Source organism: Leucopleurus acutus (genome assembly GCF_964270905.1).
Source record: "Leucopleurus acutus genome assembly, chromosome: 5".
Taxonomy (NCBI): domain Eukaryota; kingdom Metazoa; phylum Chordata; class Mammalia; order Artiodactyla; family Delphinidae; genus Leucopleurus; species Leucopleurus acutus.
The window spans coordinates 4,297,466-4,441,644 of record NC_139147.1 but is presented as its reverse complement, the minus strand read 5'-3'; the positions used below and the strand labels follow the sequence as shown (position 1 = coordinate 4,441,644).

General features: G+C 46.0%; 1 protein-coding gene across 2 annotated transcripts; it reads left to right on the top strand.

Moving 5' to 3' along the window:
• Window positions 1-33,978: 33,978 nt before the first annotated feature.
• Window positions 33,979-120,417, top strand: BACE2 (beta-secretase 2; the record flags this gene model as incomplete). Of its 2 annotated transcripts, XM_082839815.1 has the most annotated exons (9): window positions 33,979-34,278; window positions 67,790-67,878; window positions 84,680-84,896; window positions 88,136-88,264; window positions 89,632-89,766; window positions 91,710-91,811; window positions 96,708-96,857; window positions 100,797-100,965; window positions 119,719-120,417. In XM_082839815.1, 9 exons carry the CDS (start codon window positions 33,979-33,981, stop codon window positions 119,970-119,972), a joined length of 1,545 nt encoding a protein of 514 aa, XP_082695941.1. In that variant the 3' UTR covers window positions 119,973-120,417. The 2 variants fall into 2 exon arrangements, with proteins under 2 accessions (XP_082695941.1, XP_082695942.1); XM_082839816.1 differs by lacking the exon at window positions 96,708-96,857.
• Window positions 120,418-144,179: the final 23,762 nt, after the last annotated feature.

The following is a 144,179-nucleotide window of genomic DNA, read 5'->3' as shown; positions in this document are numbered from 1 at the left end:
TCCCTCCCACCCTCCCTATCCCACCCCTCCAGGTGGTCACAAAGCACCGAGCTGATCTCCCTGTGCTATGTGGCTGCTTCTCACTATCTACCTTACGTTTGGTAGTGTATATATGTCCATTTCTGCTGCTGTAAAGTTGAACATCTGTAGGAGCCCACTCACCTGGCCAAGTGGGGAAGCGAGGGAGTTGACACGCCCTGAGTATTTCTTTCAAAGTGTTGTGTTTTTTTCCCCCACACCAAAACAGTACTTTATTTTGTAAATTTTGACCCATTATTATTCCCGTGCTATGTTTTTTTCAGCTGTCAAATGTACAGGGTGAAGGAAAAATTTGGTTAGACGGGGGTTGCACCTAGAAAATAAATTTCTTAAACTCCATATACACGTTTCAAAACTGCTGGGTCCCAAGTCCACCTATGAACTCCCGGGCTGCCAGTATCTTGTGCAGCATACTAAAGCTACACTATCAGAATAATTAATTCTGCCTAAATCAGGTCAATCAATGTGTCAACCTGTAACAGACTGCACACTTTTAACTGAACATGGCAAACTATTCACTCTCCAGAAACTTACAGCATCATTTGATGTCAAACAATGAAGCAAATCCCAACAGTATATACAAAAAACAGCTTTGCATTTACAAAAGATTGTTTCCCATACTGATTAATCCAGGCAGCTAACTCATTGGGAGTCCGGGATGGGAGCCGGTGGGAGATCACACCCCTTTCAGTCCCCCAGCAGGACTGAGCCCAGAGGCCCACGGTGGGAGTGGCTTCCTTCTGCTGGGTTCCATGTCTTCCCAAGTCCCTGGGATCGCTTCGCCAAATAACTGACGTGCAGGCTCTGTGCTGGGAGAGAACCCAAGCTAAGCTGTGTGTGTCACAGGGCCCTCAAACACTGAGAACACGTCACTGCCTCAGCCCCACTTCTCCCTGCCGCCCCTCCCCACCATCTTCCCATCTCCGAGGTCAGGGCTGCGCATCCGAATTCCTCGCAGGCACCCTCGTTGATTCTTAAATACATTCAAAGGTGAAAACCACCTGTCCAGGGGCTCTCACGTAGGACCCTGGATGAAGCGTTTGGGGAACGCTTAGAGAGGGTGTCCGCAGAAACCCTTTCTCAGGCTGAGTGCCTGTTAGGCCACGGCCCGGGCTGCCCTTTTCGGCGTGCGTCTGTGCACCCCTCCCAAGTCACCTAGGACGCCCATCGCCCCTCTGAGGGCAGCATGACTGCGTCTGGCATCCGCACGGGGCCTCGACTGCCTGTGAAAACGCCCTGCCCCCGGTGTGATGTGACGTGAGCACCAGGTACGGGCCAGGCTGGCGCGCCCATCCCCTCCACCCCGAGCCTGACGACCCACCCCCCACGCTGCCTGCGGGCACAGCCTGCGTGAACGAGGCTGCCGGCTCTGTGGATCTCAGCACACCCGGGCTCCCCCAGCCTTTCTCCACTTCTCGTGGACGGACCCACGCAGTTCACAGGCCCCCACCGCCGGGCTCAGCAGGGCCCCCCTCGCACTTTTCCACCATGAACTGCGGGCCGCATCCCTCACCCCGTGGTACTGAGCTCCACGAGGGGGCGTGACCGCATGGCAGACACTGAGCTTCGAGAGACGTGCGCGCATGCTCGTACACGCGTGCGCAGCGCGTGCACACTCCCCCCCCCCCCCCCGCGCCACACACACACACAGGTTATCTGCTTATGCTCGTGACCCAGAGGCCACTCAGGGCAGTGAGGTCCAGGGCCTCCTCTCCCCCGTCCTCCCTCCTCTTCCTCCCTGGGAAGCAGCAGCCTTCAGTCCCCAGGCCCATTTGAAGCTCTGGGGACTTAGTCAAGTCCTTGAACTACTCTCTCCCTCAGTTTTCCCATCTCTAAATTGGGCAAAGTCCCACCCACTTCACGTGTTTGTAACGCAATTTAAATGAGTTGTTCGAGGGACTCCTGCAATGCAGAGGTCTTCCTCCCAGCTGCTGCAAGTTCTGGGATTCCGCCTCACGGGGCAGGACTCCATGGATGGGTCGGTGGGGCCCGTTAGCAGGAGCCGAGCTCCCTGGAAAGCGGAGCCAGAGACGGAGTGCTCGTGGCTAGTGCTTTAGTGGTGAGTCCAACCACTCAGTCAGGGGCAGACGGAGCAGGGCCGGGTTGGGGGTGGGGGACACAGAATCGATGCCAGGGATCTGGGAGGAGCCGTGAGCACCCGGTATCCAGCGGGCTCGGCAACACAGATGCCCCGAGAAGCCTGATACACCTCACTCAGGGGCACCCCTTGGAGGGGAGCCCCTGGCCCAGTCCTCTGAGCAGGTGAGGGCAGTGGGAGGGGGTCAGAGGGGGCACTGCAGGTGGTGAGGGAGGGAGCTGGGGGGGAGAGGAACAGGGGGTGCAGCAGCGGGTGCTGTCAGGGCGCACACCTGTGCAGCCGGCAACACCCACCCCGAAAAGAGCTCGGGGCACAGATGAGGTCTCCAGATCTGAATTGGAGCACGGGTGGTTCCTGACACACCTTGTTTCCAAATGGAATCATCCCTCTGGTTTTCTGTTTTCTTTCTAATCTTGACTCTTGTCACCTCGCACCTCTCAGCAATTCTGGGGAAAGCTTGGGCTTGTGAAGATATCATCGTCCTAAGAAGCATCCTTTCATCCGACCAGGGGGCGGGGCCGCTCAGCGTGTGGGATTCTCTTCCAGGGCCACTCACCTCCTTTGCCGGGTCCTTGGGGAGCGCTGATGCCGTTGTGTTGCTGTGTATGTTTGCTGTTCTCTGTTGTCGCTGTTTAAGTCCTGGGATCGTTGAAAACCCAGAACTCTTCAGGTCTGGAGCCTTCCAGAACTCTGAGAACCAAGTTTCCTGCCCACCCCCCATCTCCCACAGGCCCTGGCACGTGCCCGGCACACTGTAAACTAGGATTGATGGAAGATATTCCCGGAGCATAAATATTATTAAATTTAAAACAAATGAATGGCACTAGCAGGTACACGAAAGCCTATAGCTTGTGCCTGGGGCCAGAGGCAAATAGAGAGCAGCAGACGCAGGTGACAGGCATGGCTCCTGGAGGACTGCTGGGCCAAGGGGGTGTCCCTCCTCCACCAAGCATGTTCCAGCCTCCTGCCCTGCCCCACCCCACATGGCAAGGACTCTTCGTGTCATGGAAATTTGGGGCTGCCCAGTGCCAAGGCGGGGAGCTCTGCTGCCGGGGGCTGCAGGATCGGGTCCGCTGGCCCCTCCGTTTATGGCCCAGCTGGGTGGCTTCTGCAGGAGGCAATGGGCTGACTCACTGGGCACCTGAGCTGGGAACTATCTGCTAGAGTGTTCCTTGCACCCCCTTTTCAGGAGAGAAGCAACAAGAAGGGGGAGCCCAGCTCTAACCCACTCCCCCAGTACGTCAGTCAGTTCAGGACATCGGGACAGCGTCTTCCATGTCTGCTGGCTTTTCCTGCGGTGCCCCCAGAGGCCTGCCGTGAACCACACCTGAGAGCTGGCCGGGGGACATCTGGGCCCTCCACCACTTCCCTGGGCGGAGATGGTGAATCTCGGTGTCCCTGGCAGCCCAGGACCCCCAGGTCCTCCCCTCTAAGGTAAGGGCCGCTGGACCATGGTGCTGCCCCTGGTGGAGACCCTGGATATGTGAACACTGATACCAGGACATGAGAGCCAAGCATCCTGCAAAAGAAGGGTGTTGTGGTCCGGCTCACTAAGAAAGCCGTGGAGTCTCCTTCTCCCGCCCACGCCCCGCCTCTCCAGGCCTGGCAGGAGTGTGGGGAGCCTGTGGGACGTGGGTGCATCCTCTCACCACTGTTCTGGTGCACTTCCCAGAGGGTGGGCAGCGGCCACGGCTCCATCCATCTGTTCCTGGGTTCTGGGCAAGTGACAGTCCCTGTGCTGCAAAGGCCTCACCCAGCATCCGAGGAGATGGAAAGAGGGAGGGTCTTGCTCCCCCCCGGGTCCCTCCGGCCTGAAATGCCAGAGAGAATAGGAAGCCCGGTGGGCTCTCACCGCACGTGAACTGTGCACCAGCCCTGGGGGGGGCCCTTCGTGTCCCTTCTCAGACGTGCCTGCCAGCTGTGCGGCAGGCTCTCAGCCTCGTCTTGCATATGCAGAAGCTGAGTCTCAGAGATGGGGCTGACGGTGCCCCACTGGCGCCACTGCTGGTAAGTGGCAGAGCCTGGATTTGAGCCCAGGTGTGTCTGATTTCCAAAAGAAGGAGGCAGTGGAGGTTTTCACCTGCACAGGGAGCCAGGAGTATGGGGCCTGAAACAGAGACATGGCCAGGAAACGGGCAGCACGTGGGGAGGGGGATGGAGAGTCCCAGGCGAGTCCCTCAGCCTCTGCTGAGGGCTGTGGCTCGTGTCCACGGCTGCAACGTGGCCTCTCCGGTGCCACTACGCCCCACCCCGACCCAAGAAGGTCAGGTCCACAAGCGTACGAGTTTTTCCTGCCTTGTTTTTTGCTGGATTCCCAGTGCCTACACCTGTTGTCTGGCTATACTGGGTGCTCAGTACATATTTGAATAAGTCAATGAATCAGCTAGTCAATCAATTAATGGGATGGCTGACCACATGGGCTAAGAATTGAGCGACCAAAACTCCCGACTCTGCGCGTTTACTCTCATGGAATGCATCCAGACCTATTTTCACTGTAGTCACTTTGAACATCCTTACATAATACGCCTCTCTCTCTCTCTCTCTTCCTCTCTCTCTCTCTCTCTCTCTCTGTCTCTTTAGCAAAAACACTACCCATCTGCCCCATGAATTATGGTCAGTGAAAAGTATAGGAAAGGGCAGGGGCGCTGGGGTGAGAATTCCGCGATAAATACAAATTCCTCCCCGTTCCTGTACAGCCATCTCCAAACATCTCATTGGGGAAAAAGAGAAATTTAAAATTGTCTGCGTGTGAAACCTTTCAAAACTAAAAAGAGAAAACAGGGTTTTTTTCCCCCCTCTCTATATCTTGAAATTGGCTCACAAAGAAGTTTGGGAAAAATCTCTGTCCGTCTGCTGCCTGGTCTTCCCTCAGCTGAATGTTGCTGTCAGGGTACGCGAAGCTGAAGAAATCATGAAAATGTGCAGAACATCTCGTCCCGGCCCACGCGGCTGATCATTTTCCAAAGCAGCGCTCTTGCCAAATGGGCTCCTGGCTTCATCCACTCCGCCTTGCTTGCTAGCTGTTCGGAAGAGGCGTTTTAGCAGGAAAAGGGGTCCACGGCGTGAGCTTGACGCGACACGCCCGTCCTGATCGAAAGAACTGGGGTAGGAAACAAACACGGACACTCAGGTGAAGTTTACCTAGCGTTCTCCTTCTCCCCCAGGGCGTCCCAGGCATCCTGGCAGCTACCTCTCTGCACACAGCTGGCTGCTCGCGTTACACACTCATTTCACAGACGTATGTTTAGGGCTGCGGACGGCCTGGCACTGTGTAAAGTGCCTCGTGGGCACGAACCGTACCCAATCTGTAAGGCTGATATGACATCCATGTTATAGATGAGGGGGCAGAGGGTCAAGTTCAGGAACTTGTGTGAGGCCACACAGCTGGCAGACAGCAGGGCCAGGATATCCCTACGGAGGCCTCTGCTCCAGGGCCATCCACGTGCCCCACCAACACAGGGAGCCTTGAGGTGGACCAGCCTGGATCTCACCCTCAGAACCCCCGGGGAGCAAGGAGCTGGTCTGCTCATCCTCCTGTTGCTGATGGGAGGGAGTTAAACTGTCTCCAGAAGCTTCTGTGCCCAGGCCCTTTCAGAAGCCACTCTGTTCCATTTAACTTTAAACTGGGGATGGGGCTCCCAGAGGGAGATGTTTCTGGCAACTTTACACCAATACACACGTATCAAGTGGCCACTGTGTGTAAGCTTCTCTCACACCAGTCATTCTAGAGAATCCAAGACACTAGTCATTCTAAAAACTCTGAGACGACTCTCTTCTCCTTGCTTTGTTCTGAAGACCGTTTGACAGGCTGCAGAGGTGAGGGGGGGGACTAATGTTTGGGAACAAGAAGGGTTTTCCCAGCACCCTTTAAAGCCTCAAGGTTGGCAGTGGGTCTTGTAAGAAGCATCGGGAAGGCACAGTCGCTGACGGCCTTGCTTCTACTGCTCACTACTAACATCTGCTTTGCGGAACTTTATATCTATTTGGTTATAAATGCCCACCTGTTTCCTTAGGGCACCGTGACCTTAGAAACACTTGGTCCTTGATGTGGAAGAACCAACCAGGGAAGGTGGTTGGCTGTGTCCTCATTTGGAGAAACGAGAAGAGGAATCAGTGGTACAGATGTGTCCAGGGCACTTCTGGAAAGAAAGTGGGATCGGAAAGAGAGCACTGTGCGTCAGGAAAATCAGTGTGGCCTCACGCCTGAAAGGGCCTGGGGTGTCCAGGAGAACCTCTGCCCGTGGAGCAGACCTCTGCAACGTCACAGGTGGGAAAGAGAGAGCCCTGGACCACCAGCCGAGAGGCAGGTGGCAGCACGACCCTGGGAAGTCGCATCACCCAGGAGAGAAGGGCTTTGGCTTGGATCAATCGCATGCAAATTTCTTCCCCACAGAACTTGTTCTTCCCAAGAAATTTTACTCAGAAACCTATCTTGGACCTGCCAGAGTGAGGAGAGATTTCCCTTGACGATCCTCTGCCCTGTGGGGTCCTTTTCTGTCCGAGCAGCCCAGGAACCCCTGCCCTACCCGCATGCTGGGATCCGTTGAGCAAAGGGGCGGGAGTGTGTCACATCAGCCAGGCTTCCCCTGCTTCAAGGCTTCAAGTACAGCTTCTCAGGCCGTTATGCTTCTCCAAGACAGAAATGAGGGCCCAGAACTGGCTCCCGGTCACCATTCTCTTAAGAATGTCCGAGCGCCACCATGACAAAGCACCACACGTCGAGTGGCTTAAACAACAGAAAATTACCATCTCCTGGCTCTGAGGCTGGAAGTCCACGATCAAGATGTCTGCAGAGTTGGTTCCTTCTGAGGCTGTGAGAGAGAATCTGTCCCAGGCTCTCCCCCGCTTCCGGGGCTTTGTTAACAATCTGTGTCACTCCTCGGCTTATAAACGCACTGCTGCCATCTCTGCCCTGCATCTTCACGTGGCCTTTCCCTGTGTGAATGTCTCTGTCCAAATTTCCCCTTTTTATAAGGACACCAGTCCTATCGGGTTGGGGTCCTGCCCCCTCCGGTACAACTTCTTTATAACGGAATACGTCTGCGATGACCCTATTTCCAAATAAGGCCACATTCACAGGTGCTGCGGGTGAGGACTGCAACCTAGGGATTCGACGGGAACACAGCCCAGCTCACACCCATTCTTACTCAACAATTAGGGCAGGTGGAGCCGTGCCATTCGATCCCAACTTTCCTGCCTCATTTCCGGAGTGAAGACGCTTCTTTTCCTCTTCGTCAAGACATTTGTTGAAAAGCAAGAAACTTCATTTCTGGATAAAGAAGGACCCCCACTGTGGCTCCTTGCTGGGCCAAGAGGATGCAGACTTTCACGGTAGCTTCACGCAGAGCAGTAACTGTCACAGCCTGCGAGCTCCGCCACCTTCCTCAGAGAAAGAGATCATGCGTGTGCGTATAGGGGGCTCTTCTAGCCCTCCAGCGGACTTTGGCCGGGGGTCTTTCTTTAAAAGCCCAGTGCGGGAAACTGATGAAGAGAGAAGCTCCCTGGTGGGAAGAGGGAGCGGGCGGCTGAAGCATCTCACTGTGGGATACTCCCAGATCTCTCACCTCAGTGCCTTGTAAGCTTCTCCCGCCCTCCTGGAAGCAAACGTGTATTTCATTTGTCTGTCAGGCCGCTCTCCGAGGCGCATCAGTGTCAGGCCGCCTGCGGCCAAAGCGTGCGGGGCATCCCTGGGCTCCTGCGGCGGGGGGGGGGGGGGGGGGGGGGGGGCGTTGCTTCCATGAGCACAGGGCTTGCCTCCCTTGGGGTGCCCCCCACATCCCGGCGCTGCACCTAGGGCTGCAACACAGCCTCCCCCATCCTTACCTTCACCCCAAGCCCCAGCTGCAAATGCCGGCAGTGCCCTCCGGGGACAGCCAGGGCTGCAAGGCCCCGGCCACAAATGCCGCCACGGGGCCCAGGCTCACATGAGCGAGTCCGTCCAGTGATCTCTCCCATGTCATTGGCAGAAGGGCTCTGCCTCGTTTTTGACGCATCAGCCCCAAATTGCATGACGGAGAAGTAAGTAATGGCTTCTACAAATAGCATATCTGCCAGGTTATAAAAGCACTTACAGGTGATGAGAAAGTGCTCTGTGTTTATAAATTAGGAAGCTCAGATGCGCCCAGACCACGAGGGGCCCATCGTGTGCCCTAAAATTGCTTATCACATCACAGCCCTGGGAATGACATGCCGCCGTCCCCTGACAAACCAGACTTCAGAACAGAGGGCCGAGGGCTTTCCTGCATCAGCAGAACCAGGCAGAAGTAAGGCAGGTGTAGGAGAGCTTCTGTCTGGCGGCGCTGGAATCAGCTCTAGAGCCTCCCAGGCCTCTGGGCTCCCGTCACCCCCGCCTCTCAGCATGAAGGCCAGACACATGAGCGTCTCCAAGCCTGGAGAGCTTGGCATCTTGCAGAAGAGCCCCATCAGATGTTGTATTAACCTCCAGATTTCTCTCCTTCCATTTAACCGCAGTGAGACTATGCCATCGGGTCCGCCTGGACTTTTGTTCTAAAACCAAAGGTTTTCTGAATTGTCCCTTTTGTACACAATGAAGCAGAGTGGACTTGTGTTCTAACTTTAGTCACGTTGGTATTGACAACTTTAAAATGATTCACTGAACAAATCTGGGGTTTTTCGGTGTCCTTAGTCTTTGGCCTAATGTGGTGGGAAGAGGGGGCCCAGAACCCTGTGCGCCAGGCTTATGACAGCACATGGAGTCTTCCTGTCCCACGAGGGGAGAACGATTGCCCCACTTCACAGAGGTGGAAACTGAGGTCAAGAGAGGGTGAGACGCTTTACCCAAAGTCCCATAGCTGGGAAGTGGTGGCACCAGGGTGGCTGCAAAGCTGGTTTACTTTCCAAGTCTGTGCCCCTTTTTATGGCACCAGACTGCCCTTTTTTTTTTTTTTTTTTTTGCGGTACGCGGGCCTCTCACCGTTGTGGCCTCCCCTGCTGCGGAGCACAGGCTCCGGACGCGCAGGCTCAGCGGCCATGGCTCACGGGCCCAGCCGCTCCGTATCATGTGGGATCCTCCCGGACCGGGGCACGAACCCGTGTCCCCTGCATCGGCAGGCGGACTCTCAACCACTGCGCCACCAGGGAAGCCCCCAGACTGCCCTTTATAACTGGATGCTGAAAGCATTTGCTCCTCAAGACCTTTATAAAAACTAAAATCAGCACATCAGGGAGCCTCCAGAAACCAGTGTTCATTATTGACATCTAGTGAGGCAGCCACAGGAACAAACCCATGTAGGGAATCATGATGAAATGGGGATGAATTTTTCCTGTATAAATGTGATTTTGGGGTCGTTATGTGGAAAAATAAAGGGAGGACATTTGAACTTCTTTTTTTTTTTTTAATCCTAGTGAATGCAGTTTGCAGATTGAAGGCATAAAGAACGCCGGGGTAATGAGCAAGACCCAGTTTTGGTTTTCTTTGATAGATTTAATTTAATTAATTTATTTATTTTTGGCTGCGCTGGGTCTTCATTGCCGCGTGCGGGCTTTCTCTAGTTGCAGCGAGGGGGGGCTACTCTTCATTGCGGTGCGCGGGCTTCTCACTGCGGTGGCTTCTCTCGTTGCAGAGCTCGGGCTCTAGAGCGCAGGCTCAGTAGTTGTGGCGCATGGGCTTAGCTGCTCCGCTGCGTGTGGGATATTCCCAGACAAGGGCTCGAACCCGTGTCCCCTGCATTGGCAGGCGGATTCTTAACCACTGCACCACCAGGGAAGTCCCTATCAATACCCAGTTGACAGGGTATTACAGAAAGAACACTGAGGGGCAAGCCTGCTGCTTGTGTCCAGGGAGGGGCCAGCTCAGACAGGGTGGAGGTGACGTAAATGTTTCCTGTGGCAAAGTATTCGGAGCTCAGTTAGAAAACTACAGACAAGAAGAAAGTATATTCAGTTACAAGACAGGTTTTTCTAGTTTTACCTAAAATTTCCAAGTGAGCTTAGTAGCCCTGGGGATAAGTCAGGGCAGCCCTCCTAAATCAGCAAGGACCAGGTTAAAATGTGTTAAACTATACCAATAAAACAACCAGTTATTTTACCAGCCATGCAGGTTTCTTTGGGGGCAGCAAGGAACGGTAACTCAGGACAGGCAGCTCTGGGGACCCACCTACTAGCCCAGTAAAGTAAAGGAGAGGAAACACCGAGAGGAGAAGGGGAGGTGGGAGAGGCTCTCACGAACAAAAGGTCCATTGGAGGAAACTGGGCATATGAAGGATACTGGCTTGTCATTGGCTGAGCTGTTGCCAGGCAAAGAGAAAGTCTCCCTTCCTCCTGCTGGGGTTAGTAAAGCCGGGTCCCTTCCTGCCTGAGATACCAGGTACTTCTCTTTTCTGGGGATCTGTGTTGATGTCCAGTGGTAGGTGCAATCAGAGCGCCCCCTTCTGGCCTCCCAACTCCATCTTGTGAGGTTTCTGTTTATTAATTCTCCCCCGAGATGACCCCACCCGTCACTAGCTGGTTCCCACCTTCCCCCTCACTCCTTACTTTCCACCTTTTTCCCTCTCTCCTTCCCCCACCCCAGGTGTGTCTCTGATCCAACAGCCACGGTTACTGAACTCTGTGTGTCCATCACTTGGGTACATACCTAATGAACACACCGAGTACCTTCCATCAAAGCAGAAGCTTTATTATCTGTGACAAATAAGGAGTCAGGCAGAGAGCTCTCAAAGCACTTTCCCCCCCGGAGAGCAAAATCAGGGACGTTTTAAGCCCAGGGTGCAGGCACATTCATAAAAGGGCAAGTGTGACCTTCCATGTAGAGGTGGAGTCCTAGATGCCCTTGCCCAGTGTGACAACAGCTCAAACTTAAGTTTCATGTCCAAATATGGCAGCAACCCATGCCCTTGGGGCAGAGACATTAGCATTAAAACGAGGCAACGCTTACTCCAGGTTGGTGTCATGCAGGTACCCAGTTGAGTGACATCATAAGGGTCAGCAAAGGTCAGCGTCATCAATCCTTAGGCTCCAGTTAGCCTGGTGGTTGAGCACTCAAAGGGGGTTGGATCCTGCAAAACAGCTCAAGAACATACATCAGGCTGATCTTCACCTTTGGAACAGAACTGGGAGTCTTCGAGGCTGATTCACTGTATCTGCTATAGTGACTTCTCTTGCCTGATAATAGTCATTTCTCTCCACCTTCATTGTTCCTTTAAAATCATCAATGACTGAGATCTACCCTTTGTTCCACATGAAGACCTAGGAGGTCATAGTTTGTCTTTCTCCCAGTCATCAGTAAAAAGAACTCAAAAGGCTTCTGAAATACACTCTCTGGTTCTTAACTTCAGCTTGTCCAGCACAATGTTATTTAATTTCTCTTATCACCCGGTATTCACACACCCTGGTTTAACCCAGCCCTCCCTTAATACTGTCCCACGAACACCAGCACTCCTGTTTTCACCTGCAGTTCCTACCTGAGCTAACCCTGGGGCTCCGGAGCACAGGTGCCCCGACATGGGTTCCTGTGCTCGCTGGGGCTCCCCATCTGCTGAACCTACGGCAGGGCAAGCCCCCCACCCCAGGGCCCCATCCCTCCTCCAGGAACTCACAGTACACGGGCTCTGTGACGCTCTGAGTGGGTAAGACACGATCGGTGGCCACTGTTCAGTAAAAGGGCTGTATTGTTGAGACGATCCACCCCCAGTCTTCAGGTAGGAAAAGCTGTGGTGAGGATTTGCTTCAATCGCAGAATTACGTAGTTGCTCGCTTTTATTCATCAGGAAAATTGTCCAGAAACTCTCCTTCTCCAGGTCATGAGGCGAGTCTAGCCAGGCCACATTCTGCAAACTTTGGGCAGCAGGTGTGTCCCCAGCACGATGCCAGGGATAGTGGGGCCATCCAAGACTGTGTTGATATATCAGCTTCCATGGAGAAACTGGAGGAAAAAAAAAGCGTGAAAAACGAGTGAAAGGTGTGTGTGGAGGGTCGGCGAGGGGCCTGTGTTCTGTAGGTCATCGGAAAAACAGAGAAGGTGCATCTCTGAATGGCTGCGTCTGGTGTTGGGAGAATATGCACACGTGCACCCACACTTGTTTTTGGTGTCTATACCCAGAAGCCATAATTCTAGGAAGGAATTTGAGGTCTACAGTAGAAAAAAGTCAGAAAATCTAAAATCAAATCAAAACCTACTAGTTATTGGTGACGCCTAACAGTTCATCAAGTATATAAGCCTCGGTTTCCTCAAAATGTAAACTAGAAATAATCTTTCTTGCCCCCGACCCCTGGAAAGATTGCTGAGACAATCCAATTGAATGAGTGAATTGAATGTGGATTTTCTTAAACATAAATCACTGTAAAAATGCAAGGTACTTATTCGTCCCCTGAAATAAGGAGAACATTAGCATACTTGGTGTCGTTATATTCACTTTCTACTCCTAGGTTTTGTGATGGTGACGATGTGCTATAGATTGTATAGCCCCCTGAAAAGCTTTATTAGACACTGATCAACGACCAAGAAACCTTTTTTCAAATATGTGATGTCTGAAAATGGCAAAATGTTTATTATAAAACCTAATAAATGCCTCTTTAGAAAGATAATCTAGAGTCTACCCATTTTCCCGTGGCCGTCGTGAGGCGCGGAGGACATAGTGAAGCTGAGACCTTCTTTGAACTCTGGAAAGTTGCTGCTGGTGTCACTGGCCGTGTCAACTGGGGAGTAGCACGTGGCCAGTTCTGAGTGCCACTGAAGGGAGGTTCCAACACCGCTGGAGGCTAAGGAATGACGAGGTGCGTGGGGACGGGATGATAGCCATGAGAGGGAGGAAGGTGGAAAGGAACGACAGGGGCAGAGAGCACAGAGGTTCCCTGGGCAGGAGAGGGCCTCTCCCCAGCCCCTGATGGCTACCATTACCCTCATCCCAAAGACTGCACTCCAGCTGCCCCTGAGCAGGGCACCCCTGGGCATCGGGCAGGAGCATCTGGCCCCCCCTGGCCCAGTGAAGGTCATGAAACATAGCATGTTCTGAGACACATGGCCACCCTCAGCGGACACTGTGCAGCCATTAGGTCAAGGTCCTGAGACTAGGCACTTGCCTGACTTTCTTCCTGGTCTTTGAGACCAAAGCCCTTGTCCTGGGTTCTCACGTCTGCTTCCCACGGATGTGACTGCTGGCTGCCTGCAGTCACAGTGTCCCCTTTACGTCCTGGAGCACCTCATCAGGAGAGGATTGTGAAGCAGGTGACACCTGAGAGGGCGGCAGGGACAGCTGACACGCCCCCCACCCCAGGAGCTGAGGACTTCGGGACACATTCCTGGGCGGGGGGTGGGAAAGGCTGCCAGGGCTCCCCAGAGCTGGTGTCTCTCCTGAAAGCGCCCGTATTCTTCTTCGCCATCGTGGTCCCACTGAGCAGGGAGGTCACAGCCCTGGATTATTAATTAATTAGTGTGATAAAACTGGTATTTCCAGATGGCTCTGAGCCAGGTGTTACACCAAGCAAATGAGGTCTGTGGAACAGGGTGTGGACAACACTGGCCCGACGGACCTCATTCCTGCGAACTGTGCTAGGGAACGGCCCCCCAGGGCTGTCCCGTCCCAACTGGCTCCATCCTGAGACGATCTGCAAGTCCATCTCCTCCAGAAGCAGGTCTCTGAGGACAGAAATTGACCCTGGTAACGAGGAGGTTGGTAGGTCACCGTTTGGGGAAAAAAGAAAATAAGCAGCTAAGTAAGAGACGCGGTTTCTTCAACTCCACTCCGTTCTGCGGCAGTCACTTCCTCAGCCACTTGCTTCTGGGAATGTACTCACTAGTCTGGAAATACCCCCTCTCTGTGTTCCTTGAAAACAAAGAACGGAAACACAAGAAAAATCCTTTCATTACCTGGTACCGTGCTACACATGGACACAAGACGGGGGGAGATCAAAGCAGGGTTTGTAGTAGCGAACAAAGAGGGATTCATTGACTCAGCTGCAAACAGGCTGACACACAGCAGACAGACCAACCTAGGCCTTTTCTTTTCTTTTCTTTTCTTTTTCAAAATATTCTAGAAAGGAAAAAAAAAAAGTTTGATTCAGTGAGAGGAAAAATCAACCAGGGACTGAACGGACTCCAATGGATCTGAAATCCACATTTATAGTCTTAAAAGGAACCCCGGGCACAATCCCCCTGCCCACATAAGCAGGGGGCCCTGGAGAAATTAGCGTTTACCCCCAAGGGATTTCCCAAGAGGGACGTGATTCTAAACCGGCCCAGGTGTCACTTGAAATGTTTTCAACGATTTCTTCAGTTGTGAAAGTGGATTGCAGACAAGACCCAGGCTAATCCCTTCTGCCCTGGAGCCCAAACCTACATGCTTAAGGGAAGGTGCTGGTGATGGGTGAGAACTGCCAAGCTCGCGGGATCTTCCAAACCTCTGTCAATTGATCAGGAAAGAGAACTATTTGCAGACACAATGTGCCCCCAGGTTTATAAATTCCTATCATGGGATAAGCAACACTGTTCATTTTCCTCACACACAAGGCATTTCACGCACGTTCCCTGACTGAGCTGCCTTGGCTGGAAGGGGGTGTGTGGAGAGGGGTCAGGGGTCAGGGCACAGAGGGGGCTGTGACTGAACCCCTCCTCTGCAGGGAAGATGCACGGCTTCTCAGGGGACTGTGCCCCCAGAAAGCCTGCAGAGTCCCCCAAGATTAGGACCCTTGGGTTCCAAACCACATCCCCAGGTGCCCGGAGATGTTCACGGCAACCCATCTCTGCTGACGCTCTGGGCAGAACCCTCTTTTTTTGTTCTAGAGGAGTCTGTCCGGAGTCAGAGTGCTGGGCAGGCCCAGGAGAGACCTTTGCCCACGAGAGCAGATGCCCAGGGGCTTGTGGCTTATGAGCCATCAATAGGTGGTCTGTTTGCTTGTGTGTGTGTGTGTGTGTGTGTGTGTGTGTGTAGTGTGTGTGTGTGTGTAGAGTGTGTGTGTAGGGTGTGTATGTGTGTAGGGCGTGTGTGTGTAGGGTGTGTGTGTGTAGGGTGTGTGTGTAGGGTGTGTGTGTGTAGGGTGTGTGTGTGTAGAGTGTGTGTGTAGGGTGTGTATGTGTGTAGGGGGTGTGTGTGTAGGGTGTGTGTGTGTGTGTGTGTGTAGTGTGTGTGTGTGTAGGGTGCGTGTGTGTGTGTAGTGTGTGTGTAAGGTGTGTATGTGTGTAGGGTGTGTGTGTGTAGGGTGTGTGTGTGTGTGTAGGGTGTGTATGTGTGTAGGGTGTGTGTGTGTAGGGTGTGTGTGTGTGTGTGTGTGTAGGGTGTGTGTGTGTGTGTGTGTGTAGGGTGTGTATGTGTGTAGGGTGTGTGTGTGTAGGGTGTGTGTGTGTGTGTGTGCCGCAGGCGGTGTGTGTGATGGCAGAGGGCAGGGGTCACTGTGGACTGAGGTGCTCTGGGAACCTTCCAAATGCGTTAGGACTTGTTGGTGCTCCCCAAACAGGAGGATGGGCAGAGCGCTGTTTGAACTGCTGTCAGGAAAGCCCACCCAATCACTCTGGGCAACCAGATGCAGGGAGGTGAGTACTGGTTGGTGGGTAGCTGACCCCAGATCCCAGATCTCCTCACCATGAGACACGATGATGTGAGAGTTAGGATGCGTGTAACGCTCCTCTCAGGCAGCCAGCGCTCCACAGAGTTGCCAGTGAAGCCCTTAATGATGTTGTGAACTGTGCCCTGCAATATTCTTATTTTAATATTGTAAAATGTTCTTGCAGTAAAAGATTTTATTCAGGCATTGGAATAATCTATCCTTCCTCTCCTCTAGAGACGCACAAGGAATAAAGCCCTGAGGCTTCCTTTAGGTTTGTATAGGGTTTTACATTTTGCAAAATACTCTCAAATGAAAACTCATCTCATCCCAGTTACCTACCCACCACTTACTCTCCAGGCTACTGCCCTAACCGTTTCGCACCCTAGTTTCTGCTTCTGTGAAACGGGGTTGATTGTTTATAAACAACTTAATAAAAGTAAAGCATCTACACCTGTGTGCACAGTGAGTTCCCAATAAATGTTAACCGGCCTCCCAAGCTGGTCTCCCGGGCAGGTTCTCTGCTCTGCTTCAGATGTTTGGTCCTGAGGTTCCAGGGTCGGTCGGCCTGGTTGATAGAAGATACCCATGAAAGTGAACCTCAGAAAGCAACCAGTTCAAAAGGAAGAAGGAAGGGAGGGAGGAAAAGAGAGAAAGAGAGAAAGGAAGGAAGGAAGGGAGGGAGAGAGGGAAGGAGGGAGGAAGGAAGAGAGAAAAAAAAAGGGAGAAGGAAAGAAGGAAAGAGAGGGGACCAGCCAGAACACGTATGGGAAAGGTAACCAGAACACACATGGCTCTAAGTACAATGTAACATGTTTCCATTTTCCTCTTTGATTTCCTCCCCAGCAGAATTTCCCAGCATATAGAGCTGGGGCCAAATCCAACATCTTACTGTGTTGTCTCTGGCTAGAAGTATAATTGAAAACCATGTACTATGTCCATATCCAGATCTACTCACATTAACACTATTTCAGAGTTTATGAATCTGAACTCCCAAACAGCACAGTGACTTTTTTTTTTACTGAAGTATAATTGATTTACAATATTATATTAGTTTCAGACGTACAACATAGTGATTCAAAGTTTTTATAGATTATACACCATTTAAAGTTGTTATCAAATTTGGCTATGTTCCCTGTGCTGTACAACATACACTTGTAGTTTATTTATTTTATACATAGTATTTTATACCTCTTAATCCCCTACCCCTACCTTGCCCCTCCTCTCTTCCCTCTCCCCACTGGGAGCCACCAGTCTGTTCTCTATATCTGTGTCTGCTTCTGTTTTGTTATATTCATTTGTTTGTTTTATTTTTTTTAGATTCCATATGTGGTAACATAAGGTATTTGTCTTTCTCTGTCTGACTTATTTTACTAAGCATAATACCCTCTAGGTCCATCCATGTTATTGGAAATGGCAGAATTTCATTCATTTTTATGGCTGAGTAATATTCCATTGTGTGTGTATATATATATATATATATATTTATATTTATTTATTCCAGGGATGCAAAGATGGTTCGATATCTGCAAATCCATCAGTGTGATACACCACATTAACCAAAGGAAGGATAAAAACCACATGATCATTTCAATGGACATGGAAAAAGCATTTGACAAAATTCAACATCCATTCATGATAAAAATTCTCATTAAAGTTGGTATAGAGGGAACATATCACAATGACTTTTGTAAAGGCATTTTAGCGCAAAACTATATAACATGGGAAATAGGTGTAGTAAGAAATAAATGGACTTAAAAGAATCATGCCTTAGAAAAGTGTTTAACATATATATATTCTGGGAATCAACTGGGTTTACATGACATGTGTAAGATGCGTTATATATATCCTAAATATTTAGTGACAGAAATGATGAAAAATTATCTCATCCATCTTTTGCCAAAAATTAGAAGCTTCAGTGACCACTCACTTGAAAGTGACTTAAACCCCCATGACATCATTTTTAATTAAAGTTTTATTTACTAGGATATTCTTGTTAGTATCAGCAGAAACAAAACAAGAATTTTGATGTCCTCAGTTTGTTCTTCTAGCTTTTCCTTTAATATTTATTTTGATTGAAGTCTAGCTGATTTACAATGTTGTGTTATTTTCTGGTATGCCCAAAGTGATTGTTATACATCGTTTCCATCATAGTTTATTACAAGATATTGAATATAGCTCCCTGTGCCATACAGTAGGACTTTGTCGTTTACTTCTAGCCTTTCCCTGATAGATGTTTCTTTTGGTCTGCACCCGGAGTGTCTCCCGCCCAGGAGAAGATGAAGAATGGGTTACAACCACATGTCTTGGGCCCAAGGCACCGCCATTTTCATAGCTTAGTAGACAATTCAGCTCAGCTAAGAACTAACACAGCCTCCCGATGTCACTGGAGAGTGGCCAGCAGAGCAGAGGTGACCCTGGCAGTGCACCGAGTGCAGCCCATGGTGGCAGGAACCACATCAGCCAGGAGAATTTTTAAGGGCTACCCAGGCTGTAGGACATGCTGGGACTCTAGGAAGGAAGAGAGGCCCTGGGAGCAATCGTGGGATTCCTTCAATTCTTTCCTTCCCTCCTTCCTTCCTTCCTTCCCTCCCTCCTTCCCTCCTTCCTTCCTTCCTTCCCTCCTTCCTTCCTTCCCTCCCTCCTTCCTTCCTTCCTTCCTTTCTTGCTTCCTTCCTTCCTTCCTTCCTCCCGCAAATATGCACTGAGTACTTACAGCATGCCAACCTCTGTCCTAGGCGTTTGAGATGTGTTAACAAACAAAACAGGCAAAGATTGCTGCCCATGTGGAGTTTATGAGCGGTGGGAGGGGGGTACGCAGGGAGATAGACAGTGAGCAGTAAAGAGCAAACAGAATGAGTGATTCACTTGCCTGGTTTGTTCTAAAGTGAAAAGTGCTATGGGAAGAGAGAAAGAAGGAGGGAGGACGGAAGCAAGGAAGGGAGGGAGGGAGAGAGGAAGGGGAGGGGAGGGAGGGAAAAGAAAGGAAGGCTGGAAGACAAAACAGTAGAGGCAGGCAAGGGTCAGGGAGCACCTGGGCCAGTCTGGGGAGAAGGGGGTGGTTGTGACTGGGAATAGAGAGGTAGCCTCTGAGCAAGGGCTTGAAGGAAGCGAGGGCGTGCAGTGTGAAGCTGTCCAGAGGGCGAACACTCCAGAAGGAGCAGGCAACAAAGAGCCCTAAGGGTGCAGCACATCTGAGCGTTCCCTGGAATAGCAATGAGGCTGGATGCCCCGAGGGTTCCAGGAGGAGGGGCCTCCCCAGAGGGCCTCGCAGGTCACTGCAAGATGTGAGCCCCTGGGAACGATTGCAGAAGTCTGAACAGAGGAGTGACATGATGTGACATATTTTAACAAGGTCACTGTGGCCGCTGGGCAGAGAACAGACTACGAGGACAGGTGTGACAGCCAGGAGACCAGCTGGGAGGCTAGGGCAGGTGGGAGATGATGGTGGCCCAGACCAGGGAACGGTGGAGGAATGCGAAGTGGGTGGTCAGTTTCTCATCAGTTTTGAAGGTGGAGTCAGATGATTCCTGATGCGTGCACGTGGGTGTGAGGGAAAGAAGAATCAAGGGTGTCTCCTGAATTCGTGTCTGAACAACTAGAAGAATGGGTGGGATATCACCTGAGGTGGAGAGCACAGCATGCAGACGGTTTGGGGGAGGGGGAGGGGAAGGGTAGTAAAGCAGAAGCTGGTTTGGATCATGTTGAACTTGGGATGTCTATTAAAGATCCCAGTGGATTGTCAAGGAGGCAGAGGCCCTAGGGCCCTAGTGTTGGGAGTCGAGGGGAGGGCTGAGCTGATACTGAAAACTGACGTGATACTTCACGTCTGGGTGAGACCCCAAGAACACAGGAGTGGACCAAGGATGGTACCCCGGGATCTCCAACACTGAAGGGTTGGGGAGGGAGGAGCCAGAACCTGAGAAGGAGAGAACAGGGAGAATAGAGGAAAAGTGGGGCAGAGATGGCAGAGAGATCAGTAGAAAAAAGAGTGAAGGTGGAAAGGTCAGCCCTGAATCAAACGCTTCTGAGGACCCAGATCAGATGGGACCTGAGGACTCATCAACTCCCTTCTGGGGCTCGGAGCCAAAGATCATTTTCATACCCTTGATTGTCCTTCCTGGGTTGTGCAAGCTCATCCCTAGGGTTCATGCCTGGTTTTCGTCAAGGGAGTCCATCAAGTTCAATGTCCAATGTGGTGAAAACAAGACTCAAGGATAGGAGCTTATTTATTTAGCCTTGAGCTTCGAGTACAAAATGCCCCAGCCCAAGGTTATCGCAAAGAGCTGGAAAGAGAGAGCCGTTGCAGCCATCACATCCCCAAGCAGAAAGGCAAGTTCACCACCCTCATTTGTAAACAGAAAGCCACCAGCCTTCAAGACCCGATAAGGCAAGGTTGCTTCCACTTCACGGGGTGGAGGTCGGGAGAGCTGAGCTCCAGGACACCCTGATAAACTACAGATGCGTTAACAGTAGTTTCTTTCAAAACCAAATAAAAGCTTCACTCAGATGGAAGTAATCTACAGGCACTGATGAAAGAAAAGCCTAAGGAAATATATTGCCCTCAAATTCTTCCTGAAGCTATGCGGTGAAACTGTTACTCCCGCCTGGGGGCCAACATCCTCTCCACCTGCCACGTGGCAAGTTCCTTAAATTGTCGGGGTCTCCATTGCCTCCCCTGTAAACTGGGGGTGATAATGTTCACTGCCCACTGCTGCTTAAGGATTCAATGAGATAAAGTGTGTAAGAGCCTGGCATAAGGCGACTGATGAATAGGAACTATTATGATGGTGATTGTCTGGCTTTAAACACTTCCCAGGAAGATAAGTTTCGCCAGAGGTCCTCATCCCCCAAGCCCCCAGGAAGCCCGGAAGTCCAGTACTGAAAGCTCTGGATCCACCCTCCCTGAACAAAACCCCTGAGTGACTCTTACGGGAGGGTAACCCAGGTGAGAACACCTGGCCCCCAGGTGTGTGGGAGAGGTCGCTCTTGAACTTTTCTCCTCTTCATGCAGGGAAGTAAGGCCCTTTGCAGGAGTTTGGCTGGCTGAAGGGAGCTCCTGAGTACACTGCTGGCTTGTGATTCAAACCCTATTCTTGTGGTTTAAAAACAAATAGTTACCATCTCACTCTGTACACAGGTCCACATCCTGCTCTTTGCCCAGAGGCAGAAGTCTCCTGCGATTTTCTTTTTCAGGTGCTTTCTGTTGGCTGTAGGCTCGGCCCCCATCCACCTGAGCGGGAGAGGCCCCAACCTCCCAGGAAAAAGCAAACAACTCCATCCTCCAGACCCAACCCAAGCCAGTCAGCCTGGCCGGGTCCACCTGCCTGGCTCACTCAGGGACAGGGCACCACACCCGCCTGCCCCAGATCTTTAGAAAGGGATTTCCTCCACAGGACGCCATGGGGCACATGTTTGTCAGCAGGGCAGGAGTGTCAACACTCCAAACGCAGAGTATACGTTGAAAGGGTTTCTGGTAAGTTTTTTTTCTTTCTTTTGCGGTACGCGGGCCTCTCACCGTTGTGGCCTCTCCCGTTGCGGAGCACAGGCTCCGGACGCGCAGCCTCAGCGGCCATGGCTCACGGGCCCAGCCGCTCCGCGGCATGTGGGATCTTCCCGGACCGGGGCACGAACCCGCGTCCCCCGCATCGGCAGGCGGACTCTCAACCACTGCACCACCAGGGAAGCCCTGGTAAGTTTTTATAATGGTATAAATGAAGTTCTACGTTTTTAAATTTAAAAAAATATGTTTAAACATGGTTGAACCTGTATTTTTCTATCACATCAATAATAATAATAATCATTGTTATTCATTAAAATAAAAGCTAGTGACTATCAAGCAATTAAAATGTGCTAGCTCTGGATGAAGTGATTGGCATTTGTTATGTACTAATTTCATCGTCTCCAGTGAAGTGGGTTTTCTCTCCCATTTTACAGATAAGGAAGGTAAGGCAGTGTGAAGATGGGACATAGTAGAGAATCCTGCGTCAGGATTCAGTCCTTGTTGTGGAACCCGGGGCATCTCCCCTCTCTCCTCAAGTAACCCTTCCCACACACACCCCCACCATCCCCACCCTAACCCAGGCTAGACCCCTTCCCCTCATCCCCGCCCTACCCCTCCTCGCCTAAATGAAAGAGCTTGGCGAAATTATCAGGACACGGGGTTCTCAGTTGTTGAGTGGTTTTATTTTTTCACCTCCTGCCTCCTCTGCTTCAAGAATCCTTCCTCAACGATTGCGTTAAGCCTTTCAGTCCTATTCTCGACAGCTGTTCAGATTCAGCTCTGAGTTTTACAGTATCACTGGTCACTGTCTCTTATACACTGCGCCTTCCTTTTCTTGAATTCCTCCTTCTAATTCCTTTTTTTCCGTTTGGTTGATGTATTTCATGAATAAGATCTTTTTCAGAAGTGGCACAGGAAGGCACACCACACTCCCCGTTCCCTCCCAAAGGAAAGAGAATCCTGGTGTTACCGACAGATCCAGCTGCTTACCGCTCAAAAGTCAATCCTCGAGAGAGGCAAAGGTAGGTAGAAAGGAAGCTTGCTTTTAATCAGAAAGACAGCCATCTGGGGGAACAGTAGACTCAGTGTCTCCCAAAAACCATCCCCGAAGATTCTGCTCAGCCATGAAAGCTTTTAAAGGGAAACAAGGGGGGACTTCCCTGGTGGTCCAGTGGTTAAGACTTCGCCTTCCAATGCAGGGGGTGCGGGTTTGACCCCTGGTGGGGGAGCTAAGATCCCACATGCCTCGTGGCCAAAAAACCAAAACATAAACCAGAAGCAGTATTGTAACAAATTCAATAAAGACTTTAAAGAATGGTCCACATCAGGAAAAAAATCTTTAAAAAAAGTGGGGCGGGGGGTGGGAGGCTTCCCTGGTGGCGCAGTGGTTAAAAATGCGCCTGCCAATGCAGGGAACACGGGTTCAAGCCCTGGTCCGGGAAGATCCCACATGCCGCGGAGCAACTAAGCCCGTGAGCCACAACTGCTGAGCCCGCGTGCCACAACTACTGAAGCCCACGTGCCTAGAGCCCGTGCTCCGCAACAAGAGAAGCCACCGTAATGAGAAGCCAGCGTACCTCAATGAAGAGTAGACCCCGCTCACCGCAACTAGAGAAAAGCCTGTGCGCAGCAACGAAGACCCAACGCAGCCATAAATAAATAAATAAATAAATAAATAAATAAATAAATAAATAAATAAATAAATTTAAAAGAGGGGGGAACGGAAGTAATCTCAGTTAATCATTGAGATGGGGGGTCAGAGTGATCGCCATCCCCCACTGTGTGCAGGCTTGTTGACTCCTTGTGGTCTTTCTTTAGATGTTACATTGTTCCTACAGTTTGTTCGTGAGACTACTGAAGGGGAAGCTAGGGAAGAGATCTGGCCATCTGTTAATTACTTAGTCTTCATTTCTACTTCTCTGATCTACAGAAAGAATCCAAAAGTTAGGCAAAGTAGGGCTTCCCTGGTGGTGCAGGGGTTGAGAGTCCGCCTGCCGACGCAGGGGACGCGGGTTCGTGCCCCGGTCCGGGAAGATCCCACGTGCCGCGGAGCGGCTGCGCCCGTGAGCCGTGGCCGCTGAGCCTGCGCGTCCGGAGCCTGTGCTCCGCAACGGGAGAGGCCACAACAGTGAGAGGCCCGCGTACCGCAAAAAAAAAAAGAACAAAAACAAAGACCAAAAGTTAGGCAAAGTATTGCGTGAGCAAAAGATTTGAAAAGTGCGCTTCAGTCTAAGATGAGTAGAGTATGGGGGTGCCTAGTTTAAGGTTAGTGACAAGACAGAGAGGCCTGGGGCAGAGAGCTCTTTCCCTCCAAAAGCTGCTCACACTGGGACCAGCCCCGTTCACCTCGGATTGGTTGTTCCCCCGCCGTTCGGTCTTCTGGAGACACTCCCCTGCCAGCCAGACAGTTGAAACAATTTCCTCTTTATCATTGAAATTCCTGAGTGTCCTTTTCAGTAATTGCACCCAGTATTTGGTGAGGATTTTTGATCTGATGTCTTTAGCTCAAGGAATGTTTGTATCGTTGGTCTTTGCTTCTCCTCCGTCATTTCAGTTCTACCTTCCTGAAACTTGTGACATGCAAGTCAAAGTGCCCTAGATCCCCTTCCCCATAAATCTATCCTTTCGTGCTCCCCACCTCTTCATCTCTTTACTCTGGGGCTGCCAGCCATTCCCTGACCTACACTGAGCCGCTCATTTACACCTCAGATTTCAGCTCTGCCCCTTTTGCCATGCACTGCCTCTATGAGTTTTTCTTTTATTCTCAAAAATTACGTTTTTATCTCCAAGAATTCTTTTTTGAGCTCCACTCGCATTTTTTCTTTTTTAACAGTAAATGCTCTTATTTCCTTCTTAGAATAGCTCCTGAAATTTCCCTCAGGAGCAAAGTCTTAGAATTCTGTGTTAAGTTCTCCACTGCCCCCTCCGACCAGTGGCTCCCCTTCAGCCGCTGGTTCTCCTGGAGTGTCTGGGAACGTCTCACTGTCTGCACGTATTGGGAAGTAAAAGCTAAGACTGATGAATCTAGGTAGCAGCGCAGGTTCTCTCTGTAGCCAGTTTACTGGGAGTCCTTGGGAGAGGAGAGAATGGGATGGGGGCCGGGTGTGCTTCCTCTTGGGGATGGAGCAGGGGCAGGGTGGGCACAGGTGCCCAGACCTAAGAACCAGGGTGCTGGGGGTGGTGCTATTTTGAGCCGGGGATGGGGGATGGGCAGTGCCTAGCTGCAGGCCACAGCTGGACAGTCACCCTATATGTGACGCTCTGGTGGAATTTCTGAGATCTTTAATGAGTTCTCCCGTAACTGCTCTGGGTTTGCCCACCCCATTTCCAGCGTTTCTGCTGGTGGGATTTTATTGGTGTCTCTGCAGTATCAAGACAAGGGCCCGGGAGCTCAGGGCAGGGGCCGGGCACGCTTGGGCATTCCACTGCTGCCTGGAGCCCTGCTCCCAGCTTTGACAATGGCATCCTACAAGGAAATGCAGCACTGCCCTCTCGGTCTCCACTGTCTGCTAGGACCTTGCCAGACCAGTTGTCCCACATCACACAGTAGGTCACCCATGGGGGCGATCTGAGGTCAAGTGCCAGGGTTAGCTGCTTTTTGGAGACCAAGGGCCTTTCTGATTATCTGCCTCTTGGGGTCCTTTGCCTTCACTCCTCCAGCCCCACCCCGATGTCTCACATGGGCTGCTGCACCCTGAGCTTGCGGGGGAGGGCAGTAGGGAGGGCATCCTGTGCCCTGAGCTTGAGAGAGAGGGTGGTTTCTGGGGCCCATGTTGCTTTTTTCTCCTGTGCGAGGTGAAGCTGATCTGATTTAAACTGGACGAGCCAGGGGCTCTGAAACTCCACTGGGCACGGGAATCTGCTGGGAGGGGGAGGGGGAGATGATGCTGTTTCCCAGCCGTTCCCCACACCCACTGCAGTCTGACTCACATTTTCTTCTGCCCTTTCTTCCTTATTCTTTCCCCTTCACTCCCTCCGTTTTTCATGCTTTTTACTTTTTTCCTCCCACAAACTCATAAATCCACATAAAAGACAGTCCCATTCTCTAAATGGCCCCTGTCAAAACAGATGCTTTTGCAGGCGCTAGCTTGAATTTGTCTTCCTCCAGACTTCTACCAGGAAAGGGAAGCGATTTCAGACGGTGATCGAAGTAAAAACAGCACATTAAAGAAGACGTTCGTGCAGAGAATGAGTTGGTCTGTGGCCGGCAACCCACTTCTGAGTTCACCATTCAAGGACTCTGCCTGCATTGGCACGAATATTCATTAATTACGATGATGTAAAAATCACCGAACTTGAAGGAGCTCTGAACTCCAGAGCTTCGCTGAATGCGGCGAAGATTCCACCCTCTCACCTGTGCCGTCATAACCAAGTGAGTCCCAGTCTCTTGAATGAGAAATGGAAACCGTTCCTAGTGCAATGGCAAAGAGCAGCGAAGTTGCAGAGGGGGAGGGAGGGCATCCCGACCACACCCTAGAGCCGAGTGACAGGAAGGATGACAGTGAAGATGGACACTCCCCCAAATCCCAGATATACACAGCCACGGGCACAGAGTCTTAAAATCTAAGACAGTATTTTCCGGAAAGGTACAGCATTTCTTGAGTGGCTACCGTGTAGCAAAGACTTCCACAAGTGTTGTCAATTTCCCCAACTCTAATCATGGTAAGATACACACGTCAGCGGAAAGAACCACTATTTCATGCACCACTGAGAAAAAAAAAATGTTACCTTTAAATCATCATACGATACTTTCTTAGCACTTAGGTATTTTGTTTAATGCCTAGAAAAGAGGTTTTCGGCCCAATTTAGGTATTGCTATATAAACATAAAATATAGGTGAAATAAGCTGGTAAGTGATCCTTAAAATTTTTCTTACTCCAGCCAGCTCTCCTGAATCCTTTTGGGACTCACAGTCATCAATGTCTGTGTTTTTCCCTACAACATCAGTCTCTGTGCTATTAAAGTATGAAGGGATACAGTTTCCTAAGAGTGGTGTGTTAGTTTCCTACTGCTGCTGTAACAAATGACCACAAAATCGGTGGCTTAAAAACAGCATGAATTATTATTATCTTAAACTTCTAAAGGTCAGAGTCTGACTTGGATCTCGCTGGGTTAAAATCAAAGTGCCAACAGGGCTGCTTTCCTTTCTGGTGCCTCTGAAGGAGAATATTTCCTTTGCCTCTACAACTTTCTCAGGTCACCTGAATTCCTTGGCTTGTGGCCCCCCCTCCTCCCTCTTCGAAGCTAGCAACACTGCATCTTTCTGACAGTTCTTCTGTAATCATGGCTCCCTCTGACCACAGCTGGGAAATTGGGATACTCCAGGCTGTTCCCCCCAAGCTCAAGGGCCTTAATTTAATCAGGTTTTCAAAGTCCCTTCTGTCGTACAAGGTAACTTATTCACAGGTTCCGGGGACAAGGACATGGACATCTTTAGGGGACCATTATCCTGCCACCACAGGGGTTTCCTACTGTGGTCCCCAGGAATCCCCCAGCCCCTGACACCTTTTTGCAAGCATTTATGCTGGGCTTTCTGGACGTTAACAACAGAAAGTTTCAGACAATCCCATGACTCATACACCTTTCTCAAATGATCCTTAAGTGTTTTGGCAACTGAAACGCCAAGGACAGTGGTTTCCACCCATGGCACAGGAATCATAACCAAATGCGTGCCTTCTCAGGTGACTAGCATCTGCATCCTGGCTTTGCAGCAGTTACAGTGTGAACAAAGAGCATCAAGGGAGCCTAATAAAACAAGCAAAACCATGCCGACACACAACTCCAGGGGGCGCCATCCATGCTGATTCGATGACAACACACCCCTGGAGGAGGGTGTTTCCTTAGAAACCAAGGCTGAGAGAGCAGAAGAAAGTTGTCTGAGGATGTTCCAGTGGTCTGTGGCAGAAGTCGATCCCAGGTCTCTGGGCTCACAGTCTTTGGGCCTTCCTTTGGCTGTTACCTCCGCACTCATTCAAAGAGCAGGGCTGGTGGTGGACAAACATTTGGAAACGTCCACGAGTTTGGCAGCCTACCTTTCTAGGTAGAGCCTTGCCTAGGTGGAACCCAGCTGATGTAATATTATACTGATGGGCCCTATTTATCCAAGTGATGTGTTCCTGAAAGTGTACATGGCTTTCTGTAAAGTCATGACCTGTTTTAAATGCACGAGGGAAGGTTGGTATAAGGAAGTCGGAAGTGAGCCCTTACTTCCCTGTGTCCCAAGATCTGCCTGATGAGTCATTTTAAGAAGACAATGTATAAAATAATGACATTTTCGCAACACGGATGGACCTAGAGATTATCCTACCAAGCGAAGTAATCAGAAAGAGAAAAACAAATACCGTATGATATCACTTATATGTGGAATCTAAACTATGACACAAATGAGCATATCTACAAAACAGAAACAGGCTCACAGACAAAGAGAACAGACTTGTGGTCACCGAGGGGGAGGGGAAGGGGGAGGGGGAGGGAAGGATGGGGAGTTTGGGATTAGAAGATGCAAACCATTATGTGTAGAATGGATAAACAACAAGGGCCTACTGTAGAGCACAGGGAACTATATTCAATATCCTGTGATAAACCATCATGAAAAAGAATATTTTTAAAACATGTATATATATGTATAACTGAATCACTTTGCTGTACAGCAGAAATTAACACAAGGTTGTAAATCAATTATATGTCAATAAAATTTAAAGAAAATAAAGAAGGCAACGTGGTTTAGGAAAAAGAACATAGGCTTGGGCAGTTTATGGACCGGATTCATATCAGGTTGGCTAGTTACTGGCCGTGATCTCAGGCTGACCTTCGACCCTGCCTGGGTGCCCATCTCCACGGCCTGAGCACAGGATGCCCACCTCGGAGAATAAGTCAGAGGATGTGAGTAGAGCTAAGAGCGTCCAGGATGTGGTGGGAGCTCATTGCTCCTGTCCCTCAGCGTCCCCTCATAAACAGGGACATCTGCCACCCCCGCCTCCCACTGTTTGAGGATCAAGGTGAGATGGGATTTGTGGCTCAGCTCTGAAAGTGGACGGGCACCAGCCACGGGCACACAGAAGCCATGATAACACAGATGTCTGTATGCTGTGTGCTAATGTGAGCCCTATCACCCTTCTACCCTATGTTGTGCAGATTTAACTTCTCAACATGAAACGCTAAACTCTCCTTTTCAGTGCCCGTCGCCATCATCCTCACGGACTCCTGCTGTGACCTCCAAATTGGTCTCGTCTCCAGGCTCACCGCCCTCAACTCTCCTCCACTCAGAAGCTGGAGTGGTGTCTCCAAAAAAGAAGTATATTTACAGTCTGTCTGTGGTCTCTGATGGAAGGGGCTGTCTGGTCTTATTGGTCCATGTGGCTCTGGCTGTAATGTGGCATCTGACACAGAGGGGCACTCAACGTATGTCTTTTAAAGGAGCGATGTGGATCTGTGGACGATGTGGACGCTGTTGGTAGGCTCTCCCCGGCAGGTGTTCCTCTGGAGGTCCTTCCCGGCTCGACCATCCTGTGATCTTCAGAAAATCCACATCAAAGGGGTGGCCCAAGCCCTGTGACGAAGAGCACAGGATCTGAAATCAGAACTCAGATTTTGAATCTGTGCCTCGGTTGTCATCTGTAAAATGGGAATAATAATGATGCCTGTGGATAGGGTTAGTTATTAGGATTATCTGTTTCACTGAGAACCCTGCCTGGTACTTTCCCCACCAACCCATATTATTTTGAAACAAACCTCATTTCATTCGTAAACACTGCAGTATATGCCCCCACTAGATGAGAACTCCACACACACACACACTCAACGCCATTATTATATCTAAAGTGTTAATAATTCCACAACTTCATCCAACTAGTGTTCAAATGTCTCTGCCTCATAAGTAACTTTTTCAATATGTTCAAATCGGGATCTAAATAAAGTCCCTAAATCGCAGTTGATTGATAAGGGTCTTGGGACCCTTGTGATCTAGAGCAGGGTTGGCAGACTTTGTCTATAAAGGGTTAGGCAGTACATATTTCAGGTTTTAAGGGCCATACAGTCTCTGTTGCAACTACTTCAGCAAATAGGTGTGGCTGTGTTTCAACAAAGCCTTATTAACCAAAACAGGCAGCAGGCCAGATCTGTCTCCCAGGATACGGTTTGCCAACCTGTGGTCTAGAGGCTTAATCAGATTCAGGTTTGATTTTTTGACCAGAACATTTCACAGGCAGCATGGTGGCCTTCCATCAGGAAGCACAGAATGCTGTGTGCTGTTATCAGCTGTGTGTGCTCAGTGCCCAGATCCATTAATTCTTTAGGGGCTGCAAAATGACAACAGTCTAATTCAATCATTCCTTCACTTATTAGCTGCAATACTTCTATAAAGAGGAATTTCCCTTCATCAGTTATTTGGTTCCACTGAGGCATGGTTTGTACAAGAAAGTCAAAATAATAAATGCTCGATTCTTTTCCTTTCTCTGCCAGTTTTTAAAAACAATGAATTGGGTTCCTCAGCATTCTTCAAAGATAAACAATGGACTTTTTAAAAGAACATTATGAACGAATAAGTTTCAACATAATTGAAGTGTTCTGAGCCATTGCAATTACTACTTTTAATGATGTTTCAATTGTTGCAGCTCTGCCCCAGCTCCTGATAGGACCTCAGGAATCTTTGATAACATCCTTACTTTCTGGTATGACAGAATGTCCCAGGGTCATCTTGTTGGGTTTCTGTTCCAAGCCTGGAGTCAGCCTTCTCCAAGGAGGCCTGGTATAGAGGGAAATGATATTTAGAAACCCTAATTCAGGCACTGGGGATGCTCACGTTTTCTAGGTCTTTTCAGTCAACACAGCAAGGAATCGTTTTTTTGAATTTGAAAGACCTCAGGGATGCATACTGAAATTTCAGGATTATGGGGGCACTGAGCCTCTTCCATCTGACGTTTTATCTCATTTCTTCCAGGCTCAGATTCCAGATCCTCCTGGAAGCTTTGAAACTAGCAATTCTGGAGCTCTGCTTCAAGGCGCAGGCAGGATCCCCAGTGATCCTAGTGAAGAGTCAGGCTTGAAAATGCCAGGCGTGGATGAAGAGCCCAGTGTGCAATGCTGTCAAGGGGGTGGGTAGGGACAAGGATGGAGAACTGTCCACAGGGACACAGCCTGTCAATGTGTGGGCGCAGAGTGGGAGGTGAGGAGTGAGTGGGGGAGGGGAAGAAGTTGGGACGAGGGGTGCAGGCAGCATTTCCAGTGGGGGGGCATCAGAAGCAGTAGCTGCAGAGAGGCAGGATCAGGACAGGTTTAAAAAGCGAGAGAAGAGGAGCCTTTAACTTCAACTTTCTTAAGTTGCTGAGAAGGAGCCTGGGGGCAGGTGGAACATGAAGCCGCAGGGGAATGAAGAGATAAATCCACAAGCTTCCTCTGGGCTGCAGGTGGCCTGGGTCCCCCTCCTGCTAAGTCTGGGGGGCCGCCGCTAGGATAAAGGAAAGCGCCCCTCCATCTAGTCCGCAAATGTAAGGACCAGCTCTTATCTTGCCTTTTCTGCCCAGTTGTTGACACAGTGCCTGGTACAAAGGAATCTTTATATATTGAGAAGGACTTAAGATGCAAACATAGAAACCATAGAAAGTTAGTGCAAAACAACTGTTCTCAAAGTGTGGTCTGACCCTTCAGGGGGTCCTTTAGCTCAAAACTCTTTTTATTTCCTTGTTCACACTCATTCTCTCCTGCCTGTTGGTAGAATTTTCTAGAGACTTCGTAATAGACTGAATGTACCATAGAAGCAGATCTGAGAATCCAGCTGCCTCCTATTAAGGCAGAGAGGAATTTGCAAAAATGCACAATAATGTCACTTCTAACTTTTCTCAGAAGTTAGTTTTCATTAAAATGTTATCGATCTTGTGGTGTGATGGGTTTGTTATTATGATTTTTACATGAATGACTACATACTGCTAAAATGTCTCAGTTCTAGTTCCTCATTTGCTGACTATTGGTAGATATGATCCACATAAACAAAGGCTCTTTGGGGTCCTCAATTTTTAAGAGTGTAAAGGGGAATTTTACACTGAGACCAAAAAGTCTGAGACCAAAAAGTCTGAGAACTGCTGGTATAAAAGGAACTCGGAGCTAGTCCTAAGAGCCAGGGAACATCAACATACGCATCAATGACAATCTTTCTGGCCAAGTGCACCTCGTATTCCTGGAAGGAATCCCTGGTGAGCTCCTTGGGCTGGGGGGTGAGACCCTTCCTCACCTCCTGCTGTCCAGGGACACGATGATGGTTTTTGCTCTTTGCAAGGAGGTCCATCTCACTGTAGGGCTTTGGTTTTCCTGAATGGACCAAGGAAGTGTATGGCTGAAAATGGAGGTGCTCAGGCTGGAGGGAGGGAGGGGGAGAAGGGGAGGCTATGGGTGAGGTGAGGGAGCATGGGCCAGTCTGGAGAGGATGTGGGGCTGCTATCAAGGAGTGAGGGGGTCACCTCCTCCCTCCCCACTGCATGGGTCACCAGCACCATGGAAAGTGGCTTCTTTCTTGGAGAACCCCTTCAAGGATGCTGTAAAAGAAACCCGAAGCCAGCCAACGGGAAGACTGCCACACACGATTTCAGTTAAAACACCTGGGAGGTAAAATGATTGTTCCCCAAATCCAGCCAACACCATAGTTCTGAGTAGGGACCAAGAACTCTAAGACCATTCATAAAAACAGAGACCACAAAGGGTACGGTCATCAGATGCTGTCCCTTCTGCCTGCATCATTTTCTGACGCGGCAGCTCTGCCCTCCATTAAAACTGCACAAGTTTCTCTGTGACTATACCTACTGCACTTGTTTACTCACAAACCTAAACTAGCCCCCTTAAAATGAAAAGCTCATGGATACTCATACTAGATGGAGTCTGGAGTTTCCTGAAGGACCAACCTTAATTAGACTGGATTTTAAAAAACTTCTCTGCTGTTTAATTACTAGAGCAAACGTCTCTAATGTTGCAACTTCTATGTCATGTAGCCCATATGTCAGTGTCCTTAATAAATTTCACGGGCTTTTTACAAGGTTACAGTCTTCTGAGAACTGTCTGGATGTCTTTGGAAACCCCTCAAGACTGGACATTGAAGAGTATAAATAACCATTTTTGAAAAAAATTACACTTCTTCTACAACCTTGAATTTGAAATGTGAATATATGAATGTAATAGTTCTGGGATAACTATGCAGATTTATGGGGAATATCAACTGAGGTTATATTACGGGACCCAACCAGGCCTTTCTCTGTGTGGCTGGGGATTCGTTATAGTTGGGATATAGTTTGGGGAAATGTGATTTATAGTTAAAGCCATCTGAAAATCAATACAGCTGAAGATCTCTGACATAAGGGTCCCTTGCAGAGCTAGACCTGATTCTAAAATTGGGAAGACAGCAATAAAAATCAAATCTTGAGTAGAAGTAACTGGAAGCTACAGGGAGGAGGGAAGCTTTCCTCCAACCTCCCCGCTGTTTGAAGATGGGCTTGTTTTTTTTTAAAACAGCCAACGCAATTCAGCTGGAGGAGGTAGAGTTTTCTACTTCTTGTTTCCGTAGAAATCGATGGACTTTAGCTTATGGAATTGTCTCCCCTGCGTTTCGTATCTAAAATAAAATAAAAACCCTTGTGGCTCGCATTACTGAACGCATTTCTGGGTCTCGGTGTCTGTGGCTAAACAAGTATTAATTAGATAATCCGCGGAGAGCCCGGGGGGAGCGGGAAGCGGTGGGGGGGGGGCGGGGAATGGAGGCAGAGCTGTAAATTCAATGGCCCTGATTTTGGATGATGACTGTAACTTGCTGGGTGGACTGAGGGAATCCTGGGGCAGGTGAAGGAGCAGCTACTGGCAGCATCGCATCTGCATTACGGTCGAGCAGTGGGCGGAGAAACCCAGGCTCAAAGCCAGCTGCGGACGCCACCTCCCCGGCTCAAACGGTGGGCGCAAAGGGAGAACCGAGGCTGGTGCAGCTACAGCAGCCAAGCCCCCTACCTCCCCCAGATTTCTAGAGAGAAGTCTCCAAAGCTCTCGCGTCCTCCCCGGGTTCCCGCAACCCTTGCCTCTCCCAGCCTCCACTCAGACCTCTTCAAAATCATTCAGGGGCCCCCAAAGTGGGGACGGGGGATAGGCAGGAACGGGGCTGGAGGGGGTGGGCACAGAAGAGGCCCCGAGAAGCAGCAGGACCCCAGGGGGCGGGCGGCTGCAGGGCTGCAGGGACGTACTTGGCGAGGGGAGGCGCAGACTCTTTCACTCCTAGAGATGCTCGCGGCTTTTCTGCGTTTCCCTACGCTTCCCTCTGACCCCCACGTCACCCCTGGAAGTCCCCGCCACTAGGGGGCCAGGGAACACCGGCGGGGCAGCCGGGCGCGCGCGGCCAGGGAGCCAGTTGAGGCCCTCGCTGCCCCTTTAAGGGTTCCCGAAACTTTCCCCCCTGGTATCCGATGAGTCTCGTCACATCCGTTGGCCGTGGCAGCCGGGGCGCGTTCCGAGGAAACTGGGGACTCGAGTTTCCCGGAGAAGAGGCGCGGCCCAAGACAAGCGAGGGTGAACAGGGCAGGCCTGGGTGGACCCGGGCGTACCACGCGCCTCGCTTTGACCTTGGCCGGGGAGGGGGGAGGGGCCCGGTCCTTGCGGGGCAGCCGCTGCCCGCCAGAGGGGGCAGCGGCGACCAACTTGCTTAACTTGGCGCGGGCTGGAGCGGCTCCGGCGCCTCCTCCCCGGTCCTCCTCCCGTCCGCCGCCGGCCCCGCTGCGCGCCCTGCCCTGCCCCGCAGCCCAGCGCGCCGCAGAGTCGCTGAGCCGCTGTCGCCGGACGGGACGGGCCCGGCCAGGCGCGCCCCCCGAGCCCCGCCGCGGGCATGGGCGCGCTGGCCCGGGCGCTGCTGCTGCCGCTGCTGGCCCAGTGGCTGCTGCGCGCGGCCCCGGCGCCGGCCCCCGCGCCCTTCACGCTGCCTCTCCGGGTGGCATCGGCCAGCAGCCGCGGGGCGGCGCCCACCCCTGGGCCCGGACCCCCCGCCGAGCCCCGCGCGGACGGCCTGGCGCTCGCCCTGGAGCCCGCCGGCGGTGCAGCCAACTTCTTGGCCATGGTGGATAACCTGCAGGGGGACTCTGGCCGCGGCTACTACCTGGAGATGCTGATCGGGACGCCCCCGCAGAAGGTAGGTCGGTGCGCGCTCGCCAGCCCGCTGGGACCGGGCGCCCTGCAGCCGGGGGGCTCTTGGGGACGCCCAGCTGTGCCTCCACGCAGCTTAGCGTCGCCCCCAAAACAGCAGCTGTCCCCGGAGAGCAGATCTTGGGGACGCAGAGGGGCTCCGGACCGGGAGCCGGGGCGCGCGCACTCGGGACTCGGAGCGGTGGCAGTCCTGCCCCGGGCGCAGCCGGAGGTGTGTGCAAGCGCTTCAGAACTTGTTAAGCTCTCCGTCTCCGTGTGGCTGCGAGACGAGAGACCTGTAACTTCCCTCTAATGGGATTGCCTTCTGGCGAGCGACACGTCTTTTCAGCGAGGAGACCTTGCGGTGGGCCCAGGGAGCGATGCTGCTGTTACCGGGGGAATCACTTAGCGTTAATATTCCCGCCCCCTACCCCCGCGCTGTCTCATCGCTAAGGAGGCTCGTGGACGGCCTCCAAAGGCGCAGTACCCTTTCAAAGGGATTCTTGCTTTATCTCAGCTCAGAGCAACCCTGTCCAAGGAGACTCGCTCGTTGGCTGCTCGCGGAGGGAGCAGCGTTTCCCCGGCTCCACTTTCCTCTCTCGGGGTTGGCTGGTCAGCTTCCTCTGGGCTGGCCCTGCTGCTTAGCCCCTCTGCGCCGATCAAAGAGTCTACACACGTGTGGGGAACGTGTTAAATGCAGTAAAGGGACTGGGAAAAAAAAAAATGCGCTGAGCCAGGCTTCCGGGTACCAAGAGGTCTCCCAGTGACAAAATAGAAATAAAATCAAACAGCGATCTTATCCTCATTTTCAATTATTAGCACTTTTTGTAGCAAGAAACAAATGTGCCCAGGCCCGGTCATCTTAAGAAAAACAAAATCCCAGGAGTTGGTTTGGCCCCCTCCTCCTTCCTTCGAAACTACCTAATCTGTGAGTTGAAGTCAAGTTTTTCTTATCCATCGAATACGGTGTCTGAAGATACTTTATTTTTAACATTGTCATTTGGGTTTTAATTCAGCCATGATTCCCCCATAAATAGCACATACTCATGACTTTGGTGTAATTCTAATTAAATTATTCAAGACTTTCTTAAGAGGAAAGACATGCCATGCTAATCTCTTTAAAAAAAGAAACTCTACTGAATAACTTCTATACTTGTTTAATTAGTTTAAAAAAGAAAAGCCTTCAAAAATGTATTTCGGCTCAAAACTTTGATTCTAGTTGCCTTTCATCTAAGCGCTGTCTTTGGCATCTCCTCGGGTGGATGGTGGCTGGCGAGCAGGGGGAGGGCGGGGGTGGGGGGGGGTGGGTGGGTGGAGAGTCAGCTGAGGAAGCTTAACTTGACAAGAGGTTGCAGCTGGTAAAGCCACCACGTGAGAACACGCGCTGGTGTGAGAACCTGGTACATTTCACTTTTCCCAAGATTTCATGAGATAGTGTGAACCTCTTTTTGTGGCCCAAGGATAATCTTTTGGAACAGGCCTTAAATCATTCACCACTTGGGAAATGTGTGCCTTGATGTTTTAAGTGGAAGGGAATTCTCTCAACTAAAGTAAAGTAAATTTGGGCAGTTTGGGTCCAGAGAGGAGGGGAAGGAAAAAAAGCATCTAGAAGAACGAGAAAATATTTCTCTTGGGCTTGCAAAAAAACAAACAAAACAACTTTTCTAAATAATAGTTTGTCTTTATTAATTAATCCAATGACCTTTACTCTAAAATAATGAAGTTTAATGAATTAACAAGAATGTATTGAGTATCTTATGCTGATATCTTTACCTTGGCCAAGGAAATAGCTCATTCAAGGTTAATTCTCAGTTACACGTTCGCATGTTTCCGGGGAGGGCTGTTTTAAACAATCCAGATTTAATTTTTACACTTGATGGGAAGTGAAATATTCTGTGCCTCCTTCTTGGCCTGATTTAGTAATAAGCTGCTTTATAGCAGAATTCACGTGTGCGCTTTCCAGATGCCTACTGTAAACTCTTAGGTGTTAATGACGAGTGCATCAGGATTCATTTCTTGCCTACCTCCCCCTGAAACATCTCCGACCACCAGGCAGGTATTTGCAGCAGGCAAGAGGGGGCAGCCATGGGGGGACTTCTGAACTTGAAGGAAGTTTTTTCCTGCTCTGTTAATCGCCGAGAGTCACGCATATGTTCTCTGCTAATTCTCTGAAGCCTAAAATAAAACTTGCTTAGGTGGAGAGAAAAATGGAATTGTACATTCAAGCAGTAAATAATCAAGAATTTTTTGAAAATTAAATAATATTCATAGCTAGTGTGGAGGGCTCCCCTCGTGGCTAGCACTGTGCCGTGTGCCTAATGTACCACTGTAGGAAATCCTCACAACAGCTCCAAGTTCTTACCCTGATACAGGGGATGCGACAACTGAGATTTGGAGAGGTTGACTGACTTTCCCAGGGCAACGGGACAAGGAAAAAGGAAAGCACCAGAAGTTGAACCCAGGCAGCTGGACTCCAGAACCCAAGTTCTCAATGACCTGGCAGATACCTGGTCCCTTCCCTTCCTCCCTTCCGACTTCTTTTCTTTGGTTTTTGGCCTCCTGTCACCCTTTTCAGCCAGAGATCCCTGAACCGTACACCCCAAGGTATTAGGAACTTAACACGTGACACAAACTGGACTCTCCCAGTCCCTGCCGTTCCCTCCATCGAGTCCCCTTCCTTGCAGGCGAAGCTCAAGGCTCAGCTTCATGAATAATTGGATCCAGGTGTGCATAGGAGCGACCATGTGGGAAGATTCAACAGGAACCAGAGCCCCACCATCCCTGCGCTCCCATGGGAAAGGCAACTGTTGGAAATGTGCTCATTCCCTGAATGCTTTAATCAAGAACAGGGGTCCCTCATTCTGCCTGACACCCTTCAAGACATCGCAGTCAGGCGCCCGGAGGGCCGTGTGTGAGCAGCCTCACGTTGGCATGGAGATGAGTGCCAAGGCTCTGACACCATTCTGTGACTTCTCTCTAACGGTGGAGAACCAACAGCTGCTTGAACCATGTAATTTGGTCTTATTAATAATAATAATGGTGTTCTAAAGTGATTATAATTACAGCAGTTTCCATTATTTTTTTTTTAAAGACTTCCACGCTAACACAATAAATCCAACTGAAGAAGCTGAAGGTCTGAGGCTATATACCTGGTAATGGCTTCAAAAAGTCTTCTGGGGTTTCTGTTGAAAGATTTTCTGTCATCTCCACTAATAGAGATAAAACAGCAAAATGCGTCTCGGATTTAAACGTTGGAATGCATGTAAAGAGCTAACGAATTATTTGGGGGACTCACATTTTAATCATGGCACGTGGGCTTACTTGCTTCTTAGTACACAGTTATCTGGAAGATGTTGGATTGAAGACATGTATCTGTCGTATACAATTTAAAAGTTTGTCCTTTTCAGAATAAGCCACCCGGTGTCCTCAAATTACATGAAGCTCACTGCAGGGGAGGCTGAAAAAGGGTCAGCAAGAAGAAATTTGATGGAAAAACTTGAGACGGTAAACGACTAAGGACAATGAAGAAAGAACGGACCGCTGGGATGGAAAGAGCCAGAAAGTCAAAGCTCGGTTCCCACCAGCTCCTTTCGGGGGAAGGATGCCCTTCCTGAGCTTTGGAGCAGTAATTCAACATCAAAGGCTTTATTATGGAGGACTGTGAAAGGCCAGGCCAAGGAATCCGCTCCAAACAACTTGGAGAGACAGAGTCTGAGAAATGGTTAACAACTGTGTATTAATAGCTAACCTTGATTTCAGGCTTATTGGGTTCTGGACACCATGCTAAGCGTCTTGCCTGGATCACTTCATTTTCTCTTCACAACAGCATGTACCTGCTGAAGTACGTACGGTTATTTGACTTGGTTTTCAGATGGGGAAACTGAGGCTCAGAGAGGCCAAGTCATTTGGCCCAAGTCACACTGATGAGTGCCTGAGCGGGCTTATCCGTCAGGTCCGCCCCAGTCCACAGTCTAAGCACTTCACCGCGCTGCATGCTGCTGTTTGAGTCGCAGTGACTTTTTTTCTTAAAGAACCATCTTTATTTATCTGTGAATGACTTGGAGGTAGCGGGAAGCGTCCTGGACCCGCTGCAGGGGCCCAGATCCTAGTGGCATTACATACTTGACGAGGGGCAGGTGGCAAGCTCCCCGTGCTTCCTTTTCCCCATTGGTTGAAGATCTTTTAAGTTCTTCTTAGTTCCCTGCAGCTGCTGTAATAAATGACCACAAACTAGGTGACTTAAAACAATAGAAACATACTCTCTCAGAGTTCTGGAGGCCAGGAGTCCAAAGTCAAGGTGTCTGTGCGGCTGCGCTCCCTCCGAAGGCTCTGAGGGAGGATCCTTCCTGCTGCTTCCAGCTTCTCGTGGCTGCAGGCAGTCCTTGGTGTTCCCTGGCTCGTAGCTGCATCCCTCCCATCTCTTCCTCTGTCTTCCTGTAACATTCTCCCCCCAACCTCCTGTTTCTATGTCCACATTTGCCGCCTGTTATGAGGACACCAGCCTTTCGATGAGGGCCGTCGTGATCCATTCTGACCTCGTCGTGGCTTGATACATCTATCAAGACGGGAACTGGGGTTTAGGGCCTCAGCATCCCTTTTTGTTGGCGGGGTTCGGGGGACACAATTAACCCATAACAAGTTCATTCTAAGTTTATCATTCTGTGGATTTTTTTTCTTTCATTCTATCCCATCTTTTAATTGCCGATAATTTTAATTTGGAATTCAAGTATAATTTTCATCAAAGGCAGCAGCAGCACATGGTGGTTTTGGTGTTGTGTCGACACAGAGTCTGTGACAAGATATTGTGCTGGGAACAGGGCAGGGGGAGGGGGGCGGGGAGGGGCGGGGAGGGTTTGGGTTATTTTCTGTATTTCGGTATCAGTCTCCTCACTAGAGAGTAATCGCTTAAATTTTTTAAATGTCTTTTGTAGTGTTGCATTAATTCTAGAATTGCTGTAATTATTGCATAACCTGGGAAAAGCCCACTTAGACAAGCTCAGATCACTGGTATTTAAATACGGATGACTCACAAATACTCATGTTGAAAGCTGTGTTTCATGTTTTAAAGACTTTGTAAGGCATCTGTCACCCCTTTTCAATGGAATCTGTTTGATATGAAATCCACTCCTTTTCCCCTCAAGCATCTCCAGCGTTTTCTAGACTCTTCTGCCTGACTTCCTTTGTTGTCGGTAGGTGGCTTGACCTCCTCTGGGCTTCCTGTTTCCTCCTAGAATGATCGCTGACCCCGTTCTAACTAAAACCAAAAGGGAAAGGTCGAGGTGAGCCATGGCAAGAGGGATTTCTCCTCCACGGTGGGCTGGGTCAGGCCTGAGGAGAGGAACTCGGAGGCGGCATTTTCCCTTCCTCGGGGTGTGGGACAGCTCGCCCTGGGGTTTATTTTATATTCCAGACACTGAATGGAACAGGTCAAGCCTGGATTCAGGGTCCACCTGGGCTGAGGATGGGGTTGGTGGCTGCGGACTCTCGCCCCAGCCCCAGGCAGAGGGCAGCAGGGGTGGGCGTTGGGTCCCGTCTGATGCGGAGAAAGGCGCTTCTCCCTGGAGCCTAAGAGCCTCCTTTTAGGACTAACAATGGGCTTTCCGCTTACACTTGGCTCCCCTGCCATCTGTCACAGGTTCCTCCTTTGCACTCACTCTGTTCTCCTTGCCCAGCCCAGGCTGAATGTTGACAGTGGACCTCATTGTTTGTTAGTGACAACGGATACCACCTGGAAAACAGAACCCACCTGTGAGGCAGGTGGACGGCCCACCTCGGCTTCTGTGCCTCGTGCATGGATACTGAGGGGTATGGTGTGAGTTAGGGTGTGTGTCCCATATTCTGGGCCAGTTTCCCGGGCTGTGGAGAATGTGTGTGTGATGCCTGGTTGGACTGGCTGTCATGTGGCCTCCCTTCATCCTCTCCTGGACTATTTGCTTTTTTTGCCTATCGCTACTCAATCAAAAAGTCGCTTTTTTGCTCTTGGAATTCTCAAAGAGGTGAAGAGACTCTTGGAGAGCCGGCATCACCACAGGAAGGAGACCAGACGCGTAGGTTGGTTTCTGAGTGAATGCTTGCTACCCCGCACAGGTCTCAGGTTGGGCGTTTCCTAGTTTTATTATACGGCGCATCATATTCCAGTACCTAGAAACACACAGTCTCAGCCCTGCCATTTTAGAAAGATGAAGAGGACTGTCTGCGGGGTAAAGGGTGATGTCCTGGGCCGGCTTCATCGTGCCCATGAGCCATAAAGGGCGGTGGAAAACCTCTCCCTCCATTTCCCACTAGACTGAGGACACAGCGGAGGAGGGTTTACAGCCGGCCCTCCTAAGGAGCCTGCGCACCTCCAGCCCTCCCCAGCCCCCTGCTGGATACATGCACTTCTTGGCAGTGGGCTGAGAACGACTTCAGCTTGTCTGCCCTGCAAACCCCCTGCCAGAAACCCAAAAGGACCACCCACAAGGCAGCCCCGGGGCACTGTGGGGAAAAAGGATGGAAAGCGCGGAATCAGAAAGTTTTCCAGGTAGCCTAGGGAGGGCAGGATAATCAGGTCTGACCCCCTTTCAGGGCAGGATACGTTGCCAGAAGGAAGCTGCTGCTTGGTGAAGGTGGGTGTGGACTCCAAGCCCCACACGTCGGGCTGCCTCCTGGGGAAATTCATTAGCTTTTCCCAATCAGACAGGCCACCAAGGAGCAGGCAGGTCTGCACGTTTGTCACAGCCTTTGGGAATTAGGCGTTTCTGCTGCTCATCCCAGGTGGGCTGCTTGCCAGATATTGATGTGGGCGAGCAAATTCTTCAGCCTTTCGGGGCCTCAGTTTCCTCGTCTGTAAACAGGAGATTTCACCGGGTAACCTGAGACGCTTCCTAGAAGCTCTGACACTCCGTGATTATAATCCGTTTTGTTGGGGAGAGCTTCCTATAGCCCTAATTTTCAGCAGCTGCCTGCAGCGGCGTCCCCTGGGGGTCTGTTAAGATGCAGAATCTGGTTCAGGCCCTGGGGAGCTGGGGGAGGCTGGGTGCTGCAGCCTTCAAGGGCAGAACTGGAGTCCTTGCTCCGCCAACCAGGGGGCTGCAGGGAGGACTAAGCACGCCTTGTAGGGTTGGTTACAAATACAGATTCCCAAGACCCAGGCCAGACTGACAGGGCGAGAGAGCCTGCACCGGGGCCTGAGGATCTGCATTTTATCACGCCTCTCAACTCCGTCCGCCACTTAAGCAACAAGCCTGGCCCCATCCCTTGGACACTATTTGGAGTCCACGAAGAAGCCAGAGTCTCCTCTGCTGGGTGGTTTCCTGAACGGAATCGGTAGGTTCTTTCATCTTCCTAAAGGCTGTTGTCTGATTAAGTGTTAACTCTGCCCATTTAGGAAATCTCTACCTGTAGCAGACTGGGTTCCAGAAGCTTCCTTGCACTTGGCAGGTTGGAAAGGTGGAGTGCACATTCTCCAGAGCAAGAGCTCTAGGGCCGTGCTGTTCAAAGTCTCTGTGCTGACTGTATCCTTTTTAAATTTCCAGTCTGTCCCGATCAGTCCATTGTAAATCAATGAAAATGAATTACTTGGAAAAGGAAAGTTTAAAAGACATACACGTACAAGAGCCGTATTTTAAATGATTAGATTCAGCGGACATCCCGTGTTCTGCGCTGGAAAGTTTGCTTGCGCTCAGAGTTTCCAGGGCTTCCTCCCCCATCCTGTGGTTACCTTATTGCTGACACGTAACTATTTGTTTGTGGATGGGTGCTACCAGCAGGGCATTCATGGAGTACAAGTTAGAAGTTGTTACAGATGGTTCAGTTACGTTTGTTTTGCCACCTCCTGTCTTTAGCGGGACAGTGGTCATTTTCACTAAAGCGAAAAGGAAATGTGAGTGTTGGGTTCTCGGCTTTTAGCCCTCTCAAGAGGAGGTGGGTATAGAGCTTTATCCTAGGGGTAGCACGTAAGTCTAACTCAGTGGTTCCCGATCCAGGGAAATCGTATTCTCCAGGTTGCATTGGGCTCTCTCTGGAGACGTTCTTGGTGTCACGGTTTGGGTGGTACCACTGGCATCTGGTGGCTGGAGGCCAGAGATGCTGCTTGACATCCTACAATGCACAGGACAGAGCCCCTCACCCAACAGAAGATGACCTGTTCCCAAATGTCAGCAGTACCAGGGATCTGAAATCCTGCCCAGAGCAGGGAGGGAGGCTGTCCGTCAGAAGCATCTGTGTGGGCACCAGCGGGGAGTGGCAGCAGGCTCACACCTGTGGGTCTCCGGATCTTTGCAATCCTGTCTTGTTCCAGTGCCGTGGTTCTCCTTGCCAGACGCAGTAAGGCACTTCTAACTCGAGTGATTGGGGATTAAAGAGGTGAAAGAATTTTGAACTAGACTCAAAGGATGAGCATGCTTTATTCCTTCATTCTGTGTATTTATTAAGCACCTGCTGTATGCCAGGCCCTATCCTAAGCCCAGGGATGCAACAGTCAACTAGACGAAGATGGCCTTTGCTTTTCTAGAACCTGCGTGCTTGTTGGGAAGACAGATTGTAAAGCAAGTAAACAGAATTTTTGATGGGTACCGAGAGACCGTACAACCTGGTGATGGGCGTGGGTAAAGACCCCTTTAGAAAGGGGGACCCGTGTTCCAGGATGAAGCCAGGCAGCAAAGCCTGTACCAGGAGGGCAGACAGCACCAGCACAGTGGGCCACGGGGAGCCGCTCCGACATGCCCGGCCTTTGGAGCAGTTCCTTATTCATCTGCTTTAAAACTGTGCTTTGAGGTTCGATGTTATTAGAACCAAGGCCTTGCAAAGTATGAAAACATTATGCTGCATGCTTCTAGGTCACGTGTGTGCAGGGTGTGAGGAGTTGGGGGAGGGGAGTTAAGTATGGTTGTCAGGGAGAGTTTCTGAATAAGGAAGGAAAGTTAAACTCGGGGTGCCAGGGGCGGTGGGGTGCAGGAGACCCCTTAGACTTGTGTCTTGGTTTGGGTTTCCCCAGAAACAGACTGAGATGAGCATGTGAGTTGGACCGTTCACTTGGAAGGGGATGGGGCAGTGAGGGGAGGGGAAGTGTGGGTGAGGAAGAGGTTGCAGGCGTGGGCAGTGGGCTCAGTCCCCTGGGATCTCTGAGAGGGAATGTCACCTAGACTCAGCTGTCCCAGCTGAAGGGCAAAGGAGCTGGACATTGATCATCCACTCCGGTTGGTCCTGGGTGAGGGCTAACGGGGGCAGGTTTGTGGTCCTGCAGCTGCTGGCAAGAGAAGCCGGCAGGCAGCGTCCCAGGAGACTTTAGGGTCAGGGGCACAGAATTATCGCCATCAGCGCAATGTACGGCGGCCACGGCATCCCTCCTGCCTGGAGCCATGGCTGGCCCAGGCTGGGCTAACATTTGAGGAATAAAAGAATGATTACTCTCTACCGCTGAATGTATTTGAGAGCATCGTTTGGGCCCACGAGTCACAAAGCAGTTTTAAAGCTCTGCTTTAAAATCCTAACTTCCTGGAGTGTTCTAGAATCTAACTCACGAAAGCCTCTGTGAGTCAGTCCGGAGCGAGCCTCTCATTGCTGCGTGTACTTTGAACTTCTTTCTGGAAAAGGAGGATGTGATGTGTAAGCACTGGGAGAAAATGGTTGGGGGGCAGAGAGAGATTTCGTTTGAGGTTAAAAACAACCACAAAACCTCCTTTGAAAATCGACTGCTCTGAACATAAGGATTTTCAAAACCTTTTGAGTGGCTGGCGCCTTGTGATGTAGAAGAGCAGGGATGCAGAGGACACAAAACTGCCAAGTTCCTGATCCGGGGACACTGACGTGTCATCTAATCCGTAACCACGTTCACCCAAGCGTAGCTCCCATGTGTGCGTAAGAATTCACTACCTAATAGTTTGCTTAGCGTCTCCATCACATCGATTCTTCAGTATGCACAAATTCAAAAATATGTCAAAGAGTTTTTGTTGTCCTTTGATCAGGAAGCGTGTGTACAGTTTCGCTCATTTACCCTGTAGGATGTGGGTGACTTCCATTTCCCCACCCCCCTGGTTGCTTCACCCAAATAGGAGATGCTGCAGTGCCCGTTCGGGCTGGGCTGGTGGTCGGGGTGGAGTCCTCACCTTCCTCTCCACGTCTGAGCAGGTACTTCACTTGCCTGCTCATCTCTGTGTCTTCGAACGCACGCCTCGTTGTCCTGGGTTTATGAACCGTGAGGCTGGCCGGAGAACTGAGAAATCCCAGTATTTTGTGTTCAGACTTCTGGGGAGGCAGGGACCTGCTGAAACTCAAATCCGAGCTCATGCCCCAGCCCAGCTTCAGCAGAGCTCTGTGGGGGGATCCTGGGGGTCAGCACAGCCAGTGGTCACTGGTGCCCTCTTCCCGTTTCCTGCTGGTCCTTCAGTCAGCACCACCTCTGATCCCCACCCAAGGGTGAGTGGAGACACAGGAGCCGGGCAGTCCCGGCTCCTCTGGCCAACAGCACCTTGATGTATCCCTCAGAGACGTTTTTCTTTATTATTGAAGTATAGTTGATTTACAATACTGAATTAGTTTCAGATGTACAGCATAGTGATTCAGTATTTTTATAGATTACACTCTGTTAAAAGTTACTACAAGAGAATGGCTATAATTCCCGGTGCTGCACAATATATCCTGTTGCTTATCTATTTTGTTCATAGTAGTTTGTATCTCTTAATCCCCTAGCCCGATCTTGCTCCTCTCCCTTTCCTCTCTCCAACTGTATATACGCTTACTACATCTTCTTTATCCATTACTGTTGATGGACAGTTGGCTTGCTTCCATATCTTGGCTATTGTAAATAGGGCTGCAATGAGCATTGGGGTGCATGTGTTTTCTTATTCTTCGGCTATATACTCAGGAGTGGAATGGCTGGATCATATGGCAATTCTATTTTTAGTTTTCTGCGGAACCTCCATACTGTTTTCCATAGTGACTTCACCAATTTACATTTCCACCAACAGTGCAGGAGGGTTTCCTCTTCTCCTCATCCTCACCGGTGTTTGTTATTTGTAGACTTTTTGATAATGGCTATTCTAGCAGGTATGAGTTGATATCTCATTGTGGTTTTGATTTGTGTTTCTCTGATGATTAATGATGTTGAGCATCTTTTCACGTGCCTATTGGCCATCTACATCACTTCTATGAAAAAATTTCTATTCAAGTCTTCTTCCAATTTTTTGGTTGGGTTGGTTTTTTTCATATTGTGTTGTATGAGCTGTTTATATATTTTGAATATTATCCATTGCCAGTCATATCATTTGCAAACATTTTCTCCCATTCCAAGGGTTGTCTTTTCATTTTCTCAGTGGTTTCCTTTGCTGTGCAAAAGCTTTTAAGTTTAATTAGGCCCCATTTGTTTACTTTTTTGCCTTAGGAAACAGAGCCAAAAAAATATTGCTACGATTTATGTCAAAGAGTGTTTTGCCCGTGTTCTCTTCTAGGAGTTTTATGGTTTTAGGTCTTACATTTAAGTCTTTAAACGATTTTGACTTTATTTTTATATATGGTAGGAGAAAATGTTCTAATTTCATTGTTTTACATGTAGCTGTCCAGTTTTCCCAACACCACTTGTTAAAGAGGCTGTCTTTTCTCCATTGTATTTTCTTGCCTCCTTTGTTATAGATTAATTGACCATAGGTGTGTGGGTTTATTTCTGGCTCTCTATTCTGTTCCATTGATCTATGTGTCTGTTTTTGTATCAGTACCATGCTGTTTTTATTCCTGTAGCTTTGTAGTATAGTCTGAAGTCTGGGAGGGTGATACCTCCAGCTTTGTTCTTCTTTCTCAGGATTGCTTTGGCAATTCAGGGTCTTTTCTGGTTCCATATGAATTTTAGGATTATTTGTCCTAGTTCTGTGAAAAATGCCATGGGTGTTTTGATGGAGATTGCATTAAATCTGTAGAGTGCTTTGGGTAGTAGGGCCATTTTAACAATATTCATTCTTCCACTCCAAGAGCACAAGATATCTTTACATTTCTTAGTATCGTCTTCAGTTTCTTTCATCAATATTTATAGTTTTCAGAGTACTAAGTCTGAAGGTAAGGTTAAGTTTGTTCCTAGGTATTTTATTCTTTTTGATGTGATTTTAAAACTTTCTCTTTCTGATAGTTCATTATTACTATATAGAAGAGCAACAGATAACCGAATATTAATCTTGTATACTGCAACTCTGATGAATTCATTTATTAGTTCTAATAGTTTTTTGGTGGAGACTTTAGGGTTTTCTATGTAGAGTCCCCTCAGTCTTGAAGCTATTTTTACGTTGTCATCTGCCTTGATGCTGTTGATAAGCCCAGTGCCATTGTGATTTCTGATTTTTGTCTATGAACTGTATATGAACTATACATGAGATATTGTAAATGTGTTATTATTAGACCTGGTATTCTGAAACTTCATGATGATGTCTTTTTTTTTTTTTTTTACGCTGGATGCTTGGTGAGTCTTTTCAGTCTCGAATTTTAAGACATTCAGTTCTGAGAAATTTTTTAGTAACTGTTCTCTCCTTTGGACCTCCTATGATCCAGATGCTGGGGCCATCCTGTGTGGTCTCTCCTGTTTCCCATCTCTTCATCTTTTGGTTCTACTTTCCATATTCATTTCTGCTATCTTAATTCCAATTTTCAAGAACACTTCTGAATGTTTCTCTTTTGATTGTGCCTTATTCTTGTTTCAAAGTTGCATACCTTCTATTACTCTGAGAAAATTATGATTTTTTTTTTGAAGTTTTCTTTCAGCTTCCTGCCTTATATTCTGAATTCCTTTCCTCAGGGTGTTTGTCATGGTCTCTGCGTCTCACCTAGAGGCTTTTCTCAAACAGTGGTGATTGTGGCTGTCTTTTTGTATTTAAAAGAGAAACATGACAAGGCTGATTGGAAGTTCAAGGCTGTGTGTACACAGGGTATGGAGTATGTTCTCATTATGTGTGTCCATGTCTAGTTTTTGAAACATGGCAATGGTAATGATTCTGTTACCTGACCTGTGACAGATATTTTCAGTTGAGTGATCAAACTAAAACACTTTCCCCCGTCTCTTCTCTCCAGCCTGAACCTGTTCACTGGAGCATCCTTTGCGACTAAGGACACAGCTGTGGACAATGGGATCTAAATGGGGTCTCCTGAGGGATTTCAGGGAAAGTGTATGTTTTCCTGATAAAGATGGCAGGTGTGGCTGGGATTATAATTCTCCTCCCTCCTGTGTTTGATGCAAATGCAACGCCTTCCACAGGGGCAACCAACTTCTGACCTTGAACAATAGGTCAGGGGGAACAGCAGAGATCTGACACTGACTTTCCCTGAGATGTTTATCTAATACCAACTTTCTCAAGAGACTTCCTGATATGGAGAAAAATAAACCCCTACTTGTTTGGGCTACTCTAAACCTATAGTTTTCTGTTTACTTGCAGCCAAAAGCATTCCAAATGATGCATCATCATATCTTTGGGGGGCAAATAATAGCTTAATAATAATTAAAAAATAGTTTAGGGCAATTTGTCCTTCTTTTCCTCTCCTTGAACTCTCCAAAGAAGAGAAGAACACGTCTAAAAATCTTGTCACTATCGTCTTTGTTGCTGTTACGGACAAGGTGCTTATTTCCAGTGATCAAGGTGTGTCCCTGTTACAGCAATCTAGGCTTTGGTCGCCACAGAAGGAACCCCACCAGAGAGGACCACCAGGGGGAGTTTGTATGGGGTATAGACCAGAGCTCAGCCAGCTAAGGCCTGTGGGCCACGTCTGCCGGTCTCCTTAATAAGGTCTTATTGGAACACAGCCATATGATTTGTTCACATGTCATCTGGGGCTGCTTTCATGCTGCAGTGATGGAGTTCAGTGCATGAGACAGACACCATTTGCCAAGGTCTAAGATCCTGACCATCTGGCTTTATACGGAAAAGTTGGCTGACCCCTGGGTTGGACTGTCAGGTGCTAGAGACTAAGGAGGGAGTAGTAAGGGCCAACTGACTAGCAGTGGTTTCTGCCCACTGCAGGAAGCTGCAGGTGGGAGCCATCCGTGGTGGGGATGGGAAGGAAGAGACAGTGGTTCTAAGGAGCCCCCTGCATGTAGACATCAGCCACATCCAGAATCTACCCGCCATGAAGTCAGATAACAAAGTTCCCGCCTCTTGCCTTTCCACTCCCCCTTGTTTCAGTCCTGGAGAAATCTGGGGCATCATTGTGATCGAGGTGGGGAAATAGAAATAAATCCAACCGTACCTCCCCTTGCCCTCTGTCTCTCTGAGCCTCAGGCGGGCCCATTATATTGGATGCCAGAAAGAAGCTTTGACGTTAAACAGGATGGGACTCATAATACCTAAAAATAAATTTATTGCCACAAAGCTGTTAGAAAAGTATAGCTTTGGCCAAGATTTCATTAAAGCAGGGGGAAGAGCAATTTACAGAGCTTGTTTGAAGGCATTTGTATGACAAGAGAAATTTCTATTAAAATATTATCCCATCCTCCAGAGACTATGGAGGGGAGTTTAGAAATGTCTGGGCAAATTCATATGCATTTAGCCTTTGGCTGGGAAAGCCACTCCTAGGAATTTACACGAAAGTTACATTGGGCCAAAGTATGAAAAGTCATTCACAAGGCTATTCTTTGGAGTCTTACTTGTAATACCAAACGATTGGAAACAACCCAGATGCTCATGGGAAGGGGACTGGGGGTGTGAACCGTGGCACATCTGTCCCATGGACTGTGAGGCAGCTGCAAAGAAACGAGGATGCTCTTTAAAAGCTTCAAGTGAGGACAGCAAGGTGGAGAAAAGAGAGGACGGTGTGCCTCTAAGAAAATGGATCCAGCGCATGCAGGTGCCCCTCTCTCGAGATTGTCCAGGGCAGAAGTCTCCAGCATTGAGCAGGTTCTGCAGCCGTATGAGCACAGCCTCTGTTCCCGCACACACTCCTCTTCTTACAGAGGAGCCGTAGTTTTCAGGCTTCAGCACATCATTGGTCTGGTTTGTTTTTAAAGACAAGACCTCTGAAGATGAGTTACATGCCTTTATTTCCCAGAAAGCCACAGTTCCAGATGTGCTGGCTTTTATTGCAACTCTAAGTGGCCGTCAGCAACATGCTGCTTCATAAGTATTAAAAAAAATAAATATAATTAAAACATGTCCTTTAAGGTGATATTTTATTTTATTTTTTTATTTTATTATTATTATTTTTTGGCAGTACGCGGGCCTCTCACTGTTGCGGCCTCTCCTGTTGCGGAGCACAGGCTCCGGACGCGCGGGCTCAGCGGCCATGGCTCACGGGCCCAGCCGCTCCGCAGCATGTGGGATCTTCCCGGACCGGGGCATGAACCCGCATCCCCTGCATCGGCAGGCGGACTCTCAACCACTGCGCCACCAGGGAAGCCCTATTTTTTAAAATTTATTTTGTTTAGTCTTTTTTTTTTTTTTTTTTTTGGCTGTGTTGCGTCTTCGTTGCTGCAAGAGGGCTTTCTGTAGTTGAGGCGAGCAGGGGCTACTCTTCATTGCTGTGGGCGGTCTTCTCAGTGTGGTGGCTTCTCTTGTTGCAGAGCTCGGGCTCTAGTCGCACGGGCTTCAGTAGTTGTGGCTCGCAGGCTCAGCAGTTGTGGCTCGTGGGCTCTAGAGCGCAGGCTCAGTAGTTGTGGCGCACAGACTTAGTTGCTCCGGGGCATGTGGGATCTTCCTGGACTAGGGCTCGAACACATGTACCCTGCATTGGCAGGTGGAGTCTTAACCACTGTGCCACCAGGGAAGTCCTTAAGGCGATATTTTAACCCTGAGCTGGAAGCAGCTTTTCGACAGAAACTCCTGCTTTGGAGAGTCCTTTGAAGATGATATCTTTAAGTGTCTCCATCATGATTTGGTTTCTACTACCAAAAATGATATAAGTTTGCTACCTATAAAAATAGTTTTGAACCCTTGACCTGGAAACTGAATTTTCTACCTGGGTAAAAATCTTCCAGAGGATTTCAGCTGTTTAAGAAAAATAACAACCTAGAGATAAGTTGTACCTTAAGGTTGGTTTGCCGGAGCTACTTATTGACATTTGGGAAGATGAAAGGTTACCATCCACTGTCCCCATTTTACAGATGAGTAAGCAGAGGAGCAGACAGTCACAGTGTTGAGGCAACACACTGCATGAGGCCAGAGCCAGGATTTCAAAATGAGTGAGCTGGTCCCAGACCGTGTGCTCTGAACCACTTCACCAAGCTGCCTCTTAGCACATAAGTTATGGATAGACATACATATAGGGGTTGAATACTCAGATATATTTTCCTTGATGGGGCAGTTTATCCAAAAAATTCACTAGTCTGTGAGAATTCAGGAGCCTTGTAAGGGACGGTGGACCTGGTTGGTTCAAGAGAAACTGCCCATTGCTGAACTGAGCCAATGTGTCTGGTCCTCAGGCCAGCTCTTGGGAAAGCACAGATGCTCAGAAAATAGCCATTCATTTGTTCACGCGCCAGTCTGTCCCTGACACTTGGCCTTCTGGAGAATGGACCGGCCGCCTTCTTTAATAAGCTTCTCCGCCAGAGCAGTCCCAGAATAGAATTAGACAATTGAAAGCTTTATCTAAACCATAAATATCAACTCGCAGCGGCGGTTGCCAGGTGGTGCCTGGGTGCGCACACTTACCCCTCTTTCCAGTTAGCCTGTAGGAGTTACACCCCTTCGGTTTTAGCAGTGCCCACTTTTTCACGAGACAGTCTCAGAAGTCAGGGCGGCATCTGCTCCCCTTTTTCCGCCTGCGTGTGTCGGGGGGAGGTGGGTTGGCTTCCAGTGGAGAGCAGAGGCCGGAGGAGGCCGGTGGGGAGCAAGGCGCTGGAGACGCCCCTGTGGGTGCTGGAGCCCTGCCGAGCGCACAGCAGGAGGCACCTGAGCTGGGTGCCCGGATGAAAGCGGCATCGCCCAGGCACTCGAGTAGGGAGTTTTCCTGGGACGGCCCTCTGTCCTCCATCAGGGTGGCCAGCGTCCGTAACTGGACCGCTCAAGCTCCCTTCTCTTCTGGCTTGGGGTTGGGCTCCCGACCCGCCTTCAAGCCAGGATGGGAAGGTTCCCATGGCTGCTGTTGGGTCCCGTGCAGGCCTGTGCTGACCCTCACTCCTGCCCCCCACTCCACGAGGGCCCTGCATCCAGCCTCCTCCCATGGAGCCTGGAGCAGTATCCCCTCTCCTGCTGGGCTCTGGTGGCGAGGACATCAGGGCAGCTGGTGATGATGACGGTGAGAGTGACACTTGTTTATGAGTCTGTCCTAATCTGTTGAGCCTCTGTATTCAGGCCTCAGTTTATTTGGTTTGGACAGTTTATTTGAATAGACTGAGATGCACACACTCAACCAGGTGTCCAATCTGTCTTCACCGCCATCTCCTCCTACCCTGGATCTGGACGTCAGTGTTCCCGTGCCCACAGGGTCTTGGATCGAAACTGCATCGTCTGCAGGGTCTCTGGGCCTCACCCCCGCACTGTGCTGGCCTGGCCCCTGTTAGGAGCTGAACTGTGTCCCCAAGATCCATACGTTGAAGCTCTGACCCCCAGTAACCTCAGAACGTGACTGCATTTGGAGATACAGGGCCTCTGAAGAGTAATAAAATGAGGCTGTCAGGGTGGCCCTAATCCCATCTGACTGGTGTCCTTTCAAAAAGAAGAGATGAGGGTACACAGAGAGACACTGGGGAGCCCGTGCACAGAGGGATGAGCGCGTGAAGGGGCAGCAAGAGGGCTGACGTCTGCAAGCCAAGGAGAGGGGCTGCAGGAGAAACCAGCCCAGCTGACACCTTGATCTTGGACTTCCAGCCTCCAGGACTGGGAGAAGATGAATCTCTGTTGTTTCAGCTCCCAAGCCTGTAGTATTTTGTTCTGGGCGTCCCAGCAAACTTACACCTCCTGCTTATGTGCAGCTCCTGGTGGGGGCGGAATGCATCTGGCCGTTCCAGCTCTGGCCCCCGACGCCTCACTCAGATTCCACAGGTTTCCAGTGTCCCAGCACCCCCCCCCCACCCTTCCCATCCCAACATCTCGGATCATTTTATGTTGGCAGGAATGAGAAGGGGGGGACCTCCTGGGCTAGAATCGTCCCTGTGCTGCAAGATCCCATCTGGACCATAAAAAATACTTGTCCTATGAAGTCTTTTGTTCTTCAGTAAATGAATGTTAATATGACAGAAACACACTGAACACCCACTGTGTGCCGGGCACTGTTCAGCTCTCTTCTTGCACTGAAGGTAGACCTACGAGAAACACATTTCACAGAATTAAGTTTCTTTGTTTTTCACAAATCGAGACACATCCACTCGGGGCAAAATCGTGACATTCGGGTGAATCAGAAAATTGTGGCTTCCTTTATAGCCAGTTATCCGAAGGCTAAGACCATCTCGCTGCCTGTCCTTCGGAGCACTTGAAACCAAAAGGATTGAGATGTTTTGCACAAAACCTGGCACTTAAGCGTCTGAGGCTTTCAGCTGTGACTCTGATGGTCTCATCTCCATCTGGGCAGTTCATCGATCTCCAAACCTGGCAGCCTCCTCCAGGGAGAGAAGATTGAAGACTGAGCAGCTCAAATCTCCCTTTTATCCAGAAACCAAGAGGTGTGGCGGGCGCACCCGTTAGGCACATATTAACACTCGGTGGTAAGGCTGCGAGACTCTTCTTATAAATCAGAGTTCGGGAAATGGCGTGGGGAAATTTCTTTCCAAAGTCTGCACTCACACTCATTTCTGCAGGAAATCTATTTTGTCAGTGAAGGAGATACAGTTTGAGGTAATTTTGGTAGTTTCAGACAGTAATCTATATTTTCCAAACTTGCAAGCCCAGCCTTTCTTAGGATTGTTGTCAAGGATTAAAACTTGATTGTTTTAAAACTTCAGTTGGCTGCTAACAGAGGCCCTGATTGGACAGAGCAGGGTGTCCTGGAGCTCTAAAAAAATCTTTATCAAGTTCATATCCCGCCTTTGTTCGATGTCGGCTTTTCTATACTTTTTAATGTATTAGGGAACTGTGAAATCATGTAATACAAGTTTTACTATGAATTATTTTCACAGGTCTTTGTGCTAAGTGGGCAGGTGTGACTGCAATTCAGTGTTTGTTGTGTGTATCGCGGCGTGGGTAACATTGAGTTGACATGTATGGAAATTGATCATTAGGTGATATTGATTAGTGGATTGTTGGAAGTTCCTATGGAGGCTGGATATTAACTTTCAACGGGACCCTGAGAAGCTACCAAGGTGGGGAAGGGGCAGGGAGTCAGGTCATATGACCAAGGCTTGGAGGACTCCAGGGAGATATACCTCCTGCCCACCCACCATCCCAGAGGAGGGACGCCACGGTCTCTACGTAGGGCACACTCCACCACACTTCAGATATTCAACAAGCTGCTTCATGGAAGAGGGCGTTGCTGCAGAGGGCAGGCTAGGTCTCCTGGGAAGCCGTGGGGACCGTGAACTATTTAGCTGACTGGAAACTCCCTGAGGACAGGCACCGAGTCCCTCTTGCTACCCCTTCATCCCAGGATGGAGTATCATGCCTGGCACAGGATAGGGCCTTAAAAAAATATTTGCCGAATTAAACTGAGCAAGGAAGAGCATTCCAGAATGAATACCCTGAACCTGTGACAAGTTAGGGCATAAGGTAATGAGCTTCCCATCTCTGAGGCATCCGGCAGAAACCTGACCACCTGTCAGGGTGGTTCTAGACAGCAGTGCTACATTACGGGGAGGCTGGACCACATCAGTGGTCCCCATACCTGGCTGATAATTAGTCATCTTGTTAAGTGCTTGAACTCCAGCCTTCATTCTCTGGATTGGAGAGTCTGTATATTTTTTAAATTCCTGGAGTGATTCCGGTGGACAAAACAATGACCCCCTAAGGTTCATTTCAATTCTTCAATTTTTGTGTTCCGTAACATCTAATCTCGTGGCTGAGTTTGGTTATTGTTTTGTTAAGGCGGTTACTATAATTCACAAGTGACTAAACACATTCAATAAATATTTGATGTGCACTGAATACTTGCCGGCCCTCTTCTAGGCACAGAGGCTACAGCAGTGAGACATGGTAACAAGAAATCCTGCCGCTTCGAATCTTACAATTTAGTGAGGAAAGACAGACAAATCAAGTAAATGTCCTGTATTTGGATGGGGGTAGAGGCTATGAAAAATATTAAACATGGGCAAAGTCATGCTGAGAGTGTGACTAATTTGTGTAGGTTAGCTGGGGAAGGCACCTTTGACTTGGGAGCTGAGACCTAAAGAAAGAGGGAGTGAGGTACGTGGGGAAGGGTGTTGCCTGCAGGAGGAACAGCCAGTGCAAAGGCCCTTCTTGGGAAGAGCGTGTACTTATGTTAGGAGGAGCCCCAAGGAGTTTCCAGCGGGCTGTAGGAGAGGGGGTAAGAGAAAAGAGGGGGCTGGGATTGTTGTGGATGAGTGTGACATGGTTTACTAGGTAAATTGGGAGTTTAGTTTCGGAAAAGCCAAGTTGAGATGCCTTTTGTAACATCCAAGGTGAGTGGTCCAGGAGCAGCTGAATCTGCATCTGGAGTTCAAGCAAGAGGTTCCAGATGGAGACCTATATTTGAGAGTCACTTGGGTAGAGGAGATGTGTACAGTCTTGAGATTGGATGCAATCCCCGTGGGGTGGGTCTAGACAGAGGAGGTGGGCTCCAAGGATGGGGACTGAGACACCCCAAAACTTAGAGGCTGGGGAGAGGAAGAGGGATCAGCCAGGGCCCTGAGAAGCCACAGAGATGGGAGGAGACTAGAAGATGGTGTGTCCGGAAGCCGAGGGAAACAGAGTCGTGATCAGTGACAAATCCTACAACGGCCCCAGGGAGGGGGGTTTAAGGGTTGACTTAGGCACGTGAGGATCGTGGTTGACGTAGGGAAGACCTGTTCCCACCGGGTGGTGGGTTCCAGTGGGAATCGGAGGAGAGGATTCGCTGTCAGCTCTTTGGAGTTGCAGACACGGATGAGAATCACAAGGAGTGCAGAGAGATGGGGCCGAGGTGGGAGGAAGATGTGGGGTGAAGAAAGTTGTGTGTCATCTTTCTTAAGATGGGAAATATCACAATCTGCTTATAAGGTGGGTGTGGTCCTGGTAGAGGAGGGAAAACCTGACGATGTGGAGGAGAGATGGGGGAGTTGGGGGTGTATTGTCCTGAGTGGTCAATGGGACGTGGGTCCAGTATCCATTTAAAAGGCTGGAATTAGGAAGAGGTGGATCTGTGTCTACTTTTGCAGCATCTGTCATATTTGATGATACCCAAGAGCAGTCACATGTTTGCTAGAGATTTTGCCAAGGTTAATACGTTGCAGTTTTTTTGTTTTTTTTTTGCTAGGTCTTTGTTTCTCCCACCTCTAAAATGTTCTGGAAGGTTTCCGTGTGGCTGTTCTATACCCTAATTAGGAAAACATCTGTATTTTGCCGGCATAGATGCAAAAGAGGGATGCATCCGTTATTTCTCTTCTGGGCTAGCATTCTTTCAAAATATCTGGACACCATAAATAATGTGGAGATTTAATGTCTTTCCTGAGAGGAATTTACTTGGAAGGGCTTTAAAAAATCTTTCCAGCAGAGAATGATATCTTTGATCGCCATATGCCTATTAAAATATTTTTTTTCCTCGTGGGTTTAATAAGAAGAAAAAAAAACCAAAACCTTTTAGGAACCTCATAGAAATGTCTGTTTCTTAAATGGCTGAACTGAAATTAGCGAAGGGTAGCAAATCTGAAAACAATGGCATTTTTGTTTTATACATTCCAAGTTTGGGCCTATCAGATCAGTATGCAAAGAGGTTCTGTAAAGTGGAGATACCATTTTAGATTTTGAGAAGATGTCGTCCTAAAGGCTAGGTCACAGCATTTGACACAGAGATGCATATGGGGAATCTTAGATTATCAGTCATTACCATTAACATACCCATGTACAGTCATCACTGCTGCTAGAAGGTGTTTGTACCCTTGTGATACTTAGGACTTAAATCACAATTTCTGGTTTCAAAGCACTTGATGATAGTATTGTACGTGTATGTTCACTACACGTACATGGAGTTTATTTCAAGTCAACTCCGAGAGGCTAACCTCGAAAAGCTATTTGGCCAGGTCAGTTTCAGATTCAGTGCAGTTATGATGCAGTCATTTGTATACTCAAATGCAAAATAATATGATTGGCAGTCCATTTCCCTATTAGGAAATTTACTTTCCTAATTCTTTTGTGTTTTACACAGTGTTAAAATCGATTATAGTACCCTGATAAATATCATCATAAGCGGGGGGGGGAGTTTTTTTTTCTTTAAGAGTGTTGATTGGAGTGAGAAAGGGCTTAGAAATTAAACTTTTAATTCAGTGGAAAAACCTCAAACAAGTCAACTACAGTTATTTGTACTTTATTCCTCACCAGTCCTATAGCCAATTCAGCAGAGACTGAAACCCATTACAGAAGAGAAGGCTGGTCTTGGGTCTGAATGTTAGGTGATAAATTCCATAAGAGGCCCATATCTTCTGTCTCCATGGCCCTGGCACGTGGTCACCACTCACTAAATATTCACTGAAAAAAAATGAATCTTCCCAAGAAAACTGAAACAGGATTCCGAAGAGATATTTGTACACCTACATTCATAACAGCATTATTTACAGTAGCCAAAGTTCGAAGCAACCCAAGTGTCCATTGATGGATAAATGGACCAAAAAAAAAAGTGGAATATACATACAACGGAATGTTATTCAACCTTAGAAGGGAAGGAAATTCTGACACCTGCTCCAACGTGAATGAAACTTGAGGACATTTTGCAAAGTGAAATAAGCCAGGACAAATACTGGATTCCAGAGGAGTCAAATCTATAGAGACAGAAAGTTGAATGGTGGTTGCCAGGGGCTGGGGGAGTGGGGAATAGAGGATTAGTTTAGTGGGTACAGAGTTTCTTTTTTTCTTTTGATTTTATTTATTTATTTTTGGCCGCACGACGTGGGATGCGGGATCTTAGTTTCCCGACCAGGGATCGAACCCAGGCCCCCTGCAGTGGAAGCCCGGAATCTTAACCCCTGGACCATCAGGGAAGTCCCTAGTGGGTACAGAGTTTCTGTTTGAGATGATGCAAAATTCTGGAGATGGATGGTGGTGGTGGTTGTACAACAGTGTGAATGTCTTAACTCTGCTGAACTGTACACTTAAAAGTGGTTAAGATGCTAAATTTCATGTTTTGTGTAGTTTACTACCATTTACAAAATGAATCTTGATACCTAGAATAATAGTGAGGAGTAACCATTTTATAGTAATAGTAACTTGAAAATCTTGCCCGTTGCTGCAGTGAGTATATATGCTTTATCTTAATTTTTTTTCACATTTACTGCAAGTTGTAACAATAGTTGAATGTTGGGAGCCAGGATGAAGTTAATCCCGTGTCTTTTCTTCTGCAAGTTCAGATCTGAGATGGCTTTCCATTCAAAGTTATCAACTCTTGAGCAAAAGGGAAAATTTAGTGAAACTCCAGAAATGTCTTGAGGGTTAAGACATTACGCCTTTGTTGAGAATCTGTTTAAACTCTTCTGAAAAATGTGCAGGAAGAACCGATTTTTAGCTAAAATGATGTCTCCTAAAAACCCTGGAAATGTGTAACGGGTTTTGGAGGGAGCGGCTGTAGTCATCTCTTTGGGGAAGAAAAGGCTGACTTGCCCTCTGTTAATAGCACTTTCCCTATTTAGCCCTTCCCCCCCACAATCACCAAAATAAGGAGACAGACCTGCTTTTGTCGTTTTTAATAGTGCTTTCTGAGAGGCAGTTCGGCGTGAGTTTTCCTTTCTGTAGGAAAAAGGATCATGTTTATTGGCGTCAGTGAATGAGGTCCATCCAGCCTTGTGACTCTCATCCGTGTCTGTTTAAATATCCGCTTTCATTCTTCAATCGGTGGGATTGCATCCTGCCAGCAGGCAGACTGCGTAAGCTCAGAGGCTGAGGGGAACTCCGCAGCCCAGGGAGGTCCCTGGGGCCCTGACATCCTCCATAGAAAGGGCGCCCCTTGTGTTCTTTCTGCCTCCCTAGCCCGCTCCCGAGTTTGCCTGCAAAGAGGGAGCGGCTGGCCAAGCAGGTGGAAGCATCCAGCCCACCTGTCTCTGAATTGCCCCTTGCAAACATCGAGGTACTTTCTGGCTTCCAGCTCTTACTTCCAGAAGCTTGGTGGACGCGAGGCTGCTTAGAGCATCTCCCCTTGTAGCCCGTGATCCCTGGAGACTGTGCTGCCACGTGTAGCCCTTGGCAGACAACCAAGTACCTTCTTCAGGTGTGATGGCAGTTACTCTGTGAGCTCTGAGCCCAGAGGTGAAGTGGCTCCGGCTTCTGGCCCTGGCTCTGCTGGACCAGGGGCAGCCCTGAATGCGTGATCACACCCTTGGACTTGAGTACGGATGTTGTCTCTAATTCTCAGCAGCCTGAACGGATGGCTAGAGCCTTGGAATATTAAGGGAAACAAACCCAGGGTCAACTCTCACATGTAAGGATGAGACCCAACGATGGAGACCCCCAGGTGCAGCTCTGTTAGGGCAGTGGCCTTAGAGTACTGTTTTCTTTCTCAAGTGTACGCTAATGCTATTGTTACGCCACTGTTAAAAATTGTCCTCAGAGCCCAGGAGTCGCTGCGACTGGGAGACCCTGGAACTCACTGAAACCCCGGGGAGGGCTTGGACCCTGAGAAAACCCAGGCCGGAGAGAGCAGAAACTAGCTGGACTTAAGTCTCTTGTGACAGGGTGGCCTCAGTGGTGTTTGGGCACCATTCATTCATTCAGCAAGCTTTATTGAGCACTTACTGTGTGCCAGGCACTGTGCTCAGGGCTAGCGACACAAAGACCCCGGGGTGAGCCAGGGAGGTGGAAGGGGAGAGGGGAGCATGAACAGTTTTAGAAACATTCTGGAAGTAGAATAGATAGGGCATACCGACTCCATGGTGGGGAAGAAAAGACAGGGTGAGCGAAAGCTGCATCCCTGGCTTTGGGATTAGAGCGTTCCCGGATGGATCTCTGCCTGGTTCCGGCCAAGTGCAGGTGCCGCTGACACAGGGCATCCCCAAATGTTTCAGCGCACGGTCACGTCCCTCTCAGCATCACCTGCAGCAGGACCAGCCACGTTGCATGGGGAAAGGCTGCTAAACACAGGGGTGCCAGTTCTGGAGCTTATGCACGTTACTTCTGGGCTGCGTCCACACTAGCTGCAGTGTGGAGACTCGGAGTGAAGGTCTGGTGGGGAGCGGGATGCGTGTGATGTTTGTCACAGTGATGTATTTGAGAAGTCAGCCCTGTAGCAAGAGGAAAACACATCACACTGCCCCTCTCTGAGGAATTGAAGCACCCCAATGTACCAGGCACGGTTCTGGGTGTATCACACATACATGAGGGGCATCTCATGTGCCCCTCAGAGCAACACTCTATCATCTTACCTTACAGGTGAGGACACCAAGGATCAGAGATAGTAGTTTACTTAAGGTTCCACAGCCAACAGGAGTGTCAACTGCAAAAAAAAAAAAAAAGCATAACATAAAAGTTAAGAGTTATGTTTTACTTGGCGGACAAAACTGAGGACGTAAGTCCGGGACACAGCATCTCAGATGGCTCTGAGGGACCGCTCTGAAGAGGCAAGGGGGGAGCCGGGATATACAGGAGTTTTTGCAGCCAAGACCAGGTAGTCGGAACATCAAGATATTATTGCTGATGAAAGAAAACCAGACATCTCAACTTAACGGATTTAGTGCTTTTCTCTGTATGGGAAGATGCAAGAGTCCGGGTTCGCTGAAGTCACTCCTTTGATGTGCACCTCAGCTCCCTGCGGCCAGTTCTCTGTGCTTTCTTATCCTGAGCGTCCTCAGGGGGCACCGTCAAGGAGGCTGTAACGTGATGGCTCGATGGCTGTAACAGCTTTTGTTTACCGATATGGCAGGTGGTATTCTTCATTCACAGGAGGCTAAGCCAGGGCTCAAATCCAGGTCTAACAGACGCTAAAGCTGATAGTTTTCATGCCACTCTGCTTTAGAGAAAGTGCAGGGTGTATCCTGGGACCACAGGTAGAAAGTGAACTTGAAACCAGCATCCCACGAATGGACATAGTTGCAGCACATTTAAGGGCATCAGCTCTGGTGTGTGATAAAATCTCCTCCCCCCCCACCTTAGAAATCTGGCCTTTCCACTCATCCTAACAGGGATGGGTTGTTTGAAAAGTTAGGAAACTCAATCACAGAGCAGCCCCTCCCTCCAGTAACTGTCCCATCACCCCGGTGACAGGTTTCAGCTGCAGAGGTAGTGACAGCTCCCGTGTCCAGAAGGATTCTGATTTCGGGGTGACTTTTAGTCTCCTAGAACAAGGACCGCCACACTTAACCTTCCTACAGGCTACAACCTCTGCAGCCGGCCTCAACCTGCCAAGCCCTAAGCATTCAGTGGAAAACTGCCGCCACGTTCGGATCAGACACAGCTAGGCGGGGGTCCCTTCTCCTCCCAGCATCCTTTCGGCAGTTGAGGTTTCCCAGGAACCAGGGAAGCCATCCGCGGGTCTCTGGGCTGTGTTTTTCTAGCAAGAGCCCCATCTGCGAGGAGGAAGCACGTGCACACACACACACACACATGCACACACACAGAGCCTGAAAGGATTGTATAATCAAGCCCCTCGTAGCTAACTTCGGTAACATCTGTTTGTGTTAAGTGGAGCCCTTTGAAAAGGATTCTTTTTTCCTTCTCTATAAAAACAGCCTTAATTTTAGAACGTGGAGAAATGGCGCATGGCAATTATTTTTGCTTCCTTCAACAAGGCGTGTTGAAGTAAAACGAGATTCATTTCCAGAATTGAAGCCCCAAGAGACCCTGATTAACAAGATCAGCACCTACAATCCCATGTCACAACTGTGGGCACACAGCCCTGCAGAGCCAGGCCGCCGAGGACCCCGCCGCTGTGCGTTCTGCTTGCTGACAGACTTCAGCAGATGGGCTGCTAATGTAATTAGGAATCGTTGTGTTAAATGAGCCATTATTGAAATTATCTGCTCATTTTCCTATCTATTAACCTGCTGAAAAAGAGGCAGCGATATCTGAGAGACCTCAGGCTGCTAATCACTAACTAGACGTGGAACCAGTGCTTCTCCTTAATGCCGCCTTTTTCCTTATTACAGCAGAATTAGCAAATGGCTTTCTGTGGGGTTATTGCCCAGTGCGTCAACCGAGAATTGAGAACGGACAGTGGGAGCCGTGCACAGTCTGGAGGTTTCCACAGGTGGTGAAACTTGGGGAGGGAGCCCCTCCGACAGACGTCTGGTCTCTCTGGGGCACAGGAGGCAAGGCTTGCGTGAGTCAGCCTTCCCTGTTCCCCTCTACCCGGAGGCACTGGTAGGGGCAGGGCAGCAAGGCAGGTGGGAGGAGAAGACTAATACAGGGCAGCGCTACGGGGAATCCTGGAGGTGGCGCAGGGCACACTCAGAGCCGTCCGCCCAGGGATCAGGATGCGGGGGCTTCATCCGTCAGCTGTGTATTTGGGGTTCAGGGCTGCGCCCAGCAGTGAGCGTTCATTCCTGGGCACCTCAGGCCTGGCATGGATGCTGGAGGGCATTTTTTTCTTTTTTCTTTTTTTTTGCAGGTATGACTAGGGCTTTACTGGGAATCAGACAGGGCTGGGAAGGAAGCACACTGCGCCCTGGAGGCTGGAAGAGCCCCAGCAGCTGGAGTGAGTGTGGCGTCAGGTGGAGGCACCAACAAACTCCCCCCACCCCATCATCTTGTTCCTGCCTCTGGTTAGCCTTGGATAATTAAGAGGAAGCGTGTGATCATATAGCAACTGGGAAGTTAAGTTAGCCACTCTAGCCAATTCTAGAAAAGCTAAATAAAGTACGTGCACAAGTGTATCAGGAATTCGCCCGGTGAATTCTCTCCAGCTTCTTGGCAGGCTTACCTTCTTTATCAGCTTTCCACTCCTAGGTGGAGTGCATGTGTATTTCCTCCCCATCTTATGGACCAGGTGATTATCGAATTCCTATCAAAGGTAGTCATTATGGAGATTGTTCCACAGACTAAGAAACAGGGCTTTGCCCTCGAGCAACTTACAGGCTCACAGAGAGGAAACCTGTGCACCTCGGAGAAATGAGAGGCCAGTAAAAGACATCAGACAAGGGAGGGGGCCGAAAATCAGGCCACGGCTGTCAGAGGAGAGGAATGGATCGGGGCCGCCACTGAAAGGCCTTTTGGAGGACGTAGGACTCTGCCTGGGTCTCAAAGACAGCACTGTGTGTGGTTTGTAATTAACCTCCGCTCGCTGGCAGAGAGCATGAGAGGTAGCTCATGATTGTATGAAAACAAAAGGAGGAAAATAAAACCCCATAAGATGTGCCATTTTAAAAACAAGCGGCTTCCCTGGTGGCGCAGTGGATAAGAATCCGCTTGCCAATGCAGGGGACACGGGTTCGAGCCCTGGTCCGGGAAGATCCCACATGCCGCGGAGCAACTCAGCCCGTGCGCCACAACTACTGAGCCTGTGCTCTAGAACCCGCGAGCCACAACTACTGAGCCCGTGTGCCACAACTACTGAAGCCCATGCGCCTACAGTAGCCTGTGCTCTGCAACAAGAGAAGCTGCCGCAATGAGAAGCCCGCGCACCACAACAAAGAGTAGCCCCCGCTCGCCGCAACTAGAGAAAACCCGCGCGCAGCAACGAAGAACAAATGCAGCCAAAAATAAAAATAAATAAATTTAAAACAAACAAACAAACAAAAAAACAACAAGTAAGCTTTGTCTAGGCAGAGCAGGGCATGGCGATATAGAGTCCTGACTGTCCCCTAAAGAAATCTTCCTGGAGAATCTGTTAGCTTCAAATAGCTCCAGAACCGGCCCTGGCCAGAGGTTCCTTGGAGTGTCATGGAGTTTGTGGCAATGGCCACCGATGACTGACCTCTCTCCCCACCTCCTGCTGAAAGTTGCATGTGTGATCAGCGCTAGCATTTATTACTCGCTTCATATGACTGAATTTACTCCTCGCAGGCATCCTGTGAAAGAGGTCAGTGGCCCCCTTCCCGCACGAGGGAGCAGAGGAACAGGACAGGAGGACGACGTGGTCTTGGTCCCAGGCCTTGTGTGCTCTGTCACTGCCCAGCAAAATGAAGAGCCACAGTGACATGAGGACAGGACTGCCCTCCTGACATGGAGAAAAACCTGTCCACCATCAAAAGCCGTCCGGTTCCCTCCCAGCAGTAACTTGTGCATAATGGCTGTCCTTGTTTCATGATTATTTTATAAAATTTCGTTCTGCAAGTTTGAGTGGGGCTGCTAAAACTGGGGAATATGGTCAAAGAAGCATCCTGCAAAGAAGAAAGTCTTCACTTAGAGGGTAATGGGATTTTCACACCCTGTCTTCTGGAAAAGGTCATCTGAGATCTTTTGCCCTTTCCACATTTTGTGTAGAATTGGTCGGTGCGTAATACAGGTTGCTTTTATAAGTCAGTAAACACATTCCGTTTGTCTGGAATGTGCATTTTTCCTATATTTATTTGTTTATTTTTAACATCTTTATTGGAGTATAATTGCTTTACAATGGTGTGTTAGTTTCTGCCGTATAACAAAGTGAATCAGCTATATGTATACATATATCCCCATATCCCCTCCCTCTTGCGTCTCCCTCCCACCCTCCCTGTCCCACCCCTCTAGGTGGTCACAAAACACCAAGCTGATCTCCCTGTGCTATGCGGCTGCTTCCCACTAGCTATCTCTTTTACATGTGGTCATCTCCATTCGGTGGAAGTCTCTCAGTCCCCCACTTTTTCATTCATTCAACAGCTGTTCATTGAGCACCTAGGTCGCCCTGGGCACTGTCCAAGGTGCTGGATGGAGAAAGGCTGGTGAGCCTCACGTGGGCCCCGCTTGCATGGGGGTGCCCTGTGCTTGGATGTTCTCTGGAGTAGACAGGCTCCCGTGTGAAAATGATGCACAGTGGGGACCTGCTTCTTCCATAAAAGAGCCCTGAGGTTGGCAGAAAGATGGGAGCAGTGAAAAGCCAGTGACCATCAGAATACAGGACGCTTGCTCCTGTGGAGACAGATTTTTGTCTGCGTTCCTAAATTCTGGAAGAAATGGCACGTGGGTTCTGCAGGAGGCTGCTTAGTGTAGGGAAGGAAGCGGGGACTTGCAGCTCTCGGAGGCCTTTCTGCATTTCTTGTTGTAAAGCAGGGATGATGTTTCTTACACACTTCTGAATCATTTTCAGTTGTGCTTCGAAAGTGCAAAGCATATCCCGATTTTGTATGTATTTTCAGTGTCCCTTTATGGGGCTGAGCGACAGGCTCTGTGGTTAGACTGTTGTGTGTACTTGGAGCTGAACCCAAGAAGACAGGAAGTGATGTTGGAAGTTCCCGGGGTAAGGACGCAGCAGGGCATGTGCAGCGAGTGGAGTAGGGGTGAGGCATCCAGAAGACTTCTGCACCCTGAGCCTTTGCCTGTCAGTGGTTTCAGGGTGGATGCTGCAAAATTTATAGGGCAAGCGACTGTATTTTTTTTTTTCCTTCGCAGTTGAGACTAGGACTTGCAAAGGGAAAATCATGGCCCTGGCGCGAGAAGTCAATGTGAGAAAAGTCCGTTTCCAGGTCATCGCACAGAAAAAAGGTGTGGGCAGCTCAGAAACATGACTTGAAGCCCAACTCAGAGCATTTACTGCTCTCTAGAAATCCATTCCTTCCCTGGCTTTGTGGCTGCCTCATGTATCTGGGCCGTCTCTCGCCTCAAATCTTATCCTCTAGGAACGGCCGAGGTGGTGACCAACTTGGTCGAGCCGTGACTCCAAATTGAATTTTCTTGAAAGCTGTCTTGTGCTGAAACAGCTGGGGACGAACGCCTGGCAATTAGGAGTCTTCTGTGTAAAATAACGCCGTCTACGTTTGGGTGTGACTTTCTGTTTTGTGTCGCCTGCCTCTGCAAGGATGGGTAACGTGCAGTGTGGCAGAAGTGAGCACGGGAGTGTATAAGAGGACTTGGTTCTGATGTGTGATGCGGAGGCTGTAGGTGGGATTCCACACCCAGGAGAGCAGACTGAAATGTCTGCAGGGGATGGGGCCATTGTGCCCAGGACAGCGGTCCTGTGTCTGCTCTGCCTGGGGCTGGTTGTGCGGGAGCATCGTGTGTGGATGTGGAATGCCAGCCTGGGAATCGGCTGTCAGGTGGCCTGGCCTTTCCACGGGCATCCTGCTGGGCTGTTGGGTGCGTGTTTGCCAGTGAGACCCAGGAAAGGCTTGTAAAAACGGCCTGCTTTCATGGCTGCCGTGAGCCTGGAATTCTGGGCTTTTGGGTTTCTTTTCCTTTCTTCTTCATCTCTCTACTACTTTCACCAGAGCAACTTTAAAAGCTCATCTTGCCTTCAGGAATCTTTTCAATCCAGGACGTGGAGACGGCACTGAGGACGCAAGGCCATGTGAGTTACATATATTATTAGGTCAGCTTGGACTATGTCTGCTGTGAGGACAGAGTGAGCTTTATTCCAATGATGGGTGAGGCTCCGGCCCTTGCTGAGTTCCCACTGTCCATATGTGATATTGTGATTTATATGAAGAAACACATTTATACAAAGAAATATGTATTTGGTCTTTGTCCGAGTTCCTGGCTCAGGGCTCCTGAAACCCTTGGGACTTCCTGGGTGATAAGGGTGATGAAGGTGTCTTTTGTTTCTCATAACAAGTCCCTTCCAACCACACCTGTGTCACGTCAGTCAGCTGGCTGTTGGAAAGCCCTGAAGGATGGGGAACCAACCCTGAGAGTAGAGAGTTGCAACTTCCAGCCTCATTTCCAGGGAGGGGAGACGGGTTGGAGGTTGAATCAGTCACCAGTGGCTAATGATTTAATCAGTCATCACTACAGATGAGGCCTCCATAAAAATCCTGAAGGGCAGGATTAAAACAGAAAATGTGACAGAGGAAGTGATAGGATTAAGAAAAATGTGTATAATTGGATGTAAATGAGATAAACCCATCTCTTAAAAGAACTGAAGTTAAGGAGGTATTTTTAAAAACATGCAGAGGGCTTCCCTGGTGGCGCAGTGGTTGAGAGTCCGCCTGCCGATGCAGGGGACATGGGTTCGTGCCCCGGTCCGGGAAGATCCCACATGCAGTGGAGCGGCTGGGCCCGTGAGCCATGGCCGCTGAGCCTGCGCGTCTGGAGCCTGTGCTCCGCAACGGGAGAGGCCACAGCAGTGAGAGGCCCGCGTACCGCAAAAAAAACAAAACAAAACAGAAAAAAAACATGCAGAGATTCTGATACGAGTGCCCACTGAAAATCAGAGCATTTAGAAGCAGCAAGAAAGGGAGAACTCTGCCTGGTAGGACTATCTGGCCCAGCCCCATGGACCTGCAGACAGATCTCCACCTAATTTTCCTTGTTACCAACTGTTCAGTGGTACATGCGAGGATTCCTCAGCATCCCCAATTCCCCTCCTGTAAAATCCAAGTTCATGCAGATTTAATTGGTGCCCTTGGAATGTTTATGTGAAATTCAGGTGAAACCCAGTCCAATCCAGGTTGTGGCTTGGGAGATCGGGCTGTTGAACATCAAATATTTGAATGGAGAACAAGATAATATACTTTTTTAACTGCGTTCTGTCTGAAATCTTTCCGAACATCTCTGTAGCTCACCCTGCAACTTTTGTAGTGACTGTGTTCGTAAACGGAATTAAGAGAATTCATTTCCCAAAGTTACGAGGCACAAAGGGGCATTTATCGTCTCTCTATTCAGTGCAAGAAGCCCCAAAACATGTTGAGCAGAAGAAGCTGGACCATCCTCTCGCTCCCCTGACAAAAACGCCACATGATTCCATTTATATAACGTCCAGGAACCGGTGAACTCAATCCCTGGTAATAGGATTCAGAAAGTGGTTGCCTCTGAGAAACAGGAGGGATTGACTGGAAAGGGGCAGAAAGGGACCTTCGGGGAATAAGAGGAATTCCTGTATCTTGGTTTGGGAGAACACCATGCCAGAGCGCACCAGTGGAAAAGCCAAGATCTTCTGTTTTTATTTGTGTGTAAATCCTAACTCGTTAAAACTAAAAAAAAAAAAAAAAAAAAAAAAGTGGTACCTCTGACAGGTGTTCCTAGGTGCTATGCAGCAGAGATGAGGGATGCCCAGTGCCAGGACGAGTCTGGGAAAGCATCCTGGACGTGTGGAGGGAGAGGAGGGGGTGAATGAGGATTTCCAAGTGAGATTGGAAAGGCAGGAGGAGGGCTACCCCAGCCAAGTGACAAACCCGGCCAAGAGCCCAGGGTGAGAAAGGGCTCTGCCTGGTTACCAGGTGCCAGCAGCTGAAAAAGGAAAAATCCCACTTATTCCACTGAATTTACCTTCGTTTAAGGTTGAGTGCCTCTCTGAGGCTAAACTGATTCCACCTCGCCCATGCGAGCTTCACGACAGACTGTGTTCAGGGTTCAGTTTTCTAACAGCTTTTTAAAGATATTTCTAATCGATGTAAGTTTTTTCCAAGTAATACATTGTTCTTGGTACTTAACTTTTAAAAGAAGTAGTCAAGAGTGTTGCCTTATTCAAGTAACCTGGTGGTTTCTCTGTTTTTCCTTTAAAAATAAAAGCTGCAGATACTTGTTGACACTGGAAGCAGCAACTTCGCCGTGGCCGGGGCCCCGCATCCCTACGTTGACTCATACTTTGACACGGAGAGGTGAGTGATGGGTCCGTGCCTGTCACGGCCGGGCTTGGGAGCACCGCATGAACACTTCAGAACACACTGGGAGAAAGTCACCAAAACGCTGTTTCATTTTGAGGGGGATATATTCATGTATATATCTGTGTATGGATGTATATATTTGTGTGTATGTGCATACCGTGGTCTGTATATATGTATGTATTTGTGTGTGTGGAGGTATCTGTGTCTACGTGCACATGGTGGTGTGTATATTTGTGTGTGGTGTGCAGGTGTGGCACGCGTATATGCGTACATACATGTATACCTCCATTCCAGATGAATCCACAGGAGGGTTCTCCTAATAACCTGGGTGTGTTCTCATGAGCGCCGCTTTATAGAAACTCAGTCAGACAGCAGTTTTGTAGTCAGACCTGAGTCGCAGGGAGGTGACCCTTTGATGTTTGTTGGGCCCCTCTAGTCCTAACTGGAGGTGCGCCTGAGCAGGGCAGGGGGCACTGGAGGTGAGTGTGAGACTGTTCCGGGCAGCAGCCTGGCGTTGCTTGGAAAGCCACCTTTGCATCGCCCTGAAGATTGGTGGCATGGGTCAAGGTGTGGTTCACTGAAACACTTTCTGTGCCAGGAGGTGTTTCTGACAAAAGGAATCCATGACTCATTGGAAAGGACGTATTGTGAACACAAAGCACTCAGGCCTGAGGCTGCAAGCTAGCAGCTGTGGGCAGGGTTGTGAGGAAGTGTGGAACCCAGATAGAAGTCTCTGGAATAAGGCCAGACTGCGTGTCCAGGCCCTGGGGCTCGTGCGTGTCACTGTTCATCTCTGAAGGGGCCCATGGGGTCAGAGTCACCATCCCCGGGTATCTATTGCTGCCCTAATGCTGTGCACATTTTAATTTCACATCTATTTTTGTGACCCTAGAATTTAAACGAAACAGATAAGGCGAGTAAGCTGACGTGTGGTTTGCTCTTTAGGGTCGTGAGCTGGCGTATCACATTTCCCTGCTGCAAAGCTTCTTCGTGTCTTTCCTTTTTCACTTTCCCTACCCACAGTCTTTGGTTCTGGGGAATAAACCCCAACTTCAGTTGGGGGGGAAAAAAAAAAAAGGAAGGAAACATACGAGGGAAAGTAACAACTGGGAAGGTTCAGCAAAGCCCGGGCAGCATCAATAAGGCAGGAGACGTTATACCGAAGTGCTCATCTCTCTTCAGCAAAGCCCGGGCAGCATCAATAAGGCAGGAGACGTTATACTGAAGCGCTCATCTCTCTTCTGCCCGTGCATCTTGGTCTCTGTTTTGATGGTACAAAGAGCTATGGTCTCCTGTGTGTCCAGCTGGAGGCAGTGGTAGTTGGTGCTACATGGGCCCCTGGGGCTACAGTGATAGCTGGTTGGCACCTCCTTCAGGGAATCTGTAGCTTAGTTTATGACTCAGCGTGTTGATAACCTTTAATCACTGAAATTCTGGATGAAACTCCTGGCTTGTGATTGCTTTGTGAAGACTAATGTGTGCCCTGAAGTTGTTACTGTGACCTCAGATGCCTGGAAATTGGGGCAGCGGGTGTGCAGCCAGGGGAAGGAGGTTGACTTTTGATCGCCGGCTGCCCTTTGCCCTTTCCCACTCAAATTGTGGTTTGTCTAAATCCTCTGCCCCAAACAGCCCGCTCCCCTCAACCACTTCATCATCGAACAGAAGTCAGTCCAAACCTCTCATTTTTTTTCACGTAGCACAGGAGGTCCAGGAACCAAGAGACTGGCCCAGGTTCAGGCTTCTAGGACAAGAGGTCCCAAACTTGAGCCCTGGCACCCCCTCTATAGAGTGAGTGCTTTGTAATGCCCTGAACTGAAACGCAAAGGTAGTGTGACTCATCTTCATATGTAATTCTAAACGCACTGATGCAATATGCAGGAGTTTGGGGGTGCGGGGTAAAAGGAGGGAATTCACAGGAAGGTGATGAGCACCTCAATGTGTAAACACCCTGGGCAGGATACACATGAAGTTGGAGGGTGCCTGAGGCTGTGAGCACCACCACAGACATGCAGCGCCCAGTGCAGACTGACAAATCGGATTAAAATAGACTCAGACGCCCAGAGCAGCTTGGTTTGGTGATGTGAATTTCCCAGATTGGTGAAGAATCTTAGTAAAGTTTCCCCCTGAAAATATCACCTTCCTCAATTTACACAGTAGTTGCATTCCTAGAAAACGCAATGTATGTTAAACTATGTAAAAGATGTTTATCCTGGTGGCAAGGCAATCCCAGCTCTATGTTTTTTCCACTACAAGGCTCTTCCTAGTCTACACATTCACGCAGTCTCCCCACGCCTACTGGGGGCTCTGCCTGCCGTAGAGACAGAACAGACATCCCTGGAGCTCAGTTACATCTTTAACAGTTTTCCTCCCCAGAGCAATTTTGTTTTCCATCACACGTCTGTGGACACATGATACAGTACAGCACAGTAAAGCCAAGTTCGGGTCATGTGTGTATCCACTTTATAGATTTAAATGTGTAAATCTAACACCACGGGTGGGTATTTCCTTCCCAGCAGGTAAGTGGTGCAGCCAGGGGTCAATAAAGGTCAGAGTGTGCTTTCGACCAGGTTACCCTTTTGCTATGCAGATGCAGTTATGGAAATGTACAAGGGTAAATAATAGTCAACATTACAAATCCTGTGTACAGTGTCATTTAATAAGTGTACAGTACTTAATCGATGGTAGACAACGGGCTGTCTTTCTCAGTTGCCTTCGACTTTGTTCATGGTTGTGTTGAACCATGGTTCTCTTTCAGCCTTCAGTGGGACACATCCTTCTAAGCTTCCTGCTAGCCAGTTTGGGGTGCAGTTGGCAGATGGCTTTTGTCTTTTCTACTTAAAGGTGGAGCTCCTCTGGCTCTTTCGCAAACCTGATTTAATGTGAAGACTCCTGGGAACGTGCATAGCTCCCAGCAGGCCTGCCCTCCTGCTAATCCCACAGAAGAATTCCGGGCTCCCTCCCAGCTTTCTGAGCACTCAAGGTTCTCATCTATTTCTCCCTTCTGAGCAAATAAAGAGAGACGTAGCAGAACCTGCCAACTTTCAGAAGCCCCAGTCTCCCTGCACTGTCAGCTTCATCCCATTGGCACCTCCGTCATTCAGACGTCCACCTGCTTTCCTTATTTGCAAGTATTGTTGACATTTACTTAATACCTTTAAAACATGACCCATTTTGGACCTCTAGCCCTGGTACTGCCTTTCTTTTAAGGAGATCTCTTCTTCAATAGGGCTATCAGGTTTCTTCCTAACTGAATCAAAAGTAAAGCATCGCATTTCTGAATTTTAGGCAAGTTCTCTTCCTAAACAGCATCCCTACTAACACGTGTGTCTTGTAGGGTAAATACTTGCTTAAATTTATAGTAACCTTTCTTTCTCTCCTTTCCTCTGTTTTTTTCTCCGCGCTTCTCATAGGCTTATGTCAACACAGATTTATCATTATAAAGACATGAACTATAATTTACATAGTAAAGTGTGTAGGATTCATTTGTCTGATGCTTTCAGCTAACTTTAGAGTTGGCCTAAGGTACACCTTCCACCATGGGATTTGATGGAAGCTGAGGGAATGTTCTACGTCCTTTCTCAATTTTTGACAAAGGTTTCTTTTCTGAGATGCAGCTCCCTGCCTTGTGATGTTTCTGTATTTGCTTTGTCCCTCTGATCTCTCTTAGTTATAATAAGGTTTCTGGTTGGGTTTGTCAGCCTCTGATTCAAGTCCCCCAGTCTCTGGATATTCAGGTTTAATGCTTCCTGAAACACGTCCCAGTAATTGGAGATTTGACTTGGGGTACTTTGACAAGATCTCTTTGATTTGTGGAATCAGACATCAGGTTACCATTAGTCATTTGTGTAGCTTTGTCCCACCAGAAGCCCTCTTTTCATGTTGGTGAATGTTCCAATGAATTACTATATAGCAAAAGGACTATCATGTATTTTTTTTAGATGTACTTCTTTTTTAGCGAGTAAAATAGCCTCCAGTCAATTGGCTTCATGAGAGAGTCAAAAGACTCATTCCCCCTGACCTTATACTAATCTTTTCAGGAAATTAAGTCTATTTTCATTAAAAAGCTTCCTCCTCCTATACTCCATCTGGGGTGAAGCCCACAGAGTAACTGTGGCAAGAGAGCAATTTCTTTTCCTCAACTGATGCTTGTAAGTAGAATTGGGATACTAGAAAATTACCAGCTAATTTCCTTAAGGAGGCTGAACTGGAGCCTTGAGACCCAGTGCCTCATCTTTCCATGTGCTGATGACAGACATTTTTGCCTGATTATTTAGATAATTTCTTGAGCCTGCCCATTGCTTGCCTGTCCAGGAGAGGTCTTGCCATATTGGAGCCCTGAAGCATCTGCCATTGGCGAGGACGTTGATGACGCTCCAGGACGGACGGAAGTCCCTGGGCTGTCAGTGGCCCCGTTTACTCTGATCTGGTCACTTCCAGACCTTAGAAGAGCAAAACGGGTATCTGGTCACCCGGTCCAGGCCAGCTATCCCCAAAGGTAGACCCAGAACTGTGAAATGTGTGGAAGAGCCCCGGGGAAGTCTCTGGGCAGAGTTTTTCAGGAGACTCAGCATTCCCTGGGTGGGGTGGCTTGCGGGAACCAGAGCTGACCCCAGGATTCAACTCTTTTGAATTCTGCCCTTTCACCTTTTCACTGTATGTTCTCTGGGTTTCTTTAAAATAATAAAATGTTCTGTGGTTCTTTTCTCGTCAGTTCGATTGATTTCACTTTTCAGTCCTGCATTCCCTGAACACTCTTATCAGAGGCAGAATGTCCCCTGAATTTGGTTCAAAGTGATTTTATTGCTGTGAGTGGACTTTTTCCTGGCTACTCACATCCTTCATGGATGGCTGTTTCTGTGCACCCAGAATTGATACTGCAAAGGAGCAGTCAATCTGGGGTTTGCTCTCCACATAGTTAATTAATATGCAGAACAGTTGAGAGCCAAAGCATTTTAGTGCCCAAGAGATGGGATGTTAGAACATAAAGATGGAGGAGTGCACTTTTTAAAAAAGTCTGCTCCTGGAAACTATACATTAATGACGCTCAGAATTGCTTATGGTTCATCTCTGGGGTTTCTACTCTTTGAGGTTTAGGTTTAGTTCGAGGAGCCAGGTGAATACGAGCTAAGAATTACTTTTTTCTCACATTATCTGGAACTGTGCCTTCTACAAGGGTAGCTACTAGTCACATGTGGCTATTAAAAATTTTTTTAACATCTTTATTGGAGTATAATTGCTTTACATTGTTGTGTTAGTTTCTGCTGTATAACAAAGTGAATCAGCTATACGTATACATATATCCCCATATCTCCTCCCTCTTGCATCTCCCTCCCACCCTCCCTATCCCACCCCCCTAGGTGGTCACAAAGCACTGAGCTGATCTCCCTGTGCCATGCGGCTGCTTCCCACTAGCTATCTATTTTACCTTTGGTATTGTATATATGTCCATGCCACTCTCTCACTTCGTCCCAGCTTACCCTCCCCCCTCCCCGTGTCCTCAAGTCCACTCTCTACATCTCCATCTTTATTCCTGTCCTGCCCCTAGGTTCTTCAGAGACATTTTTTTTTTTTTTTAGATTCCATATATATGTGTTAGCATACAGTATTTGTTTTTCTCTTTCTGACTTACTTCACTCTGTATGACAGACTCTAGGTCCATCCACCTCACTACAAATAACTCACTTTTGTTTCTTTTTATGGCTAATAGTCCATTGTATATATGTGCCACATCTTCTTTATCCAGTCATCTGTCGATGGACACTTAGGTTGCTTCCATGTCCTGGCTATTGTAAATAGTGCTGCAGTGAACATTGTAATACATGACTCCTTTTGAATTATGGTTTTCTCAGGGTATATGCCCAGTGGTGGGATTGCTGGGTCATATGGTAGTTCTATTTTTAGTTTTTTTAAGGAACCTCCATACTGTTCTCCATAGTGGCTGTATCAATTTACATTTCCACCAACAGTGCAAGAGTGTTCCCTTTTCTCCACACCCTCTCCAGCATTTATTGTTTGTAGATTTTTGATGATGGCCATTCTGATGGGTGTGAGGTGATACCTCATTGTAGTTTTGATTTGCATTTCTCTAATGATTAGTGATGTTGAGCATTCTTTCATGTGTTTGTTGGCAATCTGTATATCTTCTTTGGAGAAATGTCTATTTAGGTCTTCTGTGCATTTTTGGATTGGGTTGTTTGTTTTCTTGATATTGAGCTGCATGAACTGCTTGTATATTTTGGAGATTAATCCTTTGTCAGTTTCTTTGTTTGCAAATATTTTCTGCCATTCTGAGAGTTGTCTTTTCGTCTTGTTTATGTTTTCCTTTGCTGTGCAAAAGCATGTAAGTTTCATTAGGTCCCATTTGTTTATTTTTGTTTTTATTTCCATTTCTCTAGGAGGTGGGTTGAAAAGGATCTTGCTGTGATATATGTCATAGAGTGTTCTGCCTATATTTCCCTCTAAGAGTTTTATAGTGTCTAGCCTTACATTTAGGTCTTCAATCCGTTTTGAGTTTATATTTGTGTATGGTGTTAGGGAGTGTTCTAATTTCATTCTTTTACATGTAGCTGTCCAGTTTTCCAGCACCACTTATTGAAGAGGCTGTCTTTTCTCCATGGTATGTCCTTGCCTCCTTTGTCAAAAATGGGTGACCATATGTGCATGAGTTTATCTCTGGGCTTTCTATCCTGTTCCATTGACCTATATTTCAGTTTTTGTGCCAGTACCATACTGTCTTGATTACTGTAGCTTTGTAGTATGGTCTGAAGTCAGGGAGCCTGATTCCTCCAGCTCTGGTTTTCTTTCCCAAGATTGCTTTGGCTATTTGGGATCTTTTGTGTTTCCATACAAAGTGTGAAGTTTTTTGTTCTAGTTCTATGAAAAATGCCATTGGTAGTTTGATAGGGATTGCATTGAATCTGTAGATTGCTTTGGGCAGTATAGTCATTTTCACAATGTTGATTCTTCCAATCCAAGAACATGGTATATCTCTCCATCTGTTTGTATCATCTTTAATTTCTTTCATCAGTGTCTTATAATTTTCTGCATACAGGTCTTTTGTCTCCTTAGGTAGGTTTATTCCTAGATATTTTATTCTTTTTGTTGCAGTGGTAAATGGGAGTGTTTCCTTAATTTCTCTTTAGGATTTTTCATCATTAGTGTATAGGAATGCAAGAGATTTCTGTGCATTAATTTTGTATCCTGCTACTTTACCAAATTCATTGATTAGCTCTAGTAGTTTTCTGGTAGCATCTTTAGGATTCTCTATGTATAGTATCATGTCATCTGCAAACAGTGACAATTTTACTTCTTTAAATTTATTTATTTTTGGCTGCGTTGGGTCTTCGTTGCTGCGTGTGGGCTTTCTCTAGTTGCAGTGAGCAGGGGCTACTCTTCGTTGCAGTGCGTGGGCTTCTCGTTGTGGTAGCTTCTCTTTGTTGCAGAGCACAGGCTCTAGGCACACGGGCTTCAGTAGCTGCAGCACGTGGGCTTCAGTAGTTGTGGCTCACAGGCTCTAGAGTTCAGGCTCAGTCGTTGTGACACATAGGCTTAGTTGCTCCACAGCATGTGACATCTTCCCAGACCAGGGCTTGAACCCATGTCCCCTGCACTGGCAGGCGGATTCTTAACCACTGCTCCACCAGGGAAGACACTGTTTTACTTCTTATTTTCCGATTTTGATTCCTTTTATTTCTTTTTCTTCTCTGATTGCTGTGACTAAAACTTCCAAAGCTATGTTGAATAATAGTGACGAGAGTGGGCAACCTTGTCTTGTTCCTGATCTTAGAGGAAATGGTTTCAGTTTTTCACCATTGAGAATGATGTTGGCTGTGGTTTTGTCATATATGGCCTTTATTATGTTGAGGTAAGTCCCCTCTGTGCCTACTGTCTGAAGAGATTTTATCATAAATGGGTGTTGAATTTTGTTGAAAGCTTTTTTTTTTTTTTTGCGGTACACGGGCCTCTCACTGTTGTGGCCTCTCCTGTTGTGGAGCACAGGCTCCAGACGCACAGGCTAGCGGCCATGGCTCATGGGCCCAGGCGCTCCGCGGCATGTGGGATCTTCCCGGACTGGGGCACGAACCCATGTCCCCTGCATTGGCAGGTGGACTCTCAACCACTGCACCACCAGGGAAGCCCTGTTGAAAGCTTTTTATGCATCTATTGAGATTATTGTATGGTTTTTATCCTTCAGTTTGTTAATATGGTGTATCATATTGATTGATTTGCATATATTGAAGAATCCTTGCATTCCTGGGATAAACCCCACTTGATCATGGTGTATGATCTGTTTAATGTGCTGTTGGATTCTGTTTGCTAGCATTTTGTTGAGGATTTTTGCATATATGTTCATCAGAGATATTGGCCTGTACTTTTCTTTTTTTGTGACATGTCTGGTTTTGGTTATCAGGGTGGACTCGTAGAATGAGTTTGGAAGTGTTCCTCCCTCTGCTATATTTTGGAAGAGTTTGAGAAGGGTACGTGTTAGCTCTTAGCTAAATGTTTGATAGATTTCACCTGTCAAGCCATCTGGTCCTGGGCTTTTGTTTGTTGGAAGATTTTTAATCACAGTCTCAATTTCAGTGCTTATGATTGGTCTGTTTATATTTTCTATTTCTTCCTGGTTCAGTCTGGGAAGGTTGTACTTTTCTAACAATTTGTCCATTTCTTCCAGTTTGTCCATTTTATTGGCATGGAGTTGCTTGTAGTAATCTCTCATGATCCTTTGTATTACTGCAGTGTCAGTTGTTACTTCTCCTTTTTCATTTCTAATTCTATTGATTTGAGTCTTCTCCCATTTTTTCTTGATGAGCCTGGCTAATGGTTTATCAATTTTGTTTATCTTCTCAAAGAACCAGCTTTTAGTTTTAATGATATTTGCTATCATTTCCTTCATTTCTTTTTCATTTATTTCTGATCTGATCTTTATGATTTCTTTCCTTCTGCTAACTTTGGGGTTTTTTGTTCTTCTTTCTCTAATTTCTTTAGGTGTAACGTTTGGTTGTTTATGTGAGGTTTTTCTTGTTTCTTAAGGTAGGATTGTATTGCTCTAAACTTCCCTCTTAGATCAGCTTTTGCTGCATCCCATAGGTTTTGGGTCATCGTGTTTTCATTGTCAGTTGTTTCTAGGTATTTTTTGATTTCCTCTTTGATTTCTTCAGTGATCTCTTGGTTATTTAGTAGTGTATTGTTTAACCTCCATGTGTTTGTATTTTTTACAGTTTTTTTCCTGTAATTGATATCTAGTCTCATAGCGCTGTGGTTGGAAAAGATACTTGATACGATTTCAGTTTTCTTAAATTTACCAAGGCTTGATTTGTGACCCAAGATATGATCTATCCTGGAGAATGTTCCATGAGGACTTGAGAAGAAAGTGTATTCTGTTGTTTTTGGATGGAATGTCCTATAAATATCAATTAAGTCCATCTTGTTTAATGTGTCATTTAAAACTTGTGTTTCCTTATTTATTTTCATTTTGGATGATCTGTCCATTGGTGAAAATGGGGTGTTAAAGTCCCCTACTATGAATGTGTTACTGTCGATTTCCCCTTTTATGGCTATTAGAATTTGCCTTATGTACTGAGGTGCTCCTATATTGGGTGCATAAATATTTACAATTGTTATATCTTCTTCTTGGATTGATCCCTTGATCATTATGTAGTGTCTTTCTTTGTCTCTTGTAATAGTCTTTATTTTAAAGTCCATTTTGTCTGATAGGAGAATTGCTACTGCAGCTTTCTTTTGATTTCCATGTGCATAGAATATCTTTTTCCATCCCCTCACTTCCAGTCTGTATGTGTCCATAGGTCTGAAGTGGGTCTCTTGTAGACAGCATATATATGGGTCTTGTTTTTGTATCCATTGAGCCAGTTTATGTCTTTTGGTTGGAGCATTTCATCCATTTACATTTAAGGTAGTTATCGATATGTATGTTGCTATTACCATTTTCTTAATTGTTTTGGGTTTGTTTTTGTAGGTCTTTTCCTTCTCTTGTGTTTCCTGCCTAGAGAAATGCCTTTAGCATTTGGTGTAAAGCTACTTGGTGGTGCTGAATTCTCTTAGCTTTTGCTTGTCTGTAAAGGTTTTAATTTCCCTGTCGAATCTGAATGAGATCCTTGCTGGGTAGAGTAATCTTGGTTGCAGGTTTTTCTCCTTCAACACTTTCAATATGTCCTGCCACTCCCTTCTGGCTTGCAGAGTTTCTGCTGAAAGATCAGCTGTTAACCTTATGGGGATTCCCTTGTATGTTATTTGTTGTTTTTCCCTTGCTGCTTTTAATATTTTTTCTTTGTATTTAATTTTTGACAGTTTGATTAATATGTGTCTTGGCGTGTTTCTCCTTGGATTTATCCTGTATGGGACTCCCTGTGCTTCCTGGACTGGATTGACTATTTCCTTTCTCATGTTAGGGAAATTTTCAATTATAATCTCTTCAAATATTTTCTCAGACCCTTTCTTTTTCTCTTCTTGTTCTGGGACCCCTATAATTTGAATGTTGGTGCGCTTAATGTTGTCCCAGAGGTCTCTGAGACTGTCCTCAATTCTTTTCATTCTTTTTTCTTTATTCTGCTCTGCAGTAGTTATTTTTACTATTTTACCTTCCAGGTCACTTTTCTGTTCTTCTGCCTCATTTATTCTGCTATTGACTCCTTCTAGAGAATTTTTAATTTCATTTATTGTGTTGTTCGTCATTGTTTGTTTGCTCTTTAGTTCTTCTAGGTCCTTGTTAAATGTTTCTTGTATTTTCTCCATTCTATTTCAAGATGTTGGATCATCTTTACTCTCAGTACTCTGAATTCTTTTTCAGGTAGACTGCCTATTTCCTCTTCATTTGTTTGGTCTGGTGGGTTTTTACCTTGCTCCTTCATCTGCTGCATATTTCTGTCTTCTCATTTTGCTTAACTTACTGTGTTTGGGGTCTCCTTTGCGCAGGCTGCAGGTTCATAGTTCGTGTTGTTTTTGGTGTCTGTCCCCAGTGGCTAAAGTTGGTTCAGTGGGTTGTGTAGGCTTCCTGGTAGAGGGGACTAGTGCCTGTGTTCTGGTGGATGAGGCTGGATCTTGTCTTTCTGGTGGGTAGGACTGTGTCCGGTGGTGTGTTTTGTGGTGTCTGTGAAATTATTATGATTTTAGGCAGCCTTTCTGCTAATGGGTGGGGTTGTCCTCCGGTCTTGCTAGTTGTTTGGCATGGGGTGTACAGCATTGGAGCTTGCTGGTCGTTGAGTGGAGTTGGGTCTTAGCATTGAGACGGGGATCTCTGGTAGAGCTCTCGCTGATTGATATTACGTGGGGCTGGGAGGTCTCTGGTGGCCCAATGTCCTGAACTCAGCTCTCCTACCTCAGAGGCTCAGGCCTGACACCTGGCTGGAGCACCGAGAGCCTGTCAGCCACATGGCTCAGAAGAAAAGGGAGAAAAAAAGAAAGAAAGAAAGAAAAAAATAATAAAAGAAAATAGTTACTAAAATAAAATGTTTTAAAAATATATTAAAATTAAAAAATTAAAAATTAATTTAAAAAGTAAAAGAAAGAGAGCAACCAAACCAATAAAGGAATCCACCAGTGATAACAAGCACTAAAAAATAAACTAAGATAAACATAAAACCAGAAACAAATTAGATGCAGAAAGCAAACCCCAAGTCTACAGTTGCTCCCAAAGTCCACCTCCTCAATTTGAGATGATTCGTTGTCTATTCAGGTATTCCACAGATGCAGGTACATCAAGTTGATTGTGGAGCTTTAATCCGCTGCTCCTGAGGCTGCTGGGAGAGATTTCCCTTTCTCTTCTTTGTTCGCACAGCTCCCGGGGCTCAGCTTTGGATTTGGCCCCGCCTCTGCGTGTAGGTCGCCGGAGTGCGTCTGTTCTTCGCTCAGACAGGACGGGGTTAAAGGAGCCGCTGATTTGGGGGCTCTGGCTCACTCAGGCCGCGGGGAGGGAGGGGTGCAGATGCGGGGCGATCCTGCGGTGGCAGAGGCCGGCGTGGCGTTGCACCAGCCTGAGGTGCACTGTGCGTTCTCCCAGGGAAGTTGTCCCTGGATCCCGGGACCCTGTTAGTGGTGGGCTGCACAGGCTCCCAGGAGGGGAGGTGTGGAGAGTGACCTGTGCTTGCACACAGGCTTCTTGGTGGCTGCAGTAGCAGCCTCAGCGTCTCATGCCCGTCTCTGGGGTCCGCGCTGTTAGCCGCGGCTCGCGCCCGTCTCTGGAGCTCCTTTAAGCAGCGCTCTTAATCCCCTCTCCTCGCGCACCAGGAAACAAAGAGGCAAGAAAACGTCTGTTGCCTCTTCGGCAGCTCCAGACTTTTCCCCGGACTCCCTCCCGGCTAGCTGTGGCGCACTGGCCCCCTTCAGGCTATGTTCACGCCGCCAACCCCAGTCCTCTCCCCGCGATCCGACCAAAGCCGGAGCCTCAGCTCCCAGCCCCGCCTGCCCCGGCGGGTGAGCAGACAAGCCTCTCGGGCTGGTGAGTGCTGGTCAGCCCTGATCCTCTGTGCAGGAATCTCTCTGCTATGCCCTCCGCACCCCTGTTGCTGCGCTCTCCTCCGCAGCTCCAAAGCTTCCCCCTCCACCACCCACAGTCTCCGCCCGCGAAGGGGCTCCTAGCGTGTGGAAACCTTTCCTCCTTCGCGGCTCCCTCCCGCTGGTGCAGGTCCCATCCCTATCCTTTTGTCTCTGTTTTTCCTTTTTTCTTTTGCCCTACCCAGGTACGTGGGGGGTTTCTTGCCTTTTGGGAGGTCTGAGGTCTTCTGCCCGCGTTCAGTAGGTGTTCTGTAGGAGTTGTTCCACGTGTAGATGTATTTCTGGTGTATCTGTGAGGAGGAAGGGGATCTCCACGTCTTCCTCCTTCACCATCTTGAAGGTACTTGTGGCTATTTAAATTTAAATTAATTAATGTTAAATAAAGAGTCGTTCTTTAGTCAAACTGTCCAGACGGTCCCGGACTTATGATGGTTTGACTTATGATTTTTCACCTTGACCATGGTGCAAAAGCAATGCATGTTCAGTAGAAACTGTACTTTGAATTCTGAATTTTGATCTTCTCCCAAGCTAGCAATATGCTGGACGATCCTCTCTTGTGATGCTGGGCAGCGGCAGCCATAGCTCCCTGTCAGCCACACAGTCATGAGGGTGAAGAGCTACACACTGATAACCATGCTGGGCCCAGACAACCACTCTGTTTTTCACTTTCAGTATAATATTCAATAACTTACAGGAGATATTCAATATTTTATTATAAAATAGGCTTTGTGTTGGATGGTTTTGCCCAACTGTAGGCTAATGTAAGTGTTCTGAGCATGGCTAAGGTAGGCTAGGCTAAGCTAGGGTGTTCAGTAGGTTAGGTATATCAAATGCATTTTCAATTTAATGATAATTTCAACTTACAAGGGTTTATCAGGATGTAACCCCATCGTATGTTGAGGAAGATCTACAGTCACATTTCAGGTGCTCTGTAGCCACCTGTGGCTACTGTATTGGAAGCATAGGTAGAGAATATTTCTGTCATTGCAGACGTTCTATTGGACAGCCCTGGTCCAGAACACAGAAGAGCTCCGTCTTTTAGAAACCTAGAAGGTTCCTCCCCTCCCTGGATCGTTTTAACCAAACCTTACCCAAGACTTGCCTCTTTTCCTGGAGGTTGTTGGATTTCAGAATGAGATAGTTTTGGATATTCAGAAAGAGTATCTCTATAGGAACATTTTCTAGAAAAAAATATCTTACGTTTTCTAATAGCAGTCCATAGATTGAAAAAAGGTAGCAAGTGATTAGATAATTATAATAATAGCAGCTATGTTTGTTGTGTACCTGCTGTGTTCCAGGGTTTTGTTCTAAATGGTTTACAGTATTAACTCTCTTAATATTAACCCCATGAGGTATGGTACTGTGCTTGTCCTGACTTTTTAGTTGAGGAAACCGAGGTCCAGAGAAGTTACTTAACTTGACTTAGGGTCCCACATGGCTCCTAAGTGGTTGAAGTACTATTTGACTGCAGGCAGTGTAACTCCAACTGCCTCTCATCTCTCTGTAAATGGCACCGAAACATCCAGAATGTTCGCCCATGAGGGAAATAGCAAGCTGGTCAGTACACTGCAGAGGACATGCTACGTAGATGGCAGCCTGGTCCATCTTATCAGTAACTGGCAGATTCTAATGAGTTTTCTGTAGTCTGGACAGAGTAAAAATAAAAAAAACTTCTCCAGAGGAAGTCATGGTACTATAGAATATTTGGGGAGATAACACTCTTCTAGATCAGGAGTTGGCAAACTAGGGCTGACAGGCCACATCCAACCTGCTGCCTGTTTTTGTAAATAAAGTTTTATTGGAACACAGACACACGTTTGTTTATCTGTCGTCTGTGGCTGCTTCTTCACTAGCAGAGTGGAGTAGTAACAGAAATTGTGTGACCCACAAAACCTGAACGATTTGTTTTCTGGCCCTTTACAGAAAAAGTTTGCCAACCCTGTGCTAGATTACATTCTCTAAGCCTTTCAAAATAATTAGCCTCTTCCATTAGCCGTAGTGTTTTGCAGTCAAATGCTCTACCACTGATCTATACCCCCAGCAGTAGTGCAGTTTTAAACTTATGGAATGACCCCAGATTGTCAAAAGGGACTGACAATTTAGTATTTTAACTGCTTTTCATCCTAAACGTGTGCAGTCCCTGCTGTGTGCCAGGCATCGTCACTGAATTGATGTTGGCACCAAAACTTGGCACTAAAACCCCAACCCTCAAGTGCCTGCATTTCAATGACCTGCTACGCGCTTTATATGTGTAACTTCTGATGGGTCCCTTAGAGCTCCATGTGCCCGGGGTGCATCCCCACTTACTTTTCGGTCTGTGCCTGCCCTTGTCAGAAGACGTCTGGACATAAAATGTTCACTTAATGCTGCTCTCTTTTTAAGATCATGGTGGAGTTAGCTAAAGTAGTCAGAAAATGTTAAGATTAAATATTCTTCATATTTCATATCCCATTATGAAGTTAGAATAAATTAAATTTCTCCAAAATGTGTCTGCCAGACATTTTAAAAATAACCTATTTTCCCTGATTTTAAAAAGTTATATATGCAGAAAATATGGAAGGATCTAACCACAAGAATGAGAGTTTCCCCTACAAAACCCCACCACCCAGAGGTAGCACTGCTAATGTCGGAATGTATTAAATTTTTTGAAGAAGATTCTGCCACATATACAAATGTTTCTTTTACCTTATTTTTTTTACTGTGTCGTTGAAAATGTCTTACTCAACAGCATTTTTCAGAGCTATTTAATATTCCATCATATGGATGTACCATAATTTACTAAACTATTTCCTTCTTACTGCGCATTTAGGTTGTTTCCAACTGTTTGCTGTTATAAGTAAAACATAATGACTGTCTTTGTTCATGAATCTCTGTTTGCATCATGAGTGTTTTTCTTAGGATCAGATTCTCAGAAGTACAATTACTGAATTAAAGACTGTTACCATTTTTAAAGCTTATGAGATGTATCGAAAAAAAGTCATATCATCCCTGACTTAACTTTCTCCCTGGCTCCCAAAAAAACCACATAATCCATACAGCAAATTCACATAATCCTATAGCAAACACTTAGTAACATGTATTAATGTTCAGAGATTTAGTATTAAACAAAATGAAATGAAAACTGCAGACAAACAGGAACACTTTACAAGGATATATTTGGTGATTTGACACTTCTCTTAGGAATCTGATCATTTTCCTAGGGGAAGCCTGGTTTGAATGCCCAGATATCTGCTCAGAGATGCCCCTTGGGTTTCTGCCTATAGTCAACAGAGTTTTCAAGCTCAGTTAGGTATAAGAATGACCTCACAGGATTGGCCACCCCAGGACCTTGACACCTACTGTTCTCTCTCCAGGATGCCCCTCCCCAGAAAGCCCCGGGGCTTGTTGTCTTCAGGCAGGTCTTACCCAAATGTCCTCTTTCAGAGAGGCCTCAGTGACCACCCTCCCCTCACCCTGCTCTCTTCTCTGGGTGACTCATCACTCTATCGTCGCCTGGAATTCTAGGGGTTCATTTGTTTACCGCCTGTCTCTGAAATCCCGAGAGCAGGATTTCCATCTACCCCCCCCCCCAACCCATTGTCTGGTCTTATTCATGTTATTCTGTTTCGGTAACTCTTACCCTTAGGGGTTGTGGGGTTGTCACAGTGACTTGTGTCACAGTGACTTGTCATCAGCATCCTCCTTCATGTTTGGATATGAGTATAATCAGCTTGGGGCACAGGGACGACCTTGAGCAGGAACCTGTGACACCAGGAGGTCGTGCGGGCCCTGAGGAGGGACAGCCCTGGTACTGGGGGTGTGTGGCTTGATCTTTATTCATCCCGTTGGCTGTTTGTGTGAATCTGAACCCCAGGCCACAAGCTGGTGGCCTCTCTTTCTGGGCTGCCAGCCCCTCCCTTTGTCACAGAGTAGCAGTGCAGGGTTCCCACAGAGCCAGAGGGCCAGGCAGCCCACATCCAGTTGTGGCGTCCCAGGCTAATGCACTTAAGTACAACACCTGGCTTACGGGGCAGGACTTGGGCGGAGGGAAGAGTTAAATTCGGGGCTACACGTTGACCCCGGCGCTCCCTTACGCGTGGTGCAGAAGACGCCATTACCCAAATGTTAGCGATTATTTTTTATGGGAAATGTCATCTTGTCAGCGTGAGGAGTCTTAATTATGAAGAATTGCTTACGCAGACCTTCTGGGCGTAGGGCCGCTGTCTTTGCAGCCATGATCGCCATGTGGTCAGAACAGGGACAGTTGGACGGGATACAGGACACGCTGCCTCTTCTCTTTTTCCAGGTCCAGCACCTACCGCCCCAAGGGCTTTGATGTCACCGTGAAGTACACGCAAGGGAGTTGGACTGGCTTCGTTGGGGAGGACGTTGTCACCATCCCAAAAGGCTTCAACAGTTCTTTTCTGGTCAACATTGCCACCATCTTTGAGTCAGAGAATTTCTTTTTGCCTGGGATTAAATGGAATGGGATACTTGGACTGGCTTATGCTACCCTGGCCAAGGTAAGAATCATGGGTGAATCTAAGGAAATCAAGTGATGGGACAAGATTCTGAAGCCAGACATTGGAGGGGCCAACAGTTGGGTCCAGCTGTCCAAGACAGTCAGTGAGAATCACACGGTTGAAAGATCAGTGTTCGCACAATTAAGGTTATCTCTAAGCATTTTTAAAATCTAAGATGAATGGTGACATTCTTTGAACCTTCCTACAAGGTACACTCATAGCATCACTTTTTTCATTTGCCTTTCGTTTATTTTACTTGTATAGTTGACAGGTGTTAACAGAAGCGGAATCCGTTTGATTATGGTGTTTGTTTAGGGGGTTTTATTTGGGCAGGATTAAGAGTAAGCACATTTATTAAATTCATACATTCACATAAAGATGTGACACTGGAACCTCGGCAGGAAGAGGTGTCCCACCAGGCAGAGAGCATCGTGCTGCCTTCCCCTCACTCTGTAGTGGGAGCACAGACAGCCTGCAAGCGCGCCCTGGGGATCGCCAGCCACTGGAATTAGCGCTGCAGCGAGGAGAGGTGGTGGGACCCTCGCTCTCTTCAGCGTCAGAACCTTCACAAAACAGGGAGAGCCAGGATTGAATGTTCTCCAGTTATCTGTCCTTGATCCCACCCAGAGGAAGTGTGTTCATGAGCAGGATGGGTGAGGTGGGCTGGGAAATGTCCACCCGGAAGGGATGCCAGGGGCAGGCGGATCCGACACCCGTGCGTCCCCGGGGCTCCGGGAGACCAGGGCAGGTTAGCATACACTTGAGGAGAGGTTGTTCCTCCTGGCCTGTAAACGGGCACCCGGGCGCGGCCCCTCCTTGTTCAGAGTTAGGTTTCGAGCTGGAGCTAAGTGTGGAACAACGAATCGTGGGTGCAGAAAGGCCTGTTTTCTCTCCATAAGGACATTTGTTCCAGCTCAGGTTTACGAGCAAGTGACACAGGGCAGCGATGTGAGTGGGTGGAGATGGGCCAGTAGGCAGGGGCCGTTTCCCAACACTGTGGCTTCTCAAGGACAAAAAGTAGCCCGTGAAGCCCTACTGAGACCATTGCAAGGTGTCTGAGACCTCCCCACAAGGCAGACTTTGTGGGCCTCTGTTATCCCCATTTTAGAGATGTGTGGACTGAGGGTCAGAGAGGTTTACCCCTTGCCTAGGGCTGTCAGAGCACAGAGCCCCCTCTACGGAGCCCAGATGGCTTCTGGAGCCGTTTTTTTAGCTCAGCACTGTAGGGAATGCTTAACATGAGTTCCCAAACTTGTAGCAACTTATATTCCTCAATACTTTTCACAGACAATGTGACCTCAGGCAAAATGTTTCATCTTCTTGTGACTCTGAAAATAAAAGATGTATGATCGATTTGATGCTGGTTATTTAGAGGATGGTAGCATAAAGCTAAATTATCTGGAATTAATAATATGTCAAACTTCCTTGAGAATAGACTGCTTTGGGGTTCTTTTGGGTGTCCAGACTCCCCACATGACTTTTTATCTTTTCACCTATGAAATTCCAAGATTGCCAACAATTGTCTTCACTTCCCTAGGTTTGGGGAGACAGTAACAGGATTTGTAGGAAGTGGAGCACGGCTAGAAACAGGACTGGCAGGGCGGTCTGGGTTGGCGGCCCAAAGGTGTTTCTGAAATAGGTTCCCCGAGCACCCAGTGGGGTCACAGTGTGTGGTGGCCCCCCGCCGATGCCAGTTGCTTCTCATCGAGGATGTGGTCAGAACCACCTGTGGGGTCTCTCACACTACAGTTGCCCGCATCCAGCAGCATCCCTGCTGAATCAGGTTCTCTTGGGCTGGTCCTGGGCAGCTGTGTGCTTTTGAACCTTAAAGGATCCCAAGTCCTACTGAAGAATGACCTGACAGAATAATAATAGATCCTATCCCGTGTGCCAGGCACCATTCCAAGCACTCTGTGTGAACTGACCCATTTAAGCCCCAGAAGGCCCTGGGATGCGACTATGATCCCCATTTTACAGATAAGGAAACAAAGGGACAAGTCACACGGTTAGCAGGTGGGCGGTGGAGCCAGGATTCAATTCCGGGCAGTGTTTTATCTCATTGCCTCTCAAGGAGGTGGACGCTGACGGGGTCATCACCAGACCCAGCCCGTTTCAAAAGGGGGCTTTGTCTCATTCCTTGACCCAAACACAAAGTATTTAGACAAGGTTACATATAGAGATTGTACTGAATTCTGCAAGAGAGTCCACAGCGGCTGGGAAAGAGGCAGACAGGAGGCCAAATACTAATGAACTAAAGAAATGGGAAGGTTTCTGTCTGTCCGGTAACGCTCCGCTCACTCCCTCTAGAATTAGAGTTTCAGTTCTTACAGATTATAAAGAATCCTTCCTTATATTAACCGTAGATGCCAAGAGCATCTATGCTGCTACAGTTGTTTTCATCAAGAACTAACCATTCGTAGTAACCAACTCTAATCTCTCTCCCAGTTGTCAAAGCCCAAATCGAAATATAGGTCTATGACCTTCCTTCCTGACCACCAGCACCTGTGACCCACCCCCAGCTAGGACCTGCTCACAGACCATCCCTCCTTTTCAGTTCTGGAGAAATACAGCTGGTCTCTGAAGGTGTGGTTACATGTAACAGAAGCACAGAGGACATTATTGACATACGGCAATGGGGAATAACGAGCTTTTAAACTGCAGGAGAATAGAATCGTTCCTTTCCCGGTTGCCAGAGTTCAGTAGACAGCCGGCAGAGCTAAGCCGCCTCCCAGGGTCCGGGATCTGGGATGTGACCTGTCCTCATGATTCAGGCACCTGTCATTTGCATGATGGACGACTACAGCTGAAACGGGTGAATAAAAACTTTTTCTGAAGCTGTAAAGGCAGCTCCTGGAGACACTGTTCTCTCCTTACTCTGAACTGTCTAAGATTAGAATCCACCACCTACCTGGGTAACCCACTTCCACATCTTCTCACGCCTGCCTCACAAGGCAGTCAGGATGGTAAATGGGGCAGCCTCTTAACAGCTTCCGGAAATACTATCTTATTTTTCCAACAGAGCCGCCATCCCCACAGGAAAAATACCAAGTCTTAGGGAGTTCTGTTGGAGGTTTCTGAATCAGTGTACTTAATCATAAGCTCGTTTATTCCTTAGCCTTGAAAATATTAAATATAAAGAAATGCCATGTTGTATACCATGCCTGGTGCCTGCGTGGGGTCACTCCTTGTCTACACTGCGAGTCCTGAAGCAGCTGTGCTCTTTCCCAACCCTCCCGCAGCCGTCAAGTTCTCTGGAGACATTCTTTGATTCCCTCGTGGCACAAGCGAAGATCCCCAATGTTTTCTCCATGCAGATGTGTGGGGCTGGATTGCCAGTCGCTGGATCTGGTACCAACGGAGGTAGTCTTGTGGGTATCTTTTCATTTTAAAGGGGGAACATCAGAGATCAGTGGGGCTGCTCTTTCTGCTTTATTAAGACCCTGATAGAAATATTAGACATGTAGGCATATATAGGTGCTGTCAGATATGAATAATCCTTGTTTGAGAGCCCTTAAAAATGGATAAAACTAGCTCTTATTTTTATCTTTCCTAATCATCCTGCCATCTCATAAGATGATTCTCGTTGCTTCCCCAAATTCCTTTATTTTTTTTTATTCCCATACTTTTTTTTTTTTTTTCCCAATTGGGGTATAGTTGTCTTGCACTGTTGAGTTAGTCAGATTCCTTTAAAGCTTTTTTAAAAAAATGTTCCTTTGAAAGGTAACTGTTTTGGTTGGGTGTGGCAGGGACATGTGAGGACCAGTGGGGTGGGGTGGCAGGTGGGCCTTACTCTGGGGAGGGGAATCAAAGGGAGAGGACTGATTTCATAAATTTGGTGGGGAGATGGGGAAAACTGTACATCCTTTCTCTCACTCTGAACACACACGCACACACACACAGACCCACACATATACACATACATATACACACATGCACACACATACACAGCTCTACAAACATACACATACATACTTACATCCACACACTTATATACACAGCACACACATAGTGAAGCAGAATCAACACTGTGAACATGCCATAACCCAAGTGTCCCTTTGATGGGCCCTGCACCCAGACATCTAAAGTGGGAGGTGATGGGGAGAATGTCCATGAAGGGGCCCCCTCAGGGTGGGTGATGTTGACCCCTTTGCTCTCCAGCTATGAGAAGCAGGCTCATCTACTCTGATTGCTAACAATACACCTGCTCTCAGCACCTTTTTTATCACCTTTTCAGGGGAGCGGGTAGCCTGGATTTGTGGGATGATGCTATACAGATGTGCAAATGAAGTTTGGGTTAGGGAAGCTCTTTTGTTCTGCTTTCCATGCCAATGTGCGGGGCAGGAAGTCATCCTCTGTCTTCTGAGGAACTAAATTTTTGTCAGTCTGTATGGTTTACAATTGTATTGCATTTCTTTGCCAGTGGCCGGGGTCGGGGGCCGGAGGGGTGGGGATCTCAGTGTCATGGAGCTGGAACTGTATGTGCTAACTTTAGATAAGGGGAACCATCAAAGCATCCTGATTAGACTAGGGTACAAAAGTCTTTGAGCTTTGGATACATGGCCCCAGAAGGTTCCCTGTTTAATTTTCAGGTGTATGTATTTATTTATAACATCCCAATAACTTGAAAGTACTAATTCTAGTGAAGTTCTGCCTTATAACAACATGCTTCTCTGTGTAACTTGTTACATGCCTGTATATTTTTTTCTCTTATACCTGTAAATATCTTCCATCCTAGGTCCTGGGTGGAATTGAACCAACCTTGTACAAAGGAGACATCTGGTATACCCCTATTAAGGAGGAGTGGTATTACCAGATAGAAATTCTGAAATTGGAAATCGGAGGTCAGAGCCTTAACCTGGACTGCAGAGAGGTATTTCCGCTCTGTGTCTACCTGTCTGTGTGTGCCTGGGTCACTTAAATATTACAGCTGGGACCTGAATGTGAACTCAGAGGGTACATTACATTGCGAGATAAATCAAAAGTTCGTGACGTTAAAAGTTACAGGGCCTTTTTGTAGATGATTTTATACCAATGATCCCCCCCAAAAAACATTGCTTCCTTTCAACTGCTTCTCTTAATAGAGAGGAATTAGCCTGAAATGGTGAGTGAAGAGAACTGTCCAGAACCATATCATCTTGGCCTGATGGTCCCTGATCTCGGTTCAGGACAAGGAGAAGTAAGCAGGGTTTTATCAGTGTAAAGTGGGACTAAAAGATAAGCAAAATGAAACCAAAAGTAAATCAGCTTTATCCTCCATTCACAGCTAACCCCCCTTCCCCCCCAGTATACAGTTCTCACTCGAAGAAACATGTGCTCTAAAGATGTGCATGGCTTTTGATGGTGCCCAAAGGAGGCACATGTGCAGAGCTGGGCAACCACATCTCTCGTTAACCTCGTTCACACCCTCTCGCTGCAGTTTGGCTTGTTTGTGGCACATAATGACGTGATTATGAGGATCTGAGGGAGACCTGGTCCTCTACAATATTTTCAGAATGGTTCACAAAAACCACCAGCATTTCATCAGCCTTCCTTGTACTCTTACCTGTCATCACTGCCTTTCAGTTTAACCATCCCATTGTACCGTAAGTTCTCATATACACAGATGCCTCTGAAAAAACAAAGCTTGATAAAGGGATGGTCCATTCCATTGGGGTGGTGTTTCAGTCCTAAGTCCACAAATCTGTTTATTGTCAAGAGGCATTTACTTGCCATTGAAGAGTCCAGTGATAGAATCAGGTGGGAGGGCCTAAAAGAAAGCACCGACTCCGCGCGTGTGTGTGTGCGCATGTGTATGTGTTTGTGTGTGAGTGTGTGTTGGAGAGTGTAAGCATGTATTTGGAGGTTTGATTCTCATATTCCTGGTTCTTTTCTGCCCCCCACAATTAGCCAAGCTTGCCACATAGAGCAAACAACAAAACCCAGAACGTCCCACCGCCCAGCATTTCAGTGTGCGAGCTTTTCTTACACATACAAGCGCGAACAAACTAGATTATATTTCAATTAACTTTGTTTCTAAACTGAAATTCGTTTTACATTTGAAAAACTATGAGTCAGTTGCTGTATTTCAATTTCTCAAAATTCTTCACTCCTCCCACCTGCTACCTAAACAAATCCTTATTTCCTTTTGACCTGCTTGGTGTATTTGGTCATACGACTCATGGATTTGCCATAGAAGCAGGAGGATTAAATTGCCCACGACGCATTCCATTCCTGGGCAGCCTTGCTCATACAGTTATGTCCCTAGAGGTTGGGTGACTACTCTGGTCTTGGCCCACTGACTTCCATTCTTCCCACTCGGCCACATAAAGAATGACAGAGGCGGGGTCCGGGCTGGGAATGCCTCTGTGTGTGTGAGATTCTCTTGCTGAAGGTGGCTTTGGTTCCATTCTAAATGCAAATATGGGATATCTATTGAAAAACTGTCCTTCCCCCTCCTTCTCCACTAGCAGGGTAATAGAGAGTTGAGTTTTCATGATTTGTATAAATGACATTTAATGTATCATTTCAACCTCTGAAGACAAACGGGTCTCCCCTCTTTGGAGGATCCCTGACGGAATCTGGCCACACTGATTTCGGTCAATGTCACTGCCCTTTCCTGGCCTCGGTTTCTTTATCTATAATGAGAACATTGGGCAAGGAAGTTCTCGGTTCCCACGTTCTGAGAAGATGAAATGAACTGTAGCCACCAAGGAGGTACCGTGACTGCCGAACGTGTGTATCACAGATCCACGGTGACGGCGGGCTGGAGCCGTGCCCTGATGTGGCTGCCCTGTCGCTCATGTGCCTTCTCCCCACCCCCTCTCCCCGTTCTAGTATAACGCGGACAAGGCCATCGTGGACAGTGGCACCACACTGCTGCGCCTGCCCCAGAAGGTGTTTGATGCCGTGGTCGAGGCAGTGGCCCGCACGTCTCTGGTGAGTCCTAAGGATGAATCTCAGAGGTCACACCAGGTCAGGACCTCATACTGGGGAATACCGCCACGTAGTCTAACAGTCTCCGTCTGAGGATTTTGAGGTGGTTTTATTTTAATGATTACTTATTAAGTTCACAGTCTTATTCTTCGATATTAACCAGCAAATAATTCCTTCACTTTAACCTCAGAGGACTTGGATCTGAAGGTGTAGTGCTTTTTAGTATTTCAAATAACATTGTAGTTAGCATAGTACTTTTTTAATCTCAGGGGGAAAAGAACCACTTGGTAATATACTATAGTAAAGTTAGTAGTAAACCAGGAATATGTTTGTAGCCTTTAAAACAAACCAAAAATTGTACTCCTTTTTTGGCCTTCATCCGAGCTGTGCTGGGATTGTAATTCCTACTTCTGTAAAAGAATGAGATTCACAGAAGACAAAGGGTAATCCACCAATGTAATAATTCTTTTCTGGCCATGCTTTGAAATACAATTAAAATCATGGTCAAGGACAACATACCTTTTGAGGGCCTGGTTAACAGTATTCCCAATGTGACCCCAACTTTCCAGTTCGTTCAAGGCAACAGGATAGACCACAGGGCATTAAGTGGGAGGACCGCAGCCTTAAAGGGCAGATGGAATTGAATTTCATCTATAGCTTCTGCCACTTATTAGCTGAGTGCCGGGAGAGGGCTCTTGTGCCCCTTGAGAGTCTCCGTGTTCTTGTCGTGGGGCTGTGAGGAGGGTCGGGCATAAAAGCCCGGCACCATGTGCTTGGTCAAGAAGAGCTTCTATTTCATGTCCAAACCACAGTGCTACTACTGTTTGTCTCGACACAAGATAAACGTTTCTCTCGACTTCGTGGGTGTCTTCGTAAGCATCTGTTCACGCAGGGCCACCCTGGCAAAGTGACCAAAAATGAGCGTTTCCTACACAAAGTCTTTCTATTGGCACTGACCCCAGTTGGGGCTGACAGTCCCACAACTCCACCGGGCTGGCCAAATCCAAAGAATGATTGATAGGAGATGCACAGCAGTTGCTCTGTTACAGGTGACAGCAGGACAGGGGAAGGAAGAGCAGGGTTTTGCTTGTCCTGGACCCAAACTCGAAAAGTCTGAATGTGCTGTCGGAAGAACAGCAGGCAAGTCAAAAGAATGCGGACGGGAAAATGCAGGAAGAAACAACACCGAGGTCCTTTGTGAGCTGAAAGGTCAAGGGAGCAGCGGACTGCCTTTTTTGTCCACTGCGTGTCTAATATCTGCTGAATCAGAAAAAACTGGCAGGTCACATTCTTAGTGCCTTAAATTTAGAAAACTGGCTGAAAACCAGACTGCTGGAAATGCAGGGCAAGATGCTGCCTTCTTCAGAGTAAAACTGGCCTCAGTGAAATTAACATGAGCACCCTCAGATTTGCTATTCTGAGCTAGGAGTGTTTTACAGCTGTCCCAAGGACGTCCTGGCAGCGTCAGCGTGTGACTCCAACAAGCCCGTGACCAGCCTGGGTCTCCGCAGAGTCCGTGACTTTGGCGGGGACCAGCAGGACTGTGGCAGAGGGGCGCTAGCACCCCTGAGGTCAGCACAGCACGTGTTCAGCAGTGCCTGACTGTAATTAAAGCACGAGAAGGAATGAGAGTACAAAATTTGTCTGCCTAGTCTAAAATTATCCTCTGATTTCATGCCTCCATCAGGAGGGAGAGGCCTGGGGAGGATGTTTGTCTGAAGCAGGGAAAGCTCAGCGAGGGTGGGAGCTGTCTCTGTCTCATGGTGTGTGGACCAGAGACGTGCGCGTTCTCTCTCTCTGCCAGGTTCATCTCAGCCGGCTCTCTTGGCTTGGGTTTTCTTTCTTAGTTAAGGAGAGGACCGGCTTTGAAGAGTTAAACACCATACAGATGCCGGGCTCTGTCTCTGGGCCTAGAGTCTTCAGATGGCATTTTAGAAATGAATGGTTCGTAGTTCTTTTTAATTATTGAAGTATAGTTAATTTGCAATGTTGTGTTACTTTCAGATGTACAGCAAAGTGATCCAGTTATACATATATATGTATTCTTTTTCAGATTCTTTTCCGTTATCGGTTATTGCACGATATTGAATCTAGTTCCCTGTGCTCTATGTAGGTCTGTGGTTTTAAATGAGCCTGGTGGGGAGTTCTGTGTGTGGTGGGGACCTGGGCTTCCTTCCTGCCCAGCTGTGGCCCCCTCGTCAGCTCAGGCACGGTGCTTCTCCCTCTGTAAGACCCAGAAGTAGGAAGACACCTCCTGTAAATTGACTTCTGACTTTCAACTCTATGATCTGAGTGTCCAAGCTCTCCCCCGGGACACAAGGCTTGTCCCCCAGGGAGGCTTTCCAGACTTGTAAGCACCTCTTTGGAGGCAGACGGTCCCCCTTCCAGTCCCGAGCTGTGCCTCTTAGGCAAGTTACTTGGCCTTTCTGAGCCTCATTGTTCAGCTGGAAATTGGAGCTCTGTGCCCTCGTGCAGCCCTAGCCACGCTTCACTTTTCCTGGAATCCAGCAAAATGACTGCGCCACCCCTTCTCAGCTCATCCAGCGAGGGGTCCTTCCCTGTGATACACATTTCAAACTGGCTTCCTTCTCATAAAATGTACAAACCTATGAAGGCCAGCATTAGAGACTTTGCAAATCGGCACTGACAGTTTCAGTGGGGGACCTGTGATGGGTGAAGAGACCGCACGAGCTTCCTCCCGGTTCTCTGCCCCGAGGGCGGCGGCACATGGCTGCGAGGCCCTGAGCAGGCAGCTCTCACTCCGTGTTCGTCCAGGGACACCCAGTTTGCTCACTTTCTATCTTCCTTGACCTCTGCAGCACCCCTGCTCACCTTCCTTACCTGTTCTCTCAGCTTCCGTAACACCCTCCTCCCAGGACCTCTTCTAATGCCTGTGTTCCTCTTCATGGGGGTCTCCTTTGCTGCTCCCTTTCTCAGGGTGGGTCCTACGCCCCTCTCTTCTCCCTGTACTCTCTCCTAAGCGATCCCATCCATGGCCACACCATCACTTCCCACCCATTGGTCACTGACTTTCAAATGCATCTGTCTAGCCCAGGCTGATTCCTTGGAGGTTAGACTCAAAGAACCAGTGACCTACACAAATCCTGCTTGGATGCCTTAATCCCACCCCATGTGCCACAGTGCTCAGATCTCTGATAAATGATCTCTGATAAATGCATGATGGTGCCCCTAGGTCCTTCCCAGCCTTGTCACTTTCCCCTTCCTGTCCTCAGCGCCAGCCTCCATGGCCATCACTTTGTCTAGTGGGACAGGTTCCATGCCCTGCCTGCTCTCCCCACCACATCTCCCTGACGCCCACCTGCCCCTCAACTCAGCTCATGTGCTTCTTCCTCGGGGACCTTGACAGATACCCCTTCCTCCCAGTCAACACTCTTCCAGCTCCACCCCACATCCCCATCACATGCCCTCCTAGCTCCACCCCGTCACATGCCCTCCTAGTTCTGCCCGTCACATGCCCTCCTAGCTCCACCCCGACACATGCCCTTCTAGCTCCGCCCCATCACATGCCCTCCAAGCTCTGCCCCGTCACATGCCCTCCTAGCTCCTCCCCCATCACATGCCCTCCTAGCTCCTCCCCATCACATGTCCTCCTAGGTCCTCCTCCGTCACATGTCCTCCTAGCTCCTCCCCCGTCACATGCCCTCCTAGCTCCTCCCCATCACATGCCCTCCTAGCTCCTCCCCATCACGTGCCCTCCTAGCTCCTCCCCATCACGTGCCCTCCTAGCTCCTCCCCATCACATGCCCTCCTAGCTCCTCCCCGTCACATGCCCTCCTAGCTCCTCCCCGTCACATGCCCTCCTAGCTCTGCCCCATCACATGCTTCTCTAGTTCTGACCTGAGCAGTGCAGTGTGCTGGGTGTGTTAAAAGAGACACATCCAACATAGTCCTTCCCTCAGGGAGCTGGCAGGAACAGGGCAGGCCTGCTCTGGAAACTTCACTGGGCCTGCTGAGAAGGCACAGAAGTAATTTGTAATTAACTTGAAGATTCAGCAGTTAGTGGATAAGCATGATTGGCATTGCCCTTCTGGTCCCCGGATGAGAGGCACAGGTGAACAAACATTCTGCATTCTCGGCCATTCATTTTTTTACCCATGAACATTCCCTGAGTCTTTCCTGTGGGCCAGGTGTTAAGGCTATGAGGAGGAGTTGGGGGAGCAGACAGCACACCTGTGTCGTTAGAAGAATCAGATTCTAGTGCAAGAAACAGAAGTTAACCAATCGCACCAATAAATTTAAAATTAAAACTGCTACAAGGAGAAAGGTCAAGGAGGAGAGATATATGGTGGAGTACCGGCACTGTGGGGGCCAGTCAAGGAGGGCTTCCTGGACAAGGTGGCATTGGAGGTGAGATCTGGGGGAGGAGAAAGATGTTCCAAAAGAGCAGAGAGCCCCCGCAGGGCTCTGCACCAGTAGGAAGCTTACTGGGCTCAGGGAATTTATAGGGAACTTGATGCCCAAAAGGGCCTTGAGCACCACATTTAAGATCTGGTCTGTCTTCTAAAGGGTATTGCCTACTACAGTGTGACCTTGGGTGAGTTATTTCACTTCTCTGAGCATTGGTTTCCTCATCTGTAAAGTGGAGGGGATGATGTTACTGCCCTGATGCGGGTGTTTGAGGATTAAAGTACTTCGTGCTGCGAAGTGCTCCTAGCAGTGCCTAATACCGGTAAGTTTTCCACATGCCTCGGTAATTTTAATAATCGTGATTTTGTCGTCACCATCACTCTTCCAGAGGACGGATGTCTTGCTTTACATCCAAATTAAGCAGTGTTTATTGCCATGGGCATCTGGCAAGGTGATGAGGAGAGCTGAGAGCTGCTTCCTGTTGTCGTGCCAGACTCGTCATTGTTTGTCATGTGACCTTGTTTTGTCTAGATTCCAGAATTCTCTGATGGCTTCTGGACGGGGTCCCAGCTGGCATGCTGGACAAATTCTGAAACACCTTGGTCTTATTTCCCCAAAATCTCCATCTACCTGAGAGATGAGAACTCCAGCAGATCATTCCGCATAACTATCCTGCCTCAGGTATGAACTTGGACTGTGTTTTCTCTTTTTAACATGGAATGTGCAAAAGTAAAGCACTTCATGCATAATGAGTGCATTTCAATATCACACCTGTATTAGGTAGCAATTACCATGCTAGTGCTGCGTAACAAACAACCCCAAAATCCAGAGGCTTTAATCAGCGAGCTTCTATTTCTGCTTGTGAGTCTGGGCAGGTCTGCTGGTCTCGTCTGGCTTGCTCACATGGTCTCTAGTCAGCTGGTGGTCGGCCAGGGATAGGTTGGCCTTGGTTTAGGATGATCTCCGACGGCCACACTTGCATATCTGGTGGCTCGATTGGTGGAGGGGTGGGGCCATTGTCTCTCACCACCCAGCAGCTGCCTCAGACAGTGGCAGCAGGATTCTGTGAGAGAGAAAAGAAACCTGCAGGTGCTCCTGAAGTCGAGACCCTGGGACTGGCCACCACCTCTTGCACAATGTTTCCCAAACCAGGCCAGGGGCAGCCCGGATAACCGGGGTGGGGATGTAGACACCACCTCCCAATGGGAAGAGCTGCAAGGTCACATCACAAGGGTGTGGCTACAAGGAAAGTTAAGCATTGAGGCCATTTTTGCAGAATCTACAACAACATCAATATATGTTTACTTCTGATTTATTTATGAATAGAGACTAACACTGGATGCTCAGAGATGGAAACAGCAGTTTTTCCATACTCAGTAAATCGTTGATTCCTCCTTTATCCTAAGCATCTTGTTACATAGACCAAGTTCCGTCTTCCCCCGTCATGTGTCTCACCTCTTCCTCCGCCTCTCCTTCCCCAGAGCCCTCACTCACATCCCCTCTCACTACCACCTCAGGACCCTCCACACACCCCCACCCTCTGCTCCTTCTAAAACTATCGCCAGATTCATCTTGCTAAGCCACAGCTCTCCACCCCACTACTACAGTCCTGGAGGCCTCACTCGCCAGTGTGGCTTTCCATGACTTCACGGGACCCGTGCTGACTCCCCAGCGTATTTCCTGCTGCGCCCTTGACCCTCCACTCTTGGTGGCTCTCCTCCAGCACCGGGTGCCCGCTGCCATCTCCTCGCCTTTGCTTCCGCCAACCCCCCTGCCTGAAATGCCCCCGCCTCCCCACTCCATCTGTGTATCCACATTCTTCCCATCCTTTAAGACCCAGTGCAAACAACCTCTCTTTGTTGAACCTCTGCTGAGCAGAATGACCCATTCGTGAGCTTTGCCCTTCAAACTCATAATGCATGTTTTCTAGTCTCCACTCATCTGGCCCGGAATCATATCTTCAGGGTAGAGTTTATGCCCTTGGCTTTTTCATTTGACTCCTTTTTTCTCTAATCGCACACACACTTATATTTCTTCCCCCATTAAATTCTTAATTCCTTGAAGATGAGAACCATGAGATTTAAAGATCATCCTTCCTTCCCTAGCATTGCCACGTGGTAGAGGGTGGTGCATAATAATAACTGTTTGTTGAATGGACAGATCAATGTGTCTTTGTTGCAGTTTGCTGATGGATAAAGGAGTGGGACTGGGGGATAGGGAGAGAGGAATAATTTCAGAAGAAAAAAGTAAATGATAATTTGGCTTTTCCCCATTCTCAACTTTATATGGGGGGAAAGTGCATTCCACAAATGGAGAGCTGTAGGGGAAAGGATTGAAAGCTTTATGAGAAATACGGCCCAACAGAGGACACATACGCTGAGAGCTGGAAGCTTGAGTTATATTCTCAGTACTGCCCTTGACTCACACTATAACTTTGAACAAATCACTTAGCCCTTTCTGTGTCAGTCTCTTTAACTATAAAAAAGAAATAATAATACTTGCCAAAGACGTTTTCAGAAGAGTGCAGTATCCTTGGATGAACACCACTGCATAGAGTGATGTTAGAATGATATGTTTTCAGCATCCTTAAAATAATGTGCTCTCTGTGATTAAATTTTGGTCAGCCCAACAGCAAAATGTGGACATTATTTCATCAAGGCGATTTGTAACTAAAGTTGAAACCCAGCTTGAGGACAAAGGTGAATGTGAACTGGAGAATAAATGGCATGTGGGTGAGTCGACAGTCAGGGACTCATAAGAAGTAGGAGGAAAGCAGGCATTCATGGGGAAAATCTATAATTATGTCCAGGGCAGGCAGAGCTGAAGGTCTGCTGGGGACCGCCAGCCATTTTTAGGGCTGAGCACTGGGGAGCGTGAAGATATAATGAGGGATGTTTGGGAGTATTGCATTTAATTTGCATAACTCTGGATAAGAATTCAGTTTTATTCTCACTTAGAAGACTGTAGATATCTTTTGTCTAATTTTGACATTGTCCACATTTTCACTTTTTAAAAATCTGCTTTCCCATGTTTTCCTCATTTCTTATTCACCGTCCCAATCCCGTTTGCTTTCCATTGCCTTGTTGAGAAAGGATGGCAGTTAGGAACCATGACCCGATGAGAACCTCACAAGCACACGCCTGGGAACAGCGCTGGGGGTCCCCTCCTAACACCCCAGCTCTGCCCAACTGAAGCCCTTCCTAACATTCAGGCCAATCATCAAGGCTCCTTGTCACCAAAGTTTTAGAATGAGGCCCCTGCCCAGGACCGTTCAGGCATCAGCAACAGTAGATGGGCAACTGATTGCTAGTGCAGGAGAGTCATGCCAAAAAACAGTGTGTCCATCCCCAACCTATTTTCCAGAAACACATGGGCTGAATCCTATTTGGCCTGTCTAAAAAGGCAGCCCCCAAGCCCAGCCCACAGGCAAGTTCTGATTTTTTTTTCATACAATCCTAAAAACGTAAATAGTTTTTGTCTAAATACCACCGGTTTGTCTATTTGTGCTATTTTAGTTAGAAGGCAGGCATTTTATTCTGAGACCCAGCAATACTGGAGCTTTCCCAACATGTTACAGAATTTACAGTCTGGAATTTTTATTGGAAGTCAACTGGCACACACACAGAAAGGACAGAGGGAAAGATACAAATTCAGTTTGTATCATGTTTGTATCGGTGTCATCATTTGCATTTTATTTGGTGATTTGGGGGGGTTTTAGTATGGAATTAATTCATTCAAAGGTAGGAGTGTGTGTGTGTGTGTGTGTGTGTGTGTGTGTGTGTGTGTGTGTTGTATGTTCTAGGACCTGCTTACAGAGCCCTAAATGGAAGCATTTTGGTGGTAGCCAAGTGTATCCACCATCTTTTCTTAAGTTACGTTCACCCTCGGGAGAAGTTGTCTGTTTCGTCACACTGCTCAAGCTCATTCATTTAATACCCATCTGCTGAGGCCCTACTGTGTGCCCGGCATATACCAGATGCCGAGGTGCCAAGACTATGTGAGGAATAGGATGATTCCTTGCCGTGAAGAAGGGTTTACAGACAGACACCAGTCAGTGCAGGGCTCTAACTGCTGGACTCACCACCTGCACGTGGCAGCCGCTTGATGCCCAGCAGGTTATGACTCTGGGAACAATCCTGGCGTGTCCTTGCTCACCTTCATGCCTCGAGACCCCTTTCCCTCCGGTCCTCCCTGCACGGGGCAAGTGCACTGATGTTCGTCTTCCTCACGTGTCAGTCCGATCATGTATGTTTTGATCATGCAGGGAGCATGTGCTGTTATTCATCTTTGTATGGCTGTACCGAGGACAGCGTCTAGGCCTTATTAAGTGCTCAGTAAGTGTTGAGCATGTAGACGACAGATGGATGGATGGACAGATAGACGTCTCCTGGATGGGTGTACCTGTGCACAGTCAGAGGTGGTGTGCATGTGCCTATCACTTCAGTAGTGTTTGTCACCAGGCACACGGTCCCAGCTCCTGGATGTCAGGGCTGGTAGCATCCTCTCCATCCTCCGTAGCTCCCAGGGCACCTTGGAGAGTCTGAGCACACGGCAGCCTCAACGGTTTGGTGGCGTTGCCTGACTCGTGTTTTTTCTTGTTTGCTCTTTCCTCTTCAACAGCTTTACATTCAGCCCATGATGGGGGCTGGCTTGAATTATGAATGTTACCGATTCGGCATTTCACCTTCCACAAACGCGCTGGTGATTGGTGCTACCGTGATGGAGGGCTTCTATGTGGTCTTTGACAGAGCTCGGAAGAGGGTGGGCTTCGCAGCCAGCCCCTGTGCAGGTAAGCGATGCTTGGATTGGACAGGGGGCCCTCACAAGAGCACCTGATGTCAGATAACTGACTTGGAAGCAGTTCTTGATGATGAATCAGTTGGCATTGAATTCTTTCACTCACGCCTATCTCAGAGATCAAAGTCTTATCCTCAAAGTGTACTGGGCGATTGCGGAGAGGAGTAAGTGAGAATAACCCATGTCAGACTTTTAGTCCAGCGCTTGACACATGGCAAATGTGCACTAAATGTTAGTCATTGCAATTATCTCTCATATTAAACGTAAAACGGCATCTCATACCAGGAATAAAAATACTCTATGGGGCCTTGGGGATGAATTACAGTTTTTGGACAGTAAAAGCAAAATGAATAAAAAAGAAAATGCATAGATAAGCTGTGTGTATTTTCTTCCTCAAAGATATCCTCGTTATGAAATCAGAGGTAAATGCCTGTCATTGCTATTTCTAGAAATTCTAAAATCGTGAGTGCATTTTTCTCATAGTATTTTTTTGAAGAGTTGCTATGAGGGTGACACAGCAGCATTATTCGGTGAAGTCTAGCTTAAGGATGGGGTGTATCTTCAGAGACCAGGAGAGCACAGTAAAGTTGATAGGATGGTTAAACCCCTTCCACTTGGAAATGTCACAGAGTTAGCAGCTTGCTTGAAATGAAGCGTTCCCACAGCACACGATTTAAAGGGAGAATCAGGTACTTCTGACCGATAGCCCAAGCTAGCGAGGAGAAAGCAAATCACAGAAGTGGCAGGAGATGCAGTCGCTGGAGCACGTGCACCAGGGCGGAGGCCAAGGGAGATGCCGCGCTCAGGATAGGGTTTCAGAGGACTGAAAATGTCCCAGTACATTGGATTTGGGATCAGGAACAGAAGGGAATCCCCAAGTTGTACTGGTAACATGCTAAGGGGGAGAACAAGAAATGTGAAGTAGAAAAAGAACTGACAACAGAAAGATAAAACAAGAAAATCAAGGGTTGTAGTGAAATACGAGACTGCCGTGTAGTGAAGGAAAGAAAATACGGACTTGATGAAGAAAAAAGTCTTAGACATTAGATGTAGTTGTATGACAGGCAGGGATGCTGGCTGACCATGCTGGTAGCCTGTACTCGGACCAGACCTTCACTCTGATCTAAAACCAGCTGGGGGGTTTGGAGGCAAACAGAGGAGGTGAGGGTACACAGGCAAAATGCCAAATGATCACAGCTGATTTATTCAGGAGGTGAGGTTTCAGTCTTATTTCTTACTATCTAAATCGTGGTCTTAAAATAGAGGCCCAGTAAATTCCCATGAAGTAGAATAACAATTTGGAGAACAGAAAAAGAGAAATATTCAATGGAAAAATTAAGTATTAGGCCAGTTCCTATTCTATATAAATAAAATCATCTAACCCCAGGTACATATTTGATATCTTGCAATATATCTTCTTAATATCAGTGCAGATTTCTTTGTATTAGTAAAAAGGCTTGGAATCCTTGACATTTTCTTTTTATCTTAGTCATGAGTAAATGTTTACCTTTCAGCTGTGTATTAACTCTTTCAACCTGTTAGATATCACTGTTAGATTAGCACTGAAAGAGAGCTTTCTCTGTAGCATTACCTGGGACTGTACAACCTGGAACACCACTGTATCTCCCAACTGTGACTCTTTCCCTTCTTCTAACCCAGAGGATCTAAGAACTACAGCAATTTCCCCACAGTTTCTGTTCTCTTGTTAAATACCATTGAAGTAGAGGCTATGATGCCAACAGCTGTTATATCATCCACTTTACTTAATACCTCAGAGAGCGTAATCACCGCATGTTTCCCGAGTGAATTACTGCTGCAAATAGTTTAATCTTAAGTGTCTCTAAGCAGACCGTCTCTTGCACTTCATCATGAATTCTTTGTTAGGTGCTCTTATACAACTTTTCTGTGGCTATTTTTTTTTAAATGTACTTAAGGTCTTGGTACTTAAACATTAGATTTTACCAGCAGTGGGAATATACTCTGAGATGTCTCCCCTTTAGTGCAAATTGTTTAGCCGTTAAAGTAATTACTTCCCTCAGGGCAGCAGTTAGGAGCTAGACAGTGGTCTAAATAAGGCACCATAGTAAGTGGAAGAGATACCCTGCTTTTCTTTTTCTTTTTAAAAGTGTTTATTTTTAAGTTATAGCATGTTTTAAATAACAAAATGTTTTCAATTGCAAGAAATCATGTATTATATACACACTTGGGAACACCCAGATTTAACAAATGCTAACATTTTGTTACGTTTTCTTCAAAAATTTTTCATAGAAATAAACATAAATATAGCCCCATGCCACTGCCTTCCCCAGAATTACTCTTTATCCTGAAATCTGTGTATATTCTTCTCCTAATTACCGCACACTTATAATTTCATTTTGTGGTTATAACTACCTTGGATTAGTTATCCATTGCTATATAACAATGACCCCCAATTTAGCAGCATTCCATGGCCTTGGGCAGGTGCCTAGGGGCAGGAATTGAGAGGGGGCGTAGCTGGTGGTTCTGGCCCATGGTCTCTTGTGAGGCTGCAGCCACCTGAAGGCTGGAAGGTCCACTTCCAAGTTCACTCACGTGGTTGTTGGCAGGAGTCCTCTTTCCTCACCATCTGGACCTCATCACCGGCCTGCCTGAATGTCTTCAAGGTAGGGCACTGATCACCCCAGAGCAAGTGGTCCCAGAGAGAGAGAGAGAGAGAGAGAGAGAGAGAGAGAGCACGCAACAGAGTCCCCCAAACAGAAGCCACAGCCCTTTTATGACCTAACCTTAGAAGTGCCGTGCTATCACTTCTGCCTACTCTTCTGGTCACACAGAGCAACCCTGGTTCTATACTACTTGGGAGGGGACTACACGGAGTAGATATCAGGCAGCAGGGGTCACTGGGGCTCATCTTAGAACCTGCCTACTGTAAACGAGCACCTATACCAAAACGTAGGTTCGTTTGTTTTGGTGTTTTGGCATTTTTAAATTTATATGAATGCCTTAGTGCTGTGCAGATTCCTTGTCAACTTGCTCTGATTGCTCGACTTTACATTTGGTAGCATTTCCACGTTGAAATGAGCACTAGGTCATTCATTTTGACTGCTGTGTAGTATTCCATTGTGAGAATATACCCAGATTATTTACCCACTCTGGCCTTGAGTAACACGTGGGTCGTTTCTGATATTTCAACTGTGTTGAACATCTTTGTGCACGTGAGTGAGATCTTCTGGAAATGGAATTTCTAGGTGATTTGCTGTGCCAGCCTTCAGTGTTACTGCCTGCTGACTAATTTGTCTTCCAAGTAGCTGGACCACCAAAGTTATACAAGAATTTTCATTCCCTCAAAGTATTATCATATTTGTTTTGTTTTCTTTTTTGCCAATATGTGTGTGAAATAGTGCCACATTTTAATCAATTGCTCCTGAGATGACATAACTTTTGATATGTCTATGGGATGGTTAAGCTTTTTCTCTGATAGTGAATTTTTCTATTAACAGCTTGTGCACGTTTTTCTAATTACTTTTTATTGACATACATATGTTCTTTATATATTTTAGATACTGATTTTCTGGGTTATATGCATGGCACATATTTTCTCCTAATCTCTCCGGCTTTTCTTGGGTTTTGTGTGTTTTATTTACATTTTTAATTTAATGAAGTAAAATTTACTAATCCCTTTTTATGGCTTCTATTCTGTACTTTATTTGAGAAATTCTTCCTTCTCTAAAAAAATAGAGATTATTTTTCTTCTAAAGGTACTTTATACTTTTGTTTCATTTTCTTCTAAAATGTGAAGTAGGGATCTAATTTTTATGAGGCCACTGAATTTTCTCAGCATCATTTATTGAATATATGTTTTCCCACTGATTTTTTCAATATTTTATTGTCAAAAAATTTAATATACAGAAAAGACTAAAAATAATACAATAACGTCCTGCATACTGACCATCTAGACTTAATTTTAACATTTTGCCATGTATCAGTATGTGTATATGTATATATATTTTTTTTGCTGAACCATTTGCAAATTTGCAGATATCATGACATTTCACCCCTAAATATTTCATTGTTCATCTCTTAAAAATAAGTACATTCTCCTACTTAACCATAATATCAATATGACACCTAAAAAGGTACCAATATTTACCTAATATCATATAATATCTAAGCCATATTCAACTTTCCCCAGTTGTCCCAAAAATGTTTTCCTTAGCTTTTATTTTTTTTTGAAGGCCAGTTGTATTACAGAATGTATCAGATTCATCTGAGTATTTCCTGATGGTATCATTTAACATTTTTGATTGATATCATATTCCTGGAAACTTAGGACTAGAGGCTTGATTAGATTCAGGGTAAATATTTTTTGCAAGGTACCTACTGAATTTTAATAATTTCTTTGTCATGTATATATATCTGGGTCTATTTCTGAGCATTCCGTTCTGTCCCAGCGGGGATAGTGGTGTATCTCTGTGCTATAACATATGGTTTTAATTTCTGTAGTTTATAATAAGAGTCAATGTCTGGTAGGTGTTTGACTCTTCTCCTTATGCGTCTTTAAAATTGTCCTGGCTACTTTTATCCTGTTATTCAGCTTGTCAAGATCCCTGAAGAATCATATTGAGATTTTGATCAGAACTACATTGAATTTATAGATCCACTTGAGAAGACATCAAATTTTTACTGTATGAGTCTCATTTGTTTAGGTCATCTTTGATGTCCTACAGCAAGGTCCTGTGGTTTTCTCTAAAAAGGTCTTACACGTATACTTATTACTAGATACCTGTTAGCGCTTACTGTTATTATAGATGAGATTATTTAAAATTGTATTTTCTAATGGATTATTTGGTATACAGGCTTTCCATTTTATTGTGTAGTAATCTTCTGTCCAGCCACCTTGCTGGATTCTCCGTTTTTTAAATAGTTGTTAGAATCCCTTGGATTCTCTTTGGAAAGGTAGATGATCTGCAAATAATACGCTTTTTAGCATTTCTAATCTTTTATCCTTTAGTTATTTTTCTTTTACTGATGCTTTTAGAGACACTATGGAATAGAAAATAGTGATGGACATTTCTCCTTACTTTAATGGGGGTGATTAAAATACTTCACCATTGAGCATAATGGATGGGTTAGGTTTGTGGAAGTCCCTTCCAATCCTCAATTAAGGGATTCCTAGTTGCTGACATTGTTTAGTATGAATTTTAAAAAGCTGCTCAACAGTTTCTACTAATGTTAAAAATACTCCTACTCAATGGATTTGAGCAAATTTCACTCTTAGCTATATGCAAAGGAGAAATGAACGTGTATGTCCACTGAAAGACTTGACCAGAAACAGCTTCATTCATAAAACTAACCAAAGTGCTGCATTCATGATAATTACATAAAACATCAAACTAAAAACAGTCCGAAGTCCTTCAAAGGAGAATAGATAAATAAATGGTCATCTTTCCATTCACTGGGACACTACACAGCAATCTTCTTTCTGCTGCAGAATGTACTTTAGGATTTCTCTTATAAAAGTTTGTGAAAGGTAATTTTTATTTTGCCACACCTCTTGAATCATAATTTAGCTGTGTGTGGAATTTAGGTCAACCGTTTTCCCTTAGTGTTCTGGAGATGCTATTTTATTACTCTTCTGCCATCATAATTGCTGGTGAAAAGACTCCAGTGAGTTTCAGTTGTTATACCTTTAAGGGTAATCTATTCCTTCTCTCTGGGTGCTGTTGAGACTTCTTTTATTTTAAATTTTTAGCATTTTGATCTTTCACCATGATATATCTAGATATAGATTTTTTTTTTTTTTTTTTGTGGTACGCGGACCTCTCACTGTCGTGGCCTCTCCCGTTGCGGAGCACAGGCTCCGGACGCGCAGGCTTAGCGGCCATGGCTCACGGACCCAGACGTTCCGTGGCATGTGGGATCTTCCCAGACCGGGGCACCAACCCGTGTCTCCTGCATCAGCAGGCGGACTCTCAACCTCTGCACCACCAGGGAAGCCCTAGATTATTTTTTCATTTTGCTCAAGACTCACTGTGCTCTCTGATTCTGACAACTCATGTTCCTTGTCATCAACCCTAGAAAATTCTCAGCTGTATCTCCACACCCATTCTTGTACTCTCGTCTAATCTCCTATGAAATAAATTTTGGGAGTTCTCGTTACTTCCTCCATAACCCTTGACCTTTCATTCATATTTTCTTTGCTGCATTTTGTGTAGGTTCCTCAGGTACATCTTATATTGGTCTAGTTCTCTCTTCAGCTGTGTTCAATCTATTTAACCTATTCTGTGAGTTTTAAATTATGTTGACTGTATTTTTCATTTTCAGAAATTCTGTTTTGTACTTTCTCAAATGTACTAGTTTACTTTTCTGTAGTGGCCTGCAATAATTTTGTTGTGGCTTGTATTTCCTTTATCATTTTTTATTTAATTTTAAAAAACGGCTGGGTAATATTCAAAAGGTACAGTGATTTATACAGCACCCCACTCTCTCAGATTCAATCACATGAGTACATAAAATCTTCCCTCGTTATTACTTTTTTGAGCCTCATGATCTCCTATTGTATGGGTGTTTCCTAATTTGTTTAATTACTCTTTATTGATAGGCATTTATGTTGTTTCTAATCTTTTGTTGTTACAACAGTGCTGCAATGGATACTGTTTATATATGTCTATTCACAGATAAGGAAGTATACTTCCAGGTTAGATAACTAGAAGTAGAATTACTGGGTTGAAGGGTGTATCATTTGTAATCTTGGTGAATATTGTCACATTGCTTTCCATAGAGGTTATACTCACTTATACCTGACTATACTAGTTCTCTAGCAATGTATGTGATGGCCTGTTTCTCCAGTCAGACTCACCAACGTAGTGACGCACTTTGGGGAATTTTGCCAATCTGATAGGTGAAAAAAGATCATCTCAGTGCAGTTTTAATTGTATTGCTTTATATGGGTGAGGTTGAGTTTCTTTTCATGTATCTAAGGGTGTTTGTTTTTCCTTTTCTGTGATCTATCCACTCCTATCTTTTCCCCATTTTTTTCTGTTGGGTTTTTACTTTTTGGTGTCAATTTGTAAGAGCTCTTTATGTCTTCATTTGTCTGGAGGAAGAAAAGCTAAAATTCATATCTCAATCCGAAATTATTTTTAAACTTTGCTTCTGATGAATTTTGGTGTAAAAAATGTTTACTTTTATGCATGTAAATATATCAATCTTTTGCTTTAAGTTTCTTGGGTTTAATGTCCCTTTTAAAATTAGCTTTCTCACTAAAATTATTTTGTGAGTTGTTTAAGTATATACTTCTATGTTTGATTTCCCTTGGCATAGAATACAGATTAAATCTTTTCTCCCCAAGATGACTACCAGATTGTTCCTATAACATTTATCAAATGAACTATCATTTCTTGACTAATTTGAAATCCCACTATTACTGCACACCAAATTTGAGTAAATATTTGGGAGATATATATATATATATATATATATATATTTTTTTTTTTTTTTTTTTCGGTATGCGGGCCTCTCACTGTTATGGCCTCTCCCATTGCGGAGCACAGGCTCCGGATGCACAGGCTCAGTGGCCATGGCTCACAGGCCCAGCCGCTCTGTGGCATGTGGGATCTTCCCGGACCGGGGCACGAACCCGTGTCCCCTGCATCGGCAGGCGGACTGTCAACCACTGCGCCACCAGGGAAGCCCTGGGAGATATATATTTATTATTTTGTTCCATTGATATGTTGTATAGTATTAGTTTTTTTTGTTCCATTGATATGTTGTATAGTATTAGTTTCCTTTTATTGTTCTTTTTTCAAAACTTCCCTGCTAGTCTTAATTTTCTTTTCCTTTATGAACTTTTTTTAAACATCTTTATTGGAGTATAATTGCTTTACAATGGTTTTTATGAACTTTTGAATCAGCTTGTTTAAAGAAATAATCTTGTTGGTATTTTAGTGAGTTTTTAATCCCTTTAAACACAGCTGTTGTATAATGCAAGCAGATTGTTATATTTTCTATCATTGATAGAGAACTAATCTCCTTGTTTTTGTGTCTGCTGACTGTTTTCTCCTGGTGGATTATTTTTCTCACTTGGTTTGTAGTTTTTTGTTGTGAGCTTATCTTTAGTGAGAGTGTTTTGTTTTGTTTTGTTTTTTCCAATCTGAGAGAGTTCAGTGCACTTTGGGTTGTAAAAATGTTCCCGTAAAGCAATTTGCATGTTTCTGTTGAGTGTTTTTCAAACCATGAGAAGTATAGTGTTTCTACACCAAGTTGTGTAAATTTAGATGCCAGCCATGATTTAGGTATTGGTTTTGAGGTTCTGTTTCTCATGGGACAGCCTTTCTTGCACTCAGCTTCCACCCTCCTCAAACCTCAGAGTCAGGCTTCCTTGTTGGTGGAGTTTTCCTGGCTCCCTGTACTGATGGGCCAGACTTTTGCTGGCATGTCATCTCTAGCACCCATGTCCTTGGTGCTGGGGTCAAGTCTTCTGTCCACCCACAACTTGTTGGGAATTGGAACCTAGCCCTAACGCCTATTTCTGAGCTCAGCTACAAATTTAAAATTAAGGGTTGTTTTTGTACTCAATTCTGTGTGTTATAGCAGGAGAAAGTTCTACCTTTGCACCAACCAGAACTTGAAAATCTTTGGGAGCTGCCCTTCTCCCCTAGTGTCTTTATTTTGGTTTTCATAATAATCTGTGTTTGTCAGACAACACTTGGCTTATGGAATTAGGCTTCTCTATAAGGGTTGGGGTGGGAAAGAGGGCAGTGAGTGGGAGCTCTTTGATTAGAATCTCCTGGGGAGCTTTTTAAAATATGCATGGTCTACATCCTCACCTCCTTTTTCAGCCAAGGTATACAGGAATGGTGGTGGGTGGGTGCTTGATGGGTATTTTGGAAGAAGATCCCCAGATGCTTCTCTTCTGCTGCCCCTGCTTCTCCTCAACTCACCCTCCACTCCTACGGACAGTCACTATTCTAGTCTCAGATCAGAGCCAGATAAACAAGGTGGCAGTCGTGGTGTGTCATGGAGATGGCCAGCCTGGGTCTGCAGCACATAGTCGCACATACCTGGAACAGGTACCGGGGACTGGAGCACATTCACCTGCTTCTCTGTTGCCTGGACCAAATGTCCTATAGCTAGGAAAATAGTAGCATGTTAAAACTGACAGCTTTCTCTTAATGTATCCAAAGCTTCTGAAATACCACCCATCTCTTTTTATAGATTGAGACATTTAGCACCCAAGAACTGTATAGATTTCAGCTTAGACAATTTGAGACACATCATGGATTGTGGCAGTCGTTTAACTGTGAATTTTCTTTGCGGCAGGTTGAAACTGGATATTCTGGTTCATGTTTAAAAATAGGAAAGTTAGCTATTAAGAACAGTGTCTCAGAGATATGCCTCTGCTATCTACTTAGAGTACAACCAAAAGATGGCAAAGCCAAGGGCCCCCAAAGACATAGATTAGGCAGCCCTGCTTCCTCATTTTACAGAAAAGAACACTGAGGCTTTGGGATGGTAAGTGGCTTCACATGGTTTCAGAGCAAAACGGTACTGAATCCATTGCACTGGTCCTATAACTCCAGGACACTCTTCCAAGTAAACCACATCCACTCAGAAAGCATCTCAGTACCAACTAATCCATGGGAGGGAACGGGTCACTTCATTTTGTATGCTGTGGTGGAAAAGACCTGACTACTATAATTTTTATAGTTGGTAGAGGAGCTGTCTTCCTCAGGCACTCATTATCAGCTGGGTCCTGACCTTCTAGGAGACAAGACAGAAAATGCATAATTAAAATTTTAACCCAAGCCCTTGATGAAAGAATTTAAAGTAACTGTATTAACAGCTGACATTTAGTAAACACTCACCTTAGTCCAGGCACCCTGCTAAGTGCTTAACTCCTATTGACTTGGTTATCTATACAAGAAGACTCTGCTATTATTGGCTTCGCTTCACAGATGGGGAAACTGCGGGTCAAAGAAGTTCAGTAACTTGACCAAAATGACACAGCTCATAAGCGGCAACTAGGACTTGCACCCCAGGGACCGTGCTCTTAGCCACGGCACACTATGGCCTCTCATAAGCAGATCCAATGTGAAAAGTGAAAATCTGTTCTGTGACCACAGAATTAGTAGTATGTGTAATAAATACACAGGCTTTTCAGTGAATGGCATTTCTAGAAAATATTCTCCAGAAGTAATTTTAAATCAACTTTAACATTGGGTGGCTGCTTAGCGAATGTGAGAAGGCTGTTGTTTCCAGATAATACATTATGTCTGACAACCTTAAATTGGGGCTAGTTCTCAAAAACTTTAAAAAAAAATACATAACTTTTCTGATTATAAAAATAATACATGTACATTAAAGAAAATTGGATGATGTTGGGTTTTTTTTTTTTTTTACTATTTTTATTGTATTTGTATATATGTACAGATGGTCCTAGATTTATGGTGGTTTGACTTGAGATTTTTTGACTTTATGATGGTGTGAAAGCCATATGCATTCGGTAGAAAGCTGACTTTGAGGTGTGGATTTTGATCTTCGGCTGAGCTAGCAATCTGCCGTCGATGCTCTTGGGATGCTGGGCACCAGCAGCCTCAGCTGCCACTCAGCCCCACGATCTCCAGGGTAAACAACCGATGACATGCTTAGAACCATTCTGTACCCAGACAGCCATTCTGGTTTTCACTTTCAATACAGTATTCAGTAAATTACAGGAGATATTCAACACCTTATTATAAAATAGGCTTTGTATCGGATGATTTCGCCCACCTGTAGGCTAATGTAAGTGTTCTAATGTAAGTGTTATGAGCACTGTTAAGGTAGGCTGGGCTCAGCTAGGATATTCAGTAGGTCAGGTGTATCAAATGCATTTTGACTTAATGATATTTTCAACTCATCATGGGTTTACTGGGCTGTAACCCCGTCTTAAATCTAGGCAGACGTGTGTGTGTCTCATATATGGAAACGTGTAAACTTGGGCGTTCCACTTGAAGAACAATACTAAAATCCTAAAATCCCTAGGTACCTAGCAGAGCTGGCGTTGGTTTTATTTTTCTTTTTTAACCTAAATGCAATCATTTCACATGTGTTATTCTTTGACATACTTTTTTGACTGCCTTGTTCTTTTGATTTTTTGAAAGTGTCATTGAGATATAATTGGTATGAAATGAGCCATTTGTGTTATAGGGTGCAATTTGGTAAGTTTTACATTAGGTGCGCAACCTAAAAAGACATCCCCACACACAAGACGATAAACATTTTCATCATGCCCCAGAGTTTCCTTATACTTTTCTGTCCTTCCTGCCCCCCAGCCCTTGCTGCCTCCGACCCCAACCCCAGGTAGCCACTGATCTGCCTTCTGTCACTATAGATTACTTTTCACTTTTTAGAATATTACATGAATGGAATCATAGCATGCATTCCTTTTTGTCTGGCTTCTTTCACTCGCATAATTATTTTGAGATTGATTTCTTCTTTTCATTGTATCAGTAGTTCATTCATTTTTATGCTGAGCAATGCTCAGTTGCATAGATATATCATAATTGGCTTACCCCTTTCACCTGTTGAACTTTTGGGTTGTTTCCAGGTTTTATTGGCTATTATAAATAAAGCTGCTCTGAAAATTAGTGTAGAAGTCCTTGGACATAATTTTCATTTCTCCTGAGTAAACACCTAGGGGTGGAATGGCTGAGTCATAGGAGAGGGATAGGTTTCACTGCCTAAGAAACTGCCAGACTGTTTTTCAGAGATGGCTGTGTCATTTCCATTTCCACCAGCTGTGTATGAGAGTTTCAGTGCTTCCACATCCTCACCAACATTTGATATGGTCCATCTTTTTCATTTTAACAGGTAGTTAGTTGTATCTTATTGGGGTTTAACTTTGCATTTCCCTAATGACTCATGGTCTCGAACGTCTTTTCATGTGCTTATGTGCCATTTACACATTTTCTCTGGTGAAGTGTCTTTTCACATTTTCTTGTCCATTTTTGTATTGAGTTGTTTTCTTATTTTTGAGTTTTCAGAGTTCTTTATATTCAGAATACAAATCCTTTATCAAAAATGTGACTTGCCAGGGGACGCGGGTTCGTGCCCCGGTCCGGGAAGATCCCACATGCCGTGGAGGGGCTGGGCCCGTGAGCCATGGCCGCTGAGCCTGCGCGTCCGGAGCCTGTGCTCCGCAACGGGAGAGGCCACAACAGTGAGAGGCCCGTGTACCGCAAAAAAAAAAAAAAATTGTGACTCGCAAATATTTTCTCCCAGTCTTTTCAGTCTCTTAATATTGTCTTTGAAAGAGGACAGGTTCTTAATTTTGATGAAATAAAATTTATCAGTATTTTTCTTTTATACATTGTGCTTTTTGGTGTTAGAGCTAAGAAATGTTTTGCCTACCTCAATGCACAAAGATTTCCTCCTGTGTTTTTCCTAGACATTTTATAGTTTTAGAAATGTGTTATTTAGTTTCCAGATATTTAGGGATTTTCCAGCTATCTTAAATTTAGTTGTTGATGTCTAGTTCCACTGTTGCCAGAGAACACAGTATGAATTGAATCTTTTAAAGTTTATTGAAACTTGTAGTGTGGCCCAGGATATGCTCTATCTGGGTAAACGTCCTATGTGCTCTTGAAAACAATGTATATGCTGCTGTGTGGGTGGAGTATTCTGTAATTGTCAAATTGATAGAATCGTTCAGGTTGTCTATATCCTTACTTACTTTCTGTCTCCTTGCTCTGTTACTGAGCAAAGGATGTTGAAATCTATGACTATATTTGTGAAGTTGTCTATTCCTCCTTTTGTACTTTACCATTCTTCTTTTACATATTTTGAAATTCTGTTGCTAGAGGCAGAAATTTTGTCATATTTTTGAATTGAACATTTTATCGTTATGAAATTACCATGTTTATCTGATAGTCTTCTGCTCTGGATCTACTCTGTCTGATATTAAAATAGCCACTCTGGGTTTCTTTTTATCAGCATTAGCACTATCCATCTTTTTCCATCCTGTGACTTTTAACATAATGGAGTATTTACATTTAAAGTAGGCTTCTTGTAAGCAGCCTATAGTTTGGTCTTGCTTTTTATCTAGTTTGACAATCTCAGTGTTTCAACTGGGGTGTTTAGACCAGACTTGAGCAAACAGCAGGCAGCAGGCTAAATCTGGCGCGTAGCCTGCTTTTCTGTGGCCCGTGAACTAAGAATGCTTTTTACATTCTTAAAAGGTTGTTTAAAAAAATCAAAAGGAATATATGATAGAAATCATGTATGACCCAAAAAACCTAACATGTTAACATGGTCCTTTATGGAAAAAGTCCACAAACCCCTAGTGTAGAGTATTTATATTTAATGTGATGATTGATATGGTTTGGTTTAAGTCTGCAGTCTTGCTATGTGTTTCCTCTGTCTCATCTGTTCTTTCTTTCCCCTTTTTCTCTTTTTCTGCCTTTTTTTTTGGCTGCATTGGGTCTTTGTTGCTGCATACAGGCTTTCTCTAGTTGCAGTAAGCAGGGGTTACTCTTCGTTGAGGTGCGCAGGCTTCTCATTGCAGTGGCTTCTCTTGTTGCAGAGCATGGGCTCTAGGCACACGGGCTTCAGTAGTTGTGGCACGTGGGCTCAGTAGTTGTGGCTCACGGGCTAGTTGCTCCGCGGCATGTGAGATCTTCCCGTAGCTGGGCTCAAACCCATGTCCCCTGCATTGGCAGGTGGATTCTTAACCACAGGGCCCCCAGGGAAGCCCCTCTGCCTTCTTTTGAATTGAGCCTTTTTCCCCCTTGTTTATTAGCTATGACTCTTTGCTATGTTATTTTAGTGGCTCTAGGGTTTGTAGTGTCCACCTTTACCTTGTCACATCTACCACTTCCTGTAGTACAAGAACCCACACGGCGTGCTTCCCTTTCTCCCCTCTGTCATTTGTGCAGTTATTGTCATACATATTACTTAGATGTGTGACAAACCACCCAATATATTGTTATTATTTTTGCTTTAATCAGTTATCTTTTAAAATATTTAAAGTTAGAAATGAAGATTTTACAATTGCCTACATAGTTACAATTTACAGTGTTCTTTTCTGTGTGTAGGTCCAGTGTTTCCACCTGATACCATTTTTCTTCCGCTGGAAGGGCTTCCTTTGGTTCAGTTTATAGTGCAGCTCTATGGTGATGACTTCTTTCTTGTTTTCAGCTTTATTGAGCTATAATTGACAAAAGTTGTACATATTTAAGGTATACAACTTGACGTTTTCATATATGTGTACATTGTAAAATGATTACCACACTCAAGCGAACTAACATGCTCATCGCCTCACATAGTTAGTAGTTTCTTTCTTTCTTCCTTTTTTTTTTTCTTGGTAGTGTTAAGAACACTTAAGATACACCCTCTTAGCAGATTTCATGTATACAGTATTGTTAACTATAATCACCATGCTGTACATTAGATCCCAGACTTAATCATCTTGCATAACCGCACCTTTGTGCCTTAACACCTCCCCACATTCCCACCCCCCAGCTCCTAGCAACCACCATTCTACTCTCTGAATCTATGAGTTTGACTTTTTTAGGTTTCACATGTAAGTGGATCATGCAGTATTTGTCATTCTGTGTCTGGCTAATTCCATTTTAGCATAATGTCCTCCAGGCTCATCCATGTTACACAAATGGCAAGATATCCTTATTTTTTAAGACTGAATAATACTTCATTATGCATGTGTGTGTGTGTGTGTGTTTGTGCACGCACGTGTGTGTCTGCCTATGATAAATTCTTTCTGCTCGTGTGTGTCTGAAAACATCTTTTTTATCTTCACTTTTGAAAAATATTTTTGCTTTGTATAGAATTCTAGGCTGGCAGGGTTTCTCCCCCTGGTATTCTAAAGATGTTGCCCCACTATCTTGTGGCTTGTATTATTTCCGACATGAAATCTTCTGTAATCCTTTTCTTTGTTCCTTTGTACATAATATTTCCTTTTCTCTCTGCTTTAAGGATTTTTCTCTTTATCACCGGTTTTTAGCAATTCACTGGTGTATTCATGTTTCTTATACTTGGGGTTCTTTGAGCCTCCTGGATCTGCGGGTTTATACTTTCTATCAAATTTGGAAAATTTTTGGTTACTGTTTCTTCAAATATTTTTTCTGTCTCCCATCCTCTCCTCTCATTTAGGTGGTCCCATCGTTTACTGATTTTGTTTTTTTCAGTATTTTGCTCTTTTTTTGTTTCATTTCGATAGTTCCTACTGGTATGTTTTCAAGTTCACTTGTCTTTTTTCTGCAGTGTATCATCTGCTATTAACACCATTCAGTGTATTTTTCATCTCACGTAATGCAGTTTTTAATCTCTAGAAGCTTGATGTAGGTCTTTCTTTTTTATACAGTTTGTATGTCTCTGTTTAACATGTCTAATACTTCCTCTAGTTTCCTGAGTGGAATAGAGGTATAATAACCGTCTTAATATCCTGTCTGATAATTCTGTCACCTGTGTCACCTCTTGCTAAGTTTTAGCTGATTAGTTTTCCCCTGCTACGTCTGGCGTCTTCCTCTTTCCTTGCATCTTGGTAATTTTGTATTGGACGCCAGACATTGTGGATTTTACCTGGTCGGGCACTGAATATGTTTGTATTCTCTAAACTACTCTTGAGATTTGCTCTGGGTCACAGTTAAGTTCCTTAGGAAGAGACTGATCCTTTTTAAGCTTTATCAGAGGGATCAGAGCAGTGTTTAGTCTGTGATTAATCTTTCCTATTACAGAGGAAAGACCCTTAGTACTCTAAGTACCCTGTGAATTGAGTGAGTTTTTCTGGGGTTTTGTGTGTTTTTGTTTGTTTTTTTCACTGTGGGAAACAGAGTGAACAGGAAATAATTGGCAATAGGCATTATTCTCAGCCCTGCGTGAACTCCAAGCACTGTTTCTTTTAATCCTTCCAAGTAGTTCTTTCACTGGCATTCATTCATTTTAAGGTCAGCACTCCGCTGGAGGCTCAGGGGAGGCCCTCTGGAGATGTGTGGCATTTCTCTGTGTAGCTGTCCCCTCTGCATCCCTCTCCGTGCAAACTCTAACAGCCTTTGCTTCTCTGGATTTCTGCCTCTGTCTCCCCAACTTGGGGAGACCACCATACTCCGCCAGTGTCACCCTTCTCTGTGCCACAACCCAGAAACTCTCTCAAGGCAGTAAGAAGGGCACCTGTGCGGCTCACACCATCTGTTTCCCATCTCTCAGGATTTACTGTCTCTCCTTGTTCAAGTTTTAATATCTTCAGAGTCTTTTTTTCATGTTTTTTTTTTCTATTTTAGTTGTTTCAGGTGGGAGGGTAAATCTGGTTCCTCTTCCATCTTGTCTAGAAGCAGAAGTGGTTTCAAGTGATTTTTCATTTCTTTGTGCTTTGCTCTATTAAGATATTGTCTTTGCACTAAGCATGTTTCACTCTCATAATTGCATTTGTTAAAGCTTCTCTATTTACAAAGTAAATAAATCTTTGAAAAGACAAATGACCTACTGTGGAAAGACATTTGCAGCAAAAAAAAAAGTTCTTTACCTTATAAACGACTCTTACAAATCCATGAGAAAAAGATAGAAATGATAATAGATTTAGAAATGGCCAGTGAGTGTATTTTTCAAATGGTCCCCCAACTAGTAATCAAAGAATTGTAAACATTATGATCTTGGGTTGAGGACCATCATTCTTCCCTATAGATGCTGGTGCGAGAGTGGGAAGTGGCACCCCCATCCTGCGCTGGTGGGCATGTGTGCACAGTGGCTCAGCCTTTCTTGTGGGCCTGTTGTCAGCATATATCCAGATGCCTAAAAGTGAGCCTACCTTGAGCCATATTTTACTTTATTTATTCATTCTGAAACATAATAAGAATATGGGCAGAGATTTAGGTACAGTGTGTTTCATATTCAGTGTTTATAATGGTGGAAATATTGAAAACCACTTAAAGTCACAGATAGGGATTGATAAGCAAATGCGATACATCTATAGTTTGGTTTTTTGAGTAGTCATAAAAACAGCATTGTGGAAAATTAATATCAAAAATTAATATCATTGTGATATCAAAAGATTTTTATCACATGTAACGTGAACATACAGTGTATGAAACAGCATGCGTTACATGATCCCATCTTTGTTTAAAAAATTGATGCCTATGATTATACTCTATGAATATTGACGTTTCTGAGTGGTGAATTTATGAGTTTTATTTCCTTATTTCCTTATATTTTCAAACTTTCTATTGTACGTATGTATCGCCTTTGTAATAAGAAGAGTGGAGTGATTTTTTGTTATTTAAAATGTTTGTTAAATGCTATAGGCCAGGTATTGGCAAGCTTTTTCCACGAAGAGCCAGATAGTAAATATTTTAGGTTTTTGAGCCAGATGGTCTCTGTCACAACTGTCCCACTCTGCTGTTTAGCACAAAAATAACCATAGACAATACATAAGTGAATGAAAGTGGCTGTGTTCCAACAAAACTTGATTTTCAAAAGGACCTGGCAGGCTGCCGGTAGCTGAAGATGCTGTAGGCACTTGGGTGTCTAGATTAACTGAAGGCCAGCATCCCTCTGTTCGTAGGTATTTGCAGGCTCTGTTCCTTGGATCAGAGGATCCACATTAACAAAATCCACATTTGTAACAGGAAAACGTAACCTCTTTGCAAACTATTTGAGTTTGTCTTTTCCCGCATTTTAAACCATACTTTTAACTATTATTCCATTGTTATTTTGACTTTTTCTTTCCTCGGAAAAAAAAAAAAGATCTTACTTGGCAGGTCTTAGGATCTGGAGGCTTTACTTACAGGAAAATTAATGCTTAGCAATGTTCTTTTCTGGCACCTCAATATTCATTTCTGCAGTTAAATACAGGTAAATGGGTCATGAGGCCTTTTTCTTTTTCCAGGTAGAACTGGAGATGCCAAGCAAATTCTATACTTCTGAAAGGAGCAGATCAGGCTAGTGTAGACAAATGAAATACTGGCAATCCCCAACCTGCTTCAGGAAATCACTACAACTTCCTTCTCCAGGAAGAACATTTTTCAAGAGTCAGTTTGCAAAAGTCACGGGATGAATTGTAGCCGTGCTTTTTCTTGGTTACCCATTATGTCCTGAATCTGCTCTTGCACTCACGAACCACCCTTGATCCTGCGTCCTGTGTACACTGGAGATGTGACATAGGACAGGAGTGCAGTGGGGAAGGGTCTCCTGGGCCAGGCTTACCCAGCTGGTCCTGGAACCCATTAGGAACGTGGGTCAGGCTGACGTGAGCACGTTACCTCCTGGGGAATCCACCGCGGAGCACGCACTCCGGTGGACTCCACGGGGGAGATCCGTGAAATTCTGGCAGGTGCGGCTGAGTTTTCTGTTCTAGATGCTACTTCTCTTCCTACTTCCTTGTCCTGCTCTTCCTTCCTCATCTCCTCTGAGGAAGCACGACCACACAGCTCCTAACAGGCTCTGACTGACCCACCCTCACCTGCACAGCGCTCCAGCCTTGCCAGCCTCCTCGAATCACCTGACGCCTCCGCGTGGGCCCTTCCGCACATTGCCCCCCGCCGTGTGGGTCCCACGCCTGCAGACCTTGAAACGTGCTGCCGTTCCAGTGCGAAGGGGACCGGACCCTCTGAAGGCACACGGCCACCGAGACCCCCCTCGGTGCGTGCGCAGAGGCCTGGGCCCTTGGAACCTGGTGCCCATGTGGCCTGACTGATAAAGCACAGGGTTATCTCTTTTGTCGTGTGATAGAGATGGACTGCTCGTTTCACAGCTGTGGATTTTCCCCCTTCTGTCTCCTCAGAAATCGCAGGTGCTCCGGTGTCTGAAATTTCTGGGCCTTTCTCGACAGAGGACATAGCCAGTAACTGCGTCCCTGCCCTGCCTCTGAGTGAGCCCATTTTGTGGATCGTGTCCTACACTCTCATGAGCGTGTGTGGAATCATCCTTCTTACCTTAATCATCCTGCTGCTACTTCCGTTCCGGTGCCGGCATCTACCCCCAGATCCCGAGGTCGTCAATGATGAGTCCTCTCTCGTCCGGCATCGCTGGAAATGAAGAGAGAAGCCTAAACTCTAGCAACCTTGAACTCCAGGATTATGACAATTCAAGGGGCAGCAGGCAGGGGTTATAAGGCAAGGTTTCTTCCCGTGTCCATTAGTCTTAAGTCTCTGTTCTGCTCCCAGATGCCTTCCAGATTCACTGTATTTTGATTCTTGATTTTAAAGCTTCCGCCTACTCTCCTACTTCCAAGGACAATGATAATAAAAGACACCTCATTCGTAATCGAAACAGAGTGAATTGGGCTTCAGGCTTTATGTAGCTGGTTATGCCAAACTATCTAGGTGTGCCACCCCCACCCCCCAAAGGAAAGAAAAGGAAAGAAAAGAAAACCAAGAGCCTTGCTTGTGCTTGTTTGGCTTGTTCTCTTCTCCCTCCTCTCTCTGGAGAAATAAGTGCATATAGTTTATAACTCGCCTTAGCTAATGGGAAGCTTTTTGTATTAATCACATTTAAGGGTATTTTGTACCAGGCTCGGCCTGCGTCAACGTGGTACAAGAAGGCTCACAGTATGACTGCAGAAGAAGTCTGGGGCCTGATGGTCTAGCCATCCTGCCCCCTTCTGACTTGGAAAAAGAGCAGCAGGCCCCTTTTCTGGGCCTCTCTGTGCTCTGACCGGGAGCTGGACTCTACTAGGGAGCGATGAGCCCTCAAGTCTTCACCAGCCTCTTCTGAAGATGGAAGGCCTTCGAGTGGGAAGGAAACCTACTCTTTGTACTCAATACGTCCATAGTATTGTGGGTATAAAAGTAAAAACTACCTCTGTTGAGACTTTTTCCCAGGGTCCTGTGCCTGATGGGGGTACAGGCAGCCTGGTTCCAGCCGCTGCCCTCACCTTAAGAATCCTCTTTCCAGCAGGCGAGACCTTATAGGTGCTGAACCACACGTCAACCTGGAGACGTTCTGTCCCCAAGCTGGTTACCGTCACATAAGCTTACTCTTACTTAAAATGAACAAACACTGTATTAAGGAGAAAAACAAATTCTCTTTCACTAGCTTAATTGTTTCTTTTTCCAATTCTCCTCTGAAGGTAGGTTGCTGATTATTCTTTTGGGGAATAGAGAAACGGCTAAATACCCATACTCCTGACCAGCTCTCTGAGGAAGGAAGGCACAAGACATGCAAAAGATGCTAGGGAATTTCTACTTTTTCCTGTGCTTTGGAACCATGTGCTTCTCTTTGCAGGACTCCCTAGGCTCGAGCACACCCATCTGAAACAGCTTAACAGTTGACCTACATGCGTCTTCCCTTTGGCGTGTTCAGTCTTTGGTGATGAGTTGGGTGTGCAGTGGTATCCTTATTTGGGGAAATCCACACTTGCTGTCATTTATTTGAGGGCTTTGGCGAAAGAAAAGCAGATGACTTTAACATGATGTCATTTGAAGAAGGGTTTAAAGCCAATATCCCTTCTGTCACTGGGTGCCAAGTTCAGGGTTCCCTTTGCATTGCTATTGGGATGGGTTGGATATATACTACAACCCCATGGGAAGGGCTAACTGAAGTATCTCCTCTGGCTGGAGTGTTATGTGTGTTCAAAATAGGCTTCCTATGGATGTTTCAGCCACTTGCCCTGCACACTGTCTCCCCAGGTCACCTCCATATTGAGAAATAGGTGACCATGGAAAGAGACGTGGAGCCACTTATACATCTCTTGGTGTCCTCACAGACCCTCTAGAAGCCACAAGAATCTGTGGGATTCTTGTGAAGAAGGTTTGAGTTGTGTCTTAGAACATGGATCTACTGTGTTCTTCAAGATTCATTCAGGCATGGCCGTGGTGGGAACGATGCCCTCTTGAAATGGGACGATAGGAGATTCTGTTATCAGAAGCTCATTATCATTTCCACTCTCAGCTAGTTGAGAGGTAATAATTTCAAAATACATTTCAGAGATAGAAATCTCTGGAATTCCAATTCTCTTTCTGCCCTCTTGGCTTTTTCGTGGGTTCCTATTTTGTGGGCCGCTTTACCTAGGTGTGAAGGCAACAACCCTAGACAGTGCCTTCCCCTTGGTGTGAAAAATCCAAACCCCTGAAATAAAAGGAGGGAATTGCAAGTATGACCCTGTTAGTTTTGCTACTTATTTCTTCACTCAGGCATCTTCTGTTTCATTTTCCCGTGTTCTGTTTCCAAGCTGGGGACCATTTCTCTAGTTGCAGACTCACGGGCACTGTTCCCAAAACACTTGATAAAAGCAAGTTAGATTTCAAGCTTGGGTATTTGAATGAAATTTGCTATAATGCTCTGTATTTCCTATCAAATTTCTCTACCTTTTCATCTGAGATGTCATTGGATGTGACATTTTAATGGAAATGCTTAAATTACAAAAGCATAACTTAGCAACAAGAATGAGATAGACAGTTGAAAGTAGGACATTCTTCTGGCATACCTTGCTGCTGAAAATTGGACTTTGAGTCAAAACCCTGTTAGTGACACTCAACTCCTCCAGTTATGTAAATTGATACTTAGCTTGGCAAACCTTCAAGGAGGCTTGCTTTGAACAGGAAAGGGGGTAGCAGTCCTTTGGGGGTGTCGTTTTTACCTCACAGCACACTGTGGAAGGCTATGGAAGATGGTCCTCTCCGGAAAAACGAAAATTAGCATTAGGTTTTTGTCAAAATCTTGTCAACTCTCTGATGGGAAATGGATGCTTCTACATGAACAATGTTTTGTTTTTGTTTCTGTTTTTAATAGGCTGATGCTTTATAGTCTTGATAATTTATTCAGAAGCCTGAAATGAAATCCTATCTTCAGAAACTAAAACTTTATGAAAAATAGTAATGGATGGGGATTCATTCATTCTTTTCCTCTGGAAAAGAACAAGTGATTGGTGTCTGATCACTATGGCATTTACCATGGTGAACAATTCTGTATTTCTCATGAACCAAAAAACAAGTACCTGGCATTAAAGAAACAGATTCCTTGTGTGTGACAACAGGGAAGGTCTCCCTGAACGCAGTCCACTCCCAAACTTCTGTAAGGATTTTTTTTTTTTACCTGATTCTGTGTAACGCAGATGTTGAGGTCAGAGATGAATTTGGGGTCAATTACAGTTCAAAACTATGAAAGTAACTCACAGTAATGCAGCATTAACAACTTCACAGAGCTTTGGGTAGTAGATTTTGCAAAGCAGTTTTGATTTGGGGATTCTGTCATCTCCTTTAAGAGGAGAGGAAGGATTATTTCTTCATTTAATAGGTTCTCCTCTCAAATGGAAATTGGTTAAATCCCTCTTACCAAGTCCCCACCGGTGGAGTTGCCAGGCATGGTTCAGTTCCAAGTTCTGGCCTAGGGCCACTTGATGTCATTGGAAATAAATCACTGCCCGACAGCCTGTTCCATAAACAACAGTAATTGAGTTTCATAGACTTTATCCTTATTAGTAGAAACCAAATAATTGAGTGGAATTCCAGTGCATTTTTCTCTTGCACAAACTTACTAGAATTTATTACAGAACTGTTCAGAGGGAAAACTTGCCACTGAGTTTGTGTTTTTTTTTTCTTTTTTAGGAAAAACAGCTAAACACCATAAAATGTAAAATGATGGGTTTTGCCAAGAGGGATACTAGATTTCTAGTGCAAAAAACCCTCCACACAACAGAAGTTATTGTGTACATTTCTAGTGGGTTTTCAGAATTTCAGATTTGCACTTATGCCAGTTTACCAATTAAATAGCAAGAGAGTGGGGAGGAAAAAATAAAAATATAATCGAAAGTGTGCTAACAAAATAAGCAGAATTAGCTCTTTTGGAAAAGTAGCTTCAATTCCAGGAATCCTCAGATTCCTTTTACCCTTAAAGCTTTACCCTTAAAGTGATTTATTTCACACAGCCACAACCCCCAAACTTCAAGAACATTCAGGCTGGAGTCGTGTGTCAGATGTCAGCACGGAAACAGTGAGAAAAGGTGGCCCCTTACGCTTACACCGATCCCGGGGAAGACTGGGGCATCCAAGAAACACAGAGTAGGTGATGGTTGGGAGTGGGAAAATTCTAGAACCTGGGAAGGGTGGTGGGGTAAGAAGTCGTGTCCCTTGGTCAGCAGATGACTGCAAAGGTCTGGACAAACTGAGAACAACACAGGATGTCGCAGGAAACTCATTTCCCTGAGTTTTTGGCACGGCCTACATTTTTTAGGAATTTTCCAAGGGAACCCCTCAGGATGCGTAATTTGTCAAAGAGAAACTTGCTTTGCGGCCATCACCTGTGTTCTAACAAAACTAGAGACACCTGAACTCCCAAGCAGGACCCTGTCCTTAGGCTGTAGGTTCAGGGTTGTGCCCTGGGAAGTTCATAGGGCAGGGGTCAAGGGTCTGGAGCCAAAGGGAGGTTGGCAGAGTTTGGGATCTGAGCATCTGGGGAGGCCTCCTGGCTGCAGCCACCCTGGTAGTTGCACTGAAAGCCGGAAAACTCAGATATGGCTATGTCCACCCAGCCCTGCTGGCCAGCCCACTGACTCAGAAAGAGTCCTGCAGCTTCTTGACCGTACTCCTTCTCTGGGGACACCTGCTGTCAGGTACACTTCCAGAAAGAAGGGCTTGAGGGAGCAGAAGGCTCCCTTGGGGCACTGCTGTCCCCACTGAGAGCCTGGGCACCAGCATCCTCGAGCCCACGCAGTCGCAGAGTGCACGCCAGCCCTCATCAGAATCCGTGCAGCTCCGGGCTCCCTGGGAGACTTGCTGAGAATGCCTTCCCTGTGGGGGGAGGGGGGTGGCCAGTGGAAACAGCCTGATGCCCCAGGTCAGCAACCTTGTGAGATGTGGTCGTGAGAGCAAAGCCGGGCCTCCTGGTGATGCAGTCTGCAAAACCTCTAGTTAGTGGGATCGAGTAGGAGTGTCACAAGGACAAGATGTGGCCAATCAGTACAGTGTTTTCCCCCCTATCTCTCAGCTTTCTCTGGGTTTCCTATAATCAGATATTGCATACAGACGTCCAGTGTTTGTAAACTACATTGTACTGTGTGACCTCACAGCACACGTGCTCTTAAAGGGCACCCAGTACCTAAAGGCTGGCAAGAGGCACATGAAGGTTCCAGATAAACTCAGATGCAGCCCACAGCAAGAGGGACTCCACAGCACCCGAGCTTTGGTGCTCAAGGGCCTCCATGTGTCCCATAAAGCCTTCGGGTACTTGCTGGGACACCACTGGCAGAGCGGTGATTCTGGATGTGTCGAGCTAGCATCTCAGGATACGGGAGAGGGTGTGATGGTAAATCTCACCTCTAGATATCGGCTGCTCAGGGCTTGCCAGTACCCTGGGAACAGCAATGAGAACTGGGCAGGTCTTTTTGCAGGTGGAGAGTCATTTGTAGAGGATCACCTGGGTAAAGTTTAAATTGCACGTAACACACAGGTGTACCCCACACATATCAGTCTGAATAGAATATTTTTTGCCAATGTAGATTTATAAATTATATAATTATAAATTATAGGTTTATAAAATAGATTTTGAATACAAGCACAGCTGTCATACTAATGATATCACTAAAAGGAGATTTGAGGTCTTAAAAATCTTTGAAACCTAGCCTGATTTGACACTGATGTTTTTCCATACAATTTCCTTCCTTTTGGTTGGAATAATTGGGTTTTTTTGGTTGGTTTTTTTTTTTGCGGTACGCGGGCCTCTCACTGTTGTGGCCTCTCCCATTGCGGAGCACAGGCTCGGGACGCGCAGGCTCAGCGGCCATGGCTCACGGGCCCAGCCGCTCCGCGGCATGTGGGATCTTCCCGGACCGGGGCACGAACCCGTGTCCCCTGCATCGGCAGGCGGACTCTCAACCACTGCGCCACCAGGGAAGCCCGGAATAATTGTATTTTTATTCATGATGCACGCATGGATCAGAATCGCATGAGAAGGCAAGTGTCTCCAAGAGGGCTTATTTTTTCTTCTTTTTAAACGCTCCGTGTGAGGGTAGTTGACAGTTTCCTAATATAACTAAGGTTTCAGCTTGCTTTAAAATTTCACCTGCGCCTCCCGCCCTGGTAGTCAACACTTCTGAGTGAAAGCTAAGAAAACCTTCAAAACTTATCTCTGTGAGATAAAAAATAAGCAAAGCTAATTAAGGATTTATTCACTTATAATGAAAATCACCAAAAAGAAACTTCCGTAAACCCGGTTTCATTTACAGTTTTGTGTTCTTTGCTGCTAGTATTAACAACTTGGAATTGTTTTTTCTCGTTTCCTAATTGTGGATGTAATCTTATACATTCTTACCAGTGAGGCTGGAAATTCTGTTTAGGGTTGGAATTAGCATAATGAGAGGGAAAAGAATGAATGAGATTTACCATGTGCTAATATGAGATGAATTTTTGTAATCTAGGATGATGTATTTCCTACTGTATCTGTTAATTCGCACCGTTAAATATACTTAAAATGTAAAATCCCTATGTTCAGTCACGTAAAGCAGCCACTCATTGTTTTCTCAAAAAGGGTGACTTTTCTGCACCAGCAGTGTTTCTCTTTGGGCTGAAGAGCTACAAGCCTTGTATTCTAAAAGAAAAAGTCCTGAAAGTAGTGCTTTAGAAAGTGTACTTATGCGTGTATCTCACATTTACATCCTTTAATACACAATGCTTAAGTGTAACCTGTATTTCTGAAAATGCTTCAGGTTATTTTATATTTCCCTTTTGGAATTTTCCTCTATTTTTAGTATATCATGTTGATTTAAATCAAAGTCGTGATAGGACCAGGAGCTGTACTACAGAGGTATTCATGCTGTCTGAGAAGATGCTATCTTAGCTACTGACAAGTATTCCAATTGTTATGCACCCCAAAAGTGGAATTTTCTACAATAATCTTATTTTTCTACCTGTCTGTTCCAATTTGAGATATGTACCATTGAAAAGGAGATAAAAGAGTTTGGTTTGTTTGAATAAATAATACTTCCAATTTGTTGGGTTTGGGATTTTTTTTAATACTTGGGTCAAGTCACGCTTCTGAAATTACTGTCGGTGACGTGTCACACTCTGCTTACCTCCCCTACTTTAATGTGGGTTCCTGGAAAGTATCCAAGAGAAAACCGAATGAAGGCAGGGGCCAAGTCCAACCGTTAAGGTATACAATAGGCTGGAAGTGGGAGAAGAGAACCGTCCCGGGGAGGAGTGGAGAGAAACCGCCTATAGAAAAGCCCCCAATAAGCACATCTAAACAGTCAAGAATTCAACAGGGCTGTCATGCGGGGACTGAAAACGGCCGGATTGGGAATGCTCCGGACCCACTCCCCCAATCACCCAGCAAGGAGATGGCATTCTCCAAATTCTACAGGTGAGAAACCAGCTCCAAGTCACATGCCCAGGAAAACACAAGCAAAGGGTTAGCCCTGGGAATGGACCCAGCCTTGGCCACCTCCAAAAGCAAAGCTTCCAGGACTGCACGACACTCTCCCGCCCAGGTGCCGTGCTAAATCGCACCTTCCAGAAGCCTAAGGATCCAGCCGATGGGTCAGTCTCTAGAGAGGGGTGTGCGCCAACTCAGGCGAAGCAGAAATACTTTATGGAGACGGACATCATCCCTGAGTCGTAAGCAACCCTTGAAAAGTACCCTTCTTTCAGGCACTAGACACTTTTTGGTTGACAATACCCAGACAAGGAAAAAAAAAAAAGAGGGTCAGACCATTAGGAGGGAAAGCAATAGTTACTGGAGAAACAGAATAGGAGGTATAATTTCTAATAATAAGGGAGGTTATTTGATTTCAGTTTTCACTTTTTTCTATGCTAGATTCCCAGGTTTATCAGTTTTGCGATCCATCAGCTGTGGGTGGCATTGCAAATGTGATTTTTCATGCTTGCCACTAGGTGGTGCTGTTGTGAAACTTTGCGGAATGGCGTTTGTGCCTTTGTATTTTTCATCCTGTGTGGCTTCACAGACTTTTATCCACTGTGTCTGTAATGAAACTACATCCAGCAACTATCAAGAGTATCCACTCCTCCATTTTTCTCCAAAATAGACTCTGCCAAATATACTGGCCAGATGTGCAGTAAATCTTGGAGGCAGTCCCCAAATACGCATCTCCTGCCGTGGCGGGAGAACTTGGCTGTGTCACGGAGAAGTAAACCGAGTTAGGGAGATGCGGAAAAGTCCCCACGTGTGGTGGCAGAGTCCAGACTGGAGAAACCAGCTTGTCTGATTACCAGACCTATGATCTCAACCATTAAGCTGCTGTTTTGGTAAGGTTAAAAATTGGAAATTGAAAGGAAAGTTATTTTTAAAAATTAAAAAGATGTATGCTAAGAAAAAACGCTACCAAGGAAAATATTGGGGAAAATATTTGTCACAAATACAAGGAGAGAAGCTAACATTTATTGAACAGCAAATTCTAGCATCTTAGATGCATTATGACATCTCATCCTCAGAACTCCCCACCAGGTACACATTGTTACTACAAAATATTGTAGGCAGGGGGCCCAGAGATCACAGATTCAGAGAAATCGAAGGGTACAGAGAAAGGAAGGTCTCAACCCGGTGTGTCACCGTGGTAAATAAATAAAACTGAAAAGGTCCTTCACATGTAAAAATTGCATACAAATAATCTAAATATTCTGATGCTTTGAAATCTGGGTCCTTGCTGACCCTGGAGAGACGGGACTCCCAGGGCTGGCCAACTCCCAGAGAGAGCAGGCAACTCACCCGCAAGCAAACAACTCGCCTGGGTGTGTGTCTTTCAAATACAGAGCAACCAATCCAGAGCCTGCATCCCTGAGATCTCCTTTACCCTTTATGGACTGTCACACTCTGGGCCACCATCCACTGCCCTAATCACCCCAGGGTCAGGTACCAGACGATTAAGGGCAGCCCCCATGCCCCAGAGCCTGCTGAAATCACTCAGTCTGGGCAGAGTCCTAAACCTATTCACCCTGCCTTGCCCATTGCTTCCTGTGGAAACTACAGTAAATCCTCTTGCTCTCTCCCTTCCTCTCCCTCCCGCATGCTCCCTTGGCCTGGTGCTTCCCTGAGTGGCCCACACGGGACGCTGTGCCTCCTGTCTCTAGGGCTCTGTGAGGAAAACAAACTTCCTCCTTCGTGACAGTCATTTCTGCTGCTGCATGTCTTACCCTCATTAAAGCAAACCCAAGGTACCCTTAAGCACCAAAGAAAAAGAACATGAGAGCCCGGGAGAAAAACATGCAGAAGCTATGAACAAGAGCTGACAAATACGGTCAAGAAACCTGCAAGTGTGCAGTCTTACGGATAAATGAAGTAGCTAAAAATCAAATGAACCAAGTTTTCAAGGACAAATAAGCTGCCCAAGTGGTGAGCAATCTCCTCTTTTGCTGATGAGAAGTGTAAATTGGAAAAGTCATTTGAGAGAGCCCTAAAACATCCAAGTCATTGCGGAATCAATACTTCTTCTAGAAAGCTATTCTAAAGAAACAGAAATGTGGGCAGACAAGGGAACAGTGTAGAGCGAGAAAAGCAATTTGCTAAATAATATGCCAATACGGCATCCATTTTTGAAGAGAAATATATTAATGTGAATGTGAGGGTATAAACTATGAGTCTAGGGAGTATATGAAATTCACACTAACCTGTTACCCCAAGAAGTGGGGATCATGAATGGAAAGGGATGGCTTAGGGGTTTTTCAATTAATTTTTATTTTAATTCAAGTAACACATTTACAGCATTATTAAAAATTCAGATAATCTCAAGAGAGGCTTACCACAAAAAAACAGTGGTCACCTGCCTCCCCCCTACCCACCTTTAGATGCTGCTTGCAGAGGTAACCTTCAGTCTTGTTTGCCCTGGTACTTAACGTCCATGTTTCTAAACGACGTATTCATGCTGTGTTTGCTACATGATCAGCCAACAGACCTGATTCTGTTGATTGAGTAATCGCCAGCCTGAGCATGTTCTAAATTCCTACATTCACTAGGGCCATTTCTGCCCCTTTCGGATTCTATGTGAGTATCTGCTTCCACACCTGTGCCCAGTGTTTTAGTTACTGTCACTGTTGATGTGGTTTCAATACATAGGAGGAATCATATAATTAATTAATATTAAAATAGGGTTAATATGTTATATCCTGCAGTTAGTCATCTCACATAATATTATCATATACTTGGTCTCCTAGATGTCCTTTAGAAATATTGGGTAATGTTTCTAAAATCATCCTGTGGGGATCTGTTTTGGAATCATGCTAAATTTATGGATGAATTTAGGAAGAATCTACATTGTGCAAAACAGAGCCTTCGAATTCAATAGAATGGTGTAGTTCTATCTTTATCTGTCATCTATCACATCCCTCAGTAAAGTTTATTTCATGCAGATCCATGCCTATTTCTTGATAATTTAATTCCCAAGGGTTTTGAATTTTCTGCTGTCATTACGGGTGGGGTATTTTTTTTTCTATAATATTTTTAAATTGGTTATTGCATATATCTGAAAGTACCTATTTTTCTATGTCCTGTAATTGAACATAGAAAACTAGGTTAATGTTAGGAAACTATTGTTTCCAACAAGTTTTTTTTTCCTGCTTCTATTTTCTGGGAGTTTCCAAGAAGAAAATAATGTCATCTGCAAATGATGGTAATCTTATCTCCTTTGTAATATGTGCACCTTTTATTTTCTGTTCCTTTCTTCTTTTTTTAATGCCTATCATGGCATATAGCACACTGTTTAAGCCAGTTTTTTAAACTTAATTTTTAATAGGTTATACATTCGCAAAGTTCAAAAATCAAAACAACATGTGGTGAAAAATCTCCTTCCCACTACTGACCCCTCATCTATCTAGTTTCAACCCCTTCCCCCCAACCTCTGCCAAGGTGACCTGTTATGAGTTTGTCATGTAGACTTTCAATTTATCTTTAGGCACTGATTGGCATATATTCTTATTTCCCTCTTTTTTCCATAGAAAGGTAGCAAACTATATATGCTGGGCTGCTTTCTTTCAAAAGGAAGAAAAAATTCACGTAGTTTACCTTGGAGATCGCTCATTTTTCCAGATGCATTATTCTCTGTTTAACCAGTCCCACGTTGACAACATCTGGGTTTCCCATCTTTGCTCCTACAAACGTTGCTGCAATGAATAACCTTATACAAACATCATTATGTGTGCAGGTCCATCTGTAGGATTCATTGCCAGGAAGGGAACTGTGAATCAGAAGACACCTACATTTGTCATCCTTACAAGCACTGTCCAATTGCCTTGCTAGGGATTTGGTCCAGTTGACACTCGTACAGGTAATCGATGACTGAGCCTTTTTCCCTGTTTTCTCGTCAGGAAGTTGAGTATTACGCTTTCGAACGTTTGCCCAGCTAATAGGTGGAAAATGATATTTTAGTGAAGTTCTAATTTGTGTATCTTTTATTATGAGCAACTTTAGACGTCTTCATATACGTAAGAGCCAATTGGAGTTCTTTTCTTATGAACTCTTCGAATCTCTTGCCCACTTTTCTATGGGGCTGTTGGTCAATTTCTAGGGAATCCTCTATATTGGTATACACGTTACAGGGTTCATATACGAAGGTCTCTTTGTACTAGCTCTCTGACCTCGGTAAATTACTTACCCTTCCCTGCTTGAATTTCCCAGTTGTGAAATGAGGTTAGTAATAATTCTCAGGGTTGGTGTACCGTTTAACTGAGCTGATCTTTTTAAGTGCTTAGTTCAGTGCCCGTCACATAAGAAGAACCGTATGTGATGATAATTACTTTAAGGGGTATGATTATCAGTTGCAGTTTTTCTTTCCAGTTTGTCATGTCCTCTGGCTTTGCTTATGTTGGTTTCGGGGTTTTCTTGGTTTTGTTTCTGCCTTTGAGAAAGGTGTATACACACACATATTCAAATTTACTAAACATGTTTTACTGAGTCTTCTGGATTGGAGTCTGTTAGAAAAGCCTACCCAACTCCAACTTTATAAAGAAACGTATAAACATGTTTTCTTCTAGTGTGTTTATGGCTTGTTTTTTTAAACATTTAATCTTTAATCCATGTGGAATATATGCGCGTGCAAGATGTGGGGTATGGTTTTTCTGTCGGATGGTTTACCCAGTTATGTCAACACTATTAGTTAAATAGTTCATCATTTCCACTGGTTTAAAATGGCATCACACACTTAATTGTTGTGTGTATTTGGTCTGTTTCTGAACTTTCTTCTTCCATTTATATTTCTTCTCCATTGGTCTGTCCCATCACTTGCTGGAACTCTGCTGTTTCAGGTGTTAAAACTTTAAACCTTTAACAGCTTTAATAGTCATCATGGCTACTTCATTCACATTACCCTTCTTTTTCAAAGTTATTTCTTCATATCAACACTTGAATCAGCCCCCCCCCCCCAAAATACACATTAGGATTTGGTGGGGATCACACATAATTTATCTTAGGGAGAGTTGACACCTTTCTGATCTTGAGAGAGCCTATCCGAGAAGAGGAAATGTGTTTCTCTTTGTTAATTACATCTATTTTGTTCCTTCAGAACATTTTTAAACTTCCTTGACATAGGTCTTGCCAATTTCTTCTTAAATTTATTTCTAGGCATTTAGTCTTTTTTGTTATTGCAAAAGAGATCTCTTCTCCCATTAAAACTTCCAACTGGTTGATTTTTTGTGAATATGGAACCTGATGGTTTCTGTGTATTAATTTTGTATTGTGCTATCTTCATGAATTCTTTTGTCTGAGCTTTTCAGGTGAGTATTTGGGGTTTTGCAGGTATACAATTAGTGATAGTATCATATCATTCTTTCCAATTTTATATCTCTATTTCCCTTCTCTTGTCTGACTACATTGTCCAGTACCTTTAGTAGAGAGCTAAATAGTAAAGCGCATCCTTATTTTGTTCCCAACTTTAAAAACTGACACTAATGGCTGAGAAAGATACAGTTTCTTATGTTGAGGAAGAATCTATCTCTGATGGTTAATTTTATGTGTCAGTGTTTCTATGAAGGTGTTTTCGGGTGATGTTAACATTTAAATCAGTGAATGCTGAGTAAAGCACATTACCCTCTGTAATGCGATTGGGTCTCATCCAATCAGTTGAAGGTCTTAAGAGAAAAAGACTGAGGTCCCTGCAGAAAGAGGGAACTCTGCCTCCAGACTGCCTTCGGACTTGAGCTGCAACATCAACTTTTCCCTGGGTCTCCAGCCTGCCGGCCTGTCCTGTAGATTTGGGACTTGCCAGCCTCTACAATCATGGGAGCCAATTCCTTAAAATAAATCTGTGTCCTGTTGGTTCTCTGAAGAACCCTGACTCACATACCATCTCTTCCTATTTCCTTGAGAACTTTATCATAAATCTTACAATTTTGTGAGGTGCCTTTTCATCACCTGTGGAGGATATCATGTTTCATCTCCTTAGATTTAACAACATTGTGAGTTATATTACGAGCTTTCCTAATACTAAACCACTTGTGCTTCTGGCATCATCTTTATTTGATCATGATGTGTTATTGCTTTAACGTGCTTTTATATTCTGTTTCATCGTACTTTACTTAGCATTTTCTAGCCATATTTGCGAGCGTAGTGGGTCTGTAGTTTTCTTTTTCTGCAGTTTGTCAGGTGTTACTATCAATGCCGCATTCACTTCTTAAAAAGAAATTTGATGTTTACCCTTTTTCCTGTGCTCAGGGAGAGCTTCTGTACAGAAATGGAGTATCTGCTCTTTAAGAGTTTGGTAGAATTCTCTTAAGAAGTTCCCTGGGCATAGTGTTCTTTGAGGAGCTAGCACCTTGACAACATTCTTTGTCTTCTATGGAAATAACTCTGTTTAGATGTTCTCTACTAAAATGTTTTGATAAATTAGATTTCATATAAAATTATCCACTGTAACCCAAGTTTCCAAATTTTATTTAAAGCACCACAGTCTTATGATTCTTTTCCCCATTTCTCCTGTCTTTGTGGTTATCTTCCCCTTATTTCCTATTGTGTGTCTTTGTGTTCTTTTGTAATATGTATCAGGTAGCTCATGCTCTATCCATTTTATTGTTTATTCTAAGGATTTATTTTTAAATAAGTTTTCATTGACTAGTTCTACTGTTTACTGCTCTTATTTCCACTTTTAGTTTTATGAATCTCCCTCTTAGTTTTTGACTGATAATTTGTTTTCATTCTGTTTCCTTGATATAAGCAGTTATGGCAATAAATATTCCTCTGAGTGCTGACTTAATTATATTTCAGACATTCTGACATATAGTGTTATTATCATTATTTTCTAAAAACCCTATAATTTTTCGGTTTATTTCCTCTTTCACCAAAGGGAGTCAGAGAGATTTTTTTTGAAATTTTCCAGTGGAATTGGCTTTTTGCTTTCTAATAGTTTCCTCTTTGGTTGCTCTGGGATCGGTCAGTTTTACCTGTAACATGTCCAGCTTTCGGAACTGACTGAGATTTTCTTTGTGGCTTAATACAGGCCAGTTTCCATGTTCTATGGGTGCTCGAAAAGACGATGCTTTTTTTCCCTCATGGCAAACAATTTGAACTACATCCATCAATTCTACTTTACTAGGCTATGTGGGTTTTCACATCTTTCCTTTTTAAGAGAAGGTGTTACGGGCTGAATTGTGGTCCCCTCCCCACCAAAATTCATATGTTGAAATCCCAGCCCCCAGCACTTCAGAATGTACCTGTATTTGGAGATAAGGCCTTTACAGAAGTGATTATAACAAGATGAGGCCCCTGGAAGGGCCCTGACCCAAAATGACTGGCATCCTTACAAGAAGAGGAAGAGATCCCAGAGGTACCCGTGTGCAGACGGACAACCATGTAAAGAGGCAGCAAGAGGGTGGCCGTCTGCAATACAAGGAGAGCAGCCTCAGGAGAACCCAGTGCTGCTGCCACCTTGATCTTGGACTGCTGGCCTCCAAAACTGTGAGAAAATAAATTTCCGTTTAAGCCCCCCAGCCTGTCCTATTTAGTTCTGGCGGCCCCAGCAAACTAATACAGGAGGACTTGAAGTCTCCTGTTTCCATAGAGCTCATCTAATCTGTTCTAGAAACGTTGCTACTGTCTGACTTTGTCCATAGCTATGATATTATATATTCATTAGGAATTGTCCCTTTAACAAATAAGGCAAAGTGCTCCCTTTTATATCATTTAATGCCTTTTGGCGTAAATTCCTCCTTGACTGGTATTAAGACCCCAGACCTTATGTTATTGCTTGCATAAGCCTCCTGGGAGGTGCCCAACCCTTATTTCCAACCTTTCCGAATCATCCACAAAGTGAGTTTTTCTGTCTATCCATTCAAGAAATCTTTAAAATAGATAAGCTAAGTCCATTTACGTTCATTCTCATGACAATCATCTTGTATCTGTCTTACTGTTATGTTTTATGTTCAATTCGTATCATTCTTCTTTTTCTCTATGCGCTTTTTGTTTTGTTTTGTTTGAGGGGGTTGTGTGTATGTGTGTGTGTATGTAGTTCTTTTATCCAGGAAAGCGTGTGCTTTTAGTATGGTGGTTACTTTTATACTTACAGCTTATATGATGGCAGAGAGAGAGTCCCTTAGTCTTACTTTTTTTTTTTATTGGAGTATAGTTGTTTTACAATGTTGTGTTAGTTTCTGCTGTACGGCAAAGTGAATCAGCTGTATGCGTACATATATCCCCTCCTTTTTGGATTTCCTTCCCATATAGGTCACCACAGAGCACTGAGTAGAGTTCCCTGTGCTATACAGAAGGTTCTCATTAGTTATCTATTTTAGACATAGTAGTGTATATATGTCAGTCCCAATCTCCCGATTCATCCCACCCCCCTCCCCCCTTGGTGTCCATACATTTGTTCTCCACGTCTGTGTCTCCATTTCTGCTTTGCAAATAGGTTCATCTGTACCATTTCTCTAGATTCCACATATATGTGTTAATACATGATATTTGTTTTTCTCTTTCTGACTTACTTCACCCTGTGTGACAGTCTCTAGATCCATCCACGTCTCGCAAATGGTACAATTTCGTTCCTTCTTATTATGGCTGAGTAATTTTCCATTGTATATATGTACCACATCTTCTTTATCCATTTCTCTGTTGATGGACATTTAGCTCCCCTCCGTGGGCAATGATCAGATGAGCATTTCTCTCCTGCTCCCCCACCCCTGCCATCACCTGATTTTGCCAGTCTTAATATTACCTTTGTACTGTGATGTACGTGTACACTACTTTTGATTGACTTGCAGCTTTATTTTATGTCTTTTGGCTCTCGGCCATTGTAGATGAGAATCAGTGAGTTTATTCCACCTCTTGCCTTCCTTCCTGCTCACTTCTCAGTTTTGTTAGTTTTATTGTTTCTGCCTTGTCCAGGACATATAAAAGGTACATTCTGTCCTGTCTCCCTAATCCTAACCCACACTCTGGGTGTTATCATTACAAAATACTGGGCTGTCACCACTTGCCTCTTGATTGGCTAAAGTTTTCTTCTGTTTCCTCAGAAAGGACTTAGAGAAACAATATTTCCTGAGTCCTTGCTGGTGAAAATTATTTGGCCAGGTATACAAGCTTCATCTGGTCCTTCTTTCTCTTGAGCAGCCTGTGGCCTGGCATCACTGCCTTCTGGCTTTGAACAACGTTCGGAGGAAACTGAGGCCAGCTTTACATCCCTTCCCTACCACCTCCTCTTTTAAGTGATTTAATTTTTTTTTCCCAGCTGCCCAAAAGATTCTTTTTTTATCTTTAAAGGCCTGTAACTCAAGGATGTGACTTACGCTGACCATTTGGGGTCAAATTTCCTGGCACAAGGAAAGTTCACTCTTTCTTCTGATTCATGGCTTTAGCCCCTCACTCTTTCTATGTGGACTTAAATTTTACATGTTAGATCAGCTTTGATTTCATTCTCTAGCTATCATTATTATAGGATTTTAAAATATTCCTTTATTTCCATACATTTTTACTTGCCTCATTTCTTTTATTTTCATTGTTTTATATTTTTAATTAATTTTTATTGGAGTATAGTTGTTTACAATGTTGTGTTAGTTTCTGCAGTACAGCAAAGCGAATCAGTTATACATACACATATATCCACTTTTTTAGATTCTTTTCTCATATAGGTCATTAGAGTGTTGAGTAGAGTTCCTTGTGCTATACACTAGGTCCTTATTAGTTATCTATTTTCTATATAGTAGTGTGTACATGTCAATCCCAATCTCCCAGTTTATCCCTCCCCTCACTTTCCCTTGGTAACCATTAGTTTGTTTTAAAAGTCTCTGAGTCTGTTTCTGTTCTGTAAATAAGTTCATTTGTATCATTTTTTTTAGAGTCCACATATAAGTGATATCATATGATATTTGTCTTTCTCTGTCTGACTCACTTCACTTAGTGTGATAATCTCCAGGTCCATCCATGTTGCTGCAAATGGCATTATTTCATTCTTTTTAATGGCTGAGTAATATTCCATTGTATACCTGCACCATCTTCTTTATCCATTCCTCTGTCGATGGACATTTAGGCTGCTTCCATGTCTTGGCTACTGTAAACAGTGCTGCAATGAACATTGGGGTGCATGTATCCTTTTGAACCACGTTTTTCTCCAGATATATGCCCAGGAATGAGATTGCTGGATCATATGGTAGCTCTATTTTTAGATTTTTAAGGAACCTCCATGCTGTTCTCCATAGTGGCTGCACCAATTTACATTCCCACCAACAGTGTAGGAAGGTTCCCTTTTCTCCACACCCTCTCCAGCATTTATTGTTTGTAGATTTTTTGATGATGGCCATTCTGACTGGTGTGAGGTGATCTCTCATTGTAGTTTTGATTTGCATTTCTCTAATAATTAGCAATGGTGAGCCTCATTTCATGTGATTTTTGACCATCTGTATGTCTTCTTTGGAGAAATGTCTACTTAGATCTTCCTCCCATTTTTTGATTGGGTTGTTTGTTTTTTTGATATTGAGCTACATGATCTGTTTGTATATTTTGGAGATTAATCCCTTGTTGGTTGCTTCATTTGCAAATATTTTCTCCCATTCTATGAGTTGTCTTTTCGTTTTGTTTATGGTTCCCTTTGCTGTGCAAAGGCTTTTAAGCTTAATTATGTCCCACTTGTTTATTTTTGTTTTTATTTTCATTACTCTAGGAGGTGGATCCAAAAGATCTTGCTGTGATTTATGTCAGAGAGTGTTCTGCCAATGTTTTCCTTTAAGAGGTTTACAGTATCCAGTCTTACATTGAGGTCTTTAAGCCAATTTGAGTTTACTTTTATGTATGGTGTTAGAGAATGTTCTAATTTTATTCTTTTACATGTAGCTGTCCAGTTTTCCCAGCACCATTTATTGAAGAGACTGTCTTTTCTCCATTGTATGTTCTTGCCTCCTTTGTCATACATTAGTGTGACCATAGGTGCGTGAGTTTATCTCTGGACTTTCTATTCTGTTCCATTGATCTGTATCTCTGTTTTTGTGCCAGAAACATACTGTTTTGATTACTGTAGCTTTGTAGTACAGTCTGAAGTCAGGGAGCCTGATTCCTCCGGCTCTGTTTTTCTTTCTCAAGATTGCTTTGGCCATTCAGGTCTTTTGTGTTTCCATACAAATCGTATATTTTTTGGTTCGAATTCTGTGAAAATGCTGTTGGTAATTTGATAGGGATTGCATCGAATCTATAGATTACTTTGTGTAGTATAGCCATTTTGACAATATTGATTCTTCCAATCCAGGAACGTGGTATATCTCTCCATCCGTTTGTGTCATCTTTGATTTCTTTCATCAGTATCTTATAGTTTTCTGAGTTCAGGTGTTTTGCCTCCTTAGATAAGTTTATTCTGAGGTATATTTTTCTTTTTGGTGCAGTGGTAAATGGGATCATTTCCTTAATTCCTCTTTCTGGTCCTTCATTGATAGTATATAGGAATGCAAGAGATTTCTGTGCATTAATTTTGTATCCTGCAACTTTACCAAACTCATTGATGAGCTCTAGTAGTTTTCTGGTAACATCTTTAGGATTTTCTATGTATAGTATCATGTCATCTGCAAACAGCGACAGTTTTACTTCTTCTTTTCCAGTTTGGATTCCTTTTATTTCTTTTTCTTCTCTGAATGCCATGGCTAGGACTTCCAAAATTATACTGAATAAAAGTGGTGAGGGGCTTCCCTGGTGGCGCAGTGGTTGAGAGTCCGCCTGCTGATGCAGGGGACACGGGTTCATGCCCTGGCCCAGGAAGATCCCACATGCTGCGGAGCAGCTGGGCCCATGAGCCATGGCCGCTGAGCCTGCGTGTCCGGAGCCTGTGCTCCACAATGGGAGAGGCCACAGCAGTGAGAGGCCCATGTACCACAAAAGAAAAAAAAAAAAAGTGGTGAGAGTGGAAATCCTTGTCTTGTTCCTGATCTTAGATAAAATGCTTTTAGTCTTTCACCACTGAGAATGATGTTTGCTGTGGGTTTGTCATATATGGCCTTTATTATGTTGAGGTATGTTCCCTCTATGGGCACTTTCTGGAGAGTTTTTATCATAAGTGGGTGTTGAATTTTTCAGCATCTATTGAAATGATCATATGGTTTTTATTCTTCAGTCTGTTAATGTGATGTATCACATTGACTGATTTATGTATATTGAGGAATCCTTGCATCTGTGGTATAAATCCCACTTGATCATGGTGTATGATCATTTTAATATGTTGTTGGATTCGGTTTGCTAGTATTTTATTGAGGATTTTTGTGTCTATGTTCAGCAATGATATTGGCCTGTAATTTTCTTTTTTTGCAATATCTTTGTCTGGCTTTGGTATCAAGGTGATGGTGGCCTTGTAGAATGAGCTTGGGAGTGTTCCTTCGTCTGCAATTTTTTGGAATAGTTTGAGAAGGATGGGTGTTAACTCTTCTCTAAATGTTTGATAGAATTTGCCTGCTAGGCCTTCTGGTCCTGAACTTATGCTTGTTGGAAGTTTTTTAATCACAGTTTCAATTTCAGTTCCTGTGACTGGTCTTTATTTGGGATTTCTCTTGTTTCCTGAAGTAAGACTGTATTGCTATAAACTTCCCTCTTAGAACAGCTTTTGCTGCATCCCATAGGTTTTTGGATCATGGTGTTTTCATTGTCATTTGTCTCTAGGTATTTTTTATTTCCTCTTTGATTTCTTCAGTGATCAATTGGTTGTTTAGTAACATATTGTTTAGCCTCCATGTGTTTGTGTTTTTTACAGTTTTTTTCCCCTGTAATTGATTTCTAATCTCATAGCATTGTGGTCGGAAAAGATGCTTGATATGATTTCAATTTTCTTAATATACCGAAGCTTGATTTGTGGCCCAAGAAGTGATCTATTCCTGGAGAGTGTTCCATGTGTACTTGAGAAGAAATTGTATTCTGCTGCTTTTGGATGGACTGTCCTATAAATATCAATTAAGTCTATCTGGTCTAATGTGTCATTTATGGCTTGTGTTTCCTTATTAATTTTCTGTCTTGATGATCTGTCCATTGGTATAAGTGGGGTGTTAAAGTCCCCCATTATTACTGTTGATTTCCCCTTTTATGGCTGTTAGCATTTGCCTTTTTGAGGTGCTCCTATATTTGGTGCATACATATTTACAACTATTCTATCTTCTTCTTGGATTGATCCCTTGATCATTATGTAGTGTCCTTCCTTGTCTCTTGTAACAGTATTTTAAAGTCTATTTTGTTTGATATGAGTATTGCTACTCCAGCTTTCTTTTGATTTCCATTTTCATGGAATATTTTTTACCATGCCCTCACTTTCAGTCTGTATGTGTCCCTAGATCTGAAGTTGGTCTCCTGTAGACAGCATATATATGGGTCTTGTTTTTGTATCCATTCAGCCAGTCTATGTCTTTTGGTTGCAGCATTTAATACATTTACATTCAAGGTAATTATCAATATGTATGCTCCTATTGCCATTTTCTTAATTGTTCTGGGTTTGTTTCTGTAAGTCTTTTTTCTGCCCTGCCTCTTTTGTTCTCTTCTCTTGTGGTTTGATGACCATCTTTAGTGTTGTGTTTGGGTTGCTTTTTCTTTCACGTGTGTGTATCTATTGCAGTTTTGGGGTTTGCTGTTCCCATGAAGTTTTGATATAGCAGTCTATATATGTACAAGGTTGCTTTTAGTTGCTGATCTCTTTGCTGCCTAGAGAAGTTCCAGCATTTGTTGTAAAGCTGGTTTGGTGGTGCTGAATTCCCTTAGCTTTTGCTTGTCTGTAAAGCCTTTGATTTCTCTGTAGAATCTGCATGAGAGCCTTGCTGTGTAAAGTATTCTTTGTTGTAGTTTTTCCCTTTCATCACTTGAAATATATTGTGCCACTCCCTTCTGGCCTGCAGAGTTTCTGCTGAAAAATCAGCTGAGAACCTTATGGGGTTCAACCTCTGTTGCTTTTCTCTTGTTGCTTTCAATATTTTTTCTTTGTCTTTAATTTTTGTCAGTTTGATTAATATGTGTCTCAGCATGTTCCTCCTTGGGTTCATCCTATATGGGACTCTCTGAGCTTCCTGGACTTGAGTGAGTGTTTCCTTTCTCATGTTAGGGAAGTTTGAGGCTATAATATTTTCAAATATTTTCCCAGGCCCTTTCTCTTTCTCTTCTCCTGCTGGGACCCCTATGATGAGAATGTTGGTGCATTTAATGTTGTCCCAGATGTCTCTGAGACTTTCCTCATTTCTTTTCATTCTTTTTTCTTTATTCTGTTTTCTGGCATTGATTTCCACCACTCCGTCTTCCAGCTCACTTATTCATTCTTCTGCCTCAGTTATTCTGCTATTGATTCCTTCTAGGGTATTTTTCATTTCGGTTGTTGTATTATTCATCTCTGTGTTCTTTAAATCTTCCTGCTCTTTGTTAAACATTTCCTGTGTCTTCCTGGTCAGTGTGTCCATTCTTTTTATGAGATTTTGGATCATCTTTACTATCATCACTCTGAAATCTTTTACAGATAGATCGTGTATCTCCTCTTCGTTCAGTTGTTCTTCTGGGTTTTTATCTTATTCCTTCATTTGCAACATATTTCTCTGTCATCTCATTTTGTCTAACTTTCTGTGCTTGTGGTCTCCTTTCCACAGGCTGCAGGATTGTAGTTCCTCTTGCTCTGGTGTCTGCCCCCTCGTTGGTGAGGTTGGTCCAGGGGCTTGTGCAGGCTTCCTGGTGGGAGGGACTGGTGCCTGCCCTCTGGTGGATGGAGCTGGGTCTTGTCCCTCTGATGGGCAGGGCCGTGTCAAGGGGTGTGTTTTGAGGTGGCTGTGAACTCAGTACGACTTTATGCAGCTTGTCTTCTGATGGGTGGGGCTGTGTTGTTTGGCCTGAGGCTTTCCAGCAGTGGATCCTGCAGGCTGTTGGGTGGGGCCGGGTCTTGGTGCTGAAGTGTGGACCTTCAGGAGAGCTCACTCCAATCAGTATTCCCTGGGGCTTCCGCTATCAGTGTCCTTGCCCCAACAGTGAGCTATAGTCAACTTTTGTCTCCCCAGGAGACACTCCCTAGGTAGGTGTAGCCCAGGTTCCTATGGAGGTACTTCTTTGTGCTGGGTCACAGTGCACGTGAGACCTTGTGTGCACCCTCCAAGAGTGGAGCTTCTTTTTCCCCCAGCCCTGAGGATCCCCTTCCTTCAAGCCCTGTTGACCTTCAAGCTAAATGCTCTGGGAGTTCTTCCACCCAACGCCAGACCCTCAGACTGTCTTGGAGGGCTGATTTTCTGTGGGAGTGCCCCTTTGTAGCCTGCGTGGATCTAATATTTTTTGGTGTGAGGGTTGTTTTTACTATAGATGTCTGCCACCTCTTTCCTCCGTGTATGCTGGCCATTATCCCCTCTGATAGGAGGTGTGACTGATGTGGTGACCAGAGCCCGCACTGGATACTGAACAGGGCCTCTCCTTTGCTCTGTGGTTGTCCCTGCCTGTCAGGGGCAGGGTCTGCTCCCTAGTTATTGGAGTAGAGGTCCTCAAATCTGTTCCTTAGCTGTGTTTCTGATCTGTGGTGCAAGGTAGCTGGGATTGGAGCACTCCCACTGGGAGAGAAGCCACTGTTCACCTGTGGGTGTGCTCTGTTGTGTCACCTTTCACCCATTGTACGAGCTCTCAGATTACACTGTTGTTGGCACTGCTCTCAGCCCCACCTTAACCATGGGCATGCCAGCAATTGGCCCTGGTGTCTCTCAGACGTTGCTTTCACCAGGCCACCAGCATAGCTCCACTGAAGTCAGGTCCCAGGATTGCAGTAATCATGGATCTGGACCCACTGTGGGCACGATGGGAGCACCTCAGACTCTGGCCTGGCCCAACCCTCATGTGTATGTGCCCACTCAATGGGCACTCAATGTCCATTCAGATGTTCTGTAAGTGCTGGGTTTACAAAGCTGGTCACAGGGGTGTCAATTTGCAGTTTGCCCAGCTGCAAGGAGAGATTTCAGCTTTTACTCCTTAGTTGCACAGCCCCCGGGGCTCAGCTGTGGTTTCAGCCCCACCTCTGAATGTGGGCCACCCACAGAGGTCTGTTCCTGAGGCTGCCACAGAGTGCACAATTCCTCCCCGGCAAGGAGGGGGCGTGGAGGTGATGGTGGCTGGGTTGTGAGAGTTCCCACTGTGATGGGGACAGGCTGCAGAGAGGAGGTGGCAGTAGGTGGGGTCACAGGAGCCCCGGTGGGGGTGGGTTGTGCCGGGGAGCCTGCAGCCACGGGCACAAGAGAGCAGGCCCTGGCAGGAGCCCTTCCTAGTGTCTGGGGAGGCAGCGGCTGGTGTGTGGGGAGAGGCTGCAGTGACGGCCCCACCCCTTGCGTATCACTCAACAGAGGCGCACTTCTATGGCAGTCTGGGTTTCCTACACAAGCATTCCCAGTTGCAGAGCTCCTCACTCCTGTCCCCTCAGGCTGTCTCCTTGCAGCCAACAGCAGTCCCCTCCCTGGGTCTGCTCTCCAAACCCCACGTTCCAGCACCCAGTCCCTGTGCACACTAGCGGATACCCACCTCAGCCTGGGGCTCACAGGGCTGTGGCACGGACGATCTGTGTAGGTCTCACTGTGTCCTGCCTGACACAGACCAGTTGCTGCACTCTCCTCCGACTGCCACCGAAGCTCCCCTTCTGTCCCAACTGAGCTCCCCGCTGGACAGGGTCTTCCCCAGATGCGGGAACCTCTCCTCTCCTTCAGCTCCCTCCCACCAGGGGCACAGGTCCTGTCCCACTTCCTCTCCTCTTCCTTTTCCCTTCTTCTTTCCTTTGTCCTACCTGGTTATGCAGGGATCCTTTAGGGGTCCGAGGTTCTCTGCTACTGTTCAGGCAGTGCTTTGTGGGAACTGTTCCATTTGTGGATGTATTCTTTTTTTTTTTTTGCGGTACGCGGGCCTCTCACTGTTGTAGCCTCTCCC